The following is a 108670-nucleotide window of genomic DNA, read 5'->3' on the forward strand; positions in this document are numbered from 1 at the left end:
CCACTCTCTCTCTTTGCTTTTTTTTAGTGAGGAGAGGAAATTGTGGACTTTGGTGGGTGATTAAATTTAATCATGGATGGATATTTTGGTCAAAATATACGTTGTTTGTTAATTAGTGCAAGTGTGTAGAATTATCACCTCACAATTAAATTATATATAAATTAATGTTTAATAATTAATTTCTACTACTAAAAATTGGAATATATTTAATAAAGCAAGGCCCACGCAATGTATATGTCTTGGAGTTGGCCACTTATTCCTTTTCCTTGCACCAAATGTTTATTGCATGAAAATGGATATAACGAGTAAATAAATAATTGTGGTCCAAGAAAAATCAAGTGATGAATATATTGCAGTTGACATTATTGACCATTATTTTGGTAGAGATAATTGATGGTGGGTGGAGGATTGCAACTCGATCAAACTTGGAATTTTTTGGGAATTAAATATTAGCTAAAATAATAACATTCCTCATTTTTTATAATCGACAACATGATATAATGAACATGCTACAAATACTTATAATCCATAAGAAACTCTTGTTAATTGATATTAAGTCAATTAGAAGATTTTTCATTATTTTGGGCCTGCACTATTAATTTAACTACTCAATGTATTTATATTGATAAAATAGGATTTGTAACGATAAGATCAAACAAAAAGGAGCAAATTATGGACCATCGTAATGTATTGATAATTGAATAAATCTTTGATGCTTAGCCAATTGTATGTTCATCATCAATTTTAATAATGGAGAACCCGGATTATAAAATAGTGTTGTGAAGTTCTATACTCCTGCTCCATAAAAAATAAAAGTTGATTAACTTGTATGGATAAATTAATATTTGAAAAATAAGATTATTAATTATGGATGACAGACAGATATATTATATAAAAACAATTTGTTAAATAGCAAAAGAGATATTCAAATCTCCAATACATTATGAACCTACCTTTAGTTGTGAATGGCAATAAATGTGAAGTTGACTTGAGTAAAACTATGAATGCCTCCATAAGTGCTATCCTCTTTGTAGACGATAAAGGCTATAGATACTTAATGGTGTAATAAAAATTTAATTCATAACAACACATTAAAATAAGTAGTAGTAGTAGTAGTAGTAGTAATAGTAGTAGTTATAGTTTTTCTTTGCACTCTCAAAGTTTAGAGAAATTTATAATCTTCGGACGTCGTTTAAATTTTATCTTAATTCCGTCACTATGTAAAAAAATATAAACCATTATCAATTAATGCCACTAGCATCCATTAATACAACTTTAATAGTAACATAATTTTGATTTGACAAATTGTTTTCATTCCAAGTTCCAATCACCAATGTTATCTGCGTAGATAATGATGTGGGTGTGAATTAAGTACTAAGTAAAAAAAAAAAAAAAATTATAACTTTACGGGTATTGAGTAGAGGTGTCTAAGGTTCCGGTTTTAGAAATTGCCGAACCGGAACCGAACCACGAGGGTGTTTCGCGGTTCCGGTTCCAAAACTGCCGATTTCGGTTTCGGTTCCGGAACGACGGTTTTCCGGCGGTTTTTTTTACGATTTTTCACGGTTCCGGACGGTCGGTCTTTTGCGGTTCCGGCTTGGTTTCACGGTTTTTCGGCGGTTTTTCAAGGTTTGAGCACAGTTTCGGTTCGAAATTTTTTGAACCTGAACCAAACCACAGTTTAAAAATCAACGGTTTTGGTTCGGATAAATTCTCACGGTTTCGGTTCGGAACCGTAACCGGCGGTTCGATAAACCTTGGGCAGGTCTAGTATTGAGAGGTAAAAAATCGAACCTTCAAGGAGTCTTGATCAACCATAAATACAATACTATTGTCAAGTAAATTGAACAGTTGAGCGTGAGCTCGATGGTTATTTGTCGAGACAAGCTTAATCTTGATAAAAAAATCTTAATCGAGCTTGATGCGTCCATTTCAAGCCTGCAAATATCTTAATTAGCTAAGCTGTGAGACCTTTTAATTGTTAGTATTACCCATTATTGAGCTCACTTTGGCCTTCATAATTTTTTTTTTCCTTTCAGTTTAATTTGCTTGATTGGTGTTTTACCGTATGTTTTGAGATTGTAGTTTTCGACTTGGACATGAGACTATTAACGTTAAACTTTTTAACTTTTAATCTTTGTCATTAAAAATGAACATAATCACCTTAACATAACCTTTAAAGTAATTATTTGACCGTATAAAAATATTAAACCGCATCAATCTTCGATGCACATTACAAATTGATTTAATTAAAGATTAGAGATTGTTAAAAAAAGATCTTGTGTGAGAATAAAATCAAAGGATGTCGGATTTAATGACTTTTTTAAAGATCTAATGTTGACCATTGGTATGCACAAATGGCGCAGGTGCGATTAGATTGTTTTTGAATTATTATTTTGCATCACAATGCAATATGACTAAGCATTCCCCTATTCAATTCTCAAGGGTGCAATATTTTAAAGATTGGACCATTTTTAACATTAATTTACTCATTTATTAAACATTAGTACTAATTTATTTATGAAAATTGCAGTCGGCGCCTTGACCTTATTAATATAGTAACATTATATTTAGATGTTGCTATTGTACTATATCTAGATACTTACCTCACGAATGACGTCCAAAAGAGGGTTCTGTGTATATACTTTTATACTAGTAGTAACATTTTATTTAATTAGGAACATACATCATTTTATATTTTATTTTTCCAATTGACATCACAAGCAAAATCCTCGAGCTAGAATATCCGTTTTGACGTCGCAACTCCACAAAACTCAATTTTACATATAGTGATCAAGTAGAAAATAATTAATTACTTTATGAATTATGATATATTGGTCAATCGAGATTGTTGGCACAAGAAATGAAAGTTGAATTTAATAATATAAGTACTAATTTCTAATTTCACCTATGTTGGAGTACAATTATGTAAAAAAACAAATAAATAGTGAGGTATAAAATATTTTGTTGTTTATACAAGTGAGATGTTGAACAATACTAATATACTCTACTATATAGGCATGAGTTCCGCCGCTGTTGAACTCATTTTATAATGACAACTAGTAGTAAATTTTAGTGGACATGTTGATATGACACTTTCTATATAGCAAAACTATTGATTTATGCACATTAATTCAACATGGTATTTATATTTTAATATTTATTTTTAAAAAATTATGTCGAAATTTGTATTTTCAATTATATGAAATACAATGATTAAATAAATAAAAGTGTGGGAATAGTGAAAATACAGAGAATGAATAAGAGATTTGATTGTCTGAAGCCAGAGTAATGATGAGCCTTAAAGTTCAACAATAACAATCAAAATAAAAACATGTTTTTAAAACCAAATAATGACAAAGTCACATAACAATGGCGCAAATATTAACATAAACACTTAAATGTTAAAACATAAAAGGGGGTCGTCCAAACAACCAAAACACTGCAAAATTATATACACAACAATGAGAAAGCATCAAAAGAGATGTGAGTATGTTACTAATGAGTATTGAGTGCTATTATTGTGTAATAGATGAAGTGGTGTGATAACCAACTAAGAAACGTTGAAGGAAATCCTTAGAGACATTCTGTTACTGATGCTTTGAATCTTAGATATAATCCTATTATTTCAATTTTTCTTTTCACGTGTTTTTCAAGTTTTACCCTCCTTCCGTCCACAAAAAATAGTCTCATTTGCGGATAATATAAATTTTAATGGGAAATTGACAAAGTAGGAGAGAGAGAGAGAAAAAAAAGGTAAAGTAAAATAGACAAGGAGAAAAAAGAGGTAAAGTAAGATAGCTAAGGAAAAAAAATGCGTAAAATATGAGTGTGACACTTTCTATTTTAAGAAATGTGACTATTTTTTTTGGACATCTCAAAATGACAAAATGAGACTACTTTACCAAGGACCGCACTGCGAGCTTATTTAGATAAGAAAAAAGAGTTGAAATTTGTATATTTTATGCAGTATAAAAGAGAGTTAGATATTGTATGATGGATTAGTTAATTATCTTTAATCTAGTACTCCTACTTGTATGCTACAATGGACTAATTTATTGAAAAGTGAAGGCCTCGTATAATTGTAACCTTCTGAATTTGGTGAGGTCTTGCAACGTTGGATAATTAGTACGTATAAAGTTAATATTCTTACAAGTCTTTTTGTTGTGGGCCTTGGTAGTCCCAACCCATTAGGAACTGGCAATATTCGATCATCCCTACATTTTCCGTATTTGGCGATTGATTATTATACTCACAACGGTAATAAATTATAAATCTATTAAAATTAATTAACAGTTTTCTATAATTTATTATGTGGAACAATAAGAGAACAACGGACTTATAAATTGATTAGATTAAGGTAGTAAAATTAAAACTAATCAGTAAAAAAATTTAAAAAGGAACCGCAAGTTTGACTAGTTAGCCTTCTATAGTTCTATTCACGATCAAGAATATGTTTAGTCGTAAATAACTCTTTAAATTAGATAATTTTCAATCAAATACTATGATGTAAACGTGGCACAAGAATATCAAACCTAGTTTTTGAAATCAAACATCCAAAAAAGAAAAATGAAATTACATAAATCAATACCAATAAAAATAATAAAATAACGATTTTACTCCTTAAACGATATTAGATGACCAAAATTACCGTACACTATGTCAAAGCTGATGAGATCCATCAACCCATTTAGCAAAGCCCATTATGAATTTCAAGCCATTATAAAACAATTATCATTTTCATTATTTTCAGCATTATCAGTATCATCTCATTGGACTACATCAAAACTTATCTTCGTCGTGAATTGATACGATAACATCTTCCAAAAATCCCCAACTATCCTATTAGCTATTTAGTATTTAATTATCATATCTCTCCATAGTTTACTCTTTTATTCCTGCAATTTATTTTCTTGCTCAAAACCCTAGTTGAACGATAATTGGCTGCTTGACAGGATTCTCTTCGTGAACGAACCAATATCTTCTCCGCCATCTCTCGCAGTTGATACGTTTAATATTCATATCTCTTCCATATCTTGGAATATGACGCCTTTTATTTTTTGTGTTAAATGGGGAGAGAAAATATAATTTTTATATTTATGTGAGAGAGGACTTTTTCCAAAAATAGAAATGTGACATCTTTCGTGAGACAAACTAAAAAGGAAAGTGTGACATCTTTTGTGGGACGGAGGGAGTACGATTATATTTTCGGAAATATCTTCCATATCTCTATTGTTATATTAGTATATCTTTTTCGTATCTTTATTATCTTGTTTCCCAAGTTAGATTATTCGTATTATAAATAGGACCTATTATTATTCTCATTATTCAATCAATAAAATCATAATTATCGTCTTTTATCTTTTATTTAATTTTCCATTTAGAATTTCGGATTATCGACGGTGAAATTGTTTCTTTGTGATTTTCTTTATCTTTTTCACTTGATAAGGATTCTTTCCCTTGTCATGAATTGCCATATTTAAGTAGCACGACCCAAGTCTAATAATGAAAACAACCATAAGAGACCTCAAAAGAAAAATATTTAGTAAAACAAGTAATTACATAAAGTGGCCCTTGATTAAGGGGTACCACCGTTAAATCAACCAACCAATTATCGAAACCTTTTTCTGAATCGACCAATAATACGCGCGTCTTATTTGTACACATATTCTAAAACCACAAATCTAACAGCCAATAAAAGTAGCTCTAACATTATGCAATTTACAAAAGAAAATCAGGCTTTGCCACAATCTAAAGGCAAAAAGGGCTTCCACTAACACTGAAAAAGTTCAATAATCTGCAATATATAACGCAATCTTAGTCCCTGCCACCTCAATTACTATCCATTAATTTCACATTTTCACTAAACTAAGCTGTAAGCACAGTGCTTGCTGACAAAGTTGTGAGCTTCAAAAATTAAAGAAAAAAATACATTTGTCTCGATATTTTAGATTAATTTCAAATAAATTCGATCGATTGGAAGAATTCATCAACTTTCCAGACTTTTTTCGTCCCATTACTCTAAATGGAAACTTGTGTCACTTAACCACTGGAACAAGCACCATATATTAGTCACAAATGGAGTAGTAGTAATTACTTACTTCCTCCGTTCCTTAGTAACGAAGACGTTTCTTTTTGGCACGCAAATTAAGAAAAATTGTGTTAGATAAGTTAAGTAAATGGAGAATAAAGTGGAAAATAAAAACGAGAGAGAGATGAAGAGAAAAAAAATGAGAGTAAAATAAGAGTGGGAAAATGTGTTGACTTTTACTAAAAAGAAAAATGACTTCATTACTATGGAACGTATTAAGAGCTTTTTCAAGAGTCTGCTGAAGCTAAAAAACAAAGAGATAAGGAATATCCTGTTGTTACAAAAGCGAAGATAGGAAAAAATGGCAAAATAACTCTATTACTAAGGAACGGATGGAGTATAATATAATCCTTGATTTTTCATGTGCCATGATTTGACGGGACTAAGTTACATACATTTCCTTCTCGATTCATTAATTATTTCATTTAAGATTCACACGAATTTAAAAAAAAAATGTGAAGAAAGGGTAAGTGAGGAATATTTATTAAATGCAAATCATATTTTTTCTATTATTAATTTTATAATAAAATCTGTGTGTAATGTGTCAGTGAAACTTGCAATGACAAAATATATAATGACGGATATCTCAAAAAATAAATTGCTAAGTCTATAACTTATTTTTCATGATATTGTAAGAAACAATCATAACAAGCAATATTTCAATTTAATATATTTTCAAATTTTACATTTCGATCATTTATAAATTATAAAATAAGTGAAATCTAGTTGGTTAAATAATCCTAAATTCTATAAAAAATTGAAGAATTTTCACTAATAAATTTATAAAACTGAAATCAAGCAAATTAAGTAGTAGTGTATATGACAAATATCCACATTTATTTACGATGAATCCAACAACAAAGTGTTAGTAGGAACGAAGATCACGACGGCGACGGAGCAAGCTGAGGCCACTCAGAGGCGGAGGCCACGTAGCGCGGCGGCAGGCGGCACGGGATATGCCCGTACATCCGCGTGTACGGGCAAAACCTGGGGCGCCCGAAAAACGCCGCGCACTCCGCGAGCGAGCGCTGCGCCGGAAATCCCGGTATGCAATTCCTCCTCACGTCCAGAACCCCGCTGACCATCAGCCGCCAGCACGCGGGTCCCAGGCGCGTGAAATAGTTGTCCGACAGCGACAGGTTCGCCGCCTTCCCCAGGCAGCACATCACCTCCGGCACCTGCCCGTACAGCTTGTTTCCGGCGAGGTTCAGCACCTCCAGGCTCCGCAGGCACCCCAGCGACCACGGCACCGGCCCCGTGAGGCGGTTGCCCCCGAGGTCGATGACGGCCGCCTCCGGGAGCAGCCCGATCTCATACGGGAGGCAGCCGCTCAGGAGGTTGTTGAGAAGAAGAATCTCGGAGACATTCGAGAAGGTTGTAGAGATGCTGGTCGGGACCGGGCCGAAGAGTCGGTTATTTGCGAGCGTGAGGTACACGATGCTTGTGGGGCCCCCCGGGATGTCGGGGAGGCGCGTGGCGAGTAGGTTGTTGTTGATGAAGAGGGCGCGGAGGGCGCGGGCGCGGGCGAAGAGCTGAGGCGGGACGGCCCCCGCGAGGGCGTTGAAGCGGAGGTCGAGGAACACGAGGCCCGGCATGCGGAGGACGGCCTCGGGGAAGGGGCCCGAGAGGCGGTTGTTGCTGACGTCGAGCTCGTAGAGGTACGGGAGCGACGCGGCCCCCGCGGGGATGGCGCCGCCGAAGTCGTTCGAGTTGGCGTGGAAGAGGGCGAGGTCCGGGAGCCGGTCGAGGAAGCCGTCCAGCGTCGGGGCGGCGAGGCGGAACCCGTTGAAGTCGATCGAGGCGACTGCGGTGGCGGACTGGTTGTCGGGCGGGCTCTCGCAGTAGAAGCCTCGGTAGGCGCACACGTCCCCGCCTGTCCACGTGGCCGTGACGTTGAAGGGGTCCGAGGTTATGATGCTCTTGAAATTCTGAATGATTGGGAATACGGCGGCTAGCCTCTGCTCGCCCAAGGTTATTATGTCGGTCACTGCCGGAACGTATATTCCCCCGCTGAGGCCTACACCTAGTAGGATTGTGGCTATCAGAATTTTAACTTTGATGTTCTGCATTTTGACTTAATCATCTTCGAATTATGTGGATATCACATTTTTATAGTCTTGGAGTTGTGTGTGTGTTAGGTTTTCTTTTCTTTTTTTTTGGTTGCAATTTTGGTTGGTGGGTAGGAATGGTTGATGTGGATTAGACGCATTCAATTTAAGTGTAGTTTCTGTTGTTGACACTTGATATATGTCACTGTGTTTCTGCTAATGGACACATTTTATGAGCAAAGTGAATTCAATGGACTTCATGAATTTTGTTGCCAAAGCTCATCATGGCAGAGCACTTTAATACTTAAGCTACAACTCTTTCACAAATTACCAACTTTCATATGAATCATGATATTATATGCAATCTAGAAGAAAAGAGAGAATTATATACAAGGGACCAAAGTCACTTATTTTTCACTAAACTAAAAAAAATATTTTGAAATGAGACAAAAGATATACTCCACATAAATGGTGAAGTGCATGCTCATCACATCTAAAATAAATGCTATCAAAGTAATAAAATAAAATTAGAATACGCATATACATGAATGGTGAAGTGCCATTGATAGTGGATTGAATCAATGCGCAAATATTTTAGTCTACCTTTAATTATCATATATACGGAATTTTCAATTGCCTAAGTTGGTATTCATTTGTTCTACACTTCTATGTGGCCACGATGCATCGATGTGGACAATTAATGTTGGAAATGAGATATAGTTAGAGTGTTATGTGTATCAGAATCAGAGTTATATTAATGAAAAATCCACAACAAATCAATAGTCGATATACATCTTTGCCTAAGTATCACTGATTGTTTCCTAAACAAAACAAATACTGTGCTTACACACAATGTACAAATTAGGCCAATTAGCCAAAACAATACAAACTAAAAGAAGAGTGAAAAACACAAAAACAAACCCAAAGAAGAAATCACAAGCACTAAAATCAACTTTGGACAAATATATACAACATAAATGTAGACCTAAAATAAACCCGTCCTCGATGAAAACACATTCCTCCTCCAAGTACCACAGAGACGAACGATCCAACAAGACGCGATTTGCTGAGAGTCGTAGCTACAAAACTCCACTCCTAAACAACCATATATATCTCTACCAATACGCTACACTACGGACAATGTTATTCTCCAACCGCCACTTATACCTCGACCTGCGTTGATTTATACTTGGTGATAAGTGTATGTTATATCATGACCTCAATCTACAAAGAAATAGTGCGTTTAACGAACTCACCTGCACTTATTCAACGTATTTCCTGGATCATCTCTTGGGAGCTGGAGTGAGTAAAGGATATACATTACAGAGATGTATAAGCTAGTGACCATTTCTGTACATAGCATCCGAAATAGGCTGTGGACGGGGCCTGGATCTCATGATCGTTTCATCGCTGTGTCTAATCAATTCCGAGAGTTTCCACGGTTTTTGCCACTTCCATTTGAACTGCAAAGACCATTGATGATAACTCCTCTTCCATCTCCAGAGTTTCCCACCATGTCCAACGAGGGCTAGTTTTTTCATCGATAACTGGCCAATAGGCACCATCTGGATGTAACAGAAACTCGCATTAAGCCAAAGAGAATTCACTATGCTGAAACAGTAATTCTAGGGAAGATAAAACAAACCTTCCTCGTCTGGTCCGCGAATGCTGCTGACTCTACACACGAGCCATTAGCAATCCCCGCTGTATATTTAAGTTGCTTCGGTGCTGGTACTGGAATTGGAGACAATGGACCACACATGTCATCAACAATGTGTTTGTGAGAGTTTCCCTGTAGTAGCAGAAAAGTCAAGACACTCGAATGTGTAAAGAACGAAGAACTTTTTGAATTAACAATAAAAAAATCTTACGGATGGTGGTGTCGACAACGCAGTAGCAAGAGACTGCTCTCTCACTTTGAGCTCTTTCTCAACTTCCTTCCTTCTGACTTCACTTTGTCGCAGTAATCCCACGAGTTCCTTCATTTGCTCTTTCATCTCTTTGATTTCCATTTCCTTTTCCCACAGTTCACACCTGTTGATGGAATCGAGTCAATTTACTAATGGCTTGTTTATTGAAGCCTCAACGAACTATACGTTAAAAAAGGTTCCATCTCGCCTACCTTGCGTTGCCAAGATGATTGAACATAAGCTGAAGCAGGCCTTTTGCCTCTCCCATAGAACGTAGCTGGTTCCAGCGTCCACGATTAATGACACCACGCTCTCGTTCTTCTGCTTCTGAAAGCTGTGAAGCCATTGAGACAAGTGAATTTGATGTGATACTCAACATGCTCTCAAGGGAAGCAATTCTCGACATTCTTGCGTTTGGTGACATTGAAGATGCCCTAAACATTGAACGAACAACAAAATGAGTAAGATGGATTTGTAAGTAGAACAGAGGTCCGAGAAATAAGCTTACCTAGAAAGGCCATTTTTTCCTCGAGGAGGGCTAACTCCCTTTGAAGCAAATTCATCAACTTGTCTCAAAACCGCCAACTCTTCTGCCAACGCAGCTCGTCTGCACATGATCCCACAAGAATATACATAGATATATAGGTTAGCATTTGATGAGAGTAAACATAGACATACACTCGCCTGCATGAGAGGTCGATAAATAAAAAACAAACTAAATGCTACTTACACTTCACTTTGCTTCTCGTACTCATAACGAACTTCATGAACATTGACCATAACTTCAAGCTCATGCTCAAGCCATCGCTGCAAGGACTTTTCGTTGCTCTGTAAATTAAAATCAACTTTACTTGGTTTGATAAAATAGGTAGAAAAGATTGACATCTAATCGACAAGGACGAGAAAGGCGTTACCTGCGCATGAACTCCATTCCCGTTGCTTGTCACTGGAAAAAGATGCAACATGAGTCAAATAAAATATGTGTAAATGAAATGACAATAAGATACTATGTTAACCAACAAATAATACCTACCAGAGTTTTCACGAGCTGAAGATTTGCGTGCTTCTAGCAATTCTTTCAACCTCTTGGTAGCCATTGCAGCTTCCTCAGTCTTCCTTTGGAGAACCTGAATTGAAATACATTTTTTGGACACAACATTTAGTATCTTGTAAATTTTATTCACCATCTCCGTTTAATGCAAAAATCATGCTTAGGGGAAAGTTCAACAAGACGAAGACATGCTTGCAACCAACATAAATCTGTAAAAATTTCCTTGACAAAGCTAAGTATCTCACCATTTTCTGGCGCTGGTTCAGTGCTTGCAATTTATGTCTTTCATACTCGTTTCTCCTTCCCTCCTTCCTCAACTGTATAAAAACTCATTAAAAAGGTAACTCGTAACCTTGTTTGGTTCAGTTTTATAAGTTAAAAATGCTTTTCTTATGGTTTCATTATCAACAAAATATACCTGTAGTAGTTCTTTCTCCCGGGATGCCTTCCATTGTCGAAACTGTTCACTTTCTTGCTTTATCTTGTTTTGCAGTTGAACCTACAAGAACCAAGACGAATCAGAAGCTACGCGCAGAGAGTGAAGTGGGAAATACGTCGGCAAAGAGAATGTAAAATTTGACCTTTTGTGCCTTCATGCATTGTATTTCATCTTGCAACTTTTTGGCTGCTTCATCACTCTTCTGTTTCTGTTTTAAAAGCTGCACCTGATTCTCTTGTTTCTTCTTAAGATCTTGTATCTGGCGTTGGAGAAATGAAAAAAAATTAAGACTATAAATCTTGGCAGATTGATTGAAAGAAATACTAATCTGGAATATGTTTTTCTTTCTACAAAAAAAGGAAAATAAGGAACCTGAGATTCGAGAAATTTTAGTTTCTGTGCATGGACATCTTGCATTTTTTGTGTATGCCCCTCGGTATTAGCAGAAAGGTTTTCAACTTCTGCCAGCAGCCGATCCCTCTCGAGCTGCAGCAACAAACAGATGAAGATCAGAACTTTACTATTGAATCATTCTATATTCATGTATATCCAAGTGTTATACTATTAAGAAAAACACCTGCACAGTCCTTTTTTCCTCTTCAAGCTCCATTAATTTCTTTCCAAAATGTTGCTTAAGAGCAGTGGTGTCGTATCCTCCGAAGAGTTTCATCTCTGACTGCAAGATTTATTTCATGTTAAGCTAAACATGTACTCTGGATTGACAACAATAAGGATTGCATTTGAGAACTTAAATGGTACCTCTTTCTTTTCCAATTGTCGATTTAATTCACTCAACTCTTTATCCATAGTATTCTGCAAATATGTATGTTCCAACTCCTTTGCCGTATCTTCATCAATATCTCCTGAATCACCTACAAAATATGATATTGGATTATATGAAGTCATAACTTGTAAAGTTTGAGTGAATTTTCAGTAAGAGCACAGTAACATACTGCTTTCACTCATCTGGTAGTCGCACGACTCGATACTTTGCAATCCCCTCTTAAGGCCTTCACTTTTCACGGCACCATTGGCTCCAACCTATAAAATTGAGTTCCTTTAGTGTTAAAATGTGATACTCCTACTACAGATCCATTTCCTCTTTGAGACTAGTGTGGCCTATTACATATAGTTAATTACCTTAACATTGTCCGTGAATTGCTCAACGGAACCGCCTCTTGTGCGAAATTCATTTAGTTCCCGACACAGCTCCTCATTAGTAGCCTCCAACCAGGAAATTCTGTCCTTGAGAACCTGCATAGTAGGAGTAATTGCTTTTAACAACTCACAAATATCTTTGGTAGCTTTCTATGGATCATAAAAAAGCGATTTCTTCAAACGGGGATGCTCTTTGAGAAACACTTCGTACTACCCTAAGGAGGTTCACAGCACAAAAAATCGAGTTTACCTGTATTTCATCAAATGAAACACCTCCACCTCGGGCGCAAAGTTCAGCTTGCAGAAATTCCAACTGCTGACGCATCTTCAGCATTTCGTTCGATATGGGGTCTCTATTAACCTGGTCATCAAGTAAGGAAAATGATATCACTGAAAGGATTTTATGACAAAAGTAGCTATCTAGCAAAAGGGAAATGCCATGCTGAGCCAGAAGGGAGATTGAGCAAACACTCGAACAACTTACAACAGGTTTGTTCTGGATATTCCGAGCGCGATTCGCATATTTCAGAGTGTTCAGAGTCTCCTCAGCATTTATGTCAGCCGGACTAATGCATGCTGGAGAAAAGGAGTTCAAATATAAGACAAAGGAACTTTGTAGTCTTCTAGTTTTTACTGAAATCTTCAACGTATAACAGAGTCCGAAGCCAGTTAAAGACAATACCTATCATCACTGTTCTGCTGTTCCCACCAAGAGAATCCTGTCAACACCCAAAGACGTTAAGCTTCAAAAATATAACAAGTTGGCTATAAAACTTTACTGCATTAATATGAAGCTAAAGTCCTCCTCATTGAGTCAATGTCGAACCTGCAATAGTCGAGTAAGTTTACTATCACGATATGGCACGTGAACGCCTTCTTTCCGCTTCTTATCATCACCAAGTGCGCTTATAACGTTCCCAAGGGCAAGAAGCCCCTTGTTAATGTGAACTCCTGTGCAAAAAGGCGTGTCACAAAACATTCAATCGAGAAGGGGGTTAGAGAATCAACAGCAAGAAAACTTTTGTAATACCTTCTTTAAAACGTAGTCCATCAGATCCTGTCCTCTTCGCACGCTCTGATCCAGCGAGATCCACCAAATGCAGCTTTGCACAAAGATACTCTTCGGTCATACAGTCGTTATAATTGGTATCATTAGGATTACCAGGGTGAAGTTTACGCATCTGCTCCACTGTGATGGTGAAGATGGCATGAGAGCGGCTGAAAGAGCAAAAGGAATATCACATTTATCGATAACTGAAACACATTTAGGACGATGATTTCTGCATCGGATTGTATTTTGAAAACTAGGTTCCTCCAGTAAAGTCAGAATATTTGAACTGCATATTGTCAAGTATTGATAATTTTTTGGAATGAAAAAAAGGAAGCTTAAATGCAATTTGTTTCACCAACCTCGACTGATTGTTCATGTTCGTACTCCCTGTTGCCCTGCTCAGTGATCCTTGCTCAAGGCAATCGGCCATTTCTTTCAGCGTCTTCACACTGCGCTCTGTAGATCCTGCAAGTGTGATCACACCATTCGATGTCTCACGAATCTGTATTGGAGGTTTACCGGGGCTGGTCACTTTCGCAGTGTTGCCATTTGCTATATCTTGTTTGTTAGATTGGTTTGGATCAAGCAGGTCTCTCACTTCTTCTTTATGAATCTTCAATCGTTCAAATAAAAAAACATCATATAACAACAATTGCATCTAATGTAAGAAATTGTATCAGCTAAGGCGCGAGAGCAAACCTCAATGAAGGAAACGTTCAACTGGAACTCGATTTCATGCTTCAACGTCTCAATCTTGCTAAACAAAGCATTCATGGCTTTGGGAATGAGCCCGGTGTGTGCTCCATCTTTGAGACTCGTCCCCATGGTGTACGTTTTCCCTGACCCCGTCTGCATCACATTGAAAACTCGTATCATTCAGCTAGTATCTACATCAATTTTGCTACCATTGTTCCAACAGAACAGCTGTTTTCTGCACCTATCTTTCAACATATTTTCAGCTATACCTGTCCGTAGGCGAGAACAGTGGCATTGTATCCTTGAAATAAGCCATCAACTAGAGGCGCAACGCACTCTTCATACATGGCAGTAGAGGGGGAGCCGCTGCTGCCATATACATGATCGAAGGTAAACGAATGGGTCCCAATTTGCACCTGAATCATAGCCATAACCATTACTATACAAGATACTACAAAAGTATACATATGCATAAAACAGCATATTCAACACACAATTTATCTATGTGAACAAAGCAACAGAATAACCAGGAAAATCATGCTAAAACAATCCAGATGTCAATATGACAATCTACGAAAGAAATGTTCACATGAATCAATTCAGAAGGTAATTTTTAAAATCAAACAGTGAACTTTACCACCCCCAAAAAAAATGTTCCTCACACTCACAGATTAGTATAGTAATTTGAAGAATCCAGATTGTAAAAAATGTCACACCCTTCTCAAAATTGTTAGAATCAAGCCCATATTTTGTCCTTTTTACTTATTCTTGAAACCATAAAATCCAAATAAATCATAAATAAAAAAAAAGGCAAAACCCGATCAAAAGTCAATAAAAGAACTCTGTATTGCTCAAACTCCAGATCAACAACACAAACTTCAACATGCATGGCCTCCAAAAATCCCAAAAATTTCAATGTAATGAAACCAAACTGACTCAAGGATCAGATCTTTCTCCCAAATTATCAATCCCATCAGAGAAATACACCAATCCAAAAGCATCTCAAGAAGCCCAAAACACAGTCTCCCCATCTCAGTCACATTGTGTATGCTGGTAGTACCTGGGGCTTCCCAGGTTGTACAGTGACGCAATCTTTGCATCCCTGAATCCTCTCATCTCCTATGAGTGGCCTTATATGAACCGCCACTTTCACACAGCAATCTTCACCAGATGAATTGGTTTCCATTTTGACAGCAAGATTGGATTTTTAGCTGAAACTCACCCTCCCAAATGGAAATAAAAGCCAAATGTGTGATTTTTGACAAACAGTTAGCTGATTATTTTTCACAGAAGTGAAGGGTGAAAGACAGCAAGAGAATTTCTTGCAGCAGAAAATGATGCTGCAACTAGAGAGAGAAGTTAGGGAGACAGCCAATATGCATCTAGATTGTTACTACTATATGCAATGGAGAGAGAGAGAGAGACAGAGAGAGGGAAGTAAAGAGTAAAGGGTAGTTGAGGGAATAGAAGGAGAAGCTGTGTGTATCTGTAAATTAGTGTGTGTGGTGTGTGTAACTGCAATGACAACCACTTTCACTTTTTCTAGTATTTTTATTATTATTTAATTGTTTAATTCATTTAATTGCTTTTTCTGTTTTTATTTTTACTTTTTCAGTATTTATAGTATTTACCTATTTTAATTATAACGGTCAGTAGCATTACTGACTGCTGCTACACAGCTGCAGTTTGGACTTCAATTACAGTCCAAATTAAAATAATTTATTGCTGCTGTTAAATTATTGGTATATGTTTGTCATGTTTCTTATCTATATAGCCTATATTGTAGGTGAATTTAATTTAATACGTAGAGGTCAGTATTCGAATAATTTATTGTAATTTAATGCTTCATTATCACTGACTTGCAGAAAAAATCCCTATTTGCTGACCATACAATTCAGTTAGAAAAAAAAATCATCCTTCTTTTGAATACTCTATCTTCTTCGAAGGGCATCCGCAGTGGTGCGGACGATGCGACGGACCCACTGTGGACAACACGGACAATGCAACGGGACGCGTTTCCGTTTTTTCTTTAATTTTATTAATTTTCAAAATATATATATACCTCTCATTTTCACTTCATTTTTCACTCTCTTCACTCTCACATTCACACAACATTTTCTACATTTCAAGCAAAATGGACTCCGGAGGTTACCCAAATCCGAATAGTCCGATGTTCGGTAGTGCACGATGGCCGGGTACAGAACCCGACGAATACCGGCCATTCGACGGTGCCGAGTACGATCCCGACTTCAGCACTGACTCGTACGGGCTGTCCGACATGGAGCCTTCTCCCCACCGCCCCTCCGCCGCCGCCGCACCTCGCGTCCGGCCCGCCGCTCCCTCCTCCGCCGCCGCCTCCGCGTCTGGGTCCGCCACCTAGCCTAGAAGTTGCCTTCAACGGAGGTGTGTGAAGAGTTCACCCCGGGAAGGACTAACTACTCTGACACCGAATCCATCGTCTTGACGAGATGTTGGATTGATGTTTCGGAGGATCCAGTGTACGCCAACAACCAGAAGGTGACTGCGTATTGGGAGCGCATCGCCGAGAAATACAACGAGGCCAAGCCGGCGTACACCTACAAGCGCCACAGGGAGCAGCTCCGCAAGCACTGGGATCAAATAAAGAAGCATGTAAATTTGTTTGCGGGGGAGTAGGAGAAGTGCGAGAGGGAGCAGGGCAGTGGCGAGAGTCTCGCAGATGTGCGGGACAACGCGATGCAGTCGTACATTTCATTGTACGACGATTTCAAGCACTACCAGTGCTCTTGAGGGACAAACAGAAGTTCGTTGGTGGTGTGATTCCCCCATCGACGGCGGCGAGGAGGAGGGCGTCGAAGCGCACCTTTGCTGATTATACAAGTAGCGATAACGGCGCGTCTCCAATGGACCTCAACAATCCGGTGTTCAAGGATGAGAGTTCCGGCACACCGATGTCCTCCCAGCGTCTTCCTGGCGTCAAGGCTGCCAAGGGCAAGGGCAAGGCCACATCCTCCTCTGCCGCGCCGCCTGAAGAGGCCCCGTCACCGACCCCGAGTTCGACGCCGTCCGCGACTTCGACTGCGGCCCATGCCTACTCGGATTTGGCGGCCTCCTCCGACTACAGGACGTTGTTGGACGCCCACACCGCCCTCATGCAGGCGACCAACCCGGCTCATATCGAAGGCATCCAGCGGATGATCGATGACCTCAGCCGCAAGTTGGGACTAGTTTAGACTAGCCTCCTTTTTTTTGTATTTAGTGCTTTTTTTATTTCTTATTTTGTAACTTTTTTTTAATTAAGTAAATTTAGAATTTCCCTTTAATTGTGTTGTTTTTATTTGTTTATTTTTATTTACATTTGCAAACATAAAAATATAAATACAAAATAGAAGTAAAATGCTTAGGGCGTCGCTTAGGGCGGACTATAGTCCGCCCCACTGCAGATGGAATGAGAGGAGGATAAAATGCTAACGTGATAGTGCATAGGGCGTCGCTTAGGGCATCCCGCCGTGGATGCCCTAAAAGTCCATTTTGTGTTTAGTATTTTTAGATTCTTTAATCTTTATGAATAGATGCAAATTTTGATTGTTTTGGTGGACTTCTTTTCTTTATTCTCATTAATTCAAAAAAAAAATGTTGTTCAAAAAAAAAATTAGGAATATTGTTCTAAATAAAAAAAAAATGTAAATAAGTACTTGAGTGAATAATAGGATGCATCGATAAAAAAATCATTAATTTGTAAATAAGTACTAGTGTAAAGCTCTCATATTACGTTATTTTCTTTCTTATAGGGTAATTATGTTTTCCTAAATTTTAAGTTTAGTATAACAAAGAAAAAAAAAGCTTAAAGTATTAGCATCAAGAAGGGTGGAAGTCACTCACATATTTAAAAGCTTTTACGTTTGTATTCATAATCAATTAATCATATTCATAGCCATAAGTAAAAATGGAATAGACGAAACTTGAAAAAAAAGGGTAAATAAATATGGTTATTTTTCGATTTCACAAATATGCTCTTAATTTATTCTGCAAAGTACTAATAGTATCCATACATCAAAAAACGAGAAAATATTTTCTTGAATAAAAAAAGACATAAAAAATGAGAGTGTGCGTGGGCCTCTGTGTGTTTCCCAAAATAGGTCGCGCGTCTTCCAACGGTTTTTATTTTATTTTGCACCCAAAACAGTTGTCTTTTCCCCGTTGCTGTCTCGCCGAAATTACAAGTATACCCTTGTAGAGACTAGAGGTAGAGGGTACGTTTGGCTATACACATTAGTGGAATAATTATTCGGGAAAAAAAACCCGAGAAATAGAACAAAATGAAGAAGGTCGTATGTGGTGCGAGCAAGATAAATATTAATCAAACTTTGCATAGTAAAATAAATATTATTACAGCATTTTTTTAATTTATAATTTTGTGAAACTAAAACCAAGTCATTTATGGATAAAATTTTTATCAACATAAGCTAAATTATGAGTCACTCTAGCTACATATCAACCAAGAAATCTAGTAGTAGTGTTATTGTAGTGATGCTTTAGCATAAAGGTTGCAAGATTTCAAGAGACGAGAACTATATTCTTAAAATTGAATACATGCAATTTTTTTGTAAATCTAATAATGAAGTAACAAAATGGAATAAAAGGCATATTTGTCCGATAAAAATAAAAAGACAAATGTGTAAATCGGAACAATTCTAATACATCATTTGCAAACCATAGTATGCCAAATACTACAAATAGATGATTATTTTGTATTTTTTCTATATATACATTTGACTTTTATAATGGATTAGTGGACCCATTTGTTAAATTTGGGTTCGTATACACAGACCTAAATGGCTAAATCAATAGATGCTGATTCGATTCAATTGCATAAGTCCTAGTACTAGTAGTATTATTTAACTATTTCTTTTTTTGTGGCCACACAAAGTTTTGGTAACTATAATTATGCCAAGCGCAGTACATTTATTTTGGTGTTTATTATGGTGATTGTCATTATTTCTTGGCAATTTATGGCACATGGTTCTGTAATAGTATAAGTCTGAACATCATTATAACCTTATATACTTCACTTTACCACCGCTTTTTTATGTTCCTGCTGTAAAAATATTCTATCATTAACAAACCCATTTATTTCTTTTGAGAAAATTACATGAGTTAATACTCATTATTAAAAATTGTGTACTTAAACAGTCAAATTATTGATTTAACGAAATTTTGATTAGACTGTTTTAGTGTCATGTGTATGGCATTTTCTAATAAAAATAGTACTATTGGAATAAGTATTTTTCCCATAAAAATATATAGCACTAAAAGATGTTCTGATGAGTAAGCTTGTATGTGTAATCATAACTTGAATAGAAGTTAATAATAATTTTCTCAACAAGGTAAGAAAGGAGAAAAGATGGGTATATGCGTTAATGTGAGTTACTAGAATTTATTCATTTGGAGTTTAGCAAAAAGGCTGAAGAAAAGAGGAAAAATAGAGAGAAAGAAAGGGATAGTGGTTGGGGTGCAGTAAAGGGGCAGAGACCCACATAGCCAGCCTTGGTGGTCTCCTACCTCACATGGCTTCCTCCTATGGACCCACCTAACCCACCCTACCCACCACCACCCCCCAAAAAAGTTACGTGGCACTTCATTTTTAACATTCATCATAAAAATAATTCATTTTATTTGTGGATTTTAATTTCTTGTTACATTAGCACTTATTCAATTGTCCGTGTACTTTTGTTGCTTGTTTTTGTGTGTTGCATGTATGATATTTTCTTCTTTGATTGTCTCCGTGTTCGCCGTTTCTCATCATGGATCTGTGCTAGTCGTTGGCCGCCTCTGGTATGACAGTGTAGGTACCAATTAGTGAATTGGCAAAATCATCTTCACTTTTGAAATCGCTAGGAGTTACCGACCGTTGCCAACATATGACACATTCAATTCTCGAAAATGGATGATGACATAGTTTGGGCTATGGTTTAATTGTTGTTTATCTCCGTGGATTTTCTATTAATTTCTATTCATGGATTTTCTATTAATTTCTAGTCATGGTTATTTTCAAATATTGATTATTTGAAATATAAATTCCGAGTTTAATTTTGTTCGAGAAAGTACATTACATGATCTTGCCAAACTTCTTGTTGGCTTATCGAATGTGTGGCTTCCACCCTAAAAGTCTTTTCATGCATGTGTGAATATGCTTGTCTTCTTTTTCAAGATAAATGAGAAAATAAAATAGATTAATGATACATATAATTGGAAAAATGCTAGCTCACCTCCAAATTATGTCACACGCTATATTTTTTTTGTTATACTATCTCCTGACTCCTATATCCGTACAAGTATTGTCTTCAAGATTTATTTAAAATAATAATTAATACTAGTATTATTACTACATGATTGCCTAAATATATTCCAATCCACCACATCAAACACGTTCGTTAATGCCAATAGCAATCCAACGATATTATCTTCATGAGACATGTTTGATTTGATTTGATTATTTAACAAATCACACATAATCTAGACTTCAATTTTATTTTTTACTAATAACAACTAAAATCTCACTCATAATTCCTCTTTATGGTTGGCTGGGCTTCACAAGGTTAGTCTTAGATAGAGCATCCACAATGGGTGCTCCATCTCACGCTCGATCGGCTGGGCTTCACAAGGTTAGTCTTAGATAGAGCATCCACAATGGGTGCTCGATCTCACGCTCGATCGCCTGAGATCGGGCTCGGGCGTCGTCGGGCACCCACTGCAGGCGTCGGGCGCGTCCGACGACGACCGAGAGATCGGTCGTCCCGATCTCGAGCCCGATCGGGCATCCACTGGAGGTAAGCGCCCGAGCCTGATCCATAATACATTTTTTGCATTTTTTTTTTATTCTTGAAACCCTAATTAAACCCAATACAAAATTAAGTTCTAATACAGCGAGACCCCCGTTCGTCTAGCGGCAAACTATACGGATTCAAGACATACTAAGACCATCTCCAACCATTTACACCAAACTCAAACTCATTTTTGAGTATACAACACACCAAAAAGTAGTTTTACTCCAACCATTTACACCAAATTCAAAATTTACACCATTTTTGGGCTTTTGTCTCACAAAATTTTTGCAGTAACACCATATTTGGTGTTGTTTCACAAAAAATACCAAAAATGAGTTTGAGTTTGGTGTATTGTTGAAGAAGATTTCTACACCAAAACTCATTTATGGAGTATGGTTGGAGATGGTCTAATAGTAGTTTTTTTTTAGCTATATGATGTAGTTTTTTTTTAATTAAGTAATGTAGTTTTTTTTTTTTTTTTTTTTTTTTTGCATTTGTGGTGTTTAATATAATATATTTTGGTATTGTAGTAATTAAAAACAAAATTAAAAAAATAATATTAAAAAATTGAAATGAAAAATGGATAATAGATAGGGTTTCACTAGGACTTCACATTTGCAGAAAAATAGGATGTGCTGATATGGCAATCACTAGGACATCCACTAGGGCTTCCACTAGAGCATCCATTGTGGATGATGTCGTGAATATATTCTCCTATTGTCTTGCAACTTTGTTTTCCTTTTCTTTTCCACAAAGGATTTATCATACAGGATCAATGAGAGCCAAAACTAATCTAAAAGGAAAGAACGCGTAATTAATTCATGATTCAGATCAATTTTCAGATTTACATGTGTAATGTCTATTTCATAAAGTGCAAAATTCAATAAAAATATTAGCTACAAATAAGTGAATATGAAGAGTATTGCAATAATAGAGTGGTCCACTGACTCTGTTCTATTTTATGTCAAACGATTAGAAACACTGGTCCATTGCATGATTATGATGATATAAATATATTGCTCATAATCTATACTAGTACTATTTTATTTTCTCTTGTTTTCGTTTTTACTACATTTTAATTGAAACCAAACAATAATTTATTGCTATTTTCTTCCCTATAAATTGTCTCCGTTTATATCCAGTCTTGACCTAGTGTTTGGGAGCATATATTCTAAAAAACTTGTGGTACTAAAAGGTAACAATTAATTAAAATTTATTTGTTTTTATATATGAATTTATCAATAGAAGGAAATTATATGTTGGTACTAAAAGCAACACTCTCGTTCAATGCACTTTTAGCGTTGTTTATTTGTTTTATATATTTAGAATCAACATTGAACATTGAAATAGTGGTGCTTACATAAGGTATGTAATATACTTCATCCGTCCAAAAAAAAAACTCATTTTATCATTTTATTTTAAAAAATAGTCTCATTTCTAAAAATAAAAAGTTTTTTCTCTCTCTATCTCTCTACTCTTTTTATTAAAATCCGTGTCAACCACAAATAAGACTATTTTTTTTGGATAGAAGGCGTATCATTTCTCATCATATAAAATTGTTATTATATACATATTCTAAGCATCATTCATAAACAATGTCTATTGTTTACTCCATGTTAGCATTATTTGTGTTTGTTTTATACATTTATTTTTATTCTAATAGGATTAATTTTACTAATTACGTTATAATCACAGTGTTATTTGTTTTTTTATTCATTTATTTGAGACTATGGAGAAAACAGACAAATTCAATTTTTTATACTATCAAATTACATTATTATTCTTAAATAAAATATAGGAGATGGATTATTTCAGAACTATCTTAAAATAATAACTTCTGAACAATCATTATACAAAACATATCAGTTGCTCCAACTAATTATATATTTTATGTTACCATTTGATATATTTTGTACTTCCGACAATAGTTCTCAAATTCTCATTTTGAGATAGTTCCAAAATAGACAACTCACAAATACTAGGCAAATCAAATTTTGTGAAAACAAGTATCTTTTATAATCGGTATAGATTCACCATATTTTCTTTAGGGAAAATGCATTTTTTTTAGCCTATGTCTTTTATGATTAATTTAATTATCTTTGGATCATTGCACCACTTTTTTATATATTATTATCATCTTCCTATACTTCCTTTGATTTGGTTCAACTTATTCCCTACAAAAAAAGGGAAATCCAAATTACTATATCTTTTTCCATATTAAAATTGCATGTACCTTCGATATTACATTATTTTTTTAATGTTAATAAATAGAAACTCATGGAAGCGACATAATGGAGCTAGATACTAGTGCTATCTAGTGTGAACTAAAACTAGAACCACTAAATCAATGACATTGCTTTGAACTCAAAAAAAGAAGATGAAATTCATGACTTGAACCCAAATCAAAAAGAAATGTTCCATAAATGTCAATATATGAATCAATATTTTATTGTTTTTACGACTGCAACGTTGGACTACAAGTTAAGAAAACTGTCACAACCCACACCAGAATTCTTTTGCACTAATTCTTGAACTACTTCACTCACAATTTTCTCAAAATTTTCCAACTCATATTTCTTGACCTAACTAATTATAATCCTTTGTATTTTCCATTAATCCCATTGTTTTAGTTTAATTTGGTGTAGTAAATAAAATCTCACCACAAACCTCATGAGTCCCCACTTCACTTGGTTGATTAGTTACATGCCTTCAAGATCATAGTTTGTCAATCATTGGTAGTTAGATTATATTTCTTGCTTGCTTCACATAGATGTTTCTTCATGAGGATATAATTAACTACAATATCTATATACATCAATACATGTATGATCACTCTTCATGTATGATTGAATTTTATAGTAGTATCAAAAAATATCTAGATTCATTCATAGTCAGTCTCCATTTTTTATAATCGGAAATTGTATGACTAGCGCTAAGTACTATGCAATTATAACTTATAGTATTTAGATATTAGTGTAATTGGGGAACACTCTAAACATAATAGACCTAGCCAAAAATTGACAACTCTATTGCCTACTCCAACCCTAGCTAATATAATTAATTAATTTACTTAGATCATTATTGGTCCCTCATCAACATAAGCACCATATTTGGAAAAGCAAAAAAAATGCACCCAGTCAAGAATTAACCCCAAATCCATGAGTATTAGCTTTCTCGAAATTAATTTGCAGGTTACAACTTAGCTATCTAAATTGTGGTTAGAAAGACAAATAATTTTTGGTGGTTTATGCCCATCAAGAATCAATGAATTATAATAGTATCATTACTTGGCATTTTTTTGAGAGGTTGGGCAAAAGTCTGATTTTGTTGGTTAGAATTAGATGGGATATGACTGAATTTAGTTAGATGATGAATGCCATTTAAGAATTTAATTGCGGTTGAAAGTTGGTGATTTAATTTCTCTAAGTTTTATTTCTTATTCATTAAATGCGTAAAGCTTAAGGTTTTGTGTGATAGCCGAATTTCTGGAGTTTATCTCATTTTCATTTCATCTTATTTGATGTTGACTCTTTACTTGGATACTTTTCTTATATTATTGGACAATGGACTTAGCTCCCCATATGTTGTTATTAATTTTGCATAATGTCAATAATATGCATGTCACCTAATAACCTTGTATGATTAAATCGAATTGTTATGTTAGAAATAATTAATATCCATGAAACTAGAGAATGATGAGGACAAAATCACATGGTTGTGGGACTAAAAAATTCTTCACTATCCAATGCCATTTGCTTTATTTTTTTTCTTCATCATCTAAGTTTGTATTTGGTCACTACTTTATTCCTAAATCCATCTTTTTCCTTATTTCCTTTAGATCACATGCTCCCACATTTCTTTCTCTACTAACATTATTCTTATCTCTCTTTCTGTCTACTTTTACTCTATCAACCCCACATCCATTATCTTAGTACTACTAAACTAAATTAAATCATTCTTACTATCATAATTAGCTGGGATTATGAGATCGATCTATTCTTAATTAATTATACTTTTTGTTTGCATCGATCAATACCGCAGTTACGCTAATCAGTGCATCAATTCTTGGATTGTGGAGTGTTCTTGCATACTTTACTTGGAAAATGTTGTGGTGAATATTATATTATTGTGTTTTATATTTTCTTATTCCAGTTTGATTATTTTAGTGCATTATTAAAAGATGAGTAACTCGTTTCTTTAATTTTAATTTATTAGTAGTTTACTTTTAAGATAATTAACCACTAGTATTCACTATATAAATTGAAGTTTATAAGTTAGTAATATATAAATTGTGTGAATTATTATTATTATTATTATTATTATTATTATTATTATTATTATTATTATTCATTATTATCAAAATAAGAAATGTTGGACCCTCAATCTCAAAGCTAATGTGCCCAAATAAAAGGAATTTAGGAATTAAGATCTTGCAATGATGTCCACGTGGTCCTCCACTTATGCAAAAATCTGATTTTGGTACTTTAATTAATTTAATCTTCCTCTCTCTCACACACACAATCACACACACACAAGGGACATATCATGTGCATATCTAAAGATTTCTGTTTTAGGCATGCCCTAAGCATCTAACTTCAATTTTATTCTTGAAGCACATGTTCACGAACAAATATGCATGTACAACATTATATGACGAGATTTTCTTACATGCTTGCTTCATTCAATATTGCAAATGTATATTCTTTTTTGCATACGCAACATTTTACAAATTTTCTTTTATTTATTTATATAATTATGTGAATTGTGCTTTCGGTTGAACGTGTCAAAAGGCTAGCTAGTAGAGTTTAACTCAACATTTAGATTTAATCAATCAAACGTCACCCAACTTTGGTTTTTCCTTTTCTAATGATATTTAAGTTTATCTTTAAAAGAGTTTGACTTCATATTAAAACAAACTTCAAAAAATATAATCATAGAAAATCTATATAATATAGATCCAAATGTGAAGAATTAAAACAAGATTATCTCCAAAGAGTGCTAATTAATGAAAAATAATCCGAGGAATATTTTACAACTCATCTAGCATGTGGGTAGGCGACTAGGATTTTCTTGGTCGGTCGCAATTAATTTATTCAAATATGTGTATTTTCTTTTGACTTTTGTCCATTTCTCCTTTTCCAGTTATTCACCTCACCACTCCTCTCTTTTGGAGTTTTAATCAAGAAAAGAATCCATTGCTTTTGCAATATTCTTTCCTTATCTTTCGTTCCTCTCAATAATATTGAGTATCCATATCTATACAAGCCCGATTGTTTTGGGCGGACAAGTCCATCGATAAATTCGCCGGAAAATTAGTTGTATATGTTTCGAGCCGAGGTACTTTGCTAAATCTGTCCGATATATTACCAACTCAAAATCCTTCTAAATATCGGTCAGTAAATCCATCGATAAATTGTAGCCGTAGATTCAAAACCCAGTCCAACCTCATCCGGTTATCGGGCCAAGCCCTAAAACTAAATTGAAGATCGCATGATTCTTGTTATATTTATAAACATTAGTTTGAGCTCTCAAATTTGCCTACATATAAAATAGAGCATGTAAAAGTTTAAAATAGAGTATGATCCAATGGGCAGGTCAGCCTACCCAAGTTAGGACTGGGTTCAGCTTTAAACAATAGGCCAGGAACATAATCGGACCAAAGGCCCAAAAAGCCTGCCTAAGTATTATTAATGATATAGTACTACTCCTACTATATTTCATTTTATTCATGTATAATAATTAACACAGGCATGGATAAATTTAGCTCATCTTTTTTATCCTTTGGAAAGATTATTAGTACTACAAAACTTTCATTTTCTCGTGAGTGACAATGGTGGAATTAATATTAAATCACATATCAGACACAGGCAGTGCAGAACAGAGAAAAGTTCACCTACTGTTTCGTGCTGGAGATATACAACAAATTAACTAAACAAGGAATGGACATTACACCGTTGTGGCTTCAGACGGAGAAGGCGTGTACCAGCCATGGTGGATCTCAACCGCCTTCTTCCTCCTAGCAAGCCGGGACTTTCTCCTTGCCCCAGTATTCCGGTGGAGGGTTCCTGCTTTCACAGCTTTATCAATTGCGGAGTATGCTTCAGCGATCAACTTCTCAATTGGGAGAATTTCCTCGGCCTCAACCCCTTGCTTCTTCACCAGAACTTCAAGTGCTTCAAGAACCTAATAGGATTTGCATCAGCAACATCACAACCACATTTGCCAAAACCAAGTCAACTAACTAATGCAATTTATTGCAGAAATAAGCAAAACACTAAGCATGAACACGATAACGCCACCATTTAAATTACGTAATAACCATCAAAACTACGAAAACAATACCATGAAAAGGTTCGGCTAACGAACTCAAAAGTACATACTCATCCTGTAACTTCAACTCATGAGACCACAACCAACATATTCCACAAACCAATTCCTCTACCTTCAGTTTCAATTTCAATAAATAGTTCTGAAGCATAGATGTGGCTGTGCTCTATATTACATTCTAATTGAGCTAATATTCAAATTTTGAGTCATCTCAAGGTTATATCCTAATTTAGTCGAAATTAGCTGAAAAAACTCAGCACTTGTGTAAATTCCACCATAGCAAGTAGAATCACATCATAGATATGGCAAGACAGCAATTAGCAGATATTGAAGGGGGTGAATTGAGATAGTGTAACCTAACCTTCTTCATCCTGGTCCTAACTTCGGATTTCTTAGCCTTGTGGTAAATTCGCCTCTTCTCCGCTTGGCGAGCCCTCTTTGCCGCCGAATCCGCCTTCTTCGTCCCCACTTCGCACACAATCGAGCGCCGTTTAGGGCTCAATTGCACCGGGCAGACCGACACCAAACCTAATTTCATCAAAGGAAAAAGGAAATCAAAGACGATTCGACAATATATTGAGAGGAAAACATGAATTCTGTGCTTCACCTCTCACCTCTTGAGAAAAGACTGAGGGTACAAGTGTTGGACGAGAAGCTGAGTGGCTTGAATGCAGCATTTGGAGCGGTAGAGAGGTTGAGCGTATTCAGCTTGGCCGTTAGTCCGTAGCAGGAAACGCAATGCGCCATGGATGCAGCCATTCCAAGGTGAGATTGCGCGTGTGAAGATGTTTGTGGATTAGATAAAGAGAGAAGAGGATAAATCTCTTGAAGAAGAAGATGAGGTTTCTCATCTGATTCTAAGGTTATTGGGCTCGGCCCAACCAATTCGCTTAATTATTGATGTTGGGCTTCGATTTTATACTGATCCTTTTGTCCCAATATGAATAAATAAATTGTTAAAGATGTGCTGGATATAAAAATGGACTCGGTTGACAAAATCAATACCATCCAAATCCAATATAAAAATACGACTCTACAAAATTATCCAACCATAATCACCCACATATATACACATCAGCAAAGCAAATAATAGTAGTATTCGCATTCTCACATTCTATTCCATTTTTAATATTTGAAAAAAAAAATTGAAGTTTCAAATTTAACTTATCTTTTAATTAATGAATTGACTATATAATAAATGTCTGTGTTGTATGCAGATTATGACATTAATTAAGTAGGATGGTCGATAAAGAAATGTAGGTCGTGTCTGAGTGAAAGAGATGAAAATTGATGTGTTTTATTCAATATTAAGAAAATAAGGTAATTTAATAATCGAATTCTTCGAATATTGCTGATTTATCAATTTTGAAGAATAAGATTACTCATTTTATTTTGGGAAATTGGTCCCTAATATCATAAACTTTGCTCAGATTGTGGTTTCTCCCATGAACTTTCAAATTAGTATCATAAATCATGAACTTTCAGATTGGTTTGGTATTTCCCACGGCGAATCAAGTGTAAAATCCGGCTAATTTATATAGCATTTTGAATCCTATTTAGTAGCATTCTTATAAGTGGCATGGCATGTCATGTTGGCATAACTATTTAGAATATTAAACACAATACTACTTTTATTTGACAAAACAAGACTCTAAAAATAAAGAAAACAAAATAAATTTAATAAAAACATAAAGAATTTAATTAGAAACACACATCTGTGACGCTACGCTACAAAAATTAAAACACAAAACCTTGTTTCTCTCTTTCACAAACGCTAGGAACACATTTTAGGGAATTTCCTAAAAAATCTTGGATTATCGGGGAAATACCAAACCAATCTGAAAGTTCATGATTTATGGTACTAATTTAAAAATTCATGAAAAAAACCAAAATCTGGGCAAAGTTCATGATATTAGGGACCAATTTCCCTTTTATTTTCCTAATTTCTGAGAGGCAAACAAACATAAAAGCCATTTCCATTTTCCAGCATAACAACAAAGATTTCCACCTTTGCATATTTCCATAATTTATTCTACTTCTCCTTTCTCTCTCTAGACTCATTGTTGAATTGAGTTGAAGCGTTCCTAGTCCGCGCTCTAGCGTTCAATCAAAGCCAAAACAAAATCATCTGCGACTGAAGAATCGAATCAATTGAATTCAGTTCATTTTCTGTGAAGAACTTCGAGATGATCGGATGGCTACACATAGCTCTCATAGCAGTCTCTACAGCATTCGTAGCGCTCCTGTTATTCTTAATAATTCAACGATGGAGTCGATTCAGAAAGCGTCGTAACGATCAAGCTGAGAGAGGTCAAAATCTGCAAAACGGCATAGCCAGGCTTCACCAAGTCAGCCCTCACCACCACCACCTCGACGCGGCGGGGAAGGCCAACAATTACCTCTTCCGGCGCGGCGGCGCGTTCAGCTGGTCGGAGCACCCCTCTCTCGTCACCGACGCCGTCGAGAACGGCTGGTCGCGATTCGCCTTCGCCGCGGTGGTGAAATCGTCTCCGTCGGTGAAGTCGCTGCTCGGCGCGTGCGGCAACGGCGGCGTCGAGGTCGGGTGGGAGGTCTGCGAGGGATCGGCTGATTTTGTGCAGAAAATTCGGCTGAATCCGGCGGGATCGTCGATTGCGGTGGTGAGGGCGGCGCTGCCGCTGCCGGGGCCGAATTTGGGGAATTCGTCGTTCCCGCAGGAGGCGTATTTCGAGGTGACGGTGGTGGCGTGCGGCGCGCGGGAACAGCAGGCTGGGAGGGAGAGGAGAGGGGGATCGGAAGGGGATGATAAGGTTAAGCTGATCGACGAGGATTTCAATGCGAAAAACAGTCCGGGCTCGTTGAATGGTGGCGCGAGCAGCCATAGCCAGAGGAGGAGGAAGGGCGAGGAGGGTATAATTGGAAAAAACGACGCCAAAACTGAAGGTGTTTTGCTGTGTGTGGGGCTCACAGGGGTCAATCCTCTTCCGTTTAGATTTCCCGGCACTTTTCCGACTTCCATTGCCTTCAATTCCACCGGCTCTCTCTCTCTAGATGGTAAAATCTCTCTCTCGATTACCTTTTTTTCAAGGCATATAACATAGAATCCGTGCTTTTTTCTGAAAATGAGAATGTGCAAATGTTTATACGGCCTATATTGAAAGAAAAATAGTTTAAGTATGCTCAAATTTGAAATATAACTGAAAAAATCATCAAGTTTAAATCAAACGATGAATTCTTTTTATGTAATTGTAGACGTGGACATCATCACTAATGAGTTAAAGGATGTCGTGAAGACAATGGCATTGTTGAAAACATTGGTGACTAGATTGCAACAATATATTGCACGGATTTAACAATTTATTGCACATAGGTAACTGGACTTTTTTACCAATAGTGAACACATTTAAAATTCATGATTTTTATGATTAATATTTTAAGATGGAGACAAACCATAATTTGACTGAACTTCATGGGTTTTTATTTTCTGCAAGTTGCCTCTTGTTATTATGCGTGAAACAAAATGAGATTTCAAGAATTAGAATAAATATATCAATTGAGATTATAGGTTATTGTGTTTAGGCTAAAGACCTGACTCAAGCTCTTGATTGACCATTATCAAGGTATTTAATTTGGAGGCCCCCCTTCAATCTAATCCCATATTTCTTCAATTCGAGTTCCAAGTTCCCACCAAATGTGACAATCAAATATGAAGCATGCTAAACTTCAATGTGTATTTCACCATGATCAATTATTTATATCACCTCTCATCTCCAATGTATGTTCGGCTCGATACAGGAACGAAACTCGTGGCAGAGTCTGAGGCCGGCAACTGGGGGAGGAAGGACAAGGTGGTCGGATGTGGCTACAATCCGGGGCAGAGGAAGGTTTTCTTCACGGTCGACTCAAAAGTAGTCCACGAAGTCCACTGCAAGACCGAGGACTACTGCACCCCCCTCTACCCAACCATGGCAGCCAATGGGGACACCGTGGTTCTGGTGAACCTAGGGCAGAGCCCTTTTAGTTTCGGGCCCGCGAATCTGCAACGGAGTCCCAACCCCTGCTTCATGGGGGCATCCCCTGCACTAGGGTATGAAGATAGCAAGGAGCTTTTCTCAATGGGGAGGATTGATTCACTGTGGATGCAGAGGAGTGCAGCCAGGAGCAACAACAACACAGTCAGTAGCATCAAATCTTTGCAAGAATATGATCAAGAATCTGAGGGTGATCTGTTTGAGATTGTCTTGGAAAGTTCTGGAAGATCTCCCTACAGTTCTTCAAATATTCACTAGCCCATTTTTCAGTGTCACAAACTTCACCTCATCAAGAAAATGTTAGCCATTAGTTTGGTGAGGTGCGGAGAAATTTTTTGACATATTTTAAAATTTTAAAAAATAAAGAGAGAAAATTTGATGGGGTGCTTAACCCTCCCCCCTTTTTTTTTTATAGGTTCTATAAATAGCTAAGGTTAGATTGATATTTTTGAGGATTTATTAGTCACTGTAAATCTTGTTTTGATCTTGTAAATGACAGACACCTGACAATTATTTGTTGAATACTTGAATTCCATATAGTTTGTGTTTAGCTAGATGAATTATTAGGATTTATCTTCAATTGCTATTCAGTTTTTCATTTGTGACTAGTGTTTAGATGTAACCTATATGATTTTTAATCAGGACTAATTAATTTTACATAAGGAGGACTGGAGGAGTAATAAGTATTTCTAAATTGATATAGTAGCACTCCATGATATGGACTTGTGTGCTTATTAAGGACTAGTTTGCTTTCCATAGCCCATAGTAGCTTTCAATATTACATGGATGCATTATTTTATCCATGATATGTTTAATTTAAATTAATATTTATATGTGATAATTATGTTTGTATATTATTTATATATGCTATAATTATTTTATGTATTGTACCCCATCCATAGAGGTGGGGGATAGGGATAGATAATAACAGATACGTAGATGATACATACTTGACTTTATCTTTTAATTTTTAAAGAAAACAAGATAGTAACACATGACATTAGACTCTATCCTTTGGTTTTTGACGAAAACAAGATAGTGATTTCAGTATATTAATGTGTGTTTACTTAGGTTGTAAATTTATCATTAAATAAAAATTAGGATAGAAAAATTTTAAAAATCATATTTTAATGGTCCCTCCATTTTCATCTCATGCTTTTATGGTGTAAAATATTTTGTGGACTACAATCAATTAATGTTTATGGACCACGATTCACCTCTTTATTTATTAGACATTGCATAATATATTATGTGGAAGTCTAAATATCTCCACTACCCTTTCGGCCTCCCCAATTCAATATAAATAAAAAAAAACAACAATACAAGTAATACTCCATTTCATAAAGAAATCATTTAACAGAAGAAAAATGGCAATTAATAGTAGAGTTGACTAAAAAATTATTGCGCACTCATCATATCTAAATTGCCAAGTTGACTCAAATTAGCAAGACGGCAGTTCCATAACTTCTCCTGATAGACACATTGCCTCCTCTTTTTGTCCTTTCCATTTTTTTTGTCTTTTGTCATCTTCAAATTTCATTTTTAGCCACCCAATTTTAGGCATGCAAATTTAATCCACGGGTTTCGGGTTTACCCGACTCCGACCCAATACCTGATGAATTTTGGGTACCCGAAATTTGAAATTATGGGTTCGAGTACGAGTTTGGGTAGTTAATGTTGTTAGGATTTTTCGGGTTTAGGGTATCCGAAACTCGTATTAGGGTACCCGACTAATATCTGATTAAACCCGATTAATTATGTATTTGTGATAAATATTTATGTTCTTACTTGTTATCTTTTGAAAATCTATGGTTATGCTTTCTCCTTTTCATTTACATGTTCATTTAATGTCTTAAAATTATTTAAATCTCTTTTATGTTTCAATTTATGCCAAAAAAAATTATTTTAAAATTAAATAGTATCTATTTGTCTAATGTCTATTTTATAGTACTATTTTTATTTTTAATAATTTATATTCTCATTACAATATAATTTATATAAAAGAATAAATTTGAAATATAATAACTTCGGGTTTATGGGTACCGATTAGTTGGGTTCGAATACCCGCATCGGGTATTAGGGTACCCGAATTCACATACGGGTCGGGTATTGGGTATGATATTTTTGAGATTTCGGATTCGGGTATCCGAATTTTCGGGTGAGGGTACCCGTGAGTACCCGAATTTATAGGCCTACCCAATTTTATCTTTTATCCCATATACGCATAAAGATTAAAAATTAGTAAGTTTTTTTGAGTTTGGAAAAGAGAAAAATATGAAAAATAATAAAATAAATAATTGAAAAAATAGTAAAATTAAAAAGAGAATATCAGCTTCAAACTCTAAGCATTTGAATTTGTCTTGTTAGTACAAACCTATCCCACATCGAACATTTGAAGGAAGTTGGAAGGTGTATATAATTCTTGTTTAATCCCAATTAGTTTGAGGCCTTTTGGGAGTGACTCAAAAACAAATCCGTGCGGGCTTGACCCAAAGCGGACAATATCAAACTAATACTGCTGACGCCGACAATCCTGACAGTCTCTAACTTCGATTCCAGGTCTTCAAAATTTAAATATTCAAAATTTATTGAGTTTGATCGTATATTATTGTTAAATAAACTTGATTTGATTAAGCATATCTCATTTTGTTGACATTAAACACACCCTCCTTAATATATTTCATTTTGTTGATTTTAAACAAAAGATAAAATTAATGGTCGTTTTTCATTTGAACTTGTTGCTGCAATAATCTGCTACTAGTATTTAATTTTAAAATATAAAAATTTGAAATGTGTTTGGTAATATTCAGGTCATCAAATAAATTATTAGAACTTTGGATATGTACAACTTGTCGACGAACCAGATTCATTTAATATGTTAGTTCGTTTCAAATTCAATATCTTTTTTCTTTATGAAGACTTTCTGTCTCATCTTTTTCGTAAGGAGATTATTATTATTTGGGCGAATGTGACATGACTTTTTAGCAACATTTTTTAAATACTAAAATGTTTTACACCTTTTTAAAAATAGATTTACACAAAAAATTAATGTTCGAACGACGTGATTTTTTCAGGTACCAAAAATTAGATCTTATGATAAACTTTAAACCATTTTCATTAAAAATTACTACTAGTGATATTCGGTGGATTCATTACCTTTTTGAATGAATTCCTGGTCCTAGATTCGATTTCCAAAAAATGCTTATAATTTCCAGCAAATTTATACATGCAATAAGGTGATGAATTCATTATAGATCTTCACTATCTAAGAACTATATATATAAAATTCTTAATTTTTATTCTAAAATTATTTTTATTTTAGATACCCCTATATATGACTTAAATTCACATTCTTGAACTTGAAATTAGAAGTAGATTTGTTACTATACAGACTTTGGCATATTAATATCTATATATATATATATATATATATATATATATATATATATATATGGTCCACAAAATAGAGCAGGAAATTGGCAACTTAGCTTCTTCTGTATTATTATTGGGCCATCAATGTCAACATTGTTTTACGGCTATCATTTATTTTTTTAATTTCATTTTACTTTCATGAGTGAGAATCAATTGGTGCTCTTCTCATTTAATATTAAGAAAAATAAGTGAACCTCTCATTTTTATATGCTTGCCGACATGAGTATTGCTATTGTTCAAAAAATACGATAACTACTCTATCCAATTAAAAAACATTTTCCCCATTTTCATCGATATTTTTATATTCTCAATACGTAGATATTGTGTAGCAGATATCTCACAAATCCGTAAACAACATATTCTCCTTCTCACAAGAAAATACGAAAAACAATATATTTACGTTTTCCGAAACATTATTATAAGAAAATAAACGTTCCGAAAAAATGTGTACACTTAGTAATTACTATATTACTCCAAAATACCACCAAAATATGCGTGGATTTCGGATCTAACTTTATGTGATGCTATTAAACTATTGATTAGTTTATAATTTGTACCACTAATGTACCGCAAAACCCCATATTCTAGATTATGTTCAATATCGAAAGATGTTCTCTGACATGTCTTATGCCACGTAAAACGACATCTTTACTTTAAGCAATGAGCCATAAATGTAAGTTGCCATGTAAATATTATAGCTAGAAAAGTTTTCATAATTTCGAAGAAATTTTAGAAACATAATGACTTTTGTCATATATTTTTAGTGATTCATTCAGAAAACAGAATTTGTGGGATTAAAACGAGGATCTATACTCTATAGGCTGTGCATTCTATTATAATTATGTAACAACAACCAACTTCCAATGCCAATACTTTTGATAATCAATTAAAAAAATCTCAAAATACTTTACACAAAATTTAAAAATTCGAGCGAGGAAATGAAAAGGTTTGAATTAACAACTACACCATTTGTGTCCCTAGATGAAACAGAGGAATCTAAATAAATATTCTTAATAAGCTTGGATTTGTTATTGAAACACTAGGGGAGCACTACACTCCATGTATACTTATCTAGTTATAACATCCTACTTATATGAACCGTTAGATATAGAGAAGTGGGGTCATGATTGCCTTAACTGAAGTTGCATTTCGAAATATTTTAGTTGCATTGAAGGGTATATCAGTCAGATCATATGTTATACCCACTCTCCGAAATTGAATGCGCGGGATTTCTGCAATCAACAATACACGATCTTTTCTCACATTCAACTAATATCACACATTTCCACTCTCATTCCAATTCATTAATTTCTCAATTCTGCAGCTTTCCACTTCAAAAACCCTCAAAAAACACCTTCTCAATTCGAAACCCTAACCCAATCCTGCCGTTTTCCACATTTCCGGCAAGCAGAAATTCGCGTTTTTGCGAACAGAGCGTGAATCTCTTCCATTTACCGACCACCAGCAATTTCGAACACCCCTGCGCCTGATGTCGGGGAAACTTCGCGAAATGGTAATTTCCTGCTTTGTTTCGGTTCTTGTTCATTGAATTTCTGTTTGTTGCTTCACTTCATGTGAAAAAAGAGTATTTTTTTTTGTAGCGTTGTTTAATTGCTTAATTTATTTAGTTATCCACTTAATATTGTGGTGTTGTTGCTTAAATTTCTGCGAGAATTCAAGTAGATTGTTCAACTTGGTGTGTGGTATTTGGTTAATGCTGTATTTTTTTTGCTTATTGCAACCGATGATTTGCATATTTTGTGCGATTTAGTTAATTGATACCTACAACTTTTTATCCGCTGACTTTTTTTATTTTTTTATTTTTGCATTTCTTGTTAAATGTGCTTATTTTGTTTGAAATATTGTGTATTGAAAAGTTTGCATAAGCTATTCAAAATGTTGCTTAATTTGTTGGACACTATGCTTAATTTGTGCATCTTAATTTGATTGATCATTTGCTCAATTCTGCAGTTTTATTATTAAAATTTGCTTATTTCGTACAACAGTTTGATTACTTTGTGCTAAACTATGCTTATTCTGGTTCCACAACTTGATTATTGGTTATTGTGGACATTGCTTAATTTGTTCAATCCTTTGCTTATTTCATTCAAGAGTGTGCTTAATTTTTGAGATACATTGCTGAATTCGGAAACTTGCTTACTGTCATGGACTGACTCATGTGCTTTTTTTTCAATTTGTTTTAGAATTTTTACAATTTTACCCTGAAAGTTTGCTTATTTTGTAGTACAAAAGATTGCTTACTTTGAACTAGAAGATTTTTCGAGTTTTTCTACTTTCTTCCGATGGTTTGAGGAACTAGGAACTCCTTTGACCATAATTGCCCTCATGAAACTCAATCCCATCTTATTCTCTTCGCGAGAACTTCCGGATCGGAGAAGCATTCGGAACGGGCATTTCTCGCTCGGCGCCTAAAGCGCACAATGCTCCGCTTCAAGAATCGGACATGGAATGCGCGGGAACTTTTTCCCCATGAGGAAGACGAGAAGGGCTTGTAGTATGCTTATTCTGGGTACGACAAGTTGATTATTACCTATTGTGGACATTGCTTGATTTGTTGAATGTTTTGCTTATTCTATCTGCTAGTGTGCTTAATTACTGAGATACTTTAGAGTGAGTTGTCTTTACAATACTACTTTACAACGAAAATCAGCATAAAACGCGGCTATTTGGGATCAAACGCACTGGTGATGGACATCATGCATCGTACCCATGGGTGCTATGAGGAAGGGAAGAGGAAAGGGCAAATTGATGTTGGGAAAATGATGGACACAATTTTTTGAGCTAGCCGGTTTATGATGGATACAATTTTGTTTTTACTAGACTGGTCCGGTATTGTAAGCTAGCTGAAATTATTTTTGAATGGACATATGTTTTACCGTTTACTAGACTTGGTTATTAGTTGCATAATGATCCCTTTTTTTTGTTTGCAATGCGAAAGTACAATGACATTGATGTAATTTGTGACGAGTTATTGTGCAAAATCATGTAGAATTTTAAGATGCAAGATTTTGATCATTCAATGCAGTTATTTGTGAATCGAATGCAATCCTTTGTGCATTCAATAAATATATGTATTCACTTCGCGAATAATAGAATGCAATGTAGTGACATGTGGCTCAAGATGCAATTATTTGTGCATTCACTGTATTACATATACAAATAATAATTCAACGACGCATTGACAGTGTGAATATATTTCCTAGTCCACAAGCTTTGACTATAAAATGCAACTTTTTTTATTGCAATTCAATTTAGAATTGTTTGAAAAGATCCATAATATTATAACAACGGAAAATAAAAATTGAGAAAAATTGTAAAGTCACACCACGAATGTTAATTGACGGGCTCTAGCTCAATAGGACAATAACGTACATTTGTACAAAATTGCATTTGCGTTGGTAATACATTATTGCATTGGTCCTTCAAAAGTTGCATTAACTGCAAAAAAATACTGTGAAACATAAATTCCTATACAATTGGAGAAATGGTGAGCACTTTTTTTAAGATTCAAAATCAATCAAAGAAGTCTTATAATTCGATTGTAACACATAAATTGTTATTGATTAAAAATGAGATATCATTTACACTTTTATAACGATTGTATAATATCTTATCAAACGTGGAATATATAATTTCAACCCAAAAAATTAGGAAACTGTAACTTGCCAACTAGCAGATAATTATCCATCTATTCAGCAGTTTCCATAACCGAACCTAATATGCATACCAATTATACCCTTCGTGCATGGAAGTCTAAATATTTAACATCAATTTGAGTGGTGACGTGTGAAAATCTGGGGCGTCTATTACTAATATCAAATGGCTTATATTGGTGGGATGTTGTAAACTTAGAATTGGTTATTTTTGGAGTACATAACAAAAAGGGTTGGAGTGAGTGTAGAGCTGGAATAGGCCGAATATGGAACTGACATGGGTTATTGAGTAATTTAATGGGAGTAACATTTTCTTTTTGTGAGGTATGCGAAACGAGTCAAATATTTGCAATTACTGGTCATATTTGTATAATTGTATTAGTTTGGATTTCTATATCTGTAATTGACTAGTACTTGTATTTAACAGCAATGCTTAATTCAGCATGTGACAATATTGTGTTCATAAATAACGTTGTGTTTCAAAAATATAGTACTCCTCCGTAGCAATTTTCTGTCTATGTATATAGCCAAATAAAATAATAGTCAAAACTCAAAAGTGATTATTACTGTGTGGTGGGGTAAGATCTGCTCTCGAGACTCAAAAGATTTTCCACACAATTGTCAACAAGTTATAAATAAATAATCAATTTTTTTATCATTAAAACAGCGTGGTTATCCACATTAAAATTTTAACTATTTCATTTTAAAAGTATATTTAGATGATTTAGATAATTAATGTGATCTTTACATAACAATTAACATTAAATTTTGGATTGGATAAATTTAAAAAATTATACTATAAAAAATAACTTTAATAAGGGCAAGAGTACTCATGCAATCTAAACATGAGTGGTATGATGGTTGTTAGAGCATCTCCAAAGAAAATGATAAATAGAAAGGTAAAGAGAAATAACCATATTTCTTTTTTTATCATAAAATTTTATGCTTTCTTATTTGAGGAGGTACTTATCTTTCTTTTTTTATCATAAAATTTTATGCTTTCTTATTTGAGGAGGTACTTATCTTTACATTTTCCTGATACAAAAGGTAAAAAGTTAGTAGTAGTTATTTATGTTTGCTTTTTTAATTATTGAAGTCCATTACATTCTAAAAAGGTACATATATTTTATCACCGTGGAAATGCTCTTAGGCCACTCACAATCACTAATTATTTTTAATTGTACTAAAGGTGCAGGTTGGGGATCATCCATTTCGAGAGAGCCCGACCAACGCCAAGACGAGCAGCGGAGCGATACATGCAGCATAGAATCGATCAATCTTGGAGTGGCGCGTAGTTTGAAAATATCTTATTTGATTTCAAATTTTACGTTCACTATTGTTATTAGCTTTAAATAAATATGACATGCAATTCAAACAGGGAATCCACCTACTCCACAAAACAGATTTTCGATAAGACAAGCCAAAAACAATAATAATAATAATATAATGGAATCTGAGAGCCGGTAGAGATTAATTTGTTAAAAACATTATATTAATATAAGATCAAATCAAAATCGATTTCCTCAATGTGACGTGAAATGGTTTAATCTTTATTTTACCTGCTTCAATGCATGCGAACATCTCAACTTTCACCTTTAAAAAAAAAAAACTTATTGCTTAACAATAAAATTTATTTATTTTAAACGTATGTGTAATATCAGTCCTATATTCGGCTATCTATTTATTTATATATTTTCAACTGATAATCTGTGTATCATAATTTTTATACTCCAGCAATTTTACATTAAAATCTATCCATTCCACAAATATCATTTGAGTGAAGGACAAATCATTGTTGATGAGAACAATAGTAGTTTGTTTTGTTGTGAAAGAGAAAGACTGCACAAATGAGGATGTAACATGTCGGCTAAACAAGTAAAGACACGCTATGTTATTGAAAACCAAGTACTAGTTTCTGTTTTATTTCAAGTAGTACGCACCACGTCATAATTTCAAATAAAATTTTTACATTATTTATCTAATTTATGTATGTTAAAATGCATTATGCATGTCATCATATTCGCGTAAACCAAATAAATCAAAAATAAATTATGTCAATTTTCTTCTAGTAGTAATTTTTGTAGAAGAATTAAATTAAAGTAGAAGAGAGATAGGACGATGTCGGCGTTAAATTTTGATAATGAAATGAATAGTTTGGCGGCGGCAGCGCCGCTAGTCAGCCACCATCTTGCGCCGCCTACTCTCACATTCAATTTCTTCAATTGGACATTTATAATTTCACACATGCTCTCATTTCATTCGCCCTAATTACTCCTAAATTATCCCTTTCTCATAATTTTATACTTTACCATTTCTAGAGTTACCGTATAATTTAATTGTTCCATACACACTGTTTTTAAAACTTACTGAATCTCATTCGAGGATAGTATAAGTTATGGAGCATATTTCATCAAATCTTTTTAAAGTAAGGACTAGATTGACAAAACAAAATAAAAAAGCATAAAATATTATGAATAATAAAAATGAAACATAGTAATTCACGAATCCAGCTTCTCCAGCTCCATATAAATAAGACTCCATCATCATAATCCCCAGTCCCCACCCTTTTTATTCTCACACAAATCTCAATTTAACCCCTAACCTAAATCAATTCCCCCCCCCCCCCCAAAATCACAATTCTCCCCCAATCGATGGAAGGGGTATGCTGCGCGGCGGAGAAGAAGCCCTACCGGGGGATTCGGATGCGCAAGTGGGGGAAATGGGTGGCGGAGATCAGGGAGCCCAACAAGCGCTCCAGAATCTGGCTGGGCTCCTACTCCTCCCCCGTCGCCGCCGCCCGCGCCTACGACACCGCCGTCTTCCTCCTCCGCGGCCCCACCGCCCGCCTCAACTTCCCCGACTGCGTCCCCGAGTACGGCCACCACGACCTCTCCGCCGCCGCCATCAGGAAAAAGGCCACCGAGGTCGGCGCTCGAGTCGACGCGATGCAGGCCGCCGCCCCGCCCCGCCCCGATTTGAATGAGTTTCCCACTCCTGAATCATCGGAGGAGAATTGATTTTTGCTATCTGCTTTTCATCTTTTCTTTTTCTTTTGTTTTTAGTTTTAAGATTTAAACCAAAAAGATGTAAATCTAATTAATTATAGACAAGGTATTTTTAATTTTAGTTTCTTGATGAAATTAATTTAGTGAGTCGTGATTTTGGTCGTTTTCTTATTATTCGATTTAAACTGTTACATTGAGTAAATAGCATGGCAGAAATTGGTCCAATCAGTTTTAGATTTAAGATCTGTTTTTTAAGAAATTGAAGATAGATATGAGTTCAAATAATGTTCTAAATAGTATACAATAAAAAATAATGAGATACAAATAAAGATTAGTGGTCCTGATTGAGTATGAATGGGTTGGATTGTTGGAAGGTTGATAGGCAGGTGGGCGGTGACTTTTTTTCTTTAAATTAATTCTATTTGATTAGTACTTAGAATTTAGCAACATCTTTACGTATAAGGGTGAGTATTTAAGAGATGAGCTTTCTGACAAGATAGAGAGTTACAATCCTTCTTTTTGGTGGACTAGTACGTATTCTGAATGAATATCCTTCGTACTATTGTTGGATGGAATATAAAGAACTTTTGAAATTCGAGTTTCAATATTTTGTAAGAGAGATGAGAGTGGTAATCAAGGAAATGTAATTTGTGTAAATGAAACATCAATTTTGGATAGACGAAAACAAATTTAAGAATTAAGAGCATGCCAATTTGGAAGGAAATTAATAATCTACTAGTATAACATTAGTTTTTTGGAAATAATGTTACATTAGACATTATAACACTCCAAGTCCAATTATGCTAGCATATAAATATTATAATGTGCTCAAATCAAGATCCTATCTATAAAATTAAGCTTATATGCAGGAGCCTTATCCTCACCATGGCTACAAATATATTTATAATAACACAGAATAAATTAAAATAGAAAAGAAACAAAAATAATAAAACTGACTAAATTAAAAAATAAGTGTTGTAGCACATGATTTTTGCCATTTGATATATTTATAAAACATTAAGCTGACACCTGTTGCACGCCAATCCTAGGTCCTACTGATATACACATTTGTTTTATCTCACCTTTTATTTAAGGATAACAACAAAATTAAACAATTATGGAGTGAATAAGTATCTATTAGTACGTCAGATTAAATTAATATTAGGTCTTGACGTAAAACAGTAGCATGCCCAAGCTTCGAGCTCTGTGTCAAATTAAACACGTAGCAGTAGTACCTATATTATATCATGACTAATTTTCCTTTACTCATTTTCCTAGCTTGTTTCAATCTCACTTGTTTCTTCTTTTTTTTTTGTTAAAAATTTTACTCCATAAAACAAATCATCCTGAGATATTATACATTAAAATTTAAATAACAATAGAATCATTTATCTCCATATATGAAAAAATATTAAAAAATACTAAGCATTTTTCTTATTGTAATTGAAAAGCTAATTAAAATAAAAACAGATTCTATTATTTTCGTATATTATAATCTCAATTATATTATATAATTTTATCACTATCCTATTTTTATTTATGAGCAACATTATAAATTTACAACCATCACTATGATCATTAATTCATAATCAATATATGAAATAAATATTAGTGGGTCAAATGAATAAATTAATACTCCTACATGCGTTGATATTAGTTTTGGGGGACCGATTAGGTTGGGCACTTATTCTTAATTAATTTTGGACGGCGCTTTCCTTCACGTAACTAGAAAAATGGAATATTTAATTATCCACGTACGAAAATGTATTCCAATCATGTTCTTCACTTTAAATTCTTTAAGTTTTATTTCGGGGCATTTTATGTTACATAACGTAACTAAATAAAATTATTTACAGTGTCTTATTATTTTCACATGATCATCAAATAAGTTCTTTAGGTTTATTGCGTTTCAAGGAGTTTACAAGTTTAGGCAAAACGTATTTGAAATTATAGTTAAAAATTGATAAATCCTAATTAAATTTTTTATATTCAGAACGACAATATGGGGGGGGGGGGGGGGGGTTATGAATCACGAATTTCTTAATATTGTGAATGATTACATAAATTTACAGTTAAGAAATCTAATTTTAAATTTACAATGAGATAACAGTAAAATTAAATGGTAAAATAATTATATATTTTAATTGGCTGGAACAAATCATACTCCTGTAATATAGTATTATACAGTATAAAATTAAATTTTAAGAAAGAAAGATAAATTACAATATAATTAAAAGGGTTATTATAATCAAAATTACTTGGTATGACTAGGATTATTAAATGGGTTATTATAATTTTGAGGTTAAAACATAAGCTCTAATTTGTTAGTGTTCTTGTCCCCAACAAATTTTGGGCTTTATTAGTTTTACACTTGTGTGTTGGAGTATATTTTTTGATTTGCTGATAGAATATCAATTTTGAATGAAATATTTTATATGACAATAATTCATTCATAAAAATTATTATAATTAAATATGAATATTGATTAAATATTTGAAAAATAATTCAACCATAAGAATAATTATTACGTACTATATTATATATGCGTATAACAATAATATAAGTATATAAAATAAGTTACTAAAAAAGATTTAGCATATTTGGAAACAATTCACATGCAAGTGTCTTAAATTTGGAAATATAAAGGAGGGATTCTATCGATACATGGTAGGGAAGTGACAATTGATTATGCGTTTGCCATATATATTTTGAAAATTTTAAAATTTCATAAAAAATGTGTTAACACTTTTTAACTGGACCGTGCAACTTTCGTAAAATGGCAAGTCCAAATTGACACCAATTCATAAAAATTGCAGTTTCACCTTCCTTCTTTTCTAAAATTTTTATACTCATGTTAAGTGAATCTTACGTTTCTTGTGGTTAATAAATTATAAAGTTGAATTCGAGACATTTAATAAAAATTCTGTTACCATAAGAATAAATCCAAATTTTACTAAACTGCCTATAAACACACTCATCCGATCCACCACCGTAAGAAACCCTAGTTTAATTTTGAGGATTTGGCTTCATTCTGTCTCAATCATTAACCGAGGTGAGTTGTATGCGATTATTCATAATTGTTTGTGAAATTGTTGTGTGTGATATTTTGGAATTGTTTTGGTTTGAAAACAGAAAGTGATATGGTTTTTGCATGCAGGGATTTGTGTTGATCTGCCTGCGTGGCTTCGATTCATGAATTTAAAGTACCAATTTGAAGTAATTCGATGGGGAGGAAGAGCGCCACTGCAATTGAATCAAATAAGGAGGGGTTGGCGATGGAAGATGATGTGGCGTTTAATGATGTTGATGGAGAAGCAGGGGATAATGTCTCTGCAGAGGAGGGAGAGAGGATGATGCTCCTGCAATTCAATTTGGTGGAAAAAAGAAGGCAAAGGGAAAAATGAGTGGATATAACAGTGGTTTTGTTGCTTCAGCTTTTGGGTTGCTAGGAGAAGATGATGATGATGATGATGTTGAAAGAGGGGAAAAAGATGATGACATTTCCGCATTTGAATTGGTTGATGGAGAGGAAGAGTGCGGAGATAAAGATGGAGATGATGTTGGTATTAGTTTTACTGGTAAAAAGAAGAAGTCGAAGAAGGCATCGTTCGGTTCCACATTGCTCGAAGAAGAAAGCGATGCACCATCTGATATTGTTGAATGTGGTGGTGATTGTAAGAGTAAAAAGGAAGATGTAGCTTCGAAAAACAAAGAGAAGAAGAAGAAGAAGAAGAAAGGTGGGAAAAATCTACAAGAGGAAGAAGAGGACCTGGACAAGATCCTGGCTGAGCTTGGCGTGCCTCTTCCACCTGCCGAACAAGAGAAGGCTGAAGAGGAGGGGCATGTGGAGGCTGTAACATCAAAGAAGAAGAAAAAGGAGGGCAAAGAGTAAGAGGAGAAGGCGTCTGCTGCGGAAGAAAAACCGGAAGATACAAATAGTAAAGTAAGTGGGAAGAAAGTCTCGAAGCATGTGAGGGAGATGCAGGAGAGGCTTGCTAAACTGAAGGAGGCTGAAGAGAGGAAGAAACGCGAAGAAGAAGAGAAATTGAGAAAAGAAGAAGAGGAGAGGCTTAGACAAGAAGAACTGGATAGATTGGCTGAAGAGAAAAAGCGTTTAAAGAAGGAGAGGGAGAAGGAGAAGCTCCTCAAGAAAAGGCAAGAAGGGAAGCTTCTTACTGGGAAGCACAAGGAAGAGGCTAGGAGGTTGGAGGCAATGAGGAATCAAATATTAGCTAATGCGAAATTGGAACTACCCACTGGAGAGCCTGCCAGGAGACCTCTGTACCAGAAGAAAAAATCAAAGCCCCAAAAACCAATCTAATCGGGAGAGCACTGATGCAAAAGAGATCCGAGAAGATGTTGTGTTGGAGTTGGCTTCTGTTGAAGCAGAGAATGTTGAGGTAACTGATGTTGTCGACAACAATGGAGTTGATGATGATGAAGAAGATGATGAAGAGTGGGATGCCAAACGTTGGGATGAAGCTGACTTGATGTTACCAGGAAAAAGTGTATTTGATGATGAAGAAGTTGATTCAGAATCTAAGCCCTTGCCTAAGAAGGATATGCCAATTGGCTTGGTTGAGAAAGTGATGCCACCAAAATTGGAGAATGTGGATGTTCAAAACAACTCTGTGGCAGAGAAGAAGAAAACAGAAGTTGTTGATGATCAGCCTGTTCGAAATGGACAAAACCTTCGGTCTCCTATATGTTGTATTATGGGCCATGTCGATGCTGGAAAGACGATGTTGCTTGATTTTATTAGAGGTACACACGTCCAAGAAGGCGAGGCGGGTGGGATTACACAGCAAATTGGAGCAACCTATTTCCCTGCTGAGAATATAAGGGAGAGGACAAAGCACCTGAAAGCTGATGCAAAGCTCAATGTCCCCGGTTTGTTAGTGATCGATACCCCCGGACACGAATCTTTCACCAAGCTGCGTTCTAGAGGATCAGGACTATGTGATATTGCAATTTTGATTGTTGATCTAATGCATGGTTTGCAGCCACAGACAATTGAGTCACTCAATCTTTTGAAAAGTGGAAATACAGACTTTGTAATTGCCTTGAACAAAGTGAGTAGTCACCACCTTGTATCTTTGCATTGTTGAGTTCTTTATACACATGCTGTTCCTCTGTTTTCATTTGGTATTTTCTGTAGGTTCACAGACTTTATGGGTGGAAGACTTGCCGTAATGCACCAATAGGAAAGGCAATCAAACAACAGTCAAAAGATGTCATGATTGAATTTAACAGGAGGCTAACTGAGGTCATATTTATCTCTTGCCTTATCTAGTACGTCTCAGCACCGGTTTATTTCTTATCTATTGCGGTTTTCGTTACAGATTATTACTCAGTTTAAGGAGCTGGGCCTCAATACCGAGTTGTATTATAAGAACAAAGAAATGGGGGAAACATATAACATTGTACCAACAAGTGCCAAAAGGTTTTTCTAATTGCTACTTTATGTTTCCATCTTGTTTACTACTACTAAGTTTATGCAATTTCTGACTTGTTGGTAATTGGCAACAGTGGAGAGGGCATCCCAGATTTACTGTTGCTGCTAGTCCAATGGGCTCAGAAGACGATGATTAAAAGGCTTACATATAGCGAGGAAGTGCAGGTTTGTTCCCTAGCCTACTGTTGCTTTAGAATGAGAATGAATGATACTCAAATGGAAATTCTCACCCTTTATCCTCAAAATTCCCCCCAGTGTACTATTTTGGAGGTCAAAGTGGATGAAGGACATGGGACAACAATCGACATTGTATTAGTGAATGGCGTGCTTCGTGAAGGAGATCAAATAGTTGTTGGTGGCATGCAGGGACCAATCGTTACCTCAATTAGAGCATTGCTAACACCCCACCCCATGACAGAGCTCAGAGTCAAGGTGGAACTTGGCGTAATTTATTGCTCCTGCTGCATTTTTGCAAAATTTGTCATATTTAAAATTTCCAATATTTCTTTTCAGGGAACATATTTGCATCACAAAGAAATCAAGGCTGCCCAATGTATCAAGATTGCTGCACAGGTAACTAACTGTCTCATTTTCATTGCAATATATAATGTTCTTATGTTATGTTAGTTGCCTTGAAATATTGCTAAATTTGCCCTCTTTCTTTATTTCTTCCTCCAGGGACTTGAGCATGCTATTGCAGGTGCTAGTCTATATGTTGTGGGGCCTAATGATTACATAGAGGATATCAAAGAATCTTCCATGGCCTATGTAAATAAAGTGATGAGTAGGATTGGCAAAAGTGGTAAAGGGGTGTGTGTTCAGGCATCTACACTTGGGTCTTTAGAAGCATTGCTGGACTTCTTGGAGACGCCGGCAGTTAACATACCGGTGAGTACTATAAGTATCGGTCCTGTACACAAGAGGGACGTGAAGAAGGCTAGTGTCATGCTTGAGAAGAAAAAGGAATATGGGACTATACTGGCTTTTGATGTTAAAGTAGCAACAGATGCTCAGGAACATGCTGATGAACTTGGTGTCAAAATTTTCACTGCTGACATTATATACCACCTTTTCGATCAATTCAAGGCACACATAGATAGTTTCAAGTTGGAAAAGAAGAGAGATGCTGCAAAGGATGCGGTTTTCCCCTGTGTCCTCAAGATCATACCAGACTGTGTTTTCAATACGAAAGATCCGATTATCTTGGGAGTTGATGTTGCTGAAGGCATTGCTAAGGTAGTCATACTATAATTTACATAGCATTCAAGTATATTTTGCTTATTAATACACAATATTTTTCCAAACTCATACAGATTGGAACACCTATATGTGTCCCTAAGAGAGGATTTCTCGAAATTGGTCGGGTTGCATCTATTAAAAATAATGATAATCCTGTTAATTCTGCCAAGAAAGGGCAAAAGGTGTCCATTAAGGTATGAGATATTGAATTTGTAGTGTATTAAGAATGTTGTTTGCAGATAATTGGCAGCAACCCTGAGGAGCAACAGAAAATGTTAGGGAGACATTTTGAGGTGGAAGACTTGCTTAAAAGCAAGATCTCAAGGCATTCAATTGATGTGCTTAAAGCTTACTACAAGGTCTGATATTTCTCGGTCCTACTAGATTTATCACGATGCCCCATCAACAGTAATATCCTCACTCCTTTTCACTGACGTGCAGGATGAAGTGTCTCCCGAAGATGTGAGATTACTTACGGATTTGAAAAAAGAGTTCGGGATACCATGATTTTAATCTAATGGAGTTCGATAGCGACCAGAATGAACGAGACCAAACATTACACAATTGCGCATTCTATTGTTGAAATGAGTTTCCATTTATTTCACCACACCATTTTTCTCTTGAAGTATGGATTTTGTTTGGATTGAAATTCAATCATAATGACTTTACTAGACTAGGGTCATATGAGAGTGGTTAGATCTTCAAAAGGAAATTTTCAAAAATTAGTTACCAGTCAAGTTTGAACTAAGACGTTTTACAAAGTTTTTAGCCTTAATACATGCATGGAGAACTAATTATTGATTTGTTTTCTCTTCTCATCTTTCTCTTAATCTCGTTGTCCATTTGCATTATTTAAATATACCGTCGTACTTATAGGAGGTGTTCGGTTTGCAAGATTGTATCTAGGATCGAATTTGTAGTGTGTTTGGTTCATGAGATTCAACCTCACAACTCAATCCTAGATGAATAATTATGGGATAATTAGTCATAACTAAGCTAACTCCATGCGACTAAAATAATCTCACAACTCAATCTTAGATTGTATCTTGATATTATTTTATTTTGGAAATCGAACACCACCTTAGTATTGAATTGACAAGTTTTGAGTAATCTTGATTCAAGATGAACATTTAGCTTCAAGAATTATGTAGAGAAATGAGAAAAATGTAGAAATTTAGTAGATATATATAACTCTTACTATAACAATGTTCTGCGTTCCCCATTTGCCAGGACAAAGCTAGATCCGGGTCGCGTTTGATCTGCGCAAATACAATTACGCAACGTTCATTCATTTTTATTTATTCTTCATATTTTAGTATATATTCTTATAAGTTCGTACAATCTAATTATTGGATCGACATATCTGAGAATTCAGTTATGTGCCCAGTTATATGATTCTTTTTAAAATAAAGATTTGGGGGACGTATGCAATTATGTAATGATGATGTTTTTGAGTAATACAGTAGGAGTATAAAATTAATTAATTGATTGGAATTTCTTTTTTCAAAGTTTAGCAATCATAGAATTCGAGCATTAGTGGACATGGCAATGATGAGATACAGTGCACGTGGCTACAAGCTGGCATCAAGCACGTGACTCCGTGCATGGCGGGAAGGAACCTACACACCCTTCAATTATTTGCCTCTCTCTCTCTCTCTCTCTCTCTCTCTCTCTCTCTCTCTCTCTCTCTCTCTCTCTCTCTCTCTCTCTCTCTCTCTCTCTCTCTCTAGTTTTCATATGCATACAAATATTTTATCATATTTTACATGAATATGACATACGATGGCTCACATTTACATCTCATGCAATTATTAGCTCAATAATTATTTAATCTAATAACAAATATTTTGACATGATTATGAGTATTTTTATACTACTACTACTTTTTATTGAATAAAATACTCCTATTTTTTATGCATTAAAATCAAGGGGTTTCAAGTTGTTTCGTGGTTAAAAAATAGTAGTAGTGCGTATGTGCCTAAACATCATTTAAATTTGGAAGGAGTATTTTAAAATATTACTCATAATTTTAATTTTATAGCTAGTTCATTTATTTCTCGATCTTTGTCATTCCCATCTATTTTAATGTAATAACCTTTAATAAATGTGTACTTATTTTTGTTATTTGTTAAATTTCTGTAAATTGAGTTTACTTTAGTTTTATTAAATCTTCTTTGAGTTTAATTCTATTAGAAAAGCTATGAGAAAGTACATATAAATTCAAATCATGATATTTTCACTTGATTATATGGAGTAGTATAATTATTTATACAGTATTACAGTATGATACAGATGTTCTTTGATACGGATGTACGTATTGCGATATTAAATACTACTAGTACATAAAAATAATAGAGAATTGTAGTACTCCTACTATAATTTAAGAAAACATGCGATCACTTAGAAAATGTAGAAGGAGAGCTAGGCATTGGAATGCTAAATGTCGTTAGTGGACATGAAAGGAAAAAGGGTTGAGAAAAGAAGCAACAATTTGGACTTTGGTGAGGTCAAGATTTAACTCTTTGAATGAATGAGTGGAACAATAATACCACAAAAGGGGTTGAAATCCCTAGAAGAATTCCCTCGTTAAATGTTTTTCGAATTTTAAAGTCAATTAATATGCAATTTTAATTGGATATTAAAATTTTAAAAATAGTGCAGTACTGGATACTCTCTTCGTCCCAAAAAATATGCACTTTGGGTTCGGCACGAGTTTAATGTAAAATTGGTAAAGTAAATGAGAGGTAGAAAGAAAAAGTAATTAAAATATTGTTAGTGGAAAATGGAGCCCATCTAATGAGAGAAAAGACTTTCCAATATTGAAAATTGCATATTTTTGTGAGATAGACTAAAAAGGAAAGAGTGCATATTCTTGTGGGATAGAGGGAGTATAACCTATAACATAAAAGTGTACGTACATGGAATTTTGAAAAAAGTCAATTAAAATTTAAAGAAAATGCAATTATAACTTATACTATTACTATATTCGCTAGTCTCGGTGGGTTGGGGGCTAACCAACCCATAGTCGGCCCATGAGGACTATTGAATTACGCATTTGGCGTGTCATCTCCGCTTCAATTGTTCATGGTCAAGGTTCACTTCCGTTCTTTGCATCTGTCCATATTCAGCAGCAAATACTATTCCGTCGCTGACGTTTTCAACTATTTCAACCTCAAGAGTTTTGTTTCTTATATATAAAACTGTTATTACTACCTTCGTCTCATATTAAGTGTCACATTTAGTGTGAGCACGAATTTTAAGAAATGTAAAGAAAAGTGAGTTGAATAAGTTAGTGGATTATGGATGCCACTTATATATAGTATTAGTTTTATAATAAAATGTGAGTAGAATTGGTTGGTGGAATGTGTGGTCTACTTACCACTTATAGTAAAAGTAAAATATGACACTTATTGTGGAACGGAGATAGTAATGCATGATATACTTCTTTAGTTTTGTTTAGAACATTATATATCAAATAATCACGAACTTAATCATTCTAATTAAATACTTCTAGCCAACTACCTCAAAATACATCATCACATGATTCACATCCCCGCCAAAAATTAAGAAACAAATAAAAGCAAAGCCAAAAAATAAAGATGAATGTAATAACAAAATTGGAATTCGAAAGAAAATTAGAAATTATTTGAGTGCCATCAATTCATGAAATTCCTTTTGTTTGGACTGTCAGGCATTTGCAAATACACCACCCAAAACATAACCCCCTTTTTTCACTGCAACAAGTTTTTGCACCCACTTTTCCTTACACGACATGACAAATTTGTTGCAACATGCTATCCTCTTTTTCTCTTACCAAACATTCCATTTCTTTTATCTGTTAAATAAAAACAAGAGATGGAAAGAGAGAAAAAAGGAGGCCTCTTTACATTGTTGGGAGAAATAAAAGGGTACGTAATAATCTAATTGGGATAAATTTCAATCAAGGTAATGATTGTTTAGAGGATTCACTTTAATTTGATCATAATTGAAATGGGTCAATGGAAGTAAAATAGCCATCAACTTCCAAGGTTAAAAATGTTCCCCAACACTAGGTCTAGATTCAAGAAGGCATGGTTTTGACATTTTTTTCGTAGAGTGATGCTAAATGGCCATAATGTGGCCAGCCATAAAACATAAAATATTAATAAAAAATTCTACACTCAATGCTGATTTACTCGAAATTAGTAAGTCTTAAAAGTATCAAATTTGTGAGAACATACCCTTACATATAAATGTAGTACAATGAAGAGACTAAGTCATTAAATGATTTGAATCCTCTTGGAAATATAAAATTTTAAATACTTAACACCTTAATTCTTAATTTTATGTCGATTTCTTTTCAGTTTTTCCTTTTACTTTAATTTATTGCTTTGTGGAGTACTATTATTAATTTTTATTTAGTCATATGTAAAATTACTTTTAAAATTAGAATATTCATGATGATAAATTCGATAATTGGTAATGGTGTATTTAGATTCTCTTATAAATGAAATAATTTAAAGTATTGTATTTAAAGTTAATATTTAAATAACTCATAAATAATAGGTGTAAACATTGTATTGTACAAATTTTTTTATAAAATTAATTCAAATTTTTTGGGGAAAGACTGTAAATATCAAAAGTATTTATATATATATATATATATATATATATAAAAATTTATTATTAAATATCTATAAAATAAACTGAAATTTTTAATGGTTCATAAAAAAATTGTGACACGGAGTACTATTGTGTAGTCCATAACAAAAAAAAAAGTTCGCTTGAAATCTTCAACAATCAGTTGAAATCATTAACTGAAATATGATCAATTAAAATTCATAATTGTTCAAAATAAAATCACAAATCAATAGAAACTCTCAGTTACTCAATTACTTTCAATTTGAATCCTCAACCGAAGATCATATGAGATACTAAGTAGAAATCAACCAAAATTTCAATTGCCCATAACATAAGCATGCAATTACGCCTTATGTATTTTTTTTCTAGTACGCACTCTTGTCTATGTCGTCTATGTCAGACAAATTTTAAGACATTTGGAAATCAAATCCTTAAGTTCAAAAATCATATATAATTTTTATTTAAAAAATTAATTTTTTTTAATGGATTGTACCAAGTAAATTGTCATTTAAAGCCACGTGATATTACATTTACAAAATAAGAATACAATATGCTGTTGCAAGCAAAGAATATTTATTGTTATAAACAAACTCAATTAATATGATACTATATACTACAATTGATTCTCTAATATAATATTATATAATATGATATAAATTGAAATTCACAATTGAAAATTTGAATCAACTATAAATGATATCTCACGTGAAAATATATACACAATATGCAGTGTCAATTTTTACATGTATAGTATGATCCTACATTTATGATACTATTATAGATTAATTATCAATGATAATTGTATTATCAATAATTATAATTTTGTTAACAGCTTGTTATATTATATAACTATAGTATGATATTTTATAATTTAATAATATGCTTAATCTACTTATAATTAAACTTCAATTATTTATTTCTAATTGATCTTTAATGTAACTAAAGATTAATTACTTCGATTGTATAATTTGATATTCAAATTAATTTTCATTCATTTAAGTAATTTAGATCCTGAGTAGATTTTCGATTTAATTGGGTGTCATCTAGTACTCCTATTAGATTAGATTGGAGATTTGAATTGATCTTCAATTTGACGAAGAATTTTTATTGATCTTAAATTTATTTAATAATTTGGGATCAAATATTTTCACGTATTAAATAACACCACAATGTAAAATCAAAGAAAAACATAAAATTAAAAATAAACGACACTAATAAGAAAAAAAAAATACACGTAAAAGATGAAATAGAATGTTTAATTGATTTTCCAAGACTTATGATCTACTCCATTATTTTACAATTTTTATTTATATTTTATGTATGTATTTGATGTTTTGATTTTTTTTAACTTTATTAATATGTTAACGTGCAGTAATTGCTATCCTTTGTATATATCCCCATTGTTGATGTACTTAAAAACAATTAATGTTAAAATTGCAAGCATACATACTAAGTACTCCCTCCGTTCCAAGGAAGATGACCCTTTTTTTGGGCGGCATGGGATTTTATGCAGTTATATTTTATGTGGTAAGAGGAGAGAGTAAAGTAAGAGAGAAGGAATAAAGTAGAGATAAAGGTGTTTCCATTTTAAGTAATGGGTCATCTTGATTGGGACAAACCAAAAAGGAAAGTGGGTCATCTTCAATGGGACGGAGGGAGTACTTATTAACACAATTTATTTATGATATATCGTGATGTCTCTTAGTTAATAGCTATGATATGATTATTTCCAATACAATTGTGCATATAATTTGACGTAAATTGTGCATAAATTATTATGGAGAGAGAATGTTGTAAATTTAAAATTTGAAGTAAAAAATTGAGAAAAGGGTAATTAAGTAAAATTATCTTAGCACTAACTATTACTATTAATTTATTGCATTGACTTTTATATTTATTTACAAAAATGTCATTGTGTGGCTGGCCACATTATGGCTGCATAGCATTACTCTTTTTCATATTAGTGTGACTAAGTACTCTATAATATATTTCCTCAGTTCCATAAGCGCATACACTATATCATTTTTAGTTCATCTAATAAAGGTATTCATTTTCTAATTTTGGAAACTCATTATCTCTAATAAGATGGGACCAACACATTCTCTACTAATAATATTTTATTTTTTTTCTACATCTTTCTTATTTTATTTTCTTCCTTTTTTATTCTCTTTATATTAATAATTTAATTATTATTTTCCTAAAACTCGTGTTTAATTGTAGTGTTTCACTTAGTACCATGAGACAGAGTGAGTATTATATTATATTCATGAATATACTAAGGTAGCGTTCGGTTGTCATGACTAATAATCATGAGACTATCTATCTAGAATTGAGTTGTGGGATTATTTTAGTTGGAGGGGGGAGGCTATGGCTAATTATTATGAGACTATCCATCTAAGATTAAGTTGAGGGTCAATATTATAAACCAAACATAATACATATTTAATCATAAGATTTAGTCTTGCCAACCGAACACCCCTAAAAGCAAACTCTACAATTCAAAACTATCACTCACACGGAGTATAACACCCCTATAATTAGTTAATGAATCAATGTCATTAGTCATTACTAATGATAGTAATATTAGGTTCAAAAAAGGATATAATTAAGTGCCCTGTGCCCACGAGGACTACTTATAACCAGATTTTCCATATCCTCATCCACTAATTATCTTCTAAGTAAAAATCTCTTTCTTATTAAAATTAAGAATGGATGTGTTTGCTATAATTGTATATATATGACCTAATAACAATATATTTTCATTAATTATTATGACATCACGATTTGAATTATTTTTTTATAAAAATCCCTTTTATTCTCATTAACGATGCTCAACTTGAAAAAAGATATGATTACAACATTTAAGGAGCATAGTTAAAATTATTTTTATTCATTACAAGAGAATTCTTCATTGGTAGAACTCCTGGTAGTAACTCCAATATTTTAGTGCAAACCTTTTAGCTGCGGTGTGTCTAATACTATGATGGATGAGGATTGACGGATAACGTCTTGATGTGTGCTGTTATTTTTTTATATATTTTTTAATTTGTATAATTTTAGATAGAACATTTGTTTTATATTTTCAACTGCTTTTATAATTGCTAATCCGTAATTCTTAACTTCACTATATTTTATACTGTAATGAAATAGAAATGGAGAAAAATGGAGAGATAGAAATGATGGCAAAATTTGTTTGTTTTTGTAATGATGGAATCCCACCGTTTGTTCCACTGAGTGGGGCAATTTATCATGCCATCCAACTTACAGCCCCACTTTATCTTTGACTCATTATTATTCCTCTAAATCACACTCCTAGTTTTTAGACATCTCACACTAGCTAATTTCAAGCTATTAGAAATGGGCCACTCATCCCTTAAAAGGCCTCATAAGGGGGAGGGTTATCCACACTTATATAGAGAAGCTAGGATCATCACCAAACCGATGTGGGACAAAATATTATAATTTTAACACGCCCCCTCACGTGTGGGCCGCAATGACACATCGGACTTCCATCACGTGGGTAGGCAAGAGAAGAGATAAAGAGATAAACCATCATCGACTTGGGCCATATTAGAAATGGGCCACTCACCCCTTAAAAGGCCTCATAAGGGGGAGGGTTATCCACACTTATATAGAGAAGCTAGGATCATCACCAAGCCGATGTGGGACAAGATATTAGAATTTTAACACGCCCCCTCACGTGTGGGCCGGAATGACACATCGGACTTCCATCACGTGGGTAGGCAAGAGAAGAGATAAAGAGATAAACCATCATCGACTTGGGCCCTGCTCTGATACCATATTAGAAATGGGCCACTCACCCCTTAAAAGGCCTCATAAGGGGGAGGGTTATCCACACTTATATAGAGAAGCTAGGATCATCACCAAGCCGATGTGGGACAAGATATTATAATTTTAACACAAGCATCGTTCTTCAAATTCTTGTTATAATTAAAGAAATGATTGTTTTTTTAATATCGAATCTTTTTTGTATCTTTGCACTTCAGCAATACAGACACATTTAACATTATTTGCAATTGAGGCATATTCAATTTGTACGAGATTAGAAAATTTAGATGTCAATCGAGCTCAAAAGTTCTAAATTAATTGAAGGCTTTCCAAGCCTAAATTTTGAAAAAGCAGTTGGCTTAAAAAGATAAAACTGAAACTATTATATAAGTTTTATGAACCTCCACCCGTCACCAATTGGCTTCAGTGTGGAACCGTATGAATTTCTACACAAACTATGTCTTAACTCTGCTTTTCACCTCGATTCTTAATATATAAAGGGGAAGTACATGTTTACGAGTCTATAAACATGACACGAATATATCAAACTTATAGAAAATAATGGAATATTACAAACAGAAGTCTTTAATTTGATTTTTTTTATTTCATATTTTCGATGCGGAAAAGTCATATTTGAATATTTAAAAAAAAATGGTGTTTGTTGAGGGAAATCGTCAAATGAACATCATGATTTTAATATTCGGTTTGATGAGAAAAAATTAACCTTTTGGAATGACACATGATCAAGAAAAATTAGATTCGTTTATGCAATTTCAGTATAATTTTGGAATGACACATGATCAAGAAAAACTAGATTCGTTTATGCAATTTCAGTATAATTTTTATTGGAAACTAGTTATTGTTATGAAAAGGAAAATAACGAATGCACACCACAATTTGGGTAGTCGGCAAAAAGCTATAGCATAATTTCATTATAGATATATGATTAAGAGAGTAAGGCTCGTTTCCGCATTCACCTCCAAAAATTAAAAAGTTCGTTTGCGCATTTATAGTAATACTTGAATTTGACATTATTTGAAAATATGTATATTACGCAAACTAGCATACTATCTTAATCATTCTCATCACATTGTTCGGTAAAATATCGTACGAGGGGCATCTTAGGGTGTCACCGTCCCTTAAAATAACATCATACCACCATTCCTGACCAATTATTTATATACGTGGGCAAATAATAAGTTGTCACGTGGCAAAAAAAATCTGAAAAAGACAGCCAACAATTTGTTGCTCTTTATACAACAATTTTTCTTGTCCAGCAATATCCGACACACTATACAACAATCTATAGATTGATGTGTAGTGTTTGTAATATTGCTGTGTAGCGTTTATAATATTGCTGTATAAGTGGTGTCACAGTGTCACTTTAAGAGGGGTTGTCATTTTAACACCATACGTATGATATGTAATAGAGATGCAATTATTTATATAGAAAATCTTAATAAATAGCACCAATTTAGAATGCAAAAGAAATTATTCCTAAATTAAAACTTAATATTTCTTTTTTTAGGACGCTTCTATTTACGTTCTCAAATTTTAGTTGGGACACCAATAATAAGGATGTGTTTAATGTTTTCAAGCATTGGAAGTATATTTAAAAATACAAATTAGTGTTCTTAGTTGTATTAAAAGTACTATTTTTAACAATTTTTTTAGTGTATAATAAATTACTAATAACACTTTGTTGATAGATTATATAGTTGATACTTGCGTTTGCTATCATCCACAATACTTTATCAAATAATTTATGTTCGACTGTGTACATGAAGGTTGAACCCAGATGTACAAAATCATGCAAGATCTTATTCTCTAATATACTAGTACTAAAATGAAAGACATTTTTTAGTATTTTTCTTGTGAAAGTGAGTTGGTGGATTTAAACTATTTGGGGAACTAACAGTTCCCAATAAATAACAGACTGATGAAAGATACAAATACACAACTTTTTGGATTATATGGTTTTTTGTGCATGCAGTATTAATTTACATAGTCCCTTTCTTTCCACATTCTATTTATTTAATCCAACCATTTTCCAACAATTGTCTAATCATGTCACATTTATGTGTCTCAAACCACTTTTTTTTTTTGTTATTTTTTAAACATATATCTGCTTATTGCCTATTGGCATTTGAAATATGAATAATTTGAAAATATTTTATAACTGCCCATCTATTTTTTAGGAATATTAAATATATTTCTTGATCAACGTGAATAGATATAATGGATTCATTGACGGTGCAGGTTGATATATAATTGATTGGGAATTTGGGTCCAATAAAAATTGTTTGTAGAGCCAAGATAAATAATTTTCAAATTTTAACACTAAAAAGACGGCATTTAACTGTTGAAACACACACATATTGGTATCTCGAAAAGGCAACTAGAAATAAAACAAAGGCATTTGCATTTTCAAGTTATTGGGATTGTGGGATTCACTTTAGCACATTCCCTCCAACTTTACACTGATAAAAGTTTGAAAAAAAGAGAAAGGAAAAGAAAAAAGAGAGGGAGAGGCACCTCATCATGAAAGCAAGAAAATTAAACTTGGATTGGACTATCCAACCACACGCACATTACATATACCCCTTTCATTCACCACACGCACGCCTCTTCAATAATGAACCCAACCCCATCAATCAATAGTTTAGTTGTGTCTTGTGTGAGTAAAATAGTGTATGTAATGTGTATATCTTGAGTTGTACATGCATGAATCTAGTATGATCGGAGATGGACTCATCACACGTGTGAGAATGTGTCAGTCTTCTTCTATATAATCGACATTTTCCTATGTGTACATCTCGAGTTGTACATACATGATCGTCTAGTCTGATCAGAGGTGGACTTGTGTTAGGACGTTTGCTAGGTACAACAAATCTGATATTTTCGATCTTACAGCATTTTTATATGCACATAGCTCGAGTTGTACATAAATGGTCGTCTAGTCTGTCGACATGTGAGGGCCTTTGCTAGGTACGACATATGTGATATTATTAATCTTCATTAGTATATATAATCGATATATTTCTATGTATATAATCTTGAATCGTACATTCATAAGTCTAATACATTCGAAGATGAATTCGTATGCGGGGTTAGCTAGTTAAAAAAATATTTGAATTTGTTAATTTTCTTTTAACATAATGGACACTTTTCTTTAGTACATCCACACCACATGAATCCTTATGACAAATTTACTTTTTAAATCTTTATATTTTAGTAAATTACCCAACCTTTTAGAAAAAGGATTAATTTCCATCAACCCCTTTTTATCTCTAGAGCCCAACTTTTCCATCTCTCTTTTTAAACATGGAAATCATAAGTCAACCTCACCTCATCATTTGGTCTTGGTTAATTATCTATCTAGTAGTACCATCACTCCACTTTTTTTTCTCTTCTTAGCCTTTGTTTATTTTTTTGCTTTTTTCTCTCCCTCCCCCTCACCTTCTCTCACACCACCTTCTTCTATATAACCATAACACAATTTGGCATCAAAATTCATACCTCAAAATTCAATTTTCCATGGGAATTCAAGCCATGAAGGTTCATCAACTGCCACGTGGACTCATTTGGGATCACGACCCCCCTTCCCTCTCCCTCGGCTGCAAGCGCTTCCGCTCCCTCGCCCCCAAACTCTCCACCACCGCTGCCGACACGCTCTCCTCCACCACCACCGCCTCCTCCTTCGACCTCAAAAGCTTCATAAAACCCGATCAATGTAGTCCAAGAAACGTTGAAGTTCACAAGAAAGAATCATCTCAGGTAGTAATTAATTAATTTAATCAAATTGTCCACTTATAATATTGTGCATGGCAAATCTCCCATCATTGCTAATTTGGTAGTATCCACTAACACTTTAAATAAATTAATTAATAATTCAATCCCAATACCTTTTTCATTTCAATAATTGATTAAAATTAAAGGTAGGAGTACTAATTTATATGGCATGAAATATTGTGAAAAAAAAACAAAAAACAATATTTCAAAAGCATGTTGAAAACTAAGGCATATATGTGTACAGGTAGAGGCGGCGCAGCCAGGCGGAACGCGGTGGAATCCGACGCAGGAGCAGATCGGAATACTCGAGATGCTATACCGGAGCGGCATGAGAACTCCGAACACACAGCAAATCGAGCAGATCACAGCGCAACTCGGCAAATACGGCAAGATCGAAGGCAAAAACGTGTTTTATTGGTTTCAAAACCATAAAGCGCGCGAGCGGCAGAAGCAAAAGCGCACTAGCCTCGGCCTCTCTCCTTCTACCCGAACACCGCCCCCGCCTCCCGCTTCTTCCCTCTTCCTATCGTCGCCAATAAATAAGGTACGTCGAATTAATTATAAACATGACGTGTACTGATGAAATGAAATATTTAATAAGTTTTATTTAAATGTGACGTGTACTGATGAAATGAAATACTATTGATGTAGGAAGAGGAGAATAATCGTTATAAGAGGAAGTGCGTTTTCGATGAAGTGAGCAAATATTGTAGAGAAGAGGAAAAGGGAGATAGGACATTGAAGCTTTTTCCTTTGCACCCCGAAGGGAGATCTTCATTCAGGGATTATTGTTCGGATTAATTAGTGTTGAATTTAACTTAATTTAATCTTCTTTTTTTGTAACTTGCTTTCGATTGATCCAGTTTCTATTGGTGATGGTATCTGTGTAGCTTCTTTATCTCTGATTTTCTTTGAATATGAAGGAAATCTTCTCTTTGTGATGATCAATTATGAATAATTACTCCGTTCGTCTGTCAACAATTTGTCACAATTCTTTTCATCTGTCTACAACGTACTTGTCTCATCTTTCTATAGTAGTAGCATTTTAACATTTAAACTCAATAAAAAAATGGACCCCGTTTTACTAAGTCAACTAAATTATTAAAACTTGCACATATTATAAGTACATGATTAAATTATTCTAACTATAAATTGAGGACGATTTTTGTATTTTCACTAATATTATTGTGGGGAATTTTTAGTCGATCCTGATTTTTCTCCAAGCAATATGGTGACAACATGCATTTTGTATATATAAGTCACAAAATGAGTCTAAAATAATACGCACTTGAAAATTGCTTTAGATGTAAGTGTAACCATACAATACAAATTATCTTCCGTGATAGTATATCTGGAGTATTTTATATATAATTTTCAAAATACATTATTATAAATTTTTATTTAATAATTAAAACATAATAAAAGCCAATATGTTTATTCCTATTATCCTTGATTATCCAAGAAATGATGATTTCTTATAATGCATAAATTAATTTATGGGAAACTATATTGTGGAAAGAAACAATTATAAATGTGTTTTCGGCGGCAAAGGCCCATAAATTAATGGGCCTGATATTCCCTATCCCAAATTAAGCATCCATTACCAATTTTTAACTTTCTCTTAAATTTCAATATTTTGGTTTATTTAAATTTTGAACGATTTGTCACGCCAGTATTTTCTAAGGATAGAAAACACGGTTGATCGCGACTAGGGGACGATTAAAGAAGTGGGTAAGAAAGGGGAAAACACACATCTTTAACCAAAATATTTAATAAATTGAAATGACTTAGAAAACAACATAGTATCATTACAACTAAACTCTAAAGAAATAAAGACTAGAAAGTAAACAATTTTGAAAAGAGTTAGGTTCTCAATACTAAAACAATTCTAAAACAATTCTAAAGAAAAGACACTTAGCAGAAGCGTTCAAGACACGGAAAATGCCGAGTATGAAGACACGACATATCCAACAATACTAAGCCAAACATAAATAATCCATGAATTCTGCTCAACATCCTCCACGCCCGTCGTCGCTCAATCTCCACATTAAGAAAAACAAATATGCAGGGCTGAGTACTTGATGCACTCAGTGGACACATGCCAAATCAGTTTGTCAAGCCATAACGAGTGACCTTGGGGGTTTTAATTGAAAAGAACCCAAGTCACTAAAACATTTTCACAAAAATTCGGTTGCAACCATTTTCCACCCACATCCACCATCACCGTATCTGAACTACATGACAAGGAACGTGGCCACGAACCAAGTCACTAGACCGGCCAACTCCAATGAGATAGCGCACGATCTACTGGGTGTACACCAGTCCAAGCAGTGTTTGCGGCCCTAGTGGGACCCGAATTCGTTAACAATACATGGCATAGCCACTTCAGATAGGTTCATTCAAATACAAAACATGGCAAGATAAACATTTTTCACCTCCTTTCACATAGTAAAAATATTTAGGATAGAGTCCTTATTTAAAAGTAAAGCCCACCTCGAAAGCTTACTCTTCAATCCCTTTCTGTTCCAACCGCAACAACGTGCATAAGTTCACCCTTTTTTAAAATACCATGACACGCAAAATTAGACTTTGCAAAATAATAAACTTAGCGCATCCTAAAAGTGTATGCTCAATTTATCCTTCATTCTTTCTTAAAAAGCCAAACTCATTCCAATCAATTCACTGTTCCAAACAAACACATGCAAACAAAATAAAGAAACAGTAGCTTAAAAAAAATGTGCTTCCAGCCACCATACGCGTACATACCCAAGACTAATTCTACTTTCTCAAATTAAATCCAATTTGCTCAAATCAAGTATAGCCAAATACATAACACAAGGATTAAAACAAGGTACATATACTTCCTACCACCTACGCATATTTCCCAAATTACTCAAAACAAAGAAAATATGAAGGCAGTACATATACTCCCAGCAAATCCACGTACCTACACTATATTCCGAACACCAACACAAATCTATTTAATTAAAGGCACTTGTAAGTGAATTAAATGGCCCAAGCCATTAAACAAATGAACTATAAAAAAAAATACTCCTAACCCAAACCAATTAATTAAGGTATCCTAATTCCTAACTAAAAGGCCTTAGCATATATATACTAATTAGAATATACTCAATTCCACACATTTTCAAAAGGAAACAAAAAACACATTACACAGTACAAGTCGTCTTCCCCAAAATTCATTCCCACAGAAAAAAAAATCATTTCTCCATTGCAAAACCAAATAAAGGATTTATAAATATGCATACTCAACTGTACATGCCTATTCCATCCATCACAGTATATATAAAAATTTAAAAGATTTGAACAAAACTTTCAACATCACGCACATATATATATATATATATATATATTCTTTCTGTCCCTCTCTCTTTTTATTCAACCAACTTATTTAAATACAGAGTTACTCAAAGGAATTGGGAAACTAAATCTTCTACTGCACTAAAGATCGGGGCTTGAACATGAAAGGGTCTCTCAAAAGGTTTCTAAGAGTTGTATTATTTTCTGTGAGTGAGCTACCGTGATTGTGCATTCATGCCATGGAATTGAAGAAAAGAAAATACCTTTGGGAGGAAGAAAGTTTGCACAGTAAAAGGTATTAACAAAATCACTCCTTCTCGATTTCGCCTTCCCACTGTAAATGTCGAATTTTTTTGGAATCAACAGCTATGGAGGTTTTCAAATTTAATGGAAGGAGAAGAAATTACTTTCGCAGAAGAAGCAAAACTTGCAGAAGAGAAGGTATTGAAAAAGATCACAACTCTCTGGGTTTCTCCTCCACACTGAGATTTCGAGAATTTTGATTACGGTTATGCAGATTTTCAAATTCAATGGAAGAAGAAAGAATTACCTTCACTGAAGGGAAGAAGACTGCAGTAACGATGGATTGCTGAGATTGTGGGAGGAGACGTATAAATAGAGTTAATGAAGAGTATTTGGTTGGAGATTTTCAAAGAAAGATGGAGATATGGCGAAGACGGGGAGTGGATCTCCTAATCCATTTTTCCTACACCATTCCTAATACACCTCTCACAACTTAATAAAATAATCTTATACATGTAAGAGATGGTTAAGTGACAATGGGATTATTTTATTAAGTTGTGAGTGTGGATTAGGAATGGAGTAGGAAAAATGAATTAGGAGATCCACTCCGGGAGAAGACCGAGTGGCAGAAATTAGGAGAGTTATTTGTCCAAGAATTTTACGGCAGAGTAGAATAATTAATTACTCCCTCCGTCCCACTTTAGGAGTCTCAGTTGAGTTCGACACGGGTTTTAAGAAATATAAAGGAAAGTTGGTGAAAAAAAGATTGTGGAATGTGGATCCTACTTTTATATATTAGTTTTATAATAAAATGTGAGTAGAAAAATGTGAGTGGAATGTGAGGCCTATTACCAATTATGGAATATTTCAATCGGAACTCCTAAAGTGGGACACCCAAAAGTAGTAAATCGGAATTCCTAAAATGGGACAGAGGGAGTAATATTCTACTACTGCGGAGTAGAATAAAAGGCTAGAACAAGAGAGATAAAAGTGATATGCCCAAATATTTGATTTAGAGTATTAATTAAATTGTGGTGTTTTCTTTAAAGTACTTTGTTGTTATTCCAAGTATTTAGACGAACGCCCAATTTTCTTATCGACGATCCTCACGTCAAACTCGCCGACTACTTTCACCACACGATTGACCAACAACGATCCAAATCATTTAATATTTCCAAAAGCAACCAAATAAAACAAGGACGGTATTTTATTCAAAGATCTCACGCTCGTTCTCAATATAAAACTCAACGTAAAAAGGTACTAAAAAAACGGGTGTTACACGATTAACTAGGGACGTTCACTAATACGATTAGAGTTTATTATTGTACTATACTATTTATAATTGGTTTGCATCCTTAAGGTAAAAGTGATTAATATGTTGACTAATTACAAAATAAGGGTTATGTGATAGGAGTATTACTTTTTTTTAATACATATTATCAACGATAAGAATTTTGTTTTTTCAGTAAAGATTTTAGAGTAGAATTAACTAATACAAGTTGTTAAATGGTGCAGAAAACATTGTGGAAAGGAAGAAGGGAAGAAACAATTGTGTAGAATAAGATGATCATTTCATTGTATAAAGCACCCTTTAAATAGGGATTACAAACAAGTAAATATGGTGGAACTTGTGCTCCAAGTATTCTTGGGCACCAAGCTAATATATTTCTTAGGCACCAAGCTAATGTGTTTCTTATCCTCCAAGTTAATATCTTTTCCTTTTATAACACTCCCCCTCAAATTGAGTAGTGGGGTCTCCAATACTCAATTTGCAAAGAGCATCTTCAAAAAAACTCTTGTTGACTGCCTTTGTCAAAATGTCAGCAAACTGATCTTCAGAGCGAACAAATGGCAGCTCTACAATGCCTCCTTCAATGTTTTCCTTGATAAAGTGTCTATCCACCTCAACATGTTTGGTTCGATCATGTTGAACTGGATTCTCTGAGATGCTTATTGCGGCCGTGTTGTCACAGTATAGTCGACACTTTCTGCTATGAGCTAAGCTGAGTTCCTTCATCAGTCTTCTTAGCCACATTATCTCAGTCAGTCCACTTTTGATTCCGCGAAACTCTGCCTCAGCACTCGAGAGGACGACTACTTTCTGCTTTTTACTTCTCCAAGTCACCAAGTTACCTCCAACAAAGGTAAAGTACCCGGCGGTTGACCTTCTATCATTAGGATTCCCCGCCCAATCAGCATCGGTGTACCCATGAATGTCAAGATTATCACTCTTAGAGAACAACACTCCATGTCCTGTTGTCCCTTTCAGATATCGGCAAATCCTGAGCGCTGCTTCCATATGGTCCGTCTGTGGTTTATGCATGAACTGACTCACGACCCCTACGACATAGGCAATGTCTGGCCTAGTATGCGATAAGTAGATAAGCTTTCCAACTAGTCGCTGATATCGACTTCGATCGGTTAACTCGGCTTTATCATTAATCTGTAATCCATGATTAACCGCTATAGGCGTATCTGCCGGTTTACACTCTAGGAGACCCGTTTCTGCAAGGATGTCCAGGATGTATTTTCTCTGTCTCAAAAAAATCCCTTTCTGTGATCTTAACACCTCGATCCCAAGAAAATATTTGAGATCCCCTAAGTCCTTCATCTCAAACTCCCGAAACAGATTCCTCTTCAAGCTCTCAATCTCTTCCAAGTCGTCACCTGTGATAATCATGTCATCGACATATATGATTAAGCAAGTGATTTTATCTCCTTTCTTCTTCAAAAAGAGAGTATGATCGGAGTTGCTCTGTTTATATCCATAACTAATCATTGCCCCGGCGAATTTCCCAAACCATACTCTTGGGGACTGCTTCAACCCATATAAAGTTTTCCTCAGCCTACATCCTTCTCCTATCTTGAAGTCTGCTGCGAATCCTGGAGGGGCCTCCATATACACCTCTTATTCTTTTTTTAGCTCACCATGAAGAAAGGCATTCGTCACATCGAATTGATGCAGTGGCCAATCTTTATTTGCCACCACAGACAATAAGACTCGAATTGTGTTCATCTTGGCCACTGGGGAGAAAGTTTCTGAATAATCTACCCCATATGTCTGAGTATATCCCTTCGCGACTAGCCGTGCTTTGTACGTCTCAACTGAGCCGTCTGGTCTCCTCTTGATAGTGAAGACCCATCGGCATCCTACAGGTCGCTTCCCATTAGGTAAGATGCACGTTTCCCAAGTGTTGTTCCGGATCAGTGCATCTATTTCTTTTTGCATTGCCTCTCTCCAGTGCTTATGCCGCATAGCCTCTTCCCATGACTGTGGGATCTCTTCCTCCTCATACAGTGCCTTCTCAAATGCTTGAGCCATTTCTGACAGATGGCTCGTAACTAGGCAAGCAACAGCGTAGCGAGCCTTCCTGTTAATCCTCTCAGGTGTATATCTTTTTGGTGGAACTCCCCTATTCTCCCGATGTGGAAGAATGTACCCCCCTGTGTCGGGGTCAATCCCTTCGACTTCTTCACTAGTGTCTCCATCTGTGTTTTTTTACAACAGGGTCTTCTTTTTCCTCCACACTTACACCATCAGTAGTAAAGGAAATTGGAGGAACAAGGTTATCAATACTTACATTGGATAGCCTCAACGGGGAAGTAGTTGGTTGAGTGTCACCTTCAGGAACGGACTGTCCTACTTCAGAGACTTGCTCAGCGGAATCGCTTACTGCCGCCTCTGTTAGGCCCACTTCGGGATTACTTGGCGTTGGCATCGGCGCTGATATCCAACTTAGCGGATCCTTACTACTATTCTCCCCCTGACTACTAAGGTGGGTATAAAAGTATTCGGTTTCAAGGAAATTGCAATTCATCGTAACAAACATTCAATTGGTTTTAGAATCAAAGCACCTATACCCCTTTTGGTTTATCCCATATTCCACGAAGACACACTTAATTGCACAAGGAGAAAGTTTGGTTCGTTCATGTTTTGGGGTATGAACAAAAACGGAGCACCCAAAGACTCGCGGTTCAAGAGTTAAAGGTGGTGGAATTTTGGTGAAGGAGGATAGGGCTTGGAGTGGCGTTTGGTGTTTGAGGATACTTGTGGGTAATCTGTTCAAGAGATAGGCTGAGGTGGCAATGGCTTTGGGCCAGAAGTGTTTTGGGGCTTTTGATTCAATGAGCATAGAGCGGGTCATTTCTAGGAGGGAACGATTTTTTCTTTCGGCTACACCATTCTGTTCAGGAGTGTAGGCACAACTAGTTTGATGAATCAGACCATTTTCTTGAAAAAATTGTTTCATGGCCGAATTAACGAATTCCCTTCCATTATCTGATCTCAAGATTTTTATAGAAGACTGGTACTGAGTTTTGATAAGGTTAAAAAAGTGTGAAAAATGTATATAAACCTCAGATTTTTGTTTCATGAAATATACCCAAGTCATGCGAGTGCAGTCATCAACAAAAACTAAGCAGTATCTAAGATCCTGCCCCCCAGTAAAAGGTGCGGGGCCCCAAACATCAGAGTGAATTAATGAAAAAGGAAGATCAACACGAGTATTATTCAAAGGATAAGAGGTTCGGTGGCTTTTGGCCAAAAAACAAGTTTCACAATACTCATCATGTTTAGAAACAAAATCAGGAAACAATAATTTTAAGTAACCGATAGAAGGATGTCCCAAGCGTCGATGCCAAAGCCAAGCCTTCCTATTGGCAGACCCGTGAGTTAGCATGACGGTCCCTTTTTGAGCTATCTCATCTACATAGTACAATCCATCACGTTCAGTGCCACGTCCAATTATTTCCCCGGTTCGGATATCCTGCAGCAGATAGAAATGAGGTTGCATCAATAAGGTGCAATTTAATTCCTTCGTGACATGGCTAATAGACAATAATTTATGAGACATCGAAGGAATGTAAAGGCAGTTAGATAATTGAAGGGTAGGAGATATTTTCACAGTTCCCGCCCCCTCAACTTTTGTAAATTCCCCATTAGCTGTCCGAATATGGGATTTTTGAGGTTTTTGAATCCCTGTAAGATCTGAAGCATCATAAGTTATCGTATCAGTCGCCCCACAATCAAATATCCATCTATCGTTTTTCTCATATCCACTAGACACCTGACATGCAATTCCAGTGTTTTCTAGGGGCTGAAACCTATTTTTACACACAATCAGGGTACTAATAGGGAAATTACTTAGTTCGGGGTCAGATTCGCACAACACAAGAGAATAGGGGTCATTAGGCATTAAATGGGGTACACTAAGTAATTTATTGTATTGCTGGGGTGAAAAATAGGATTTATGTAAAGTTTGGGGTTCTTTAACCAAAGAACCCACAAACCCTACGTTACCTGCCGCCGCTGTTTCTTCATCTCCCCCAAATTCCTCCTCTGACCAATTCGACACCACCGTTCCTCCGGCGAAGTTGGCGGCTCCCGTCTGACCCGTCGGCTGAGCAGCACCGATTGCTCCCCTGTCGCCGCCCCGAGTCTGAGCAGCTTCCCTGTTTCCCTCGGCGGTGGCGATAGGGTAATTTCCTCCGTCTCTTGGTTGCCCTCCGATAACTGCAGTAGCGTGGCCGCCGTGGCCGCCGCGGTTCCAGGGAGCGCATGGTGGCGCGGATGGCGGCGGTGCGGATGAGTTCTTGCCGTGTTTCTCCTCCCACCAATCGGGAAATCCGATCAATTCGAAGCACGATTCTTTCGTGTGCTTCTTCTTCTTACAATAAGAACAGACAAGCTTCGATTTGTCTTCATCATTGTTCCGCCGGTTCCAGCCGCCTCCTCCACCGCGATTGCCGCCGCCCCTGGAGCTACTGCCTTGCTGGTGCGATCCTCCTCGGACGACAAGTCCTGCTCCGATGCCTTCTGTTGTGGCTCCGGCTCCTGACTGTAACACTTGAGACCGTGTCTCTTCTTGTTTGATCAGATTGTAGGCAAGGTCAACCGAGGGAAGTGGCTCCATTTTAACTATCTCCCTTTTGGTTGTTTCATATTTGCCGTCTATTGCAGTCAGAAACGTATAGAGTCTCTGTTCTTGGATCCAATTATCATGTATTTCCATGTCCTCCGGGTACTTCATAGGATTTGTCCGTTTCTGATCTATTGACATCCATAAATCTTGTAGGGTACTCCATGTCTCCTCTAATGATTGGCTTCCTTGTTTCACCATGCTGGCTTTGATATGCAGATCGTATATTTGGAGTTTATCTCCTCCGCTCCCATACGTGATAGCCAACGCATCCCATATGTGTTTGGCTGTCGGTTGTTTCAACACTCGGCTGACCAACCGAGGTTCGATATTCTGTGTGAGCCATGTGAACACGCAGTGATCAGCTTGTTGCCATTGCGGAAAGGCTGGATCGGTTTGTGGCGGGGGAGGTGGCACTCCGATTACGTGAGAAACCATTCCCCTGCCGCTTATAGCCGTCTTCATCAGGACGGCCCATTCAGAGTAATTTTCTCCATTCAATTTGCCTCCTCCGTTGTGGAGGGGTTGTGTATCGATTTTGTACACAATGGGTTTTTCTGGTGGATTTTCTGTGTTCTCTAGTTTGGGTGTTGATGGTATCATCATGGCAAGACTTTTGCTCATGATTTCGGCAATTTGCCGAGCAATTTCATCCGACTGGGATGGATTTTTTTCGTCTGACATGGTTTGTTTTGAATGATTTTCTGCAGATTTGGCTTAAGGTCAAGAAAGTTAGGGACAGTGATGAAATTTTTCTGAGTCCTGCTCTGGTACCATGTTAAATAGTGCAGAAAACATTGTGGAAAGGAAGAGGGGAAGAAACAATTGTGTAGAATAGGATGATCATTTCATTGTATAAAGCACCCTTTAAATAGGGATTACAAACAAGTAAATATGGTGGAACTTGTGCTCCAAGTATTCTTGGGCACCAAGCTAATATATTTCTTAGGCACCAAGCTAATGTGTTTCTTGTCCTCCAAATTAATATCTTTTCCTTTTCTAACACAAGTGTACTTAAATGGTAACTAAATAGAAAAGATTTTTTTTTAATTTATTCTTTTGCTTACTAAATAGAAAAGATTGTTTAGGAAACAAGTGCTAGTTTATAATTACCAAATTAAAGTAAATTAAGACACTAAATTAGTTATACTACTAATTACTAAATCTTAACCGCATGTGCACTCATTTACACATCGTCCCTGTCTTTTAAAAATCTTACTAATAAATGAATCTGGCAATGCTAAGACTAATCTAATTACTCCAAAAGTTTTTTATGTTCAAATCATACAGAATGTAACAACACATTAATTTACGGTCTAACCAGCTAGTTCAGTTTCTATAACACTAATCATCCATCCTACACCCTCCGAGTCAAACTATTTAGAACTTTGACATCATAATTCATTTGAGCAAATTACTACCCCTGTCATATAGTTTGATAGGCATAGCCTTGAGAGGCACAGCCTTTTGCAATGAAAGACCAAATTTCTCACTCACATCCAATTCTTCACCATTTATCCCATCATTTTCAACTTTCCAATCAAAGTTGTGAACCAAAGCCCCCACCATCACATGCACCATTCTATGCGCCAACGCCTGCCCCGGGCAAATTCTCCTGCCTGCCCCAAACGGAATCAGCTCGAAATCTTGTCCCTTCACATCCATAACAATATTCTCATTCAAGAATCTCTCAGGCTCGAACGCATCGGGGTTCCCCCATATTCTCGAATCCCTGCCTATGGCCCATATATTGACCAAAACAACAGCGTTCCTGGGCACCACATGGCCTCCTATCTCGCCCTCATCCCCATCCTTTTGCCGCGAAATGAAGGGGCCGGGAGGATGGTAGCGGAAGGTCTCCTTGACGACGGCTTGTAGATATGGGAGCTTGGAGATGTCAGATTCTTCGAGTAGTGCTTTGTTTTGTCCGAGGATGGTTTGGAGCTCTGACTTTGCCTTCGAGAGTATGCTTGGATTGCGTATTAGCTCGGTCATTATCCACTCTACCGTGCCCGATGTCGTGTCAGTCCCTGCTACGAATAGATCCTATCCAAATTTTGATTCATGGGTTATAATTAATCATCCAAATTGACATACTCGAGTTACAAATATGTAATTTAGTTAAATTTTTTATAGTATAGTAAAGTTTTAAAACATAATATTAAATCATGAAATTTAATTTTTCATAAGAGTTAAGGCTAAAAATGGTCCCTAACATATGGTTGTTTTATCAATTTGGTCCCGAACATGATCTTTTTGATTATTTGGTCCCTCACAAATTAACTCTAATCCGAATCGGTCCCAATTTGACGGAACCGTCAAGAATAGACGGTAATGATAAGCGAAGCTCTACGACTCGTGCAAGTCGGCTTCCGCCGCCGTCTTCTGCCGCGCTGACTCCGCCTTCCTCTGCCGCGCGTGCGACGCCGACGTCTACGCGGCAAACGAGCTGGCTTCGCGCCACGGCCGCGTCTGGATCTGCGAGGTCTGCGAGCAGGCCCCTGCCTCCTTCACCTGCAAGGTCGACGCTGCCGCCGACATCCACCCCACCAACCCGCTCGCCCGCCGCCACGACCGCCTCCCCGTCTCCCCCTTCTACGCCGCCGACGCCGCTGCTGCCAGCTCCGAGGAGGAGGCCGAGGCAGCGTCGTGGCTCCTGTCCGACCCGAATAGCAAAATTGAGGAATCCGGGTAGCCGGAGTACATGTCGCTGTTCTCCGATGTGGATCCGTATCTGGATCAGGATCTCCTCACCAAATCGTCGATAGCAGGATAAATCCAATTTAATTTCCTTAATTTCTCCTCCCCAACCAACCCTCCATCTTTTTATCAACTGCTAGCTCGCAAACCGTTTCCATAAAAACCCCAACGCCCAATTTTCTTCAGCAATCGCCGGCCATGACGCCCGCCGGAGCATTCGCTGGTCTGTTAATCCTGCTGGCGGTTTACTGCAAGCCGCACCAAATCGTCGATAGCGAGCACAAGCATTACTCCGCCGTCGACGGAGTCGTGCTGGTGCAGAACAAGCTCTCAATAATAGACGGCAATTACAGGAGGGTTTTGAGGCGGCATGGGTTGCGGCGGGTTTGAGGCGGCGAGGGTTGAGGCGGGTTGAGGCGGGGGAGGGGTTACCGTCTATTATTGATGGTTCCGTCAAGTTGGACCGATTCGGGTCAGAGTTAATTTGTTAGGGACCAAATAATAAAAAAGATAATGTTGGGGACCAAATTGGTAAAACAACCATATGTGAGGGACCATTTTTGGCCTTAACTCTTTTCATAATTGTTTCATTTGTGTATAACGTATGCTCGTCATGATTGATTAAATAAGTATTTATCTTATTTTATATTTCTTTCATTTCTATTTTCAAATTAAACAACTTTATTTTATGTAATTGAGATAAATTGAAATGTTGAGATTTAATATTTTGGCTGTCAAAACGAGCAGAATTACCAAAGTTGAAGATTATATTATTTTTCATTTTTCAAATAAAATTAACAACACACCAAGTGGTCGACAATTTGACTCACCAGAAGCAAATGCTTTATATCGTCGCGCGACAGCTCCGACTCCTTTTCTCGGCTCAACAGCGCTTCCAGCAAATCATCCTTCTTCTCCGGCGACTCCTTCCTCCCATCAATGATTCCATCAAAAACCTCCATCAATCTCCCCATATACATCCCCGCATCCCTCTCAATCCCCTGCGGATCAAACACTCCGACGATCGGAAAATAATCCGCCACATTAAAACTCCCCAAAACCCGCATCAATCCATGGACAATCCCCTTCAACGACCCCTCGCCATAATCCGCAAAATCCACCGAGAAAAGCGTGTTGGATATCAAATTAAGCGACGTCACAAACGCAGCCTCGTTCACATCCACCGATTTCCGATCATCGCAGCATTCTCCGACGTAGCCGATCAGCTTCTGCAGATTTCGCCGCCGCAGCTGCCGGCCGGCGTCGAGGCGCGGCGGCGAGAACATCTCCTCCCGGCATAGTCGGCGGAGGAGGCGCCACTGGCTGCCGGCGGGGAGGCAGGCGAGGGAGGAGAGGTGGTGGCCGAGGGCTCTGGTGGCGGCGGTGGCCATTCTCCCCGGGAAGGATTGGTCGTGGCGCTGGAGGATTTCGCGGGCGAGTTCCGGGGAGGAGATGATGACGGCGTGGATGGTGCCGAGCTTGAGGTGCATCAAGGGGCCGTGGATTTTGGAGAGGTTGGTGAGGGATTGGTGGGGTTTCGGGCCGAGTTGGTGGATGTTTCCGATTATCGGAAAAGGGTACGGGCCCGGGGAGGGTGATCGCCGGCGCCGGCGTAGAAGATTGAAGCATGAAAATGTGATGCATAGTAATATGAGAGGAAGAACATATGTAAACTCCATCAACTTTTGATTTACTACTATTATCTTTGATGAGTATTTCTATTTATGGAATGCAATTCGGTGTTGGGCAGTAAAATTTTTTGGTAGGAGCTATGTTTCCTAAAGTTCATTTGAAAGTATATTTTAAGATGATTTAGATTATTAACACTATGAAGTTTTTCTTATTAATTTACACTACATTTAAATAATTTTGGGAAATATTTAAATGAAATTTTTTAAAAATAACTTTAGCAAGTTAGCCCAATAGACAATAAAGTTAGGTACATAGGCCTGTAGGTAGCAGGCCAAACTTATCATCAAGTCCATTTGAATTTGTGCGTATATGCTAGTATATTATAATTTATACACGCTGTAGTGTTAAATGATAGTAGCATACAGTATTTTAATTTATACTTTCATTGTCAGTTTGGGACTTTGGGTACATAATTTTTGTATAGTATATACGGTGACAATGATTTATTTCGGTGATCAGATTGAATTAATGAAATAGGCCAGTCTAGCTACAGCATCTGCTTACAAGTTGGACTTTCATTTTAGTCATTCATGTTATTAATATCCACTAAGCTATATCACACCATCGTAGGAGTTAAGATTTCAAAGTTATAGGTTTATTGCAACATCGTTAAAAAAGGGATTTTAGAATGAGTATAAGTTTTAAATATAAAATTGATGAAGAAGAATAGAGATAGAAAAAAAATACTCTATAATTTAAATATTATTAATGGATAATGATGTTTATTTTATAAAAAAAAAATAAAAATGGTTTAATTTTATGGGATGGTCTAAAATAACAGAAGGAAACTTATTATTAGAAGACGAAGACTTATTAATTGAAGACTAAGAGAGTATTTCAATATTTATATGATCTTCTATTTGTATATTAATAGTAAGTATATTTTATAGGTTCAACTCAATGCAATGGAGTATAGTTCTATGATATGATATATTATTGGTTGTCTGATGATATTATGAGAAAAGTAACATATACACTGATTTGTGCACATACAAACCAATCGAACTCGACGACTCCATGTCTAATCAAATTGTCTTGAGATTTTTCCCATTCTCCACACATTTGCAAGGATTCATGTATGTCTTAGTATTGCGTTGCCATATTGTCTCTACCTTTTTCGCCTTATGAGCGATTAGTATTGACTACATGATATTCCTTTGCATTGTTTCCGCTCACAACTGATAATTTCCTTTTTCTAATTTTGGTTGTCAATATAAAGTATAATAATCATTTACTTATTTTTGATAAATGCTTCTATTTAATGAGCTAAGTCTCGTTTTCAATTCACAATATCTGTTTCACTTTCTCTGTTTCTATTTTAGCTTATTACTTTTGTATTAAATTTTTTGTCCTCCATTGCATGAAGGTTGTACTACTACTTTTTTTTTTTAGCTTGAATTATTAATACTCCAATTGAATCATATTTCTAAGTTCTAAACTATATATAATGCGATTTTTTTATTAATACATGAATTGTTAGATACTAGTACTATTAAATAGTACTCCATTGATACTACTACTAGCTTACAATTTTTAATATTTTTGGATGAATGATAGTAACTAACTTAAAACTCCTTAAGATTATATAGCCCGGCCCTCGTAGTTGTCCGAGCCCGGCCCGCACTCGTCAAACCCCAGAAAGAAGGGTTTATGGGTGCTTCCATTTCAATTGCCTGCTATTATGCCGGTAGTAATCTTCGTACTTGCTCTTCCCAGCAATTCATAAGTTTAATTAGTAAATGTGCTTCGTTGGATCTGGTCGATTTCCAATCTGATTTCCCTCATCACTTTGAGTTTAGTTTCAATTTGAGAAATAAATCGTGTAATGTAACCCTACTTTTTTGTTGCAGCTGAAATAATATTTATAGCTTATAGAGGCCCTTTATTGCCTGGATTTGGAGATGGCTTTCTCGATTTCTAGAAGAGTATTGCGTGCCTTCGCTCCCAGCGATGTTTCTTCTCTGTCATTTTCATTATACAACGGTAGCCCCTTCTCGCAAATTTTCCATTTTTCTTGCGAATAAGTAGTTTAATTTTGTGCTTGTTTTCAGTTCTCTTGTTTGCTACATGAAAAACAAAGAAGTTACGGCATTGTTGATTTCATCCGTAGTTCTTAGGTTATAATCAATATTCAGTTGTCTTTACCATTTCGCTGCTGTTCTCCCTGTTTTTTTTCTCTTCATTTTCTCCATTGCTGCATTCACCTCAAAAATTTTGAATTTTGAAACTTTTGTTTTGGTTTCTAAGCTTTTTTTTGCTTGCTATGAAATTTGATGCAGCATTTCGTGGTCATGATTGTGGTGATAGCTCGTCGATGATGAGATCCTCTGTCGTTGGAAAGGTAGACCTGGAACGCACATGTGCAACTTAGTGAAATTGTTTTTATAGCAGTTACATTAATTTATGATAGTCTAAGTTCTTTTGAGTGCTTCTTGCTATGATTTTATATTCATATGCTCAAATGGGATCCAAAGCCCTAGCTAACACCTTATTTGTGCTAGACATCGTTGGATGTTTGCCGGAGGTACTCTACTACCATTTTGACTCCGAATTCAAGTGAGGGTGCATTTCCCTTGCATTTGCTGTCCTGTAAAAGTAAAAGTGTGGCCATTCCGGATCGGGAAATAGGTACAGTTGCTCATTTTATGTTTACTAATTACCCTAGTCGTATGTTTTATGTTTCATGTTACTGTCTGCTTGTGCTTGTTCTTCTATGTGACAATCGGTAGAATCTTAGAGAGAATACTGGATATCTTTTTTTTTTTCCTGATGTCTCACTACTTATGCTCTAGTGGGGAAGTAAAATTAGAATAATGGGTGATCTTTATTTATCAGTGGTAGTCTTGTAGCATGGGCATTTTTTAGGTGAGGCAAAAATGTGAAGCTATACTCTCTTGCTTCCCCACAGAGGAGCAAGCTGGTATGATCAAATATTTATTCACAGAGGAATAAAATTAGTAAAAATCATATTTACATCAAATAATATGTTCATTTTTTCTTCTGGTTGATACCAGAGTTATTTATTTTTAACTTGTAGCCCCTTGTCTAACAATTGGGGAGTGTGAAAAAAAATAAAATTGAAAGTAATTCCATTTGTTATTGCTAATCATTTTCAGATGTTAGCCGTAAAAACATTGGATCTTTGTTGCTAATTTTATTGATTGATGCTGTAGGTCTCTCCCAGGATCTGGTTATTCCTGTTACGAATTTTCTGAATGAAGATAAAGGCTTTATGACGTTGGGTGGTGATGTTTTTGATGTCCCAATTAGAAAGGATATTATTCATCGTGTCGTAAGGTGGCAACTAGCCAAGCGGCGGCAGGTGCGTCTTATTCATCCTTGTTTATGAATTTATATTTAAAGTCTTAAAGAAAATGATGCCAACAATTCTCTTGGTGTGGGGAACAACAAAATGGAAGCAAAATATGAATCCTTGTTGCTTTTGTTGGTTGGTGCAGCAATCTTCTATTTCTATTTCAGTTATCTTCTTACTTATTCCCATTAAACAGAGAAATTCAATGTCTTGCCTCCCAACATGCTTTCTTTGAGTTTGTGATTTCTTCTTATTTGTTGGCAAAGAACTAAAGATGTGTCAGGGCACATTTTTTTCTTTCCTCCATTCCTCATTTGTAATATTTTTTTTCATAAACGCACTCTTGGTTGATTTAGTTCTTTGTTGCTGTGTTCTTAGGGGACACATTCAACTAAAACCATAAGTGAGGTTAGTGGGACTGGAAGAAAGCCTTGGCCCCAGAAGGGTACTGGTCGAGCAAGGCATGGAACACTGCGCGGTGCACAGGTGAATATTTTATCTTGTCCAATGGATTTTCTCTAATCAAGAGTCTTAAAAAGGGTATACCTGACATATTATATGCTCTACAGTTCAGAGGTGGTGCTACCATGCACGGTCCAAAGCCACGAAGTCATGCTATCAAGCTGAATAAGAAGGTTCGGCGACTAGGACTGAAGATTGCACTTTCAGCTCGTGCTGCTGAAGGGAAGGCAAGTGTAGTTTGTTGAGAGAAATAATTTGCAAGAATATTACTCTAGCTTGCTTTTGACTAGGTGTCCAGATCTATAGTTTAGATTCACCTATTGCAAGCTTTTGAAGCTTCAATGGCTTATACGAATTTACAAACGTGACTTTGGAGATATGAAGCTTTTATATGTATTGATTAGTATATTATTTTTACCTTACTTTAAATGGTTAGTTGTTCTCAAAACAGTGTCATTTGCCCATTAGAAGGTCCCACATCCTTGTCAAGTTGGATACTGCTATCATTTCTTTAGTATCCAGATCATGTTTCTGCTTTAGCTTTTCTCAAGCCTCGGAAGACAATAGCCACAACCATCAGTTGACTGTCATGTCAACACTTCCCCTTAGATACTCCTACTAACCTGGCATGCCTTGTCCTCGACACAATCTGGATTGTTTCCTTTATTGCTAACTTCAAACAAATTATTCTCTTTCTTTCTTTCTTCTGTTTGATTTTCTTGCTGAAGCTCCTGTATGTGACACAATGTGTGTGGGTGGGGTGGGGATGATGGGTTCTAGGGTTTCCGCCTTTGATCGCTTATTATTAAAGATCGCAATAATTTGTTTGTACGCTCAGGAGTGTTTAGGGTTTGCTGAACTTGCAATGCGAGTTTTGAGATAAGTTGCTTGCTTACTTTTAATTTGTGTTTTTTACATTGTCTCCATTCTCTATAGATCTTTTTGTGACAATGCAATGATTTTCATGTCTTCTGCCTATTGAGCAAGCATAATTCCTGTGGTTCTTTCCTCTTAATCTATCTTTTCGTATACCTATCTGGCCATCTTTACATCCTCTCACAATGAAAGTTGTGGCTCTCGATTTGTATAACTATTCTATTCCTTATGTTCTGTATATGTTAATTCCTCTACAGCTTATGGTTTTTGAGGATTTAGAAGTTCCTTCGCACAAGACAAAGAACATTGTGCACTTTGTGAGTCAAATGGAGAATGCTAAGAAAATTCTGGTGGTTGATGGCGGTCCTATTAATGAGAAGCTGAAGTTGGCCACTCAGAATTTACATTATGTCAACGTATTGCCATCCATTGTAAGTCTTGAATTTTTGGTTTTCATTTCTTTGTATGAAAATGAATGCTTCAGTATATGCGTAACAACTATATGCACAACTCAGAATATAAAAAAAAAAATCTTCAAGTGATCACTCAATTTCCAAAACTATTTTGGCACAAATCCGCGACCAATCCAAACAAATTATGTGTGTTTTCTGTGTCAAAATCACCTGCATCAAACATTTTAATTTCTCTTCACTCAGAAGTTCAATACAAATAGTGGCCCTCGTTCATTGAAGCATAAAGCTTCTTAGTTGTTTTAAGTAATTGACAAGTATATGTTACTCTTACTGTGCCAACAATTTCAGGGTCTGAATGTTTACAGCATCCTTCTGCATGATACACTAGTAATGTCACGTGATGCTGTGAACCGAATAGTTGAAAGGATGAGAACTCCAATCAATCGCTGATAGAGCTCGTGCTTACTGACATCAGAACGGACACTGGGAGTTTCCGTCTACCTCGACTGAAGTCTGTATTGAACATGTCGTCTTAAGGTATTTCTCATCCCAGGAAAGCACCTTCAGGCGACTAGTTTTTGAACTGGGATTTCACTCTGTTTATTGCTTGGGAGAGAACTCGCATTTTTAGAGCTTAGATTTTTCACTAGATTGTTGCTAAGTTTTGGCTACTTTGATCTAATTTTCCTTTCTGCTGCTAATCCCTCACATGAAAAAGAGGGATCATATCATAATTTAGCTTTGAATAGTTTTGGCTGGCGTTGTCAAATTGGAATTAAATTTAGCTTAAACCATGTTTTTATGCCTCTTTTTATGTGTTCTAGTAGTTTTTGTTTTGTAGTAGGAGTATCAAATAAAATAAAAAACTATTTTTTTTAGGGTGAATTTTAGCAGTACCAAGTTTTTTATAGGACCAGTCATTGTAGTGTCTGAAACGATCCTCGAAAAAGATAGGAGTAAACATACTATCAATTTATTTTTTAAACTTAGAAAAATTAGTCATAGTTGACAACTTATAATCTATGAACCAAAACATTGAAATTTCTCTGTCTATCTTCTTTGAATAGGACTCCGATGTAGGCATTATTAAAGTTTGGATGTCATTGTTGCATAACATATGCATCTTTCTTAGAATATTTGAGTCTTATCAAAGCAAACAACAAACAAGTGGTAAGGAATTCCAAAATTTGTGATTGTATTAACCTTTCATCCACCACACCAACTGTACTTCTTATCTCATGTTTTGTTTCGTTGACACATGTCGAGTACGATACTATTATGCTCATGGGGTTCGAGGATGATATATAGTGCTTTCGGGTCAGTCGATCCGACCCAAACCTGCCTGGATCCGTCTCGATGATAAAACAAAATATTATTATAGGAGTATCCTTTTTAACCCTGATGAGTGTCTTGGAAGTAAAGATATCAGCCTTATTCCCCATTTCCCCCTACATGAATTAGAGCATGCTAGGGGCATCTAACATGAAAAAAGGTTCCACCAAACAATTTTTGCCCAGCTTCTAAAGTTACCTGTAGAGAAATATTAATATCAATTATTCTAGCATAGTCCTTTGCTATTTGTAGTTATGATACCCTTTGAAATTAGATAATTTGTTTGTTCAAAGAATAGTGTTATTTTGAATTATAATAACACATTTTTAACTCATTTTTAACGTTTATTTTCCGACAACCATGACATCTTTAATTTTGCCGAAATAGGCCAATATTGTAAATCACATAATTGTGCAAGAAACGAGTAAACTAATTAAAGTTGATGTAATTTTTGAATTATAATAACACATTTTTAACTCATTTTTAACGTTTATTTTCCGACAACCATGACATCTTTAATTTTGCCGAAATAGGCCAATATTGTAAATCACATAATTGTGCAAGAAACGAGTAAACTAATTAAAGTTGTGTATTACATGAGGTCATATTCCAATGCTTATAGCACCCTAATCCAAAATCAAGATTAAATCTCCACCCTTAGATTTTAAAATGAGTGGATGAGATTAAGCCTGACGAATCTCAAGAAATAGTAGACAAAATATCAACAAAAGGGTAATATCGTCATTATGTTATTATATGATAATTTTCGTGAATGTTTTTTTATATCAACATAGTGTATTACAAATATCAACAATATGGCATAAGAATATCAACAATACAATAAAAATATCAACACATATTTATTGAGATTCTTACATGATTTTATTGAGATTTTTGATGTATTTGGTGATAAAAATCTGGTTATCAACATTTACGAAAACTAAAATAAAAAATATCAAATTTCATCATCCGAACGTCGTCGGAACATATTCAATTGAGATCTCGTTAGAATCCTTATAAAATTATCTTTAATTTGATATATTTTTTGTGAAAAAATAATTTAAATTGAGAGAGTTACGTAAATTTAAAGTTTTCAGATGATTTTAATGAGAGAGAATTGACATTAATACCCTCTAATTTTATTTATTAATTTTCTTAATTAAAAATATAATTATGTGACATTATTTCATCCACTGAATCTTCTAATCTATTGGCTAAGATTTAATTTTAATTTGAAATTGGTAATTAGTTACCAATTGATCACTCCTATGTGCAATTTCCCCTTTAATTATTATAATTATTTGTAATTTACAATATCCAATAAAAACGGTGAAGATTTGAGAAGAACGTATGATTTCACTTAACTCTAAAGTCGCCATCAACATATTACTATACATAGAATAACAAATCTAAATATGATTCATGCTAAATTCGACCGTTTTATGGATATTACACGTGTGTTACCAATATAAGTTTTCACGTGTAAAATTGAAGAAACAAAATGCCAATCGATATGAGGTAATAATTCAAAAGGTCATTGTTTTTCTGTGTGTGTTTTGTAACTATTTTGCTTTTAGTTTGTTAGGATGGTGAATGTTTTGCCTGTATTTTATGATTATTGATTGAAACTTTTTCTTTGATTTGGAATTGCTACTGATCATTTTTTAGTGGATTATGCTGGCAAATAATGTTAGATTGTGTCGCTTAATTGTTTGTTTTCTTATATTTGTCCATTATTTTTTCAGTGATTTTAGATAGTATGTTATATATTGATTTTTTTAGTGATTTTAGATAGTACTCTCCCCGTCCCGCTTTAGGAGTCTCGGTTGATCAATTTTGGGCGTCCCGCTTTAGGAGTCCCGGTTGAGATAAATTAATAAAAAATGGCTACAAAGTGTTAAAAGTGGGTCCCAACTTCCACTACAACTAATAAAAAAGTGTTAAAAGTGGGTTCCAACATCCACTAAAACATTTATGTATTACACACTAAACACTTTTTTCTTAAAACATGTGCCCGACTCAACCGGGACTCCTAAAGCGGGACGGAGGGAGTACAAAATTTTCCAAAAATTTATTTTTTCTCAGGAATTTTAAACTTGACATATAATATCACGAACTTAAGCAATTGTTGAATTTTTCACATCGACGACGAAATCTGGTTGCATCTTACTTACCATCACATCACATTACATTAGATATATATGGTTACCACTGGAAAATGATAGTTATGTGTTTATAAAGCCTCTAGAAGACAGATATAATTATTCATCTCATTTAAAAAGTAGTCGGATTTCGTTATTGACTTACTGGTATGAAGAATTCAACAACTATTTAAGTTCGTGATATTATATGTCATATTTAAAGGTCGGGAGAAAAAATAAATTTTTGGAAAATTTCGTGATTTTACGCTCCAATGCCCCTTGATTTTATTATTTTACAGTTTTATTTCTATTGTAAATTGGTACTCTGATAATCAGCAATTTTAGCTTTAATGTTACTTTTATATCTAAAAAGAAACAAAATAAAAGGATGGCATGATGCCGAGTAGATTCCACTATATCCGGGGTGAAATAATACTAATAAATTAGTTAGGCGGTAACACTAATACTCCATCTAATAATAACAGGTGCATTGTTTGTGGTATCGGCATATGAAAATCAACGTCACGCCAAGTATATATAATCTCTTCAATTTGCTGCCCAATTTTGATTCATAAAGTTTGGAATTTTTGTCACAAAATTTATAATAACAATAGTTTGCTTTGCTTACATCCCTTCCTAGTCCACCTTATCATTCTTTTCCCGGATCATCATATCCACATGTTATGTAAGAACAATGACATTCCAATGCATAAAATTAATACTTAATTAGTAGTACAATTTAAGTATTTATCTCCACTATCCAAATTCATATGTATGTAATAGGACTTGATCTTAAACACTTACTGTACATTATTTATATTTTTATTTTTCCTCCTCTTTTCTCTAAAATATGGCTTGATTTGAAATATATACTCCATCCATCCACGATTATTAGTCCACTTTCTCGACACTTGTGTGTAAAAAATATGAGTTGAAAATAGTAGTAGTACAATTTTGGAGTAACTGCTTTTAAAGTCACCAACTTTCCATGAATTCCGGTTTTTCCCACGAACTTTAAAAAGTTCGTGTAATGTCACGAACTTTATTGTCGGTTGCCATTTTCTCATGTCAGGTTTTCCAGTCTGATTCAAACTGTTCGTTTTCTATTAAGGCAATATCCAAATTCTTTTATCTTACTATCGTTATCTTCGTCTTTGAAATAGCTTCGCGTGGGTACCTTGTACGCTTCAATCGGAACTCGGATGAAGAAATTATGGCCATTTGATGAAGGCTGCGACCTTGTACTATCATAATGACCATAACTTCTTCATCCGAGTTCCGATTAAGGCGTACCCACGCGAAGCTATTTCAAAGACAAAGATAACGATAGTAAGATAAAAGAATTTGGACATTGTCTTAATAGGAAATAAACTGTTTGAATCAGACCGGAAAACCTGACATGAGAAAATGACAACCAACAATAAAGTTCGTGACATTACACGAACTTTTTAAAGTTCTGGGAAAAACCGAAATTCATAGAAAGTTGATGACTTTAAAAGCAGTTACCCCTACTATTTTTCCATACCACTTTCCTATCGCTATAGCTAGCCTATACAATTGGCTCAACTTTTTAAGAAGTTATCCTTATTTCAATCTCCATCAACCCATAAATACATTGTACTACTATATAAATTAGAGTGAACTACAAAATTGGTCTCTACGTATGACAAGTCGAACGCTAGAGGCACCCATGTTTAAAAATGCATTGTAAGCCTCTACGTATGGGTATAATATCATTTCAGACTCTTTTTCATTATTTTGAGTCTTTTATACCCTTTTCCCCTCAATTTTAACCTAAATATAATTCCAAGGATGTTTTAGTCTTTTTCATTTTTATTACTATTTACTATGTTTATTTTATATTAAAATATTATTTTTATTTAATCCACAAATATTGTAAATTTAATTAAATTGATAAAATTAAAACACTTATCAAACTAAAATAAAAACATAAATCATTTTTAGTTAATATTAAAATTAAATAGAAGATGTTTAATATTAAAATATTTTAGTTAAACTAAAATAAATTCTAATTTCTCAATTAGGTTAATATTAAAATTAAATAGAAGATGTTTAACTAAAATATCAAACATAAATCCTAATATTTCGACAATCCATCTTCTATTTAGTTTAACTAAAATAAAAATATAAATTATTTTAATTTATCAATCTAATTAAATTTATAATATTTATGGATAATTGAAAATAATATTTTAATATAAAATAAACATAGTACATAGTAATAAAAATGAAAAAGACTAAAACAACCTTGGAATTACATTTAGGTTAAAGGTGAGGGGAAAAGGGTATAAAAGACTCAAAATAGTGAAAAAGGGTCTGAAATGATATTATACCCATACGTAGAGGCTTACAATGCATTTTTTTAAACATGGGTACCTCTAGCGTTCGACTTGTCATACGTAGAGGCCAATTTTGTAGTTCACTCTATAAATTATACAAATATAGGTTACGAAATTACGTTGGCTTGTATAGTTGTATGTATATATACACACTAAACCACGATTATAACATCCGAACACACATATTTCGTTAAAGGGGAGTGATCAATTGCTAGCTCATCATTTAATTGCTAACTACAATTAATTTAAGGTCATATGATTTTAGAAAACGTGTGGTCTACAATTTGTCACGTGTAATTTTAATTTTTATTAATAAAATAAAAAAAGATAAAAAAAACTCCAAATTAGAGTTTTGGATGAAAATGTTAACATAGTGTTTCGAAAATATCAACACAGTGCTTTGAGAATGTCAACACAATGTTTTAAGAATGTTAACTCATTGTTTATATTGACATTCTACGTGTATTATATTGACATATTTTATATAGTATGTTGACATTTCTGCTAGTACGAAAAAAATAAAAAAATTTCGAAATTTTTTCAAATTTTGACGTCGGAACATATGCATGTAGGATATCGTTGGAATCCTTATGAAATTATCTTTAAATTGATATATGTTATATGAATTTAAAGTTTTGGTATTTCTTTTAAAAGTTAGTTATAACTAAATATGTAGTTAATTGACATTAATATCCCTATTGATATTTTTTGGAATTAATCTTATGGCCTTATTGACGTTTTTCGTTGATCGTATTGACATTTAGGGATTAATGATCTAAGCCCTCAATTTAAATATCTAATGACTATTATTTAGTTGTAATTAGCAATTAAGTTATGAATTAGTAATATAACACCCCCGTTCGGTTAAATACTCAATAAAAACTTAGGTCGTAAGTTGTAATTCGAGTTAACCACGTTTATGAGACCAAACCAATTACATTTGTTTCCTTAAATAGAAAGTGAAATTTATTTACTTTTAGGCAAATTACGAAATAAGCGTGAGTCAGTTGAAAGATGGTCAAAATTGTACAAACCAGATATTATTGTGAAGAAATCTTATTGTTGGTATATAATTGAAGAATTTAATGTTGAATAGTGATTGGCTACATAATATTATTTTGGTGTAACATTTAATGAAACCTCACCAAAATATAAAAATTCTAAATACATGTACCATGATTCGTGCATTTATGTACCTTCTATGCAGTGGTGGACGCAAGATTTTGTGGTTGGGGGTCCAATATATTGGTAACGTATTTTTTTATGTCGTTGTAGCCAAAAGTTGCGACAAAAATGCGCATAAGAGCATCCACAGTGGTGTCTATTATCCGTCTCTTAACCCTCTCATCTCTTCACTATTCATGGGCCCCAATGTACTTTTGACTCCATCTCTTAACTAAGAGATAACGCCCACTTCTTTCTCGAGAGGAGATGAGAAACACGCTCAATATCATTTGATTGAATAGTTGACCCAGCCATTTGTTGTTTGAAGAAACCCTCCACTTCAATTGGTAATTTTTCACGAAAAGCAGACATGAGATAAGAAATCCAGTGTTTCACTAAGATTTTGAATAGCGGTCCCGAATTCAAGTTGATTCTATTTCGCCTCTTCCTCAGAGAAAGACGATCAAATAATTCCCAATCACGGTCCTTGCGGATCGGATCATCCATATAATATACAAAAAGAAACTCCAAATATTTGATATCTTTTTCTTTGAATAAGATCTCAATTCCAGCGACGGTTTCATTAGATATCTTACAACTAGAATCCCTCTTTTTTCCGATCCAGTTCCTCCACCACCGCGAACCCCAGTTAGATTCAGGCATGCTACACTTTTTAGTTATTGGAAGAACCCAAGTACTCTCTTTCGGATTCAGGAAACAACTCTCAGAGATCTTTTTTCCTTTTGGACCATCCATCTCTTAAACCATCTCATCATCTCTTAACTATTCATTCAATTTCATTTTTCATTTTTATTTCCAACAAAATCAATTAATAATAAAACACACTTCATTAAATAAAATAAAATTATAATTTAAATACCTAAAAATATGAAAAAAGACATAATTAAAATCCTAAAAAAATAAAATAAAAACACACATAATTAAAATCCTAAAAATGCGGTGCTTGGTACGGTTCCGTCGCCGCCGTCGCCAAGCCTTGGGTGCCCGGCGTCGACGAACCAGCCAGAGAGTGGTACATGCCCCGCCAGTCTCCAAACGCGTTTAAATCGAAGCCGCTGGAGTTCCGTCACCGGATATTTTTACAGAAATTAGAGAGGAAAGAGAGGTGGTTTGAGAGAAGAATAGATGTGGTGTTTGGAGTGTTTGTGTGTAGAATAGAGAATGGAAGAGTAGTGTGTATTTATAGAAAAAAAAAAAGAAGCTACCATTAATTTTTTTTTTTTTTTTCTGAAAAACGTATTTTAAAAAAATAATAATTTTTGACGTCATAATTACGACGCCCACTCGCGGGCCGGCGAGTGGGCGTCATGCACGCACCAGCGCGCGCCACGTCTCTCCGGCGCGTGGCGAGACCGTCTCGCCAGCTGCTTCTTCCGCGCGAGACGCGGGACGGGATGGCGACGGGATGTTGCCCACAACGCTGTCTCGCGGGCGTCTCGTCCCTCCGAGACGAGATAGGGATGCATGTAGCATCCGCTGTGGATGCTCTAAGATGAGTAATGAGATAGAAATAATTAAATGATAGGAAAATTCGAGATAAGTTAAGTGATTCGAACACAGGCTGTGAAGTCCAGAGAATCAAATACTGACCACTTATGCAACTGAGCAGATACATTTATTGAAATAAATATAGTTAATTTTATTCGGAATTCTTGGGGGTTCCATGGGTCCCCCAAGACCCTTAATAGGTCCGCCACTGCTTCTATGTGTATGAAATATATACAAAGGTTAATTATGATGAGAATACGATACATTTTTCGTGAAAATATTGTGACGTTATATTAACGAACGTATAAATTAACCCTATTAGGCGTGACAATATAATTAAATGCATTAAAATGTAGACTTTTGCCTCCTTATTTGATTCAAATTTCGATGACGTATTTTTCTTTGACTAGTGAATTTTTTCTTGACTATGTTGTCTTCTATGCTAATTCAAAATTCAAGAGTTGATATATATGTTAAGACTTAAGAGTATATGTATGAGATAGAGATTGAAACAAAAATGTTTTGATTCTTTGTTGTGGTAGTATACTGGTATATAGTATATATTTGGCATATTCTTCTTGACACTAAAATTAGTGAATCAATTATCAACTCTTGGATTTTGAATTTGAATCGCGCATTTCAGAAAAAATAAAATACTCAATTGTTATGCATTAAAGGCAATAACTATTGTTTGCCAAAGCTACAGAAGCCATATTCTATTTAATTTTGAGATAGAAAAGGATTTTACACTTTATTTTGTCAGTTTCTTATATCAAATTTGTAATGCAATTGAATTAAAAATATTTTCCAGTGCACAATAGATTAGTTGATAACATTATTCAAGTATTCAACAATTCAAATTAAGTTTGTCAGGGAACCAATTATAGTTTTCGTACATTAGCTAAAAAATAAATAAAATTATACATCGATTTAAGAAGCAAGTTAATCAAAATTTTAGTAAAATTTCGTTAAGGCCATGTTTGGTTGACATGAAAGTAAAGTTAGAAAGGAAAATGATTCATGAGAAAATGAATCATGAGAATATGATTCTTAATAACTTTACTTTCCAGTGTTTGAAAAATATCAAGATTTTATATTTTATATTTGATTTAAACACCAAACTAAAATAATGCTAGTACTTATAATTTTATATTTATAAAAAAATATAAATTTTTAATAAATTATTAATTATAAATGATAATAATTATATTATTATATTTACTATTTCGATAGATAGTTTAGATATGGATCATCCATGATAATATGTAATAATATAATTTTCATAATAGTTACATGGAGTATTATAATCATAAATAGTTATAATAATAAATATGATTATTATTATTATAATTATAATATTTACGGATATTATAATTAAATAAAATTTATAATTTAAATTTCACTACGATTTTATTGATTATTTATTAATTTATAAAATAATAGTAATAATTATTTATTATTATTATTATTATTATTATTATTATTATTATATCATTTATATTATAATTATATTTTAATTATCTAATGAATTATTAATTACTATTATGATAATAACAATTATATATAAATATTATAATAATATAATTATAATTATGATAAATTTAATTATAGTTATTTATTATACTGAAATGAAGTATGATTTATAATTTTAAATTATTTTTAAAATATTATATTTATTAATAATAAAAATAATAATCATCGTAGTAATAATAATAATAATAATAATAATAATAATAATAATAATAATAATAATAATAATAATAATAATAATAATAATAATAATAATAATATATTGCATTCTAGTAAGAATTCTAAAACTAGGAAAGAGAATACCTAAAAAAAGCTAGGATTCTGAATCCTGAAAAGTTGTACTAACTTTCCTTGTAAATACTATATAAATACACTATATAAATACACGTGACACAACACCATAATCTTGCAACTAAAATTATAATCGTCGCATGCTTTTATTCGTAACTTAAATGTAATAATGATTGCACACTGGGCGCACGTTGGATAAAAAATTAGTTAATCTAAATTTTATTGAGAAGAATTAAACATTTGGATTATATATAATGTGCACACTCATACAATTAATGTATCCATTTCCTTTTTTTCTTTTAGGGAATCACTAACGATGAATATAATTTTATCGCTAATAAATAATCAATAATTTTTTTTCATTATATCTCAAAGAACGAAAACTAACCATCAATCATATATAACTATACGCGTCGCACACACCATATTCTTGCTAACTAAAATTATAATCATCGCACACTTTCATTCGTAACTTAAATGTAATAATGATTGCACGTCGGACGTACGTCAGATGACAAAGTAGGTTAATCTAAATATCAGTGAAGTTAAATATTTGGATTGTATATAATGTGCATTTTCATTCTTTCTCAACCAATGAGAATCACCCAACAATCATATATAACTTCACGGGTCACATACACCACATTCATGTTAACCAAAATTATAATTGTCGCATGCTTTAATTGTTAACTTAAATGTAATAATGATTGCACTGGACGGCAAAGTAAGTTAATTTAAATTTTAGCGAAAGACCGTTAAATATTTGGATTATATATAATACTTACATCATATTCATACAATTAATGTATCCATTTACTTTTTTTTATTTTAGAAAATCACTATCAACAGATATAAATTTGTCGTTGATAAGTAATTTTAAAATATTCTCCATTTTTTCTCAATCAACGAGAATTATCCGACAACCAAATAGGTACACGTATCACAAACACCATATTCTCGTCAAACTAAAATTGTAATTGTTGTGTGCTTTACCGACATTCTTTTGTTACATAATAACGACAACCCAATCACTGACATTCTTTTGTAACATAATAACGACAACCCAAGCACCGACATTCTTTTGTAACTTAATAACCACAACCTAGGCACCGACATTCTTTCATAACTTAAGAACGACAACCCGGGCACCGACATTCTTTCATAACTTAATAACGACAACCCTAATCATCAATATGTTTGGATTGAATATAACACGCATCTTCATACAGATATTGTATCCATTTCCTTTTTTGTTATTAAAAAGTCACTAGCGACAATATAATTTTGTCACTAATAAGTAATTTTCAAATACTCTTTATTTTTTCTCAACAACGAGAATACTCAACAATCATACATATAACTACACGTGTCATAAACACCATATTCTTGTTAACTAAAATTATAATCGTCATGTGCTTTAATTTGTAACTTAAATGTAACAATGATTGCACGTTGGATGAAAAATTAGGTCAATCAAATTTTAGTGAAAGACAATTAATTATTTGGATTATATATAATGTCACATTTATACAATTAACATATCCATTTCCTTTTTTCATTTTTGGGAATCACTAACGACAAATATAATTTTGTTGCTCAAAAATAATATTTAAATATTCTTCATTCTTTCTCAAAGAACGAGATCTACCCATCAATCTTTTATAACTATACGTGTCGCACACACTATATTCTTTTTCACTAAAATTATAATCGTCGCGTGCTTTCATTCTAACTTGAATGTAATAATGATTGCACGTTGGATGCACATTGAAAGACAAAGTAGGTTAATCTAAATTTCACAGTGAAATATTTGGGTGGTATACAATGTGTATTCTCATACAATTAATGTATCGATTTTCTTTTAGTTTTTAGGGAATCACTATGGCGAAAATAATTTTGTGGTTGATAAATAATATTTAAATATTCTTCATTCTTTCTCAACCAACGAGAATCACCCGACAATCATATATAACTACACGCGTCTCATACACCATATTCACGTTAAATAAAATTATAATTGTCACGTGTTTTCATTCATAACTCAAATGCAATAATGATTGCACACTGGACGAAGAGTAGGTTAATTTGAATTTCAGTGAAAGACCGTTAAATATTTGGACTATAGTATATATCATACTCATAAAATTAATGTCCTTTTTTTTAGAAAATCAATAAAAACAGATATAGTTTTATCCCACATAAGTAATTTTAAAATATTTTCCATTTTCTCTCATTTAAAGAGAATTATCCGACAATCAAATAACTACGCGTGTCACAAACACCCTATTCTCATCAACTAAACGCGTGATTTACCGACACTCTTTCATAACATAGTAATGACAACCCACACACCGACGTTCTTTCGTAACTTAATAACGACAACCCTAATCCTCAATATGTGAAATTCAAAATCTGATTCTCCTTCCAATGTTTGAAATGCAAAAGTGTCAATCGGATTATGCTAAGTATATATACCACAACAATGAATCAAATCAAGGCCAAATAGGCAAAGAATAACATGAATGTCCCCAGCCTCATACAAAAAGGTAAAGATACTGATAAAATTATTTTAGACTAAATAAAAGTATATAATAATCCAATTTGATGCAGTGCATATTTGCATATACACACAAGCAAGGACAGGTGGTTGGTCTGAGGTTTTTGAAATCCATAAGAGGAAAATACCTAAAAGAAAATCATAAAAAAAGATTCTTTAATTTTCAAATTCATTTTCTAATCTATTGGTTTTCATATAAGATTCTCAATTTCTTGGAGACAGAGTTAAAACTGGGAAATCTGACAAGAAAAGGAGATAAATTGGGTGAGCCAAGATTATCCCAATTTCTTTCTTTTTTTCGGTGCATTTCTTTTTCAACTCCCAAAAGAAAAAAAATTACTCTGGGCAGAGATGCCTATTTGATTGACTTTTGGTAGGTGTGGTTGAGGGAATTGAATGAGATTTGTTACTTTTCATTTTTGTGTATTGGTTTGAAATGTGAGAGAGGGTATGAATGTGGTGGCATTATGTGTATGCTAGTGAGGTGTTTTGAGTAAGTTAAAGAATACTGTCCTCATTAATCACCCCACCCTTTCTCTAATATTTCATACCTCACCACCCACCAATTTCATTTCCATCATCTTTCTCTCTTTCTCCCACCCCATTTTTCAAGACTCTGTTTTCTCTCTCTAAATTTTCCTTGCTGTCTGGGATGGGTTTCGCATCTCTCTGATTTAGGCTTCTCTCAAAGGGGGAAAGCAGAGGTGGGTGTGAAGGAGTTTCTGATTGTGTTTCAAAACTTTATGTAGCTTACAACCGAGTTTTTTCCTTCAAAGATTCGATTTTTATCTGATTTTTGTTTTCAATTTTCAGGTCTTGACTTTGGATCTATTGCTGTATCTGCTGCTCTTTGGCCTGGTAAATTTTCTCAGATTCTTACATGTTTGTGTGTTTAGTTTTGGATTCCTTTTTTGGGTTCTGTTTGGGAATTTGATGTTTTCTTCTTTTTTCCCTTTTGGATTACCAGCTATCATATGTAACCTTATGTTTCACCCTTCGATTATGCTTTGAAATTCATGCATTTTAAGGTGTTGGTTTAGGATTTTCCCTTTTGTTTATTTGTTTTTTGGAAGAACAATTTAGTTGGATTTAAATCTGTTACGCTTTTTCTGATGGTTTCATATTTTTGTATGTGATTTGCAGATTAAATTTTTATTGTTTCTTGAACATATGCTAAAAAAGTGATCTTTAATGTTGGAGTAGTGTTGAATGGTGCCTTTGAATTTAAGTTTTCCCCAAAATGTAATACTCCATACTGTTTTACTCTTGTATTTTGTATCTTGTTCTTGAATATGCTTTCGGAAAGTAGTGAATACATGAAATTTACTGATGATTTGATGAATTCTATGGTTGCAGATTTCCTGAAGAACAGTCTTGCTATTTTTTCTACATTAATTTGTTTTGTTCATAATTATTGGAATAAAATTCGGCTTAGCCGTAATGCAAGGGCCAAGTAGCTCCGTCAGTACTTTACCTGAGAATATAGGATTTGATCATGGCTCTGGGTCGGGTGACGCCACCATAGAGTCCCATTCCCAACTTCCGTGGACTAGTATGCAGGCCACCGTGCAAAACCGGCTACCAGATTACAGAATGCTGCCAAGTGAGGCCAATAATCAGTACTTGCAACATGTGAGGCATGAGGGGCCGAATGTGGAGTGGAGTGTAGGTGAAACTAGTTCCAGTTCATCACAGCGCCTAGGCGATCAAAATGAGAGGAAAATGGAGAATAGTTGGACCTTTGGCTTGAGAACCAACCTCGCCTTAGAAGAGAGGCAATACGAAGACTCTGATGTTCGTTCATTGGATAACATCAATGTGAACTCACAAGGAAGTCAGGGTGCACACACTGGCTTTGGTTTGCGCACTTCTAGCTCCAGCGCCCTTCCTCAGGATCTTAATATGATCTCGGGATTTGTTGATTCAGATGATGATGATGACAACGATGATGATTGCCAGGTAGTCGAGCGTCCCGGCTCCTACATATCTATTGGACTGTCTAATGAACAGATGCAAGCTCCCCGCACCTCCTCTGATCCGTTTTCCATGCCTCCAAGGCGCGGTGGCTATGTGATGGACGAGAGGGAAGACAGGCCGGGTCTTTCAATCGATGGCCGACATATGTCATGCAAGCGAAAAGCTCTTGAAGTGCAAACAGGACAGTCTTCGGGAGTAGGGAGCTCAAGTTTTCAACATGATGAAAGAAACCAATTGCATACCATGCCAACCACTCATGTTGCTGTCAGCAACTCTAGTGTACCGGCTTCAACACACAATGATGCCATCGTTAATAATGGTTCGGAGCCAGCAAATCCGAGGCTCAGGCTTGGTGCAGCAGCAGCAGCTCGTTCTGCGATGCCTTTCTCGCTGACCTCTTCAGGGAATGCAGAAAGTTCCCGTAGAAATTTCCGTTTGCGAATGAATGGCCTACACCAACAGGATACATTTCCCAACAACTCTCTTTTGACCGAGACTGATGTTGGAAATGTAGGCCTTTCATCTTCTAGGCACTCTTCTAGATTACTCCGAAACCATCTATTTGATATGGCCCCGTCTAACTCAGTGGAAAATGCAAACCTAAACAGCCGGCCTGTTCTGTCTGATCCTCTTGTGCGCCGTAATAATCATCCTAGGTGGCAATCGAGAACTAGCAGGTGGGCTGCTGCTATTGCTGCAGCATCAGCAGCTTCCGAAGACAGGAGGATGCCTTTCGGAGAGCCTTCTTCAAGGCATATTCCACAAAACATTTCCGAGCATCCTATGTTCGTTCCAGCAAGTGAGATGGGAAACTCATCTCAGAATCCTACGAACTGGAACTTTTCTGGCGGGAGCAACAGTGTGGCTGGAAATTCCGCATCTAGTTCTCGGGCCGGGTCCAGCACCGGCCTCAATGCTGCTGCTACAAGTTGGTCCCATCGGAGCCATCCCCAATATCCTCAGAGATTATCAGAGATTGTGAGGAGATCTCTGTTGTCGAGTGCAGGAGCCGAGGCTGCAGGTCAGAGCAGCAATCATGCTGCAAGATCGGGACTACCTCAGGAGATGGTACTTCCATCGGGATCTGAAAGTCATGGTCATCGTGGGCTAAGCTCGAGATCAGCATATCTGGAGAGGCACGTCGATGGTGCTTTTGGGGTACCGCATTCGCTGAGGGCTTTGGCTGCTGCAGGTGAAGGAAGAGGCGGTGTAATGTCCGAGGTATTCCACATCCTCCTTTCATTTGCAATTGTTCCATTAGTGCTTCTATCGTCGCTGATGTTTTATGCTTTTTGTTTGTATTTATAACTTGGGTTTGTGAATTTTTTTCTAAGTAATGCCATGCCTTAAACTTGTATCGCTGGCTATTGATAACTTATTTATGCGTATCCAGTCTTTAGTTTTCACGCTTCGAACTCCATGAATGATGCAAATAAGGTCCATAGGCTATGTTTCCCTGCTTAAAAAAACGTTTGTTATATTGCTTAGGAATCAGCATTGTATCAAGAAATTGAATTAGCTAATTAACTTTGAGGTTAAACTGAATATAGATTAATATACTTGTTTTCTGGCTTTGTACAGAAGTGTTTCAAATTGAAAGAACTAAAACTTGACCGTAAATGTAATAAGCGTGTTAAAGTTTACTGATCATCAACGTCATGTCTTGTTTTTCTCTCTCACGATGTTCTATATGCTTTAAAGCACTTGTATTTGGTAAAAAACATTGCTGTATTACACTCATTCACAGTGTCTATTTTTTCAAACATGATGTCTAGTTAAACCGAAGATTTTATCACCCATTCTATTTGTAGATCCTTGTGATTGATTAAAGTTTGTTTCCGTTTTTAGCAGATTCGCCACGTCCTGGACCTCATGAGGAGAGGGGAAGGCTTGAGATTTGAGGTCTGTATTCTTTTCCTTTTTCGGTTTTTTACCTACCACGACTCACTTGGCTTAAAACCGTCCCAACTTCTTGACTATATGCCATTGTGCTGTAGTGGAAAATGGAAATGCACTTGTTGTAAAGTGGATATGTATTTGAACTAATTATCTTGCTATTGTTTTCTTGTATGGTAGGATGTGATGATCCTCGATCACTCGGTCCTTTTTGGGATGGCCGACACCCATGATCGGCACCGGGATATGCGACTAGATGTTGATAACATGTCGTACGAGGTGAGGATGCAGCACCGTTTGCATTTTCACAACACATCAATGCTTTATGATATGCATCAGCTTGATTTTTCCACTCGTTTCCAGGAACTATTGGCCCTAGAGGAGCGCATCGGAAATGTGTGCACCGGGCTGAGTGAAGAAACCGTGACGAGCCGTTTGAAACGACGGAAATACCTAGGTGGTAAAGCCAAGAATGCGGCTGAGATGGAGCCTTGCAGTATATGTCGGGTGAGGCCACAACATTCTTCGACACGGTTCATGCAAAACCGATCTTTTCAAGTCCGTTTTAGGTATTCATGTCGTTGTTGCGTTGCAGGAGGAGTATAACAAAGGTGAAGATCTCGGAGCGTTGGAATGCGGGCATAATTTCCATGCCGACTGCATCAAGGAATGGCTGATGCATAAGAACTTGTGCCCCATTTGTAAAACGACGGGGCTGACCACCTGAGACACGGGCACCAGCAGTTCTTGGCTCGTCTTTCTAACGGAGAGTTGTGTTGGCAACGTGAGTCCTTAAAGGCATCGTTGCTAAGAAGTTCACCGTCTTCCCTTTCGTATTTTCGCCTCCGGCAGCCCTAAATTATCTTTGCTCTTCTGTGGAAGATACAGTGATTCTTGAAAAGAAAATGAAATTAGAGAACCTTGTTCAATTTAGTCAGCAATTGACAGGATTTTTGAATATTCAACTATTTACATTCATCTACCTTGTTACATTTGACAATAGTTTTATGATATTTTATTGGCTTTTATTTGCTTTATTATTTGAAGTTTCATGCTAGTATATATACTCAATGTTACTACGGAGTACTAGTTTTTTGATGAAATATATGCTCAATGTATTTTTAAATAATCCATTATTTCTCATTCGACAATGCATATTGATACATCTATGTGTATGAACCATTTTATGTATTAATATAAGTAATAAAAAGTGGTCCATTTTTTTCGATTTCCTTAGCATAAGGTGGGTAATCATAATCTTCATTGGCCCTTTGATTTTTGACCCAATTTGATGCCTAGTACCTGAAAATTATAGGGGAGGCCACTTAAAATTAAATGAAAGTGTTTTAATTGCTTTAAATATGTATTTAAGGTACTACACTACTACCTATTTAGTTTAATTATTAGTATTTGTTTCGATGCCATGCAAATTGCACCTACTAGGCTACTAATAGGCATTTTAAGAACACAAAAGCTGTGGATTAACATTGCAGTACCTATATATTCCTATTAATTAATTATGCTAAGCTTATCGCAAATTGAATGAAATTTACATATATGGCTGCGTTTGGTACATCGGAACCAAACATCGGAATCGGAGGTATGGATTTGGAATTGAAGTTTACATGCTGCGTTTGGTACATCGGAATTGGAGGTATGTAATTGGAATTGGAGTCTTCAATTCCAAATTAAATATTTGATATCATAAAAATTCTTGGATTTGGAATTGAATAATTACAATTCCAAATACTCCAATTCTACAATTTAAATTTGATATCAAAATTCAAAAGTAGTGGAATTTCAAATACTTACTCCCTCTATTTTTTCATAGTTGAGTCATTTTATCATTTCGAGAAGTTTCTTCATAGTTGAGTCATTTGCTTATATAACAACTTTTTCGTCTTTCTTACTTTACTCTCTCTTATTTTAATCTCTCTACTTTATTCACTTTATACTTTATTCTCTCTACATTTTCCTCTCTCTTACTTTTTTATCTATTTATTTAATACATCCAACATTTATTTCTAAAACTCCATGCCAAAAAGTTCCGGCTCAACTATGAAGAAATAGAGGGAGTATTAAATTACACACACAATGCACACATTTGCACACACACACACACACACAGAGCACACATTCACATACACACATTCTTACACACACACAGAAAAAACATTCTCACACATTCACACACACACATACACTACACACACATCACACATTCACACACACACAAACGCGCACACACACAAACATACACACACACAACACACATTCTTACATGCACACTGTGCACATTCTTACACACATTGTACACACACATTCGCACACACACTGCACACATTCAAATTTTTAAATACAATTCTATATCAATTATTTCATTTTATCAAACAAAGGATTTGGAATTGAATTAGAGTTCCTTCCAGTTAAATTCCATAGAATTTCAATTTTATGTACCAAACGGACCCTATAGAAAACTTATTCATCCTATAACAAGTAAAAATATTTCAAATATATAAACAGATTCAACCAAAGGAAAAGTAAGAGCTTCTCACAAAATGTGTCACCATTCATCCTAATTATTCCTTCTATGTAATTACATGCTTAATATCATGATCTATTATATTTCATCGTTATATTTGTTCATAGAAAAATAAAAATAAGATAAAATACTCCATTTATAAAAAAAAATAGTTTATTTTTTGTCATTTTGATCTGTGAATCAAAATTAAACAATTTATGTTTTTGAAAACGTTTTACCAACATTATGCTGCTAATGATGTGTATTCTCTAACAATACCACTAATTACCTTTTCTTTCTTTCTTTTTTATCATTTTTACTTTATTAATTTTGTAGTACTAAAATTCATATTATATCTAAGGTCTTTATTTGTAAACAATGGATAAACATATTTAAGATATAAATAAATAAATAAATATGATACATATAAATAAAATAGGATGGTTCCAAATTTCTCACGCGCAACTTGGAATGAGTAATATAGGGGATGGTGCCTTTTAAAAATGTATACTCTATAATCTAATCTAAAGCTCTGTTTTAGGGTACGATGGATCCAGTTGGACGTGATAACCAAACAAATTATTTCTATAATTTCTACACTTTATTATTTAATATTTCCAGTAATAAATATTTGTTCCAACTACTTCATTTTATAATTATATTTTTGCTTCTATTTTGGCTTTAAGTGAAACTAAATTTGGACAGTTTGGTCAGAAGATAGAAAATAGAATGAAAATAACAGATGACAACTAAGTTATCAACAAATTTATCATTTATATGACAATGTCATATTATAATAAAAACTTTATTTCAGTCGCATGCTCCGTATTATATTATTTATATGTATCAGTATAACGCTGCAGCTGCTGTATTATTGAAATATTTTTGGGTAGGTAATGATTTCAAATATCATGATTTTTTAGCTATGCGATGATGAATTCATGATAAACCCGTCAACACAAAATAACAATTGAAAATGTGTTACTGTTTATTGGTTTATTTTTTAAGTTGAAAACTCATTCGGAAAAATTAAGTGTGATTTTTTTCCCCTTTATATTTAGAAAAAAAAAGACTTTAATTTAAATATATTTATCATATAGTATAAAAATATGATAAATTTGTATATTTAAAAAGCGTTAATCTTGTTAATTAATTGAAATGCGAAACATTTACCTATTTTATTGGTTTTGTGTGTAAAACAAAATTTGTTGCACCTTGAAAACTGAAGGATCTCTTAGAAAATTAAGAAAACATGAGACCCCTCTGTTTAAATAAACAAAAGATTAGGAGAATTAAGGCGGGATGATAAGAGATTATCATTCATTTATAATTTAAAAGAATATAATAAATTTAAATTAGTGCATAAATAGCTCTTCTCATTTTCCAGAAGAGGAAAAATACAGGAAAGTGCGGAAACCGCTCTCTTTCCGAATATAGAAATGAAAAGTATCGATTTCAGCAATATTTGTTGATGGGAATATGAAAAAGCTGCAATGCCTTTCTTACTTTGCAGCGAAAATAACCCAATAATCGAAACTCCTTTGGTTTATTGACTTCAATGTCTGCTCTTTTCCATCAGAATCGCTTCAAAATTCAAAATTGTCAAATCCTCTCCCACTTTTTTTCATCATTGGAAGAATGAATATAGAATCAAATCAGTTTAGCTAGCTTCAATTTTGCTCTTTTCTCATTTTCAAGACCTTTCAAATCACAGAGGGAGAGAGATAGAAATACAAAGTTTGAATCTTGATTTCTGATTCATTTGATGAATTTTGGTGTGTGAAAAATGTCGGATCTTTACGGAAGCAATGAATCTGAAGACATGTCGTCTTTTCTCCAAATTCTTCTACAAAACTCGTCTTCCTCCGCCGGAGGCTTGTTCGGCGGCGGAGGGGCGGTGGCGGAGTCCTCCACCAGCATAAGTTTCTCTGATCCCAGCTGCAAGAATCTCTCTTCCACTTTTGAGGTAAACGACGAATTCTTTCTCATTTTCCCTAAAATCTTGATAGATAGCTTACATTTTTTTGGTAGCTTATTAAGCTTGTGCAGTAGTTATAATGTTCCACCTAAATCTCATTTGAGAGTTGTGATTGCAATTTCAACTTTGGCTCTTTGTTGTGATCAATAATCCCTTTGAAAAAAAATTGGTTTTTGGTTTTGGGAATTGATGAATGATAGGGAGGAGAAGCTTATGATACAATGATGAATCCGGTGGCACCTCGTTCTTCGAAGAGAAGTAGAGCTGCTGAGGTCCACAATTTATCAGAAAAGGTGTGTGATGGTCTTAGTTTAGTTTGTCAAGATCAGGTTTCTACTGCAAATTTGTCTCAAACCATTAGCTGTTTTGGACAGAGGAGGCGAAGCCGGATCAACGAGAAGCTGAAAGCACTTCAGAATCTGATTCCGAATTCTAACAAGGTCTTTTAGCACAACTTGGTTCTCTTTATCTAGAATGTTCTGCATTGAGTTTAGGATCCGAAATGTGAAGATTTTGTGTGTGTTTCCTATTGCTAGACTGACAAGGCATCTATGTTGGATGAAGCCATTGAATATCTCAAACAGCTTCAACTGCAAGTTCAGGTTTTCGCCTTCTCTTCTCTCTGTAAACATATGCTTGCTCGGTTTTCAAAGTCATATCATACTTGTCCGATCCAACTGTGGCCTTAAAGGTTCGCGTGCTGTCAATTCCTTTCGTGTTCAGTATTTGTGTAGCATAATAATTATTCAATTTATGTAAGCATTTCTGTGTGAAATTTTCAAGATTTCTCATGTTAAAAGGAGTGGCAGATTTGAACTTCAACTTCACAATCTTGTAGTATAATGTATGTTGAAGTTCTAGTAGCTGAGACGCGCCTCTCGTTTGCAGATGTTGACAATGAGAAACGGGTTGAGTCTGCACCCCGGATACTCCCTAGGGTCACTGCAGTCGATGCTAGCACCACCCTCAGTTGGTCTTGACATAGACGAAGGCATTCCATTGCTACACACAAACCGAGGATTGGAGTTCTCTAGGGATCAAAACGACGTCTTTATGCAGACACCAGCAAACCACGGTCCCTCAGCCCTGCCAATGCTCGTGCCATCCACATCAAACGCTGCTAACTCTGCAGTGCTCCCGAGCTATGGATTGATGGCCTCCACAAAGGTACTAATGCTCGATTTCTTGATTCAGCCAGTGCCATGACTAACGGTTCTTATCCTCCGCTGCAGGATATCTGCAGGGATGACACTTTGTCGCGGTTGCAGCTCGATATAAGCTGCTCGGGCAACAATTCTACGGCCAGGGTGTCATCGCAGTAGTTGTAAGTTATAATGAACAGAGGAAATAAGAATACCAATTTGAGAGAGGTGATGTTGTTTCTAGTTAAATGATGTCAAGTTAAAGATCATTGTTGTGTTTCTTCTTATTATTCAAACCTCTCTTTTTTCACACATAATTGAAGTTTTTGGGTTAATACTATTGATGTCTAGATTGCTTTAGAAAACATTGGATGATGAGATGTTGCAAGATTTGAAAATGATGTTTTAAGAGCAAAATATTGTAATTCTGATCCCATGTAATAACATTAATGTGTTTGAAATGTAATTTATTGGGTTAAAAATTATACTACTAATATTGTAGGGAGTATTAATTTATTTTATCATTGAGATATGGTGTATTATTGTGTCGGAATATGTCCCCCTATAGATTGGGAAAATACATTGATTTTTTTTAGGAATTTCCCTTATATACTATTCTAGGCATCATTTTCATAAATTTTGAGCAAGGGCCTTTTGATATATTTTTAATATAATTACTAATTGAAAAAGTGGACTATATTGGGTAATTCCATAAGAAATAGGAGTAAGTGACTCAGTTAGTGGAACTAAAGTGTGTAAAGTAGATTTGAAAAACAATGTACTCCAATAAGAATAATATTTGGATTACTGGTGGATATATTTTTGAGTTAATTAATTATAGGATTGTTTGTATCTAATGTATGTCATTTTCCAAATTCATAACGATTTAGAATTTGTGTTAATTATGTAAAAGAGAATCTTTCTCTTCGCAATGTGTATAAACTGACCAAATAATTTACTTTATTTATATCGAATTCTTAACCTCTCATACCTAAGGGATGAGATGTTGAACTATCATGTCACCTATGTTAATTAAAATAAACTAATTCTCTTTAATTTCACTTGGACTGAAAAATATACTCCTAAGGGCATCCGCGACGCTATCTATTATCCGTCTCATCTCTTCACTATTCATGGGCCTCACTGTACTTTTCAGCTCATCTCTTAACTAAGAGACAACACCTGCATCCCTCCATCTCTTAACCATCTCTTAACTATTCATTCAATTTCATTTTATTTTTAATTCCAACAAATTCAATTAATAAAACACACACTTCATTATAAATAAAATAAAATTACAATTTAAATACCTAAAAAAATAAAAAAGACATAATTAAAAAACTAGAAATTACAAATTGCACACTTAAACTCAAATAAAAAAAAATGGAGGCAAAGAAGTAGAAGAAGGAGTTCTCTAGTGACGATAATCTAACGGTTGCCAAATTTTGCCCAAATGTGCTCCATTAGATCCTCCTGGAGTTGGGCGTGGGCGGTAGAATCACGTGTCCTTGCCCGAATAGACAACCGCTCTTGCAAAGACGGATGCACTCCCGTTCGAGGCGGACTACTTGCGGTTGAGCTTCCCGGGGTTTCAGGGTCGAACCAATTTTCCGCCTCAGGTCCTTCGTCGGCGACAATCATGTTGTGCAAGATTATGCACGTATACATGTGTCGACCATATTCTCCATAAACCACTGTCGAGCCGGGGCTTTGATAATGTTCCATCGAGCTTGGAGAACCCCGAACGCTCTCTCCACATCCTTGCAAGCAGACTCTTGCTTCTGCGCAAAAAGAGACTGCTTTTCGTCCGCAGGCCTGTTGAACGTCTTCACGAAGGTTGGCCACTTCGGATAGATGTCGTCGGCAAGATAGTACCCCATTTTATACTGGCGATTGTTAGCGATGAAGTTGATGGCCGACGTTTTACCATTCAGAACTTCAGCGAAGAGGTCAGAGTTGTTGAGCACGTTGACGTCGTTGTTCGAGCCGGGGACCCCGAAATACGCATGCCAAATCCATAGCCGGTAGTCGGCGACGGCCTCAAGTATTACGGTGGGGTGGGTGCCTTTGTGGCCGCTCGTGTATGACCCCCTCAACGCCACAGGGCAATTCTTCCATTGCCAATGCATGCAATCGACACTCCCGAGCATCCCAGGGAATCCGTGCACTTGTTCATGAAGACGGAGCAGAAACTGACAATCTGCAGTGGTTGGCTTCTTCAGAAATTCGGCGGTGAAGGCTGCCCGGATGCCTTTGCAGAAGTTCAACAAATAAAGTCGCCCAGTGGATTCTCCGACGTGCAGGTATTCGTCGAACGCATCCGCCGTTTGTCCAGTAAGCTGACGGATCGCCGCAGTACATTTCTGGAGCGTCGTGTGGCTAGGACGGCCAACAACGTCGAACCCTTCTCTGAAGAACTCTTCCCGTGCCGCCAATGTACTCGCGATATGCAAAAATAGCGGGCGTGACATACGGAAACGGCGACGGAAGTAGATATCTCCCCACACCGGGTTCGGACTGAAGTAATCACGTTCCAACCTTGCGGCGGCTTCCTCCCGGTTACGGTGGATGTATGTCCGGCGTCGCCTAGGAGGCGCGGCGGCTTCCTCTTCCCTACGTCGATCTTCTTCTAGCGATTCTTCCATTATTCGACGCATTTGCTCAAATGGATCCATAATTGATTAAATTTGGGAGAAGAAAAAAAATAAAGGAATGATTTTATAGAAGTGATTGGAGAGGAAAGAAAGAGAGATGAGAGAATAGATGTGTGTTTGTGTGTAAAAAAATTTAAAAATATGACCGTTCAACGCCAGATTTTTTTTTAAAAAAAAAATTGAATTATGACGTCATAAATCCAACGCCCACTCGCGGGTCGGCGAGTGGGCGTCACGCCAGCCGCCCGCGCGCGCCACGTGGCCCCGGGCGCGTGTCTCGCCATCTCGAGGCTTGCCTCGCCGGGACGCGTCGGGCGTCGAGACGAGACGGGAGCCGCAACGCTGTCTCGATGCCGTCTCATCTCGTCGAGACGAGACCGAGACAGCAACGAGGCAGCGTTGCGGATGCTCTAATAACTTTCAGAGTGGGACAATGCATTTCTCATTGCAAAAAGAACAAAAAAAGAGTATACATTAAATAGCTGTAAATAAAAATTTCGAGTAGTGGATAGAGCATAATAAGGGCATCCGCATCGCAGCGCGATGCGGTCTCGATCTCGTCTCGACGAGACGAGACGAGACGACATTGAAACAGCGATGCGGGATCCGTCTCGTCCCGACGAGACGGGCTGTCTCGACGCGTGACGCGTCCTGGCGAGACCGGCCTCGAGCTGGCGAGACACGCGCCCGATGCCACGTGACGCGCGCGGGCGGCTGGCGTGACGCCCACTCGCCGACCCGCGAGTGGGCGTCGGAATTATGACGCCATAATTCATTTTTTTTAAAATCATTTTTTCGAAAAAAAAAGGGTAATATGACTGTTTTTTTTTTATATTCTATAAATACTCTTCTCCATTCTCCATTTTACACACAGACACACATCTATTCTCTCATCTCTCTTTCTTTCCTCTCCAATCACTTCTATAAAATCATTCCTTTATTTTTTTCTTCTCCCAAATTTAATCCATTATGGATCAATTTGAGCAAATGCGTCGAATAATGGAAGAATCGCTAGAATAAGATCGACGTAGGGAGAAGGAAGCCGCCGCGCCTCCTCAAAGGTGACGCCGGACTTACATCCATCGTAACCGGGAGGAAGCCGCCTCAAGGTTGGAACGTGATTACTTTAGTCCGAACCCGGTACGGGGAGATATCTACTTCCGTTGCCGTTTCCGTATGTCACGCGCACTATTTTTGCATATCGCGAATACATTGGCGGGACAAGAAGAGTGTTAGGTTTGGTATACTGAAAAGCATGTCTCGAGCAAGTTTCGCGCGAATAGAATCTTGCTTGTATACGTAAAACTCTACAATCCACTTTTAACCCGATTCAGTATTATTCGAGCAGCCTCGCACGAATAGAATCACTATTATTATTACATTGTATTTGCTTGTGCATTTATAAGATGTTTTACAAACATTTAAATGCATAAGAAGTAAACAAAGTCTAAGTCTTTTGTTTAGTAGACCGGTTGTGGGCGTCGTCCACTTTAAGGTAACACGGTCAGATCTATGTAATGCTTTGCAAAAGAAAAAGAAGAATTTCACAACCTAGATAGGCTTTGGTTACCTATCGTGAAAGGTTGCAATGTCAGTCCTCATATTTCTAAGCCTTACTGAAATAATTTGACATTGGTGTGGTATAGTACTGAACGGATCTAACAGCAAGACGTGTCTTTATGCTATATACTGAAAGACTAGGTCTTGATAAAATGTTATTTCTTAATCTACATATGTTAGCATTGAGCATACGGTATCGATTATGCACTACTTTGACTTATCAAATGGTGCGGCGCAACCCAATAATCCTGATATGTTGGGTAGTGGTGATTAATATCTAGCGGTGCTAGGATTGCTATTATGTTGAAATGTGCACGTTTGATAATGTCCTCAAGAGGAGCTCGAACAAGGTTTTATTATTCGGAAAACTGGCCAGTTGGAGTTTTATTACTCTATGAATAATAAATAAGTATTTCTTGCTAAGTCCACTCTTGGAATTAATAAGATATTAATTAATTAAGTCCATAGCAGACATTAATTAATTAATGGACATTTATACCTTAAGCACGAGAAATAAATAATAAATAACGAAAATCCGGATCACTTGTAATTTCGGATTTGGATGGGGAGAGTTCAATATTACTTCTGTAGTGGCTGCTCGTAATATTCCAATATAAGCTTGTATTAAATTGTGGGTTCAATTTAATTAGTAAAAAGCTAATTGGGCGAGCCCATATCCAAAACCTTCCATAGATCCCTGTCTGGGCCTAAAAGGAACTTAATATAAATAGGAGAATAAAAGAGACAGAATGATCACAATTTTCATACTTGAAATTTTTGAAATTTTCGGCCCCCCTAGCGGAAGGAGATTTCGATTTCTACTCATTTTCCCAAAAGGATTTCTTCTGTCTTCTTTATTCGAGTCCTAGTATTGTGATAAGATCAGCCCACCCTGATATCGAGATACAGTTCGGGAACCAGAGAGAAGATCCGTGGTCTAGTATTGAAGATCATCACGTGGAGAAGGTGCGAGCAATCGACGATTCTTTGGAGAATCAAAATCGGTAACTCTAAACCGTAGAATTCATGTTTTAGGATTTATATTTTTCTAAGCATGAATTATTTGCGTTCTAGCATGCAATTATCTGTTTAACATGTGAATTGATTAATCGCATAATCGGTCAAATAGATCCGTGTCTGATTTGTTTGTTTTGTACAAGTCTTCCGCTGTGCAAGGGGCACCAAACCCCAACAATTGGTATCAGAGCCAGATTTTTGGCTCTGATTATGTGGATTAATTTCATGTTATATGAATTGCTTGAATGCATATAAAGTTTGAATATTAAGAATACGAAAATTCGTTCTTGGAATATTCTGCTAGTGCTGGTTCGTTTCTTTGTTGTGCTTTAATTCTTTTAAGATTGCATAACAACATATGAATCATGACATAAGAATTACATCAAGTTAACGTGATGTTTATTTGATGAGTACTTCTTATAATTTTATTTGATTGTTGTCGTGCATATATTTGTTTGTATCAAATTGTTGCGATTGCGACATCAAAAATCCGTCGCACCGCAGCCACGGCTGCGGAGAATTGCTGCGGAGAGGTGTCGATGCAGCAGCGTCGGAGATCACCGGGCAGCAGCGCCACAGGCGTCGCAACAGCAAACAGCAACACCGGAGCAGCTGCGACACGGCGGCAGCGACGTCGGAGATGTCGCAGCAGCAGCAACGGTGGTTTCGCGAGGCAGCAGCATCGCTGACGCCGGAGACGCGACAGCAGCTCCAGCAGAGTGACGTTGACGCAGCAGCGTCGGAGACGTCAGGCTCGGTGGATGCGTGAGACAGAGAGGGAAGGCTAGCTTGATGCAGGCGGCGATGGCGGTCTGAGTAGGAGCCCTTCGTGGGCAGTTCCCGGCCTCGAAAGACAGCGACCTTCGTGAGCAGCCGGAGACGGAGCAGCAGCGACAGCAGCTCCAGAGGAGCGACGTCGACGCAGCAGCGTCGGAGACGTCAGGCTCGGCGAGCTCGCGAGACGAGTGGGAGCCCAGCAGCGGCTGCGGTTCAATGGGAGTACGACGACGCAAGATTAGGGTTTCCCTATGCGTGATGTCGTTTTGTCTCGTCTCACGACTTCGCTTTCCAAATTTTGATTAGGATTTCCAAATCCTTGATTCAATTTCGGAAATAATTCAAGATTAATTTGGAAATGAGATTTGAATATATCTTTTGTGGATTTTATATATTATATAAGATTTGATTTTGTATCAAATCATGGATTAATTATAGATTTTATCCTTATTTTATGAATTTGTAGGGATTTAATTTCTAGACGAAAATCCTAGTTAAATTTAGATAATGACAATCTAATATTTATCTATATCCTATGGATTAATGTGGATTTATCCCTAGACGAATCATAGTTGGATTTAGATAATGATAATATTATTTTATTCTTATTCTATGAGTTTATATGAATTTATTCATAGATAAATTCTAGATGGATTTAGATAGTGATAATATAATATTTTATTCTTATCTTATAGATTTATATGGATTTGTTCCTAGGTAAATCTTAGATAGA

The 108670-nt window shown here is 35.4% G+C and overlaps 11 protein-coding genes, 1 long non-coding RNA gene and 2 pseudogenes across 16 annotated transcripts in view; 8 read left to right on the top strand and 6 right to left on the bottom strand.

Annotated features, from left to right (window-relative positions):
• LOC125217830 (putative WRKY transcription factor 15) overlaps positions 1-115 on the top strand; it is a 1540-nt gene extending 1425 nt beyond the window's left edge. Inside the window, 1 exon segment of the mRNA XM_048119379.2 lies at positions 1-115. This exon segment is cut by the window's left edge and continues 286 nt beyond it. The gene's annotated coding sequence lies outside the window, so the exon portion shown is untranslated.
• A 6794-nt stretch (positions 116-6909) lies between these two features.
• On the bottom strand, positions 6910-8358 carry LOC125219682 (uncharacterized protein At4g06744 pseudogene; annotated as a pseudogene).
• Positions 8359-8867: 509 nt separating this feature from the next.
• LOC125223090 (kinesin-like protein KIN-4A) lies at positions 8868-15927 on the bottom strand. The gene is made up of 26 exons (XM_048126063.2): positions 15505-15927; positions 14714-14860; positions 14448-14597; positions 14108-14361; positions 13728-13915; positions 13524-13648; positions 13380-13416; positions 13182-13273; positions 12948-13058; positions 12680-12793; positions 12493-12580; positions 12299-12411; positions 12117-12215; positions 11912-12025; positions 11682-11798; positions 11519-11599; positions 11346-11417; positions 11083-11176; positions 10964-10995; positions 10780-10877; positions 10558-10656; positions 10262-10483; positions 10011-10173; positions 9785-9931; positions 9396-9704; positions 8868-9312 (listed from the first exon to the last, which is right to left on the bottom strand). Exons 1-25 carry the CDS (start codon positions 15628-15630, stop codon positions 9477-9479), a joined length of 3111 nt encoding a protein of 1036 aa, XP_047982020.1. The 5' UTR covers positions 15631-15927; the 3' UTR covers positions 8868-9312; positions 9396-9476.
• Positions 15928-27084: 11157 nt separating this feature from the next.
• Positions 27085-28381, bottom strand: PRPS20 (chloroplast 30S ribosomal protein S20). Its single transcript, XM_048120338.2, has 3 exons — positions 28192-28381; positions 27939-28105; positions 27085-27433 (listed from the first exon to the last, which is right to left on the bottom strand). Exons 1-3 carry the CDS (start codon positions 28334-28336, stop codon positions 27197-27199), a joined length of 549 nt encoding a protein of 182 aa, XP_047976295.1. The 5' UTR covers positions 28337-28381; the 3' UTR covers positions 27085-27196.
• Positions 28382-29563: 1182 nt separating this feature from the next.
• On the top strand, positions 29564-32109 carry LOC125218548 (uncharacterized). The gene is made up of 2 exons (XM_048120232.2): positions 29564-30610; positions 31352-32109. The coding sequence occupies exons 1-2, from the start codon at positions 29764-29766 to the stop codon at positions 31843-31845; spliced, it is 1341 nt and encodes a 446-aa protein (XP_047976189.1). The 5' UTR covers positions 29564-29763; the 3' UTR covers positions 31846-32109.
• Positions 32110-41243: 9134 nt separating this feature from the next.
• LOC125221949 (ethylene-responsive transcription factor RAP2-1-like) lies at positions 41244-41819 on the top strand. Its single transcript, XM_048124299.2, has one exon. It carries the CDS (start codon positions 41345-41347, stop codon positions 41708-41710), a length of 366 nt encoding a protein of 121 aa, XP_047980256.1. The 5' UTR covers positions 41244-41344; the 3' UTR covers positions 41711-41819.
• A 2761-nt stretch (positions 41820-44580) lies between these two features.
• Positions 44581-49186, top strand: LOC125221948 (eukaryotic translation initiation factor 5B-like; annotated as a pseudogene). Its single transcript, XR_016134564.1, has 10 exons — positions 44581-44750; positions 44856-46770; positions 46857-46964; positions 47041-47141; positions 47228-47318; positions 47409-47585; positions 47667-47726; positions 47832-48389; positions 48632-48751; positions 48834-49186. The product of XR_016134564.1 is annotated as a eukaryotic translation initiation factor 5B-like (transcript).
• Positions 49187-60245: 11059 nt separating this feature from the next.
• On the top strand, positions 60246-61574 carry LOC125223767 (WUSCHEL-related homeobox 4-like). Its single transcript, XM_048127060.2, has 3 exons — positions 60246-60578; positions 60838-61137; positions 61245-61574. Exons 1-3 carry the CDS (start codon positions 60339-60341, stop codon positions 61392-61394), a joined length of 690 nt encoding a protein of 229 aa, XP_047983017.1. The 5' UTR covers positions 60246-60338; the 3' UTR covers positions 61395-61574.
• An 828-nt stretch (positions 61575-62402) lies between these two features.
• LOC148933656 (uncharacterized) lies at positions 62403-64398 on the bottom strand. Of its 2 annotated transcripts, XR_016132922.1 has the most exons (4): positions 64322-64398; positions 64178-64248; positions 63087-63147; positions 62403-62935 (listed from the first exon to the last, which is right to left on the bottom strand). It is a non-coding gene; the product is annotated as an uncharacterized LOC148933656 (long non-coding RNA). The 2 variants fall into 2 exon arrangements; XR_016132921.1 differs by having other exon boundaries at positions 62403-63147.
• A 2667-nt stretch (positions 64399-67065) lies between these two features.
• LOC148933657 (uncharacterized) lies at positions 67066-71001 on the bottom strand. The gene is made up of 4 exons (XM_089061024.1): positions 69447-71001; positions 69062-69260; positions 68767-68923; positions 67066-67646 (listed from the first exon to the last, which is right to left on the bottom strand). Exons 1-4 carry the CDS (start codon positions 70757-70759, stop codon positions 67066-67068), a joined length of 2250 nt encoding a protein of 749 aa, XP_088917150.1. The 5' UTR covers positions 70760-71001.
• A 329-nt stretch (positions 71002-71330) lies between these two features.
• On the bottom strand, positions 71331-74551 carry LOC125224051 (ferruginol synthase-like). Its single transcript, XM_048127392.2, has 2 exons — positions 73606-74551; positions 71331-72121 (listed from the first exon to the last, which is right to left on the bottom strand). The coding sequence occupies exons 1-2, from the start codon at positions 74452-74454 to the stop codon at positions 71477-71479; spliced, it is 1494 nt and encodes a 497-aa protein (XP_047983349.1). The 5' UTR covers positions 74455-74551; the 3' UTR covers positions 71331-71476.
• Positions 74552-76022: 1471 nt separating this feature from the next.
• On the top strand, positions 76023-80339 carry LOC125218867 (uncharacterized). Of its 2 annotated transcripts, none has more exons than XM_048120647.2 (9): positions 76023-76154; positions 76318-76450; positions 76747-76808; positions 76969-77095; positions 77641-77789; positions 78159-78266; positions 78350-78469; positions 79376-79549; positions 79880-80339. In XM_048120647.2, exons 2-9 carry the CDS (start codon positions 76369-76371, stop codon positions 79979-79981), a joined length of 924 nt encoding a protein of 307 aa, XP_047976604.1. In that variant the 5' UTR covers positions 76023-76154; positions 76318-76368; the 3' UTR covers positions 79982-80339. The 2 variants fall into 2 exon arrangements, with proteins under 2 accessions (XP_047976604.1, XP_047976603.1); XM_048120646.2 differs by having other exon boundaries at positions 76076-76225.
• Positions 80340-92691: 12352 nt separating this feature from the next.
• Positions 92692-97325, top strand: LOC125222189 (putative E3 ubiquitin-protein ligase RHG1A). 2 transcript variants are annotated; one of them, XM_048124682.2, is made up of 7 exons: positions 92692-93119; positions 93229-93273; positions 93772-95613; positions 96244-96294; positions 96469-96567; positions 96652-96795; positions 96884-97325. In XM_048124682.2, exons 3-7 carry the CDS (start codon positions 93856-93858, stop codon positions 97013-97015), a joined length of 2184 nt encoding a protein of 727 aa, XP_047980639.1. In that variant the 5' UTR covers positions 92692-93119; positions 93229-93273; positions 93772-93855; the 3' UTR covers positions 97016-97325. The 2 variants fall into 2 exon arrangements, with proteins under 2 accessions (XP_047980639.1, XP_047980638.1); XM_048124681.2 differs by having other exon boundaries at positions 92693-93119; positions 96241-96294.
• A 2918-nt stretch (positions 97326-100243) lies between these two features.
• LOC125222744 (transcription factor ALC-like) lies at positions 100244-102414 on the top strand. Its single transcript, XM_048125524.2, has 6 exons — positions 100244-100775; positions 100988-101080; positions 101162-101227; positions 101324-101389; positions 101676-101954; positions 102020-102414. Exons 1-6 carry the CDS (start codon positions 100596-100598, stop codon positions 102107-102109), a joined length of 774 nt encoding a protein of 257 aa, XP_047981481.1. The 5' UTR covers positions 100244-100595; the 3' UTR covers positions 102110-102414.
• The last annotated feature ends 6256 nt before the right edge of the window (positions 102415-108670 follow it).

The sequence above is a fragment of the Salvia hispanica genome, chromosome 1 (genome assembly GCF_029641045.1).
Source record: "Salvia hispanica isolate PSC_SH4W2 chromosome 1, Shi_PSC_v1, whole genome shotgun sequence".
In the NCBI taxonomy this organism is placed as follows: domain Eukaryota; kingdom Viridiplantae; phylum Streptophyta; class Magnoliopsida; order Lamiales; family Lamiaceae; genus Salvia; species Salvia hispanica.

Excerpts from the sequence above, each read along its gene's own strand:
- LOC125223090 (XM_048126063.2), bottom strand. The coding sequence starts at position 15,630 with ATGGAAACCAATTCATCTGGTGAAGATTGCTGTGTGAAAGTGGCGGTT. Across the intron at positions 13,059-13,181 it reads ATATCCAGAACAAACCTGTT|GTTAATAGAGACCCCATATC; the intron begins GTAAGTTGTTCG and ends CTTGATGACCAG. Across the intron at positions 10,878-10,963 it reads GGAATGGAGTTCATGCGCAG|AGCAACGAAAAGTCCTTGCA; the intron begins GTAACGCCTTTC and ends TTTAATTTACAG.
- PRPS20 (XM_048120338.2), bottom strand. The coding sequence starts at position 28,336 with ATGGCTGCATCCATGGCGCATTGCGTTTCCTGCTACGGACTAACGGCC. Across the intron at positions 28,106-28,191 it reads CCTCAGTCTTTTCTCAAGAG|GTTTGGTGTCGGTCTGCCCG; the intron begins GTGAGAGGTGAA and ends TGATGAAATTAG. Across the intron at positions 27,434-27,938 it reads TTAGGACCAGGATGAAGAAG|GTTCTTGAAGCACTTGAAGT; the intron begins GTTAGGTTACAC and ends AAATCCTATTAG.
- LOC125218548 (XM_048120232.2), top strand. The coding sequence starts at position 29,764 with ATGATCGGATGGCTACACATAGCTCTCATAGCAGTCTCTACAGCATTC. Across the intron at positions 30,611-31,351 it reads CGGCTCTCTCTCTCTAGATG|GAACGAAACTCGTGGCAGAG; the intron begins GTAAAATCTCTC and ends GGCTCGATACAG.
- LOC125221949 (XM_048124299.2), top strand. The coding sequence starts at position 41,345 with ATGGAAGGGGTATGCTGCGCGGCGGAGAAGAAGCCCTACCGGGGGATT.
- LOC125223767 (XM_048127060.2), top strand. The coding sequence starts at position 60,339 with ATGGGAATTCAAGCCATGAAGGTTCATCAACTGCCACGTGGACTCATT. Across the intron at positions 60,579-60,837 it reads ACAAGAAAGAATCATCTCAG|GTAGAGGCGGCGCAGCCAGG; the intron begins GTAGTAATTAAT and ends ATATGTGTACAG. Across the intron at positions 61,138-61,244 it reads TATCGTCGCCAATAAATAAG|GAAGAGGAGAATAATCGTTA; the intron begins GTACGTCGAATT and ends CTATTGATGTAG.
- LOC148933657 (XM_089061024.1), bottom strand. The coding sequence starts at position 70,759 with ATGTCAGACGAAAAAAATCCATCCCAGTCGGATGAAATTGCTCGGCAA. Across the intron at positions 69,261-69,446 it reads GCGGCGGCAGGTAACGTAGG|GTTTCAGCCCCTAGAAAACA; the intron begins GTTTGTGGGTTC and ends GTGTAAAAATAG. Across the intron at positions 68,924-69,061 it reads AAGTTGAGGGGGCGGGAACT|GATATCCGAACCGGGGAAAT; the intron begins GTGAAAATATCT and ends TATCTGCTGCAG.
- LOC125224051 (XM_048127392.2), bottom strand. The coding sequence starts at position 74,454 with ATGGAGTTTACATATGTTCTTCCTCTCATATTACTATGCATCACATTT. Across the intron at positions 72,122-73,605 it reads ATATAAAGCATTTGCTTCTG|GATCTATTCGTAGCAGGGAC; the intron begins GTGAGTCAAATT and ends AAATTTGGATAG.
- LOC125218867 (XM_048120647.2), top strand. The coding sequence starts at position 76,369 with ATGGCTTTCTCGATTTCTAGAAGAGTATTGCGTGCCTTCGCTCCCAGC. Across the intron at positions 77,790-78,158 it reads AACTAGCCAAGCGGCGGCAG|GGGACACATTCAACTAAAAC; the intron begins GTGCGTCTTATT and ends CTGTGTTCTTAG. Across the intron at positions 79,550-79,879 it reads TCAACGTATTGCCATCCATT|GGTCTGAATGTTTACAGCAT; the intron begins GTAAGTCTTGAA and ends CAACAATTTCAG.
- LOC125222189 (XM_048124681.2), top strand. The coding sequence starts at position 93,856 with ATGCAAGGGCCAAGTAGCTCCGTCAGTACTTTACCTGAGAATATAGGA. Across the intron at positions 96,568-96,651 it reads TTGATAACATGTCGTACGAG|GAACTATTGGCCCTAGAGGA; the intron begins GTGAGGATGCAG and ends ACTCGTTTCCAG. Across the intron at positions 96,796-96,883 it reads AGCCTTGCAGTATATGTCGG|GAGGAGTATAACAAAGGTGA; the intron begins GTGAGGCCACAA and ends GTTGCGTTGCAG.
- LOC125222744 (XM_048125524.2), top strand. The coding sequence starts at position 100,596 with ATGTCGGATCTTTACGGAAGCAATGAATCTGAAGACATGTCGTCTTTT. Across the intron at positions 101,081-101,161 it reads TCCACAATTTATCAGAAAAG|AGGAGGCGAAGCCGGATCAA; the intron begins GTGTGTGATGGT and ends TGTTTTGGACAG. Across the intron at positions 101,390-101,675 it reads AGCTTCAACTGCAAGTTCAG|ATGTTGACAATGAGAAACGG; the intron begins GTTTTCGCCTTC and ends TCTCGTTTGCAG.